Raw genomic sequence first — 120,370 nt, 5'->3', positions numbered from 1 at the left:
ACTTAGTTAGGCATTTTAGTAGCCTTCTTTGTTTCTTATATTTTTTTGTAGTCTGAGTGCGCTGCAACTATTTATTCTCTCGATTTCAATGTATAGACATGAGCCCGTATTTCACAGCTACGGTGTCCCAGACCCTGATGGCATTTGTTATGGTGGGGAAATTCATGCGTATAAGTGCCCTGTGTTCCCTCGGGGTCTAGATATAGAATTGAGGTAAGTCAAAGCCCTTCATCAGGGTCTCTAAATCTACCCATCTCCTTTCCTCAGGGGTGGGGGCTGCCATAAAGCTATTTGTGTTAGTTGTGTCACCAAATAATAAAAGTGAAGGTGCCCTAGGCCTCCTGCTGTCTTGGGTCTGTACAAAATATTGCGGGCTACCCTCTGTCGTTTATTCTGCCAGACAAACCCATCAATGGCAGTCTGTAAAGGGGCTAGGTCTTTTTTGGAGATCGGCATGGGCACTGCTTGAAACAAAAATAAAATATGGGGAAGAATTTTCATTTTAATTGAGTGGATGCGGCCGATCCATGAAATGGGTTTGTCTATCCATTTGTCCATGTCTGCCATAAGAGTTTTCATCTTGGTGATATAGTTAATTTGGTATAGGTGAGCTCTGTCCGAGGAGAGGTTAATCCCCAAGTACTTGTGCGTGATTTGTATATGGTACGTGTCTCTGATGCTCGTCGTGTCCGCAGCCAACAGGCCCACTGGAAGGGTGCTAGATTTGCTCATGTTGACCTTGTACCCTGATAAGGAGCCATACTCTGCTAGTAGCGGGACCAGGGCTCGCATGGACTCCGTTGGGTTGGTGACAGTCAGTAGGACATTGTCTGCGTAGCCCAAAACTACAAAGCGTTGGTCGCCTAACCGTACTCCGTAGATCAATGGGTGTGCTTGGATAGCCTGCAGTAATGGTTCTAGGCTGCAGTAATGGCAGAACAAAAACAGAGGGGGCAGCCTTGCCGGTATTTGTTGCTCAATGAGATGGAGTTGCAACAAGAACCCGCATGTTTGATTTGTGCTGTGACGTTGGTATCCATGGCTTGCACCGTATTGAGAAAAGCATTAGGGAAGTTCAGGTGTTGTAAAACTTATAACTTATAGGGTCATTGTACGCGATTGAATGTTTTCTCAGCATCTAGAGATAATATCAGGGCAGGGGTGTTCTGTGTCAGTTTCCAAAGTAAATAGATGTTTGTGTTTTTGAATAACTGTCGCCCAGAGATGAAGCCCACTTGGTCCGCATTGATCAGACGACCCAGGTAAGGATTCAGTCTTTCTGCCAGGATTTCTGCCAATATTTTGGCGTCTTAATTTGAAGATATAAGCCTCAGGCGTTAAGTTATCTTTACCTGGTTTGGGTAAGAGGATGAGGATGGCCAGTAACATTTCCCTGTCATGAGTGCCCCCGTCATCAGGTCGTTAAATAAGGTTGTGAGGTGTGGGGTTACCTCTTCACAAAATATTTTAGAATATCCTCCCTCAAAACTGTCTGGGCCTGGAGCCTTGCCGCCCTTTAAAAGAGATATTGCAGCATCTACTACCTCTATTGTAAAGGGAGCCCCGAGCGTCACATCTGCGTCTTGGGGTAATTTTAGTAGGTTTAGATTTGCAAGAAATGAGCGAATCTTCTTGGGGTCAGCCGCAATGTCCATCGGGTTGTAGTCAGAAGAGTGCTTGTATAGGGCCTTCAAGTATTCCGTGAACACATGTGTTATGTCATCTGGGGAGGTTTTAAGAAAGCCATCTTTGGCTCTTATCGTCGTCAAATGGGAGCAGCGTTGCCTGGGTCGTAGGGCCCTGGACAGGAGGGTGTCCATTTTATTGGACTTTTCATAGAAAGTCCTTCGGGACCGTTGAAGTGAGCGAGCTGTGTCTTCAATCATTAGGTCTTTGAGTGTCGAACCGTGTGCAGTTTCCGTAGACCTGCAGGTGACGGATCAGTTTAATGGCGTTGTTCTGCGTGACGTAGAGATTCAAGGAGTGCAGTTAAAAACTATGGCGGAACCAGCCTCGCCACTGGGCATTGGAGAAGACTGATTGCCAGCCTCCTGCCCTGTGACTATGGCCCCTGAAATGTATTGCCCTTTAAGAAACTTATTTGGGCCTATTGCATTTTGAAACACTTTTTCTGCCCCTTTGAATACATAGGAAAGTGTGCCCCTCCCCTGTTTCCTGTCTATTGTTCTCCAGCAGGGAGTTGTCCCAGGGACACTGCCAGACCAGTTGGAACTTGCTGTTTTGCCCCTCCTCTGTCTCTCATCAGCCCTTGCTATGGTTTAATCCCATGGCGATTTTGTTCTGTTTGTGGGATCTGAGCGCTGTTCAGATATAATGAGCGCTCAGATCCAAGCTATCTGGGGATAGGTTGAATGTGGGGGTTCTGTTCAGTGTAATGGGAATTATGTATTTTTGTGTATTTTTACCGTTGTTGTGAATAGAGCTATTTTCTGTATGCTGGAGCTAATTCGCTTACCACACCCAAGCCATGCTTGCAGGTGGTCACAAAGGGACTTCCAACTAACTTTTGACCCACTGGACCAATTTGTATGATTTTGACATATGATTGTATTTGGAGTATGCTGATTCTGAAAAATGTAAGTTATGTGAATGTGATGTATACTTTTAAAGTTATGAATATTGTGTAAAACTGTGTATTTTCCTGCCTGTGATAATTACGTTAGCCCATTGTATTCAGTAATTGTATCACAGGCAGAAGGGAGGATTTTGTGTGGGAGTGTCTGAGTGTATTGTATGTATTGATTGGTTGTACTTTAAAACCCTGTGGGCGGTACTGTGTTTGTAGAATGGGCATAAAAGCAGAGTGTTTGATTAAAAGTTCAGTTCTACTTCACCCTCAATCTGAGTCCTGTCTCTTATTGGGGGAATCTGCTACAAGGGATTGCTATGCTTTTCATACTCCCTTGCTAAATCACTACTACGCTATTGTAAGAGCTTGTTCCTGCCTTGCTCTCTGGAGGAGTTTATGGTGGTTATGGTGTCGCCTGGAGTGCTTGGAGCCCTCAGGAAGCGCTAGGAGCATACTTCAACGGAGGTACCCAGTCGGGGTGCCAGGTGATCCGTTACAAAAACTGAGTTTTTAGTTTTTTCTTGCGTGTGGCGATTTTGATAAGGGTTCCTCGCACTACTGCCTTATGTGCTGCTCACACCGTCGCAGTTTATTCCATAATCCAGCTTTCGGGGTGTTTGTGGCTTAAATGTTGAGTAGATGGAGCGTTTGTGAATGAACGTGGCCGGTCACTAACAGAAATATGCCATCCGGGTCTAGGAGCACCCTAGTCACCTTAAGTGGACATCTCTTGTGGTTGAGAATAGCCACTCAATTGTGTTTCTGAAGTGCCCTAGCTTCTAGTGAAGTTGTGTATATGTGATCTTTTAAGGCAACGTGTGTTGTCTGGGGTAGGTGTGTTTCTTGGATGAATCCTATATCAGGATTTAAGCGCTTCAGCTCCCTCAGTAGGAGGTGGTGTTTCCTAGGAGCGTTGAGACCTTTAAAATTGATGGAAACAGCTTTAAGTGTCATGATGGTTGGGTTGGAGACCTCCTTGTAGGGGAAGTCTCTGGATCAGTGCTCTTGGATTCGGGTCGTGTAGCCTTTCCACCCCTCGGGGGCAATAATACCCCGCCCCTCGTCCACACCCTGCCTGAAAATCGAGAGAATACAAACCCTTTTAACACTTACCTGATTTCAGCGGTATGGTCCTTCAGCACTGGATCGAGCTCCTGCAATGGCATGCCGATGGTAAACCTAACGCGCATGAACAATGAGAGTTGCATGCACATTTGCAAAGCGCGAGGTTGTCAACGTCGTTTCACAGAGTTAAATTCCATAAAAATCCAGAAAGCGCCTTTAGTGGCTGTCTTAGAGAGCTGGTGAGAGGTTATCCCCAGCAAATAATTGTTTGTACGGCTTCTTCTATGTTAAAGCTAACACAAACAACAACTGATCTAGCTTGATCCAATAAATAGCTAACGATCTGCAAATGTTTTTGTTAAAATAGGTTGATTTGGGGGCTAACCTGGCTGTAGGGGGCCTGATCTATACACCAAAATCACTTTGGAAACATAAAGTTGTTTTCGTGCATAGGGTATGCCTTTAAAGGGACACTGTAGGCACCCAGACCACTTCAGCTCATAGAAGTGGTCTAGGTGCAGTGTCCGTTTTGCACCTAGTGCTGCAATGTTTAACATGTTTACATTGCAGCTCTTAATCAGCCTCTAGTGGCTGTCTATCAGACAGCCACTGGAGGGCTTCCTGAATTGAAACAGACCTTTGGTCCGGTAAATGACGCGGGATGTCCTCCAGCGTCAGATTTTCCCCATAGGAAAGCATTGATTTAATGCCTTCCTAATGGGAGGTCTAATCCATGTGCAGCATTTGCTGCACATGCGCATTAGCACCCGCTCATCGCGGGCCGTTGGAGGAGGCCAAGCGCTGACCCAGCGCAAAGGGAAATCGGCGATGGGAAACGATAAGTAAATAAAGGATTTTTTAACCCTTTATTTACTTGGGAAAGAGGGTGCAGGCAGAGGGAGCTATAGTACAAGGAATACAGCTTTGTATTTCTGGCCCTATAGTATCCCTTTAAGAAAATTCCTACAGTAAAATTATAAAGGTTACTGCACATATAATTTAGGTCTTTATGACATCTTATACAAACACTTTTGATCGCCATGTTGTGCACTGTAATATCTCCTGATATCATTAGGGAAGAGGACAAAGTAAATTGTTTTAGAGGAGAGATGCCTACATTTAGAAACATCAATTTTCACTTCCTTTTCCATTAGTGAGCTGATTGAACTTCAATGAGTTCTTTGTATGTTATTGTGGATAGTTGCTCAATATATGGATAACATCCCACTCTTTGGGATTTATTCTCTACACACAGACCTAAAACAAACAAAACAAAAAAACAATTCGAAGTGTTGATTTGAAGTCTCCATAGTCATTGTAGGTTGCCTATTTAGGCTTAACTATCTATTTTAGTTTTCAATTCACTACAAATGGATGTTTAGTGAATAACCCCTTTTTAGTTTTTAGCAATATCTCAACATCTGTTTTAATCACATTTTACTCTTTTACTTTTTTCTTATTTTATATATAGGCAAAATGTATTTGAAGTGCGTTTATAATGACATTAAAATACAGTTCAAATTGTATCCAATCACTTAATAATCATATTATTAATGAAGGAATGATCGTATTTCTTACGTACTAGAGGTACTATGGTATTGGGTACATTTTATATAGTACATTTTATATAGTATTTTATATTAATTGCTTGTTGTTTATCTGTCTGGAGTGTCCCTTTAATATAGTGGTTCTGGTATCTATAGCCTGTCACTGCAGGGTTTTCTTTGTAAACAGTGCCTTATCAGCGAAAATGCAGGGTTTACATTGCTGCCTAGGGACACCTCTAGTGCTCTCGATCTCTGCACAGTGTGCCGTACCTGCATTCAGCATATCTACACTCTGCATGGAGGTGCTGAATGTTCCCCATAGAGATGCATTGATTCAATGCATCTCTATGAGGAGATGCTGATTGGCGCAACATTTTGCTGCAAAGGAGATCACCCAAACAGACACTCAACGACACACATACACTGACAGACAGACAGACCAACACAGACTCAGTGACAGACAGACGCACACAAACTCATTATTATTTGTTTTAATTTAATTTAAGTCCACCCTATCTGTGGGAGAGCTGGAGTGGGTCGCCTTTCAATGGGGTCTAGTAATAATCTAGTTGTTCTGGCTCTGCTCTCTCACGCGCCATTTAGTGATGTTGGGGTCAGACTGATGTCATATCAGAGAAGAACAAGAAGATTACAGCTCCCTTTCCACCGGCTCTCTTCCACACAGCTTCCTGCCTGCCTCAGAAGGAATGGGCTAACAAATACCAAGGCGCCAGGACAAACTTCCTAGTCCCCATGGCAACCTGGCATTTGTCAGCCCTGTCCTAAACACTTCCTGAAAAGTGAGATGCAATGTTTATACTTGCAAAGTCTGTTTAATTTAGAATTCATTATCTACTACTCTAACGGGAAATCCTATCCTGTGTGTTGGAGAATTTCTCCCCTTTAGCAAGTTGTGTTTTCTCTAAAGTTGCAACTCTCCACAAATAATGTATAAATCCAAAGGATACTAATAGTTTTTTAAAAAAACATTTGTTTGCCTCTTCTTGAAAGGGGCATTGTTACAAATATTTACCAAAATGAGAATTCAAAGCGCATTTAAAATTTAAAGTGAAATGCATCCTTTTGAGACAACTGTCTCATTCTGCAGGCAGAAAAAGAAGGTAAATTATTTTTTTTCTTAATTACCTATTTTTACTTCCCTTCCTTTCCCCCCAGTAACACTGATTCAGCCATTTATTTAGCTGTATTGTATATGGTATTGAATACATAGCATGAAGAATATGTTTTAACTGAGATGGAAGCAATGCCTCTATAGCAGTGATGGCGAACCTTTTGAGCCCGAGTGCCCAAACCGCAATACATGCCAATTTTTTTTCCTTAAAGTGCCAACACGGCAATTAAACCTGAATATTGAGGTTTAAGTTTAGAAAAAACAACTCGGACTGTTGTCCGAACTAATTAACAACTTTTGTTTTAAAAGAACACAACAACAGAGAGTTCAATTATACAAATTTTAAATAATGATATAAATAGATAAAATTAAGCTTATATTTATTAGTATCTCCAACAAATGCAATACATACACACACAGACTGCTGAATACATACACACAGACTGCTGAATACACACACACACACACACACACACACACACACACACAAGACTGCTGAATATAGAGACTGATGAATACACAGGCAGACAGTCTGCTGAGTACACAGACAGACAGTCTGCTGAGTACACAGACAGACAGTCTGCTGAGTACACAGACAGACAGTCTGCTGAGTACACAGACAGACAGTCTGCTGAGTACACAGACAGACAGTCTGCTGAGTACACAGACAGACAGTCTGCTGAGTACACAGACAGACAGTCTGCTGAGTACACAGACAGACAGTCTGCTGAGTACACAGACAGACAGTCTGCTGAGTACACAGACAGACAGTCTGCTGAGTACACAGACAGACAGTCTGCTGAGTACACAGACAGACAGTCTGCTGAGTACACAGACAGACAGTCTGCTGAGTACACAGACAGACAGTCTGTTGAGTACACAGACAGACAGTCTGTTGAGTACACAGACAGACAGTCTGCTGAGTACACAGACAGTCTGCTGAGTACACAGACAGTCTGCTGAGTACACAGACAGTCTGCTGAGTACACAGACAGACAGACTGCTGCGTACACAGACAAACAGACTGCTGCGTACACAGACAGACTGCTGCGTACACGCAGACTGCTGAATACACGCAGACTGCTGAATACACGCAGACTGCTGAATACACGCAGACTGCTGAATACACGCAGACTGCTGAATACACGCAGACACACTGCATTGAGGGGTGTGTGTGTGAGGGGTGCTGTGTGTGAGGGGTGCTGTGTGTGTGTGTGAGGGGTGCTATGTGTGAGTGTGAGGGGTGCTGTGTGTGAGTGTGAGGGGTGCTGTGTGTGTGGGGTGGGTGTGGGGTGCTGTGTGTGGGCTGCGTGAGGGGTGCTCTGTGTTGGGTGTGAGGGGTGCTGTGTGGGAGAGGGGTGCTGTGCTGTGTGGGGGGTGCTGTGCTGTGTGGGGAGGTAGGGGTGCTGGGCGGGGGTAAGGGTGCTGTGTGTGGGGGGTAGGGGTGCTGTGTGTGGGGGTAGAGGTGCTGTGTGTGGGGGGGAGGGGGGGCTGGGTGTGGGGGAGGGGAGGGGTGCTGGGTGTGGAGGAGGGGTGCTGCGTGTGTGGGGGGTAGGAGTACTGCTGGGGGGTAGGGGTGCTGCGTGTGTGTGGGGGGTAGGGGTACTGCTGGGGGATAGGGGTGCTGTGTGTGTGGGGGGTAGGAGTACTGCTGGGGGGGTAGGGGTGCTGTGTGTGCGGGGGGTAGGAGTACTGCTGGGGGATAGGGGTGCTGTGTGTGTGGGGGGTAGGAGTACTGCTGGGGGGTAGGGGTGCTATGTGTGTGGGGGGTAGGAGTACTGCTGGGGGGTAGGTGTGCTGTGTGTGTGGGGGGTAGGAGTACTGCTGGGGGGGTAGGGGTGCTGTGTGTGTGGGGGGTAGGAGTACTGCTGGGGGCTAGGGGTGCTGTGTGTGTGGGGTGTAGGAGTACTGCTGGGGGGTAGGGGTGCTGTGTGTGTGGGGGGTAGGGGTGCTGTGTGTGTGTGTGTGTGGTAGGGGTACTGCTGGGGGGGTAGGGGTGCTGTGTGGGTGGGGTAGGGGTTCTGCTGGGGGGTAGGGGTGCTGTGTGTGGGGGGATGGGGTGTGGGGGGGGGGTAAACATTTGAAAAAAAAAAAAGTACATTAAATTATTATCTTCTTCCTCCCCCCTTCTTACCTTTAATGAAGGAGGGGGGGGGGGGCACAGTCATCCCTGGTGGTCCGGTGGTGGCAAGTACTGCTTCCAGTTCGGGAGGCAGGGATCTTTGAAGCAGCTCCCCTGTCCTCCCGCGAGCAAGCTGTGTGGAGCACTGCCGCGCGTTACCATGGCAACGCTCCACACAGCATCGCGCGGGAGGACAGGGGAGCTGCTTGAAAGATCCCTCCCCTCCCTCCCGAACCGGAAGCAGAGTAGGCGCCTGCCATTTCGGGCAGGCAGGTGCCTACACTGCAGTGATGGCAAACCTATGGCCGCGTGCCCACAGAAAGGGCCCGGCGTGCCACCTGTGGCACGCGTGCCATAGGTTCGCCATCACTGCTCTAGAGGGTGCGGACTTAAAGGACCACTATTGTCAACATATAAAAGCAAGAAAGACCGGTCCCTTAGCCTTCTTTCTTGCTTTTATATTAACTTCCCCTTATTAAAAAAATGTTTTAGAGTCCTTATTATAGCTCAAACTTACCTCCGTTCCAGCGCCGAGATCCTCGTCAGGCCGCGCACCCTTTTTCGCCAAAATGACGAAATAGCAGGGCTCAGACGCTTCTCTTAGAGCTCAGCTCGCAGTCTATGCCCGCCCCCCTCCTACGGCAACCCACCTAAGCCAAAAGTTTGTATGCAAACAATATATATAGAGATATCTCCGGTTCAGGTGATTCTGATCGATATCATCATCAGGGAATGAATTACATCACAGGGGACACAGAGGATTGGCGTACAACGTATGAAACGGACCAATAAGAACATTTCTGAAAAATTACCAATTGAAAAAGCCGCTATGACGGCGAAACGCTTCTTGGGAGCTCCTTGGAAGGTTTTTATATTTTATATACATTTGTTTTAAGTACCGGTATATTGTAATAAACAAAAAAAATATAAAAATATAGATACAGTGATTCTCAACAAAAGAGAGAGTGAAAATCACTGTATCACCTGAAAATAAGAGTAGTCGTCATTATGATATCTACATAATGATAGAAGTCCTGCAACTAGGTAGATGTTAAATACCCAATGAGATCTTGACATAAAATAATATACACCAAAAATAAATAAAGACAACAACCTAGTTAGGTATGCTCCTACGTCTACATATATGTAGCAGCTCAAAATAACTGTATCCAGACAGAGTTCAAATGTATAAAAAAGTAGCTTTATTAAATTGGCTCTCAGTGTAAGGGAACTCCACAAGACCATATACCTAATAAAGGCTGCTATATAGTGAAACATCTATCCCAGTAAAACCTAACCTGTAATAAATACTAGGAACAGAATAGTATTTTCTTGCGTTAGGGACTAATAGCCTAAAATGCAGAGTGATATCTTCTTCCCCTTAATATCGGTCTATCGAGAGTACTAGTCCAGAATAATAATCTAATATCTAAACAAATATATATAAAGGTAGATATAAGTCAAAATATAAACCTAAATAGATAGTAGGAATATATAAGACAACAGGAATATTTGGGATACGGCTGAGAGATCTACAATTGAAAAACAAAAGTGTACATAGTGTAAATCTACATTAAATATTTAGTAAGTGATCATAAAATGCACTCACGAGATGTAGATGAAAGGATAGCATTCTAGGGTGCCTCCCCCGATTATAATGGGGGGCTGGTGTCTTTCTCCACTTGCTCCAAACGATAAGTGAAAAAACAGGACTTCCAAGGTAGTGGAAAAAAGAAAACAATTTATTAAGGATGAAAAATCACCCAGCAATAAAAGTAGAAATACAGGCTTAAAAATGAGGTCCTACGCGTTTCGTTCACAAACTGGAACTTCCTCAGGGACCAGAAAATTAAAATTACATGCAGAAGTGACAGAATGAAAAAATGCAGCCTGAATATATAAACTTGTATCCTTAATATATAACCCAGCATAAACCTAGGTTTTAATCCTACTTGGAGACTCCACTACCTTGTCCCTGTTACAAAGAAGGGTGTATGTGTCCCCTTTATAGACAAACAAGTCTACTAACTCAGAGCCGAGGTTTATGGGCCCTGAATAAGGTGAGCAGATTGCAACCGCAAATATATGCACTTTCTTCTATTTTTTACTTATTGCACTAGATCCTCTCATATGTTTTTGCATACTACAAGTACATCATACACTATAATGGATATACTACTCTATGTTAGTATTTTTCATGATAGGATAATATACCTCACCCGTATAGTGAGGATAAGTGGAAATATTCTTCAGCGCTCCACCGTGTGTTCACTGGGGTGGGTGCACGTTCCACACAGTGAAGCTTTTTACTATATAGTAAGGATGTCTCTGTCTGCAGCCAGGTTGTAAATTAAAAGCCGCTCACCCAGTGCTATTGACTGAGACTGTCTATACCATAATAAGGAAGTCTTCCTGACATTAAGGAGGCAGGCTTATAATGCAGCATTCTGCAAAACGTTTATTTATTTTTTGTGCAAATATTGCAGCATACTAATGAGGAATAAATCTACCAAATACATTAAAGTTCCATTGAGGCACAGATTGGCCCTTAAAAAAATAAAGTAATACACACCAGTAAAAATCAGGGAAACAGAGCCTCATTGGTCAGACTGCAATAAAGTACACACTAATATCATGATATGGTAGAAGGTCATAGGCTTGTGATAAATAGCAGGGAATAAACCACAAAAAATGACCCAGCCGAGAAAAGGGGTTTACTGTGCTCTCACATGCTCAGCCTGTGCCCTCAGTACCATACCCCTCTAATCTCATCCCTTGCACTGGCACTGGCACTGGCACTGGCACTAGGACTGTGACGCACGTGTTGTGCTGGGGGCAGGTTGTGTTTTGACACGTGGTGCGAGGCGCTAGATGATGACGTCAGAGGAGGCTGAGGCTTGCCACTGAGTTTCTGTGAGAGGCGTGGAGACAGACCTCACAGTGTACATGTCAGCCCCATTGCTGCATCTTTAGGCAAACTGAAAAAAAATCTCCTGCAACTACCCCTCCCTCCTTCCATGAAACTCCTCTACATGCACTACCTCTTATTGCAACTCTCACTACCCTCAGCCATTCCACATTCACATCTTCTCCAAGTTCCCTGGACTCCTCCTGCAGTAGATCTTGCATGCAGGTCCCTTGGTAATACAGCACCCCCTACCCACCCCATTCTGTAAATAGCCACCCTGACCAACCATGACAGAACCCACCAACCTCACCATAGTATCTGACCCTCAGCATGCTGCCAAGCTCCTGAGGGCATTGGGGGCTTTCAGGGAAGAGTCTGACTTCTGTGATGCCCTGTTAGTTTTGGAGGAGCAGGAGATCCCTGTGCAGAGGAACATCCTGGCAGCAGCAAGCCCTTACATAAGGTGAGTGATGTGCATTTTGTGATCCCTTGTCTGCATACCATATAGATCATCACCAGCCATACATAAAATGTATCCCCTGTCTAGGGCTTTGATATGTTAACTGTTGTAACATTCTGTACATGCATGTTGTGTTTACAGCCAACCAGGCATGTCAAAATAGTGGCATGTGGCTCGGTATATTAATGAAACACTAAATGCATCCTGCACTGATGTGTATGTAAAATATAGAGCTGAATTAATACAATATGTCAGAATTTTTATTGTCTTATCCGATTTGTTTTTAGCTTTTTCTGTGTTGTTTGAGCTGTTTAGTTTAACCATCTAGAATTTTAGATATATTCTATCGATCACTAGTAGCCAACTTGTACAGCACCCCATTTGTAAAACTACATGACATGGAGAACACAGGTACACTTATTCTTTTGGGACCATGTTGGGACTTGTAAATAACTATCACTGGAGAGTTAACTGCTGATTGTCAAAGACTACTGGCTACAGTCACCATTAAACTATACAGGGATTTCTGTAGGTGGTTGCATTTGGACTTTAGAATCAACACATTTGCATTGGAATCATTTGCAATCTTGTACCATTGCAGCAAAGCATTGAAGTCTGCAGTCTGTTGTAAGAAATATCTGCTATGACTCACTAGGAGTGTCTGTCTGAGTAATGTTATTTATTCATTTAGGTAGAACCAGCTCTGCCTGCTAAAGATTAGTTAAGTGAGGCTTTGAAATTTAGCCTAGTGATCAGCCTGACATTGCAAACCGAGTTGCTTGTTGGGACAGCTTCCATTACTCTGACCGTAGGGCAAACCCCAGGATATATTACACAAGATCTCTGGTTTCAAGCATTCTACCCTTTTTTTTTTTTTACCAACTGAAGAAGTTTTAAAGTCAATATATTCTGACACTATTTTTTGTAATAGCTGTCCCCCCCCCCCCCTTTCATTTATTTAGAATTATTAGACATTTTAGGCTACAATATATAATATATTTTCATTGATATATATAATCAATGATGGCTAATCTTTTTATAGCAGCTATTGTGGATAATGTTTCCCATGATGCTGAACCGGGCAAACTGCTTTGCGTTATGGAAACTGTTTATGTGAAATTAATATATTGATAGCGGCCTAGTAATGCGAAGTTGGTGAACCAGTCTTTGGAGGGTTCTTAGTCCAAAAAGCTGTAGAAATTTTAAATTTGCCAGATTAGAAGTTCTTGTATTATGTTTTTGAGGGACCATGCAAAATGACACAGTTAATTATGTTGATACATTGTAGCTAGCGATGTATGTAGAATAAGGCATTTTTCTAAAAAAAATATGTTGTTCAACCATGTTTAGTTACTTCAAACTTGCTGCAGGGAAAAATTCCTTGCTTTCGAGACCAATCACAAAGCATGCTGGGTAAGACAGAGCTTCCATGCAGTTGCCCGTTAGCCAGAACAGGAACCGTTTTTTTATTAGATTAGCAATTTTTGTAAGCCTGCCCACTGACAGAAATTAAGAATGGTTTGACATCTTAGCTGGGGTCTGGTGAGGGCCTTTCGCCACCTTCCATGCTACCAGAAACCTCTTCTTAGGAGCTTCCTTTCGCATCATTGACTGAGAGTGTCAGTTAAGCTCTTTCAGACCACATGCCTGGCCCTGCACGGCCGGGCTTGGCTCAGTGGCCATAGTGGGTGCCTAACATACCCCAGGTCATTTGTCGAACTGTTCTTAAACAGTTATACTACTTACTCCAGGAGGGTGCCAGGGTACTCCTTGCACTTAACGTGTGCAGTGTTCTGTAGTGGTTATGGTGTTTGGAGTGTTTCTTTAAGATGAACTATAAAAGTGCCTTCATTAAATAATCTGTTTCTTCTTGTTGTTTATTAAAGGGTCAGTTTAAGCACCACAAGCACTGTAGCCCACTGTTGTTATGGTGCCAAGAGTCCTCTGGAACCATCTCACGGTTAAGAATGTCTTTGAACACTTTGTTACTCACCTGTGTCTTCTGGATGCTTTCAATCCAACCCCTCTTTGACAGGTATTGCTAAAGCAGAAGCTCTCACTTCCAAATTAGCATGTACCACAGCAGACACTCTTAGCCAATGAATTGTGTCCCAAATTGATATTGCTAATTCGTAAAAGGAACCTTCGCTTTAGTGATATCAGTGAAGAGGGGGGCAAACCCTGGCACCCCGATCAGTGTAAAACCATTCATAGACAATTTGACCTTTAAAGGAACATTTACCAATACCCGAAACAATTTAAGTTAATTTACCATTTCTCTCACTGGGCACCCAGCTAAACTTTCCTCATACTGCAGTGCAGAGAGAGGCCTAGATACTCTTGCCACCATAACTTAAAAGAGCTTAAGTTGTTGTGTGGTAGGAGTGTTCCTTTAACAGTGGACAGGTGCCAGGGGACTCATTGCACCATAACCACTGCAGTTGTCTGTATTGTTCATTCCCTTTCAATTAACAGTGGTAGGTAACAGACTACCTAAGCACAAAATGTAGCCCAAAATATTTTATTTTGCCTTAATATTGGATTTTGGTTAAAGACTCAAAACAGTTCTCTGGCGTTTATTCACTAAATAACCAATGGCATTCAAATGTTTACATTTTCACCACTTTATAATAAGTTGTTTGAAGGTTACCTGGCACTTCTGGTCAGGCCGCTCTTCTATGATATATCTACAGCTGAAGTTCACCTTCCGCACTACATATGTCAATTTTGTCTCTGTTTGAATTTAATTAATTGGCTGTGAGTGTCAGCTGATGCTCCCAGACAATGAAGTCCATTGATGGGTGAAATTGAAGTCATTAATGCAAATGTTTGACTTTCCACATTAAAAGAAAAATGAAGTCACCCAGACCACATCATCTCAGTGAAGTGGTCTGTGTGCAGGGGCGCTGTCATTAATCCTGCAATGTAAAATAATGCAGTTTTTTTTTTGGCAATGTCATGTGATGTGATCCTGCAGCTCATAGAACTATATTTAGTGTTTTTCCTACGAGAAGCTTTGAATGCATTTGTGGCACTAGCTGTGCATGTGCTTCAGGTCCCAGAGTTGGAATGGCCCCTCATTGGAGGAAGGCTTGCCTCCTCAATGATGTCGCAGGACGCAGAGAGGCAAGCAGTGTTCAAAGATCCTCTGTGCTGGAAAAAGGTAAGTAAAACCACTTTTTATCCACATGATGGGCACAAACCGGACTTTACATAGGACACGAGGTCATGCGTTTAGACTGTAAGAACAATAAGGATGAGGAATTCCCTGCCTGAAGAAGTGGTTTTATCAGAGTCCATACAGATGTTCAAACAGCAACTAGATGCATACTTGCAAAAACAGAATATTCAAGGATATAATTTTTCAATGTATGGTAATAGCCTCTTGATCCAAGGATAAATCTGACTACCATTCTGGGGTCAAGAAGGATTTTTTTTCCAAGTTTGGTGCAAAATTGGAAGTGCTTTAACCCCTTAAGGACACATGACGTGTGACATGTCATGATTCCCTTTTATTCCAGAAGTTTGGTCCTTAAGGGGTTAAACTGGGTTTTTTGTTTTGCCTTCTTTTGGATCAACAGCAAAAAAAAAATGTGAGGAAGGCTGAACTTGATGGACGCAAGTCTCTTTTCAGTTATGTAACTATGTAATGTACTCTAATTAGACACACGGGAAGTATAGTGTTCTTTTAATGAAATGAGAGGAGACACAAGTGCGAAACAGCTTGACTATTTACTGTGGGACAGCGTCAGGGGACTCCTGGAACCACCACTATAGTGCACCATAATCACTATAACGCACCATAGCGCTTATGGTACTTAGATTTTCCCTATAGCAAGGACATTAAGCTGCCATGTTTCTATTCTCAAGCAAATTCACTGCTGCAATCAGATGCTTAAAAAAAAAAAAAGTCAAATTTAGACAAATAAAAGTGGCCAAACATGCTGTTGCAAATTCTGCAGTTAGTGAATAGACCCCAAGGTGTGTCTTCAATCAGCAGCATATTGTCATCAGGCGAATGATTGAAGTGCCTGGTTCTGGAAAGGGAATGATTTAGAAACAATGGGAGATTTTCCTTCCTTTGTTCTATTGAGCTGTGTGTTTGTGTTTACTGCTGAAGGCTAAGCAAGCTGATTACACGGTGTGCATTTCTTTGTGATCATTGGGTAATGGCTCCAGTGGATCTGCACACTTTGCTGAATGTTTTGCTGTGGTTTAAGAGGACTTTGCTTACAGGGCGTGTCTGCGTTTGTTATTATAGTGTTAAATCTAAAAAAAAATAATAATATATTAAACGTTTGCGAACTTGTGCTTGGGTGCAAGGGTTCCTGTGTGGCCATTACATGCATGTTTGCTTGGCGTAGTCAAATCCTGCAACTCCCATGATGCTTTGCCAGCCCTAGCAGTTGTAGTTCTACGTATAAGCATTGGTCAACCAGCACGTCCTGAGCAAAGCATTCTGGGATGAATTACACAGAATTCTGGATGAGGGGGAATGCATTTATGGGGCAACCTTGCAGCCACCCAGTTCTAGATCCAGAAAGGGTTTTTTTTTTGTAGAGTTTCTGCTACTCAATAAATACAAAAAAGGGCAGGTTAAAATGTCTTTTGTCACATAATGTATCAAGGAGTCTTTTAACACATTGGTGTGGAATGTAGACAACTTGGTTTAATGCTTCAAGACTGTAACAAAATAAAAGATTACTTGGTTTGTTTTACTTTCCTCCCGTATAGGCAACATTTTTTTTTTTTTCATATATCCTAAGGATTCTTTTTTTTGTTTTTTTTTTATATATACTTGTATATCTATATATAATTTTTACATTGTATTTTTTTATTATGGCAAGCTTAAATACAGACACAGAAAGAAATGCTTTTCTGCGTACAGTTTTACATGCAGTTAAGTGACAGTAAGAGGTTATCTGTTGATATAAGAAGAGTTTGCTAAAACAGAATATATTTCCATTTAGATTATATACTGCACTAATTTAAGTAAAAGAATGCAAAGCCTTGTACTGCTATAAACAATATGCTTAGTCGGGAGGGGGATAGTCTTCTAGATAGAAGGGCGGCATATATGCGTTGAAGCTCAATAAAGGTAAGAAAAGGTGCCCACAAAATAACATGGTTTATAACAGGGGTGCCTAAAAAAAGGTAGATCCTCAGATGTTTGAAAACGACAGCTTACATGATGCTCTGTTATTCTAAAGGCATGCAAAGCATAGTGGGAGTTCTAGTTCTAGTTCGGAATCCATCTCCTGATTGTCTGGCTCACTGTCCTCAGAGAAAGATACAGAAAGTACCCGTGAAGGTGCCATCTTCGAAGGCCACATAGTGAAGGCAAATGGGACAAACCCTTGATATCTCTGGAGGTAGAGGCCATATTGCTTCCAGTATGGAATGATTTATCAGTGAGAGGATAGAAAAGTTTGCAGAATTCAGAAACTTGTACCATATAAGTCTATCGTTCTGGAGCTCTGCAAACATGTGTCCTCTCTATTTCCCACCCCCACCTACCATTGGAATATTTTGTTGATTTTCTCTTTCTAGTCAAAGTGACACTTTAAAAACCAAAACTTCTACACCCTTATATAATCTGCCTAAATGTAGTCCCTTTTCTCTGGCAATGTGCACTGATGATAGTTTTAGACAAGTGGCATGGATTACTTTTTGCCTCAAGAATGGCTGTGCTGACTTCCTATCTAACAGCTACCACCTTCTTTACAGACAACCTTTCAAAACACTTCACGTTAAGCATCATTACACTCCGTATGACACTGAATGCAACTAAACATTATCATAGAGCAACATTAGGGTAATGCTCCTCAGTAAAAGGGAATAATTGGTGCAGACACAGTATAAAGTATTGGACTGGGCAGGAGATTATCCTAATAATGCCCCAAGGAGACCACTGCAGCGATGGATGGAAGGCGAGTTTAACTTTTTACCTTTATCCTATAAGGGGGATGCCAATCACCAGGCCAGGAACACAATAATGTTATAAATACATATATGAAGTTATAATGTTAGAAACTTTCTTGAAAATTTCCGTTTACCCAAATGTTTGTCTTTGCAAATTTATCGGCCAAAATGACTAAATTAGAAAAAAGCTGGGTCAGAAAATTTTCCAATTCTACTTTGACCTAAATGTGAAATATGCCATTTCGTCCTAATTTTCCAGAATCTCCATATGGATAATCTGAAACTTTGTAACGAAAAATAGGATATCAATAGCATCTTTTATTTACTGTCTATTTTAATCATATTAAGTGTGAGGGTAATTCTAAGCTTCACGTAAAGCATATCACATTAATGTTGAATTCTTTTGTCTTCTATAATGAAGTGCTAGTTAAAAAAGTTCCAAAACATGGTTGCTGTGAGTCTGCATTCACCACCAACTTGTCAAATTGGCTCTCCCAGACAGCCAAGTTTTTAAAATTGTATTTATATTATGCTTATTTTTAAAGTTATACATAAGGAAAAGTAGGCAGATCTAAAAAAGTTGCCAGAGGTCCTTCTGAACCATGTGCAGCAAACTGTAATTTGCATATGCCCTTTAGACAAAGTGGCAGCTAAGGTGGCAGCATTGTGAAAGAAACTGGGTGGGGAGAATAAGTTGTGCTGGGGGGCTAGAAGAAGGAAGAGGGGAGGAGGAGAGTCATTTGATAAGAGAACTGCTTTAAAGGGTCACTCTAAGCACCAAAACAACTTGTCATTATTGCAATGTTTACCCACTCTCCGGACTAAAATTCACTTGAGTCCCTTATTATAACTGCAGGGATATGTAAAATATAAATCCCCGTACTCTGACATCTGGAATACTATCTTCAGGCTGCCTATATTGATTCTATCCTGGATTTGCATGTGAAGGGACCTCATTCAAAACTAGCTAGAGCTTATTCGTTAAAGGGTTACTCCTTATAACTTAAAAAAAACAATACAATGCCCCAAAGATTTTATCTCCATAAAATTCTTGCATAGTGGTCAGAGGTTCCACAACACTTCCTTTTTTTTTTATATATAAATAGTTTTTATTGTAGCATAAATATATAATTGTACAAAGATGTAAAGCATATTGAGCTACATTTTTTAAAATGCATGCATGAGTAATGACAGACTCGTTTAGAACATTTGTGCTTATACATTTTCGTAGGAGATGCAGTCTGGCTGAGCTTAGTAAAGGCTACTCGCATTTCTTAGGATATATCCGCTTTACTATTGATCTGCAATCGTTGCTTCTGGGGGGTATTGGGTTCTCGAGAAAGTGTTGGTAAGTATAGTGAAAAACATCCTAGTATTTAACGATTATCGACAGTGTTTAGCTACAGAAACACAATCAGGAACCACATTTAAAGGAAAAAAAGAAAAAACTTTAACGACAATGCTATAACTTAATGGGCGACTGTGTGGATGTGATCCACGGCTTCCAACTAGCTTACTTCAGCAGTGAGAGCATAAGATGAAATTAGGAGTATTTAAACAAAGTGTTTAAACATAAATCAAAATCTGACAAAGCTGATGAACTAACTTCTAAGTTACTGTTAGAAACTAAACAACAGTAGAAAAGTCCAAGGTGTTCGAATCGGGTGGCGCGGATGCAGTTGTCCTCAGGCACCTGATCAATGCAAGGCGCAAAAGTGACTGGCCACAACACTTCCTTTTAACGGTCAATGTTTGAAGTACATAATAGGTAGGTTATAAGTGGTTAAGCATAATTTATTTTTCAACTTTTTTTTTATATTGAAGGTTAACATTAAACAGAACCAGTTTATGTGGCTAACCCAACATTGTGCATGTGAAGATACTATTGTAAACCTTAGAATTTCTGGCCTGTTTTCAATTAGGCTTGATGTGCTCTGCAGATAAATTAGGAAGGATGGAATTCTGTGTGCAAGGGGGCACGCTGAATGGCACTGGCTTTATAGCAGGAAAATGTCACCATGTGAGAATGAGCCTGTGTTTTATGCTTTCATTTGTTTATTTAAAGGGAAACAATGGGCAAAAATGGACCTGTGTGCTCCCTTTTAATGCATAAAAATCTTACAGTACAGATCTAGTCAGAACCTCATAGGGCGATGTTAAATACCAGAAATGTATTGAGTTGCAATAACTGGTTGTTGTTCCGTGATGCTTTGTCAGTACTATGGGTGTAAGAGCATTATGGGGGATGTAGTCCACAACATCTGGAGTGCCGAAGGTTGCCAATCCCTGATGTAGAGTCTAGGTCAGAGGTGCCCAAAATGTAGATCCCTCAGATGTTGCAAAGCATCAAGGGAGTTGTAGTTCCAGATTAGTTCTAGAACATCTGGAGATCTACCTTTTGGGCAACCCTGGTCTACAGGGAGTGCAGAATTATTAGGCAAATGAGTATTTTGACCACATCATCCTCTTTATGCATGTTGTCTTACTCCAAGCTGTATAGGCTTGAAAGCCTACTACCAATTAAGCATATTAGGTGATGTGCATCTCTGTAATGAGAAGGGGTGTGGTCTAATGACATCAACACCCTATATCAGGTGTGCATAATTATTAGGCAACTTCCTTTCCTTTGGCAAAATGGGTCAAAAGAAGGACTTGACAGGCTCAGAAAAGTGAAAAATAGTGAGATATCTTGCAGAGGGATGCAGCACTCTTAAAATTGCAAAGCTTCTGAAGCGTGATCATCGAACAATCAAGCGTTTCATTCAAAATAGTCAACAGGGTCGCAAGAAGCGTGTGGAGAAACCAAGGCGCAAAATAACTGCCCATGAACTGAGAAAAGTCAAGCGTGCAGATGCCACTTGCCACCAGTTTGGCCATATTTCAGAGCTGCAACATCACTGGAGTGCCCAAAAGCACAAGGTGTGCAATACTCAGAGACATGGCCAAGGTAAGAAAGGCTGAAAGACGACCACCACTGAACAAGACACACACGCTGAAACGTCAAGACTGGGCCAAGAAATATCTCAAGACTGATTTTTCTAAGGTTTTATGGACTGATGAAATGAGAGTGAGTCTTGATGGGCCAGATGGATGGATTGGTAAAGGGCAGAGAGCTCCAGTCCGACTCAGACGCCAGCAAGGTGGAGGTGGAGTACTGGTTTGGGCTGGTATCATCAAAGATGAGCTTGTGGGGCCTTTTCGGGTTGAGGATGGAGTCAAGCTCAACTCCCAGTCCTACTGCCAGTTTCTGGAAGACCCCTTCTTCAAGCAGTGGTACAGGAAGAAGTCTGCATCCTTCAAGAAAAACATGATTTTCATGCAGGACAATGCTCCATCACACGCGTCCAAGTACTCCACAGCGTGGCTGGCAAGAAAGGGTATAAAAGAAGAAAATCTAATGACATGGCCTCCTTGTTCACCTGATCTGAACCCCATTGAGAACCTGTGGTCCATCATCAAATGTGAGATTTACAAGGAGGGAAAACAGTACACCTCTCTGAACAGTGTCTGGGAGGCTGTGGTTGCTTCTGCACGCAATGTTGATGGTGAACAGATCAAAACACTGACAGAATCCATGGATGGCAGGCTTTTGAGTGTCCTTGCAAAGAAAGGTGGCTATATTGGTCACTGATTTGTTTTTGTTTTGTTTTTGAATGTCAGAAATGTATATTTGTGAATGTTGAGATGTTATATTGGTTTCACTGGTAAAAATAAATAATTGAAATGGGTATATATTTGTTTTTTGTTAAGTTGCCGAATAATGATGCACAGTAATAGTCACCTGCACACACAGATATCTCCCTAAAATAGCTAAAACTAAAAACAAACTAAAAACTACTTCCCAAAATATTCAGCTTTGATATTAATGAGTTTTTTGGGTTCATTGAGAACATGGTTGTTGTTCAATAATAAAATGAATCCTCAAAAATACAACTTGCCTAATAATTCTGCACTCCCTGTATGTGACCATGTCTGTCGTTCTGCTTACATGTTATCATTCTCGCTGCATCTGTCTGATCGTTTTACTTCCACTTGCACTGTAGTGAGTTTTACATGGAGCATATATCTGGCAAATGCTGAGAGCCTCTGTCCAGTTCTCCAGGGCTAAAAGCAGCACATTCCTCTGTACATATTCTTGTGCATGTATCATAATGATTTGTGTATGTGTATATACGGTGTCTCCCTGTTTTTTGTGGTGTGTTTGGTAATAGGGCTTAAACACTGTAATTTAGAGTCCTGTTTTTTTAACTATGCCTAGAGGTGCTGGGTGGGGACATGTCCCTCTGTCAGTTCAGCAGTCTCTGTGCATGGTACGTACTTGCTAAGGGCCTTCCGAGATTTTAATCTAGCAACGATAGCTCTCGGCTTATAATTTGCATGGGCAGCTGTGAATTCTAGGTTCCTAAGAGAGAAGTTTGAAGCAGTTTTAGATCATGTAACATTCAAACTGTGTAAAACACAACCCATCGCTAACTTTTAGATGGCCATCATCAAAAAAGCAAAAACAAAATGTGACTTTCACGTTAAGAAGTTAAAGTTAAGGCACTAACTCCCTATTGCATTATTCTTGCCTCTCTACAAAGTGAAATGCTGCTTTTAACTCTGTAAATACAGGTTGGTTGGGATTAACTGTGTTTTATGACCTAAAAAAAATAAGATTTTGAGTAAAATACTCTGCATCGCTTTTTAAAGGTGTGTTATCTGGTAGCATAATAAACAATTACAGAGAAGCTTTGTCTGTGTCAGTGCTGCTTAACAGGTTTGTGCAATGCTTAATAGTAATCCCTTTGAGAGAGAGAGAGAGAAAAAAACGACTCTGCTTTTAAAGTGATATTCCAGGTGGAAGGTTTCTTTTTTTTTTTTTTATATGCACAATTTGTAGCTAATTTGATAACACATGTGAAAAAATAAATCCAAATAACAAAAAGAAACTTAGACATTTAAATACCCTTATACTTAGGCTTTGCCATTCTTCCAGTGATCTCTGTAAAGACAGGAAGTCACTGCCACTCCATTTACTTTCTGTGGCAGAGTTGCGCTTATTCAATAAATATGAGCATAGAGCAGTTTGGTTGTCATCTTCTGCCATTCAAAGGAACACTCCAAGCATCGTCATCTTCTGCCATTCAAAGGAACACTCCAAGCATCGTCATCTTCTGCCATTCAAAGGAACAATCCAAGCATCGTAACCACAATAGTGTGTCAGAAATGCACAAACACACACCGTAGTTATTAGTCAAACCATTTTATTTTATTTATTAGCTTGATTCTTCATACCTGGGGTCCGCAGGTAAACACCCCTACCTTCACTACTTGTGCTCTCTGGCAAAAATGGTGCAGTCAATGATCTGCACTAAGTAAGAAGTCAAACCATTTTTAAATCTTTTGAGTCCAGGGAATTCTTGCCACAATAACCACTTTGGCACAATGTAGTGGTTATGGTGCTTTTTGGTCCTTTAAAAAAAAAAAAAAAAAAAATATATATATATATATATATATATATATATATATATGAGTTTTCGTTTCAAAGTTATGTTACAGATGAGACAAACACCTTTTTTTTTTTCTTCCAGTTGACCTATAGCAAAAATGCTCATATTTGGCATTGCTAAATGCTTATTTGTAAGCAATGTCTTTGTTTCATAAAAACACAACAGGCTTTTTTTTGGCTTGGTTTCCGACACAGTTAAGCAATTTATTGGTTTGACAGAGTGTTCGGTCATACATTGGTTCTTGGTTCCAATTTTTACTGCTTCTTTCTATGAGCACTTTATAGAGTTATTAAACATGCAACAATTCTGGCAGTTTAGTTTTTAAATATTCTCGTCAATTTTTATATTTTTGTTAACTGACATAACTAATGCGACTTTGGTATGTTCCCCTCTGGCGCTGTTTTTTTTTTTTTTTTCCCTTTGCAATCTGTATGACATTTGAAGTTGACCAAAGACACATTCTTACTTGGCAAGACTGCACATTTGCACTGTTGGTTATCAGTTTTATCACTGTTGGTTTGTAGTTTTTTATATGACGAAATAAAATAAACATAAAGGGAACCCTATGGATGCCAACATACTTAAAGCAGGAACTTCAATGTTTATAGATTTTTAGTTTTTTTTTTTTTTTTTAAACCCTTAATCTAGGCAAAAATAATGGGGGTTTAGTTACCGTACATTATATGATCATACATTGCATAAGCCTGCCACACCGTCAATGTACCCCATCTTGTGTATTGTATAATTTGGCCCCCAGCAGCACCCCATTCATGCATGTTTAGGTGAGTGCAGCCCCCCCCCCCCCCCCCCCGTTTCATACTTAAAGCAGAGCTTGAAAAATTTGCTTTGAATCTACGAGCTGGCTAAAAATGTTAGGAGCGATTTTTTTTTTTTTTAAACTAACACAACTTTATTTGCCACGACAAAAATACAATTCTTAAAGGGACACTACTGTCACCAGAACCACTACAGCTTAATGTAGTGATTCTCTTATCTATAGCATTTCCCTTCAGGCTTTTCTATGTTATAGAAAAGCATCCACTCTCTCTCTTTACGTTGCTGCTTAGTAACACCTCTAGTGACAGTCACTCAGACTGCCACTAGAGGTGCTTCCTAGTCCAAAGGCGCTGAATGTTCCCCCTTGACATGTGGTGATTCAATGCATCTCTATGAGATGCTGATTGGCGCAGGGCGTTTTTCCGTGCATACGTTGGCTTGGCTGAGATCATAAAGTTTTATTATCTCCTTAATGGAGGTGAGGCCAGCCACAGCAAGACTGGAGAGAAATGGGGGGGGGGGGGGGGGGGGAACTCAAGAAAACAAGAGGGGGGGAGAGAGAAAGGTGAGTTAAAAAAAACAAACGTTCCCATGTGACTGGAGTGGGGCTTGCCCCCTAAACACACACTCACTATACTCATTATTTTTTGTTTTTATTTTAATTTAAGTCCACCCAGCCTCCCTATGTGTGGGCGAGCTGGAATGGATCCTTTACCTCGGATCCAGTGTGACTGCTGTAATCTTCAAGCTCTTCTTTCTCTGCTTCCTTGCGCACTCTTTAGTGATGCCGGGGATGAAGTGATATCATGTCACGGCATCACAACAGGGCGTGCGAGGAAGCAGAGTAAAAAGAGCAGGAAAATTACAGAGCCCTTATCCGTCCGTCTCCATTCTCCCTCAGCTGCCTGCCTTGGCTGAACGGGCAGACAAACACCTAGGCACCAGCACAACATTTCTAATCGATCTGGCACCTGGGATTGTCAAGCACTGACTTAAAGGAACATTATAGGCACCCAAACCACTCCATCTCATGAAAGTGGTTTGGGTGAAGTGCCCCTTTTCTGCAATGTAAAACATTGCAGGGTTAAGACGATTTCTTCCTTGTCTCTAATGCAGGGCTTGACAAATCCCAGACGCCAGGTTGCTGTGGTAACAAGGAATTTTGTACTGGCACCTACGTTTTTTCCGTTCAGCGCCCAAGGTGGCTATCTGAGAGTGTAAGCAGGGGGCCAACTGAGGGAAACTGTCGGGCAGCCTGCTGACTGAGAGCAGATACAGGTGGTTGGCCTTCTCTGGGACAGAATGGGTGGCCAGCTGGCTCAGGGAGAGCAGAGGCGGTGAGGGAGCTGTAACCTCTCTGCTCTGTTCTCTCGCGCGCCCCGGCCCCGGCATCACTAAACAGCACTCTATTGGTATCGGCTCTAAAAAAAATTCAATATCGGTCGATCCCTACCCTAATCTGTGAACTTTCAGGCCGATAGCCGATCGCTTACCGATATTATGTACATTTACCGTATTTTTTTTTTTTTTTTAAATCTTTATTTTTTTATTAAGTGGTAAATGCACAAAATATACATGCCAGTCAGATTTTTATTTTATGTTTTCAAGAATATTTATGTGTGAGAGTATTTGATTAGTAAATGCAGTGTGTGTGTTTTGTGGAGTGGATGCTGTGTGTTGGTGTGTAAGTATGTGCGGTAGGAACTCTTCCTCCCCCCCACCAACTTACCTGTCTCTTAGTGATCCCCCTTTCCCCTTTATATACCTCTCCCTTCTCTTTTAGTGCCCCTTCCTACCCCAGTGTTTATTTTCCCTTCCTTCCCTTATACCTTAGTGTCCTCCTTTAATTCACTAGTCTAATACTATCCTTACCTTTTTGTGTCATTTTACCCCACTCCCTAATGCATGTAAGCTCATTGAGCAGGGCCCTCAACCCCTCAACCCCTCTGTTCCTGTGTGTCCAACTTGTCTGGTTACAACTACATGTCTGTTTGTCCACCCATTGTAAAGCGCTGCGGAATTTGATAGCTCTATATAAATAACATAATAATGTTCCTCTCCCCCTCCTTCCCTCCCCCATAGTGTTCTTCACCCCCCCTTCCCTCCCCCATAGTGTTCTTCACCCCCCCTTCCCTGCCCCATAGTGTTCTTTACCACCACCCCCAACCCCTGTCCCATAGTGTTCCTTACCACCCCCGTCCCATAGAGTTGTGCCCTTCTCTCCCCTCCTTGGTCCCCGCTCCCCGTTGTGTCTCCTGGTAGCGCAGCAGAGCAGTGCGCACCGCGGTACAGGATATTCAGTCTACTGTACCCGACCGGACTGACAGGAAGTGCTCTCTCAGTGAGCACTTCCTTTTAGTCTGGCCGGCTACAGGAAACATAAGTTCCTGTACCGTGGTGCTCACTGCTCCGCTCGGCCATGCTACACCGAGTGCCTGGCAGGAGGGAGCGCTGTGCGCCCACCTCCTGACGGCCACTCCAATCTAGTGCCCCTGAGCTGGTGCGCCCTAAGGCGGCCGCTTGTGCTGCCTTATGGATGCGCCGGCCCACCTCATTATCGGTATTACAGTTGATTATTGGCTGATACTGAATATCGGGCGATAATATGGAAAAAAAACTATAATCGGTCGATCCCTACTCTAGGGAGCCGAGCAGGGAGATGACATCAGCCCCACCAAACCTTTTCTCTGAAAAGGCAGTGTTTACATTGAAAAGCATGTAGTGGTTGTGGTGACTAAAGTGTCCCTTTAAGAATTGTATTTTTGATGTTAAAAAACCTGACTTCTGGGGGGCGGAGCTTGACTGGCGGGCTGAATGGCAGCATACCTCAAGAGCTCCTGAGCTCCACGCGATAACTCGCCTTAAATCACGCCAGTCAGCAGTTCACACCGCAAGATACTTCACACTGCATAGCAGAGACCGAGACGAATGGACCGATACCAAATAATCGACGATTAGACCAGTGCAACCACGCTGACAACCAGAGCGGCCTACAAGCACAATTGGCGCCAGAGGGACGGCCGCTCTCTGGACGCTAAAACACAGGTACTCGAGCGGATTTCTGCACCTCCCCCCCCCCCTCAGACCGGCGGGGGTTATCCCGGTCCCAGAAGGGCACCCATTATTACTTTTTATACTCTGCATCGACAAATATCACGTGACAAAATGGCGACGGCTGTCGCTGCTACCTCAGCCGAGGCCTCCATAGACAACATCCTAGCCCGACTGGACTCTCATTTTGCCAACTTCTGGTCAAATCTGGAGGCAAGGCTACAGCCCCAGCAAACAGGCGAACTAACCACAGCCAAGCCTCGAACCCAGCAGACCGGCACTTACCGGGCAGGCTCCCTGGAGAAGCTCGTGCCCATCCCGCTAAAACTGCAACACACTCGCTCACAACGGCGGATGGGGGCACAGAAAGGGAACACACCTCACAGCAACCATACATCTGTTCGGCCCTGCCTAGAAGATCAAGGGCATATTTGCCCACAAAGTGCCGACGCAACACCAAGACCCTCACGGGGCAGGCCTGTCCCACGAGACCCTCCACACATAAGGCGGAAACCAAGAAAGCACCAAGGAGCTGGTCACCTGCGGCGCTGGGGAAAGACTGCAGCGGAAACCCGGAATAAGGTCCAAGTTGCAGGGGCAGCGACTCCCAAAGTGCTCAGAGACAGCAACTCCCAACAACGACAGTACAGGTTACAATATGGTGCATACATCCATGCAGCACTCAGAAATGGCGACACGCCACCTGCGAGGACATGGAGCACTTACTGGCGACACCCCGCAGGCCTAACTGGACTACCCACAGGCCTCCTCCGCCCACGCACTGGCCAAATTCCATTCTGGCAAGAAGGTCTCACCGGTACATCACACGCCAGGAAGCTGACCATACAAGGCATAGGTTTTGGCTCAGTCATAGCGGGACTCTGTGGGACCGGTAACATCTGACTGGCTTCCTCCTATACCCCCACACTCACGGAGGGCAACGTAGCCATCCATTTCTCCCGATACAGATGCCACCATGTGGACTGAGTGAATTTTCTTTTTATCCCAATTAGGTAGATATAGCTATGCGGGCTGCCCAAGTGAATCTGCTTAAATCGATGCATGCACCAGTAAATACCTGTCCAGGCTACCAGCATGCTTACAAGAAAGAAATATATTTCTTAGTAATGTCACACTCCTATTAGCGTGAATGCCCGGTGGTCCCACAACGCATTGATTTAAAGTTATTGTTTAGCTTATTCCTAACACTACACTGTATAAACTCAGTTGTATAAGTGACTACACTATGACACAGTTTACCTAACCCTGCCAATCTGCAATGTATACTTATGTCGCATAGATTTTAATTGCAAATGTTAGCAGTGATGTTTTCTGTTATGTTTTATATATACACGCAACACAGCGAGACAGATCACAATGGCCTATATCGCACCCTTGTACCCTTTGCAGCGATCACACGGTCACTACACATAATTCTCTTGCAAGCATGGCACTAAATTAGCAGGCATAACCCTCACCAAAAAGCGCAGAACAAACCAGTAAATATCGTTGTTACAAGTAACCAATACTGACCCAAGATATGTGTTGGCATTTCTACATGTTTATACATGTTTTACGCTTAGTAACCATCTTGTCAATCTAGTCTGCCTGAAGCATGCATGTCCTCTATTTACGTTAGTTATGTTTGGTTGCGTTTCCTACCTATTGACGGAGACAGCCCAGTATGTGATGTTCTGCCTGGCGATACCTTTATTTCCTTCATATTACTCTTGGTTAAGCGAGAGACCTTTCAAACACGAACGTCCGTATGTAATAAGCTACACTAACAAACCCTAGGGCACAGACACCCATCCAAAGCAGCGAGCATGATATAATATTTAGACTTCGCATAAGGGTACAAAAAACGTATAACCTGAAACCTATGTTGATTCTGCTACACACAGATTATACCTACAACTAGTTCAGTTCAAAAATGTACAACCCTTCTATGCCATGTCATGTATTGAATATACCTAAGCGATTTTAATCAATCCTATGTATAACCTTACCTAAAAAGGTGCTAGATCCACCGTCTGCCTCTTTACTTAACCTGTCTCCCTCTTTGTCACTCCTCTGAAAACTCTTCCCAGACATGTGTAACTTACTAACTCACTTAAACTAAATGAGAGCATAAACTGTTAACATATAGATCTCATTAACTAAAAAATTTGTGCTGTTTTACATATGCCATGATGATGTCTTTCTCTACTGTCACTATTGTACTTGCCCATGCTGTCGTGGCTGTGCAAGCTCTTTTGTTATAACATGCACAACAAAAATAAAGAATAAAAAAAAAAAAAAAAAACTGACTTCTAACTTTTGTTAGCTGGTTACGAGATTCCAAACAAATTTGTCAAGCCCTGCTTTAACAGAATTTAACTCCATGAAACAATGTTTGACGTCCTCACACTTTGCATGAGGATGTCTGGTGTCTTCAAATTCCCATAGGAAAACATTGATTCAGTGCTTTTGTATGGGGAAGCTCTAAAACATATGTGTCACTCACTGTACATGCGCATTAGGTTCTTGCATCAGTGTGACGCTGCAGGAGGTGAAGAACAGGCCAGCGCCGAGGGAATTTGGGCACTGAAAAGAGAAGTTCAGTTCAGCGTTTTTAACACTTTCGTCCAAGGAGGTGGAGGAAGAACCTAAAGAGATAGACTTGAACACTATAGCGCTAGAATGCAGTGTTATACTCCTGGTCTTTTAAGTGCATTTAATGCAGTTTTGGAATCCTATGCATCCTGTGATTTATTTATTTTTTTCTGCTCAAATATTTAGTTTTAAATAAAATAAACAAATAAATACATTTTTAAAAAGATGTGCATGAACAAATTCCAAATGCTTCTCTATAAGAAGCAAATGATTGGACAGAAGTTATCAGCAGTGATGACTTCACAGGAGGCGGATCAAAGTTGAAGTGAGGAAACGCTTTAGGGGCTACAATATAAACTTTAAAAAACAAAAAAACAAAAACAAATAAAAACTCCAATTTAGGGAGAGAAAAAATAAATATCGAAAAAGTGTTCCATTAATTTGTAGACCTATTTCTGTTTTTAATGCTATATCATATTTTTCAGAGCAAAACTAAACTACAACCCTCCAAAGTGTGATGGAACGCCTTACCGCATTGAGCTGCAGGGGATTTCAGTATCCATTATGAAAGAAATTCTGGACTATCTTTTCAGTGGGCAGGTATATTACCCAGCTTAAAGATGTATGTGGTCTATTGATGTGTTGATTAGCAGGGAAGAGAGACTACTTATGGACCTTATAAGGATGGATATAAAGGTCACTTTATTCAGTTCATAATGTTGGGTTCCACAAATGTATATATGCCTGCTGATTCTAAGCTTTGGCAAAGTCAAGACGTGCAGCTTTTTCAACTGATATTAAGGCCATTTGTATGGTGTTCCTCTTTTCTGGCTCTTACATACATTTCTGGTGCTTCTAAATTCAACCCTTGATGTGCATGCTTTTTGTTTTTATTATTATTCCTATTCAAGTACACTCTTAATTAGGTGCAAGAGTTCATAACAAAAACATCCAAATTGTGTAATGTGCCTGTGTCTCCTAAGCTCTAAGCAAATTTGATCACGATGGAATTGGTGGTATTAGATGTGAATCTCCAGCATCTCAGAAATGGCTGACCTGCTCGTGTTTACTAAGAATGGTGGACAGCATTACTGTGGGAAGACATATTGAGGAGAATTATTATTAATTTTTTTTTATTCCATTTTTTTTTTTTTTTTGGTGCAATGCAAAAAAAGTACTTGCACCACTGGAGTAACAAGGGCATCTCATATTAAGTAATCGGGTTTCCAGTTGATGGGTTGCAGCAGCTGAAGACCATTCTCATTTTTACTTGCATTAGTTAAAGGGTTACTCCAAATATCACAACCACTACAGAGTGCTATATGGGTCTTACATTAAACTTGTTCTTCATATGGACATACTCAGACCTCAGTATAGCCAATAGTTCTAGATATGGTTTCCATTAGATTTTTCCTTACAGACCCCATCTGCTAAATCTTTGCAATGCCTATCTGTGCCTTTACTAATTGTACTCTCTCGACTGTAGCTGATTGCAGGGCTGCCATCAGAAATTTTGGGGCCCCTGACAAAGCACAAGGTCTGGGCCCCCCCCCCCCCCTCCCAGGCCCGCCCACGCCCTACCTAGTCCGCTGACAATGATGCAGGACTGAATGTCGGGTGTATGGTGGAAGTAAATTAGAATGTGTGTAATGGTTGTAGTGTTTGTGTGTATTAGATACTGTTTGTGCAGTAAATGCAGAGTAAATGCAGAGTGTGTGTTTGTGTAGCGGATGCAGTGTGTATAGTGAACGCAGAGTGTGTTTGAGTAGTGGATGTAGTGTGTGTACAGTGATGTAGTGTGTGTCTGTGTAGTGGATGTAGTGTTTGTATGTACTATATGAAATGTGTTTAGTGGATGCAGTGTCTGTAGTGGATGTAGTGTGTGTAGTAGACGCAGTGTCTGTGTATAGTGAATGCAGAGTGTTTCAATTTATGGTGGATGTAGTGTGTGTACTGTGAATACAGGATGTTTGTGTAGTGGATGCTGTGTGTACAGTTAATGCAGAGTGTATGTTAGTGTAGTGAATGCAGAGTGTGTATCAGTATAGTGAATCCAGAGTGTGTGCATAGTTTAGTGAATGCAGAGTGTGTGTTAGTGTGTAATGAATGCAGAGTGTGTGTTAGTGTGTAATGAATGCAGAAAGTGTGTTAGTGTGTAGTGAATGCAGAGTGTGTCAGTGTAATGAATGTAGTGTGTGTGTGTTAGTGCAGTGAATGCAGAGAGTGTGTTAGTGTGTGTAGCGGATGCAGAGTGTGTGTGTTAGTGTAGTGAATGCAGAGTGTTAATGTGTAGTGAATGCAGAGAGTGTTTGAGTAGTGGATGTAGTGTGTGTACAGTGATGTAGTGTGTGTTTGTGTAGTGGATGTAGTGTTTGTATGTACTAGATAAAATGTGTTTAGTGGATGCAGTGTCTGTAGTGGATGTAGTGTGTGTATTAGACACAGTGTCTGTGTATAGTGAATGCAGAGTGTTTCAATTTGTGTTGGATGTAGTGTGTGTACTGTGAATAAAGGATGTTTGTGTAGTGGATGCTGTGTGTACAGTTAATGCAGAGTGTGTGTCAGTATAGTGAATCCAGAGTGTGTGCATAGTTTAGTGAATGCAGAGTGTGTGTTAGTGTGTAATAAATGCAGAGTGTGTGTTAGGGTGTAGTGAATGCAGAGTGTGTCAGTGTAATGAATGTAGTGTGTGTAAATTTGTAGTGAATGCAGAGTGTGTGTTAATGTGTAGCGGATGCAGAGTGTGTGTTAGTGTAGTGAATGCAGAGTGTTAATGTGTAGTGAATGCAGAGAGTGTGTTAGTGTGTAGCGAATGCAGAGTGTGTGTTAGTGTAGTGAATGCAGAGTGTGTGTCAGTATAGTGGATGCAGTGCGTGTGTAGTGTATGCAGAGTGCATGTTGTATTAGTGAATGCATGTTGTACAACTGGGCAGACTAGATGGGCCGAATGGTTCTTATCTGCCGTCACATTCTATGTTTCTATGTTTCTATTAGTGTATTAGTGTATGCAGTGTGTGTTGTATTCGTGTATGCAGTGTGTGTTGTGTCAGTGTTTGCAGAGTGTGTTGTGTCAGTGTATGCAGAGTGTGTTGTGTCAGTGTATGCAGAGTGTGTTGTGTTAGTGTATGCAGAGTGTGTGTTGTGTCAGTGTATGCAGTGTGTGTGTGTTGTGTCAGTGTATGCAGTGTGTGTGTGCAGGGCCGTCTTTAATAACGACTGGACCCTGGGCAAGCGTTTGCTTGGGCCCCCTGTGCCCTGCCGCCGTCGCCCCTCACTCCCTGGTATGCAATCACGGCATCCATCCCAATGCAGTGGCGGCACTAAAATAGAATGAATTTTATTGGGACACCCAATTGCAAGATTGGACTAAACGTAGAACCCCATCTGTCGTGCAACTCCAACAATGCTTTGACAGCTGGGGCTCTACCAATTTCCCATGCTTGCAGGGTTGTATTTAGCACTGTTTTGTGTGTTTGAATGTAAGCATGTGTTTGTATAAAGTATGTTTGTGTGAATGTGTTTGTATGTGGTACTGGAGTTTGAATGCAAGTGTGCATTTATGTGTAGTGTTTGTTTTTGAATGTAGGAGTGTGCTTGTATGTAGTGTTGAAGTTTGAATGGAGGGGTATATTTGTATATAAAGTTGCGGCTCAGATGCACAGGTAAATACTCTGACACACAAGCAGATACACAGATACATACACTGACTACATACAGATAAGCAGGCACATACACTGACAGACATACTGACACACAGGTACATATATTGACACACACAGACACATACACTGGTAGACGTACTGACACACACACAGGCTCATATACAGACATACTGACACACAGGCTCATATACAGACATACTGACACACAGGCACATATACAGACATACTGACACACACACCGATCAACATACTGACAGAAATACTGACACCCACACACAGGCACATACACTGACCAAGATACTGACACACACACACACACACACACTCTGACAGACACACTGACACCCATATACACTGAGAAATACTGACACACATCCAGGCACATATACTGACACACACAGACTGATATACTGACAGACACACAGACACATACAGAGACTGACACATGCATGGACATGCACTGACAGACATACTGACACACACACATAGACATACTGACACACACACAGACCTACTGACACACACAGATATATTGACACACAGACACACAGACAAACAGACATACTGACACACAGACAAACAGACATATACAGACACACAGACAGATATATTGACACACAGACAAACAGACATACTGACACACCGACAAACAGACATATACAGACACACAGACAGATATATTGACACACAGACAAACAGACATACTGACACACACACAGACATACTGACACACACACAGACATACTGACACACACACAGACATACTGACACACACACAGACATACTGACACACACACAGACATACTGACACACATGTAAAATGTACATTTTTAAACCCACCCTCCAGTTTCCTACCTTTTGCTGGAGGGTGGATTCCCTGGGGTCCAGTGTGGTGCCTGAGGATGATGGGAGTGAGGATCCCCCATCCTCACTGCAGCCTCGTCCTCTCTCCCTCGCGACTCCTCCTGACACCTTCCATGCAGCTCCTCTCTTTATGGGAGGAAGTGACTTGCGGCTGTCACTTCCTCCCAGCCGGCTGCCAGAAAGCAAGGGGCCCGGTCGCGGTGTTAAAGGGAAAGAGCGCCCGACCGGGCCCCCGCTGATACAAGCCCTCCGGGTGGCCCTAAGTGCATGGGCCACCCGGTGTGACTCAGAGGACGGGGGAAAAATTTTTACATCATTATTTTTTTTTTTTTATTACAAGTTTCTCCCCCCTCCCTGCTTACCTTTGTCCAGGGAGGGGGGAGATTCCATCCCTGGTGGTCCGGTGGGGGGCCCCGCTCCCTGTTACCGCAGAGGGGGCCCAGGCAGCACACAGCTTCTCCTCTCTTCTCTCTTCCAATAATTCTCGCGAGACCCGCGGAGCGTTGCCATGGCAACCGGGTCTCGCGAGAGTTATTACAAGAGAGAAGAGAGAAGAGGCTGTGTGCTGCCTGGGCTCTCTCTGTGGTAACAGGGAGCCGGGGGCCCGCGGCTGCACACATAGATAGCGATATTCGCTATCTATGTATGCAGAGAGGGAAAGTGGGGCCCAGGACTGCCAGAGCAGTCCGGGCCCCCCAGGGCCGCCGGGCCCGTGACAACCGTTATGGTTGTCACCCCCTGATGGCGGCCCTGGCTGATTGTACGGAGGTTCAGGGACTAGCGTCCTTGGATGCTTCCTCAGGCAGTGGAACAGGGACTCGGAAGATCTTTCTCTGATAACTATCCCAGATCCATTGGTCTGGTTCCCGTCTACACAGTTTGAGTTCAAAACTCTTTCTGACCCAGACTGCACCTTTCACAGGATTACTGCAAGCTCAGTGGACTTGATCACATCTGGAGGTGAGGCTACCAGTCAATGTCCTAGAGAACTTTGGCCAACTTTCAAGTTTTCAGGCTCTGCAGAAAGTCGTTCATGTTCCTCTCAAGTTGTACAATGTAATTGCCTTGGCTTCGGTCATTGCCCAAGGAGAGCTGATTGATGATTGAGATCTCCAGGATTCTGTATTAAAGAAAATATTCAGGTGACACGACTCACATGCTGGGAGGCTAGTATTCTTAGCTACCAGATGTTTTATATAAGGGTACATTGTCTCTATCCAGAATAATTTTACTGTCTGGAGGACAAGTGGAAAGTTATTGGATGTTTTTTGAGCTAGGAGCATTTTCCAAGCTTTCAGCTCTGTCCTCTACCTATCCATACTGGATTTTTCATCAAGATAAGGCAGTCATACGTGCCCCTCATATCTTTTTGTCCAAATTCTCTATCAATGTTTTTGTCTCCATTCTTTATAAATGAGGAGATTGTGGTTCTTTCTTTTTATTTTAAGCGGGACAATGAAAAGGAGACGTGTTTTTTGGTTTTCCACTCTTCTTTTCAGACCTTGGATGTGGTGAGGGCTCTCAAATATTCTGTAGAGGTACTTTAGGAAGTGCAATTCATTTTTTTTGTCCAAGTTGTCCAAGGCTAAATATGGGTTTAAAAGTCTTTAGCTGTTACTCTGACATTCAAGTTTGCCTATTTTTTTAGGGAGCCTTATTCCTTGCTGAATAAATGCCTGATCGGATTACCACCCACTCTACCAGAATAGTGACAACCTCCTGGTGCTTTCATGATGAGACTTCATTGAGCAGATCTGCAAAGTGTCCATTTGTCTAATTTCACACTTATGACAAATTGTATAGTTTGATGCTTAGAAACATAGAATGTGACGGCAGATAAGAACCATTCGGCCCATCTAGTCTGCCCAATTTTTTAAATACTTTCATTAGTCCCTGGCCTTATCTTATAGTTAGGATAGCCTTATGCCTACCCCACACATGCTTAAACTCCCTCACTGTGTTAACCTCTACCACTGGAAGACTATTCCATGCATCTACTACCCTCTCAGTAAAGTAATGCTTCCTGATATTATTTTTAAACCTTTGCCCCTCTAATTTAAGACTGTCCTCTTGTTGTGGTAGTTTTTCTTCTTTTAAATATAGTCTCCTCCTTTACTGTGTTGATTCCCTTTATGTATTTAAATGTTTCTATCATATCCCCCCTTTCTCGTCTTTCCTCCAAGCTACACATGTTAAGATCCTTTAACCTTTCCTTGTAAGTGTTATCCTGCAATCCATGAACCAGTTTGGTAGCCCTTCTCTGAACTCTCTCCAAAGTATATGTATATGTGCATTCATTCTAGTCTCATGCACCCTTTTTTGTATGTGGCTTGTGCTCCTTGGTGTACCCTATCCCAAAAATATTGGTTGCTCGTAGACTGTAACCACACTAACTTTAAAATGTATTAATGCACATTGGTAAACTGATTTTAATCTGTGTGATCGTGGTCCAAAGGGATCCTCCTTGGTGTTTTATCTTAGGTTGCTGGTGTCTTTATCTGTTTACTGGGTAATTTCGCTATGGGAGGTTCAGAAAGGATGATGGGTCTTCAAGGCTATCTGAAAATTGTTCAACCTGTCCAGATGGGGTAGTGCAGTATGCTACAAGTCATGGGTTCCTGTTTGTCTGTGAACACACAGATTAAAATTGGTTTATTACTAAGCATCTTAGCATATGTAAAGCAATGTTCTAATAAATAAAGAACTGTAAACGTTCAGATTTGCAGTTAAGGCAACATACGCATCACCTTTTGAAATATAACAAGAGTTAGAGAAACAAAATCCAAAAATAGGAGGCTAGCTACAAGCCTCTCAGCCTTGGCTCTGGCTGCATATAATGCTGTTGCAAATGTGCCGATTAAATTATGAATCTATTTAATTTTTTTCCCTCACCTCCACAGATTAGACTGAGTGAAGAGACAATTCAAGATGTTGTCCAGGCGGCTGATCTTCTGCTTCTTACCGATCTCAAGACTTTGTGCTGCGAGTTTTTAGAGAGCTGTATCACTGCCGAGAACTGCATCGGCATCCGCGACTTTGCACTGCACTACTGCCTTAACCATGTCTATTACTTGGCCACGGAATACCTGGAGACCCACTTCAGAGATGTAAGCAGCACCGAGGAGTTCCTGGAACTTGGCCATGTAAAGCTGAAAGAAGTGCTTTCCCTTGAGAAACTGAATGTTGGAAATGAGAAGTATGTTTTTGAAGCCGTGCTTCGGTGGATAGGTCATGATGCCGATGTGAGGAAAGTAAGTGGTACCGAGTTCTATAGAAAATAGTTTGTGCTCTTTGAGGGACGAAGATTAGATTTAATCATATAGTTGCACTCTCAGGAGGGAGAGGAGTAAAACTCAAAGCCATTTTAATACTGTCTAGCAATCCGAGGGCTATAGTGGAAGCACGCCAAATGTTGTGGACTATATCCCTCTTGATGCTTTGCCAGCATTTTGGGATATGTAGTCCAAAACACTTGGAGTGCCGAAGGTTGCCGAGCTCTGGTCTAAGGTTTCCATAGGTTGGGAGGTGTAGATCTTTTTGGTTCCCATGGTAGATGCAGTACACTAGTGGGGGCTTATTTAAAATGATTGCTAACCAGAAAGTAGGAAAATAGTTCTAAACATGGAGCAATCACTACAGATGCCTACAAAATCAGCAGAAACAATACTGTGGTTTCCATGCTTCTCTCTTAGAGCTTTTTTACTTTACTGGGACTTCTTTTTTTTTTTTTTTTTTTTTTCAAATATATCTTTATTAGATTTTACATTTTTTTTTTAATCATTATCAAGACATTTATATCATACAAAATATAGAAATGTAAACAATTACCACGGTTTTGTTAGACATCCAACCCTCCAAACTTTATCATAAAACATCTTTCACCGTTCATTCATACCTCATACATTCTTACAATAGTGGGAGTAGGCAGCACCTTACAATAGGATTTAAACATGCATAGTCAATTTTATCTATTAACATTTCTGTGTATACATCACACAAGATTATTTTTGCTCATTATTTTCTAAGAGTTTTAAGCATTTTTCCCCCATTTCATATTTCTGTACATTATCCTTCCTCTTAAAAAGCCCTATCTCGTTTTTAATCTGAAGTTTTAATTGTTTCTCCCAATGTTTAAACTCAATTGTCGCGGAGCTCTTCCACCCCCGTGCTATCAAAATCTTTGCTGCCATAAAAGAATGACAGACCAGAAATTGTTGGTATTTTAATAACTCAGGCCATTGAAGGTGTAGGAGGGCCCTTATTGGAGATTGTTCTATAAGAATTTTGTCCCAAACATATATTTTTCTAAAAACCTCATCCCATAATCTCTTAATTAATCCACAACTCCACCAAATATGGATAAAACTTCCCAAATTACTTCCACATCTCCAACATATTTTAGATTCATTGTGATCAATTCTGTTTAATCTCATTGGCACTAAATACCAACGATAGCAAACTTTATACTGAGTCTCAAACAATATATCGTTGTGAACATTTCTTTTTAACTGTATCAACATATTCCCCCACTTTATTGGGTCTATTTTTAGATTACATTCTTTTTCCCAACTTTTTATTTGTTTAGACCTTATGTTTTTGGGGGTCGCTCTTATAAGGGCATAACAATTTGCCATATTTTTTCGAGTACTGTTATTTCCAAAAATCTGTTTTGTGAGAATACTACTACTTATATTACTCTTAGCAAGTGATTTATCCAAAAAGGATTTTATTCTTAAATATCGAAAAGCCTCAGCCCGAGGGAGACCGAATTCCCTAGACAGAGTTACAAAATCTTTGATTCTATCTCCTATTATTATATCATCCAGAGTTTCAATTTTCCTATCCTTCCAAGAGTCTATTTTTAAATCTGGCAATAAAGCTTCTAATGTTTCTATCCTCATGAACCCAAAAATGTTTCCCAGGATTTTTAGTTTTTTTCTAATCTTATTCCATTCATTCAACAGATATTCTAGAATTACACTACTGACTTCTTTTTCAATTTTCTTGGGTTGCCAGATGTACCTAATCAGTTCTTTTCCATTTAGGGCTCGGGTCTCTAAGCCAAACCAGCCAGATTTTTCAGAATCTTTTTTAATTAATAACTGAGTATGGAATATGATAGAGGCCTCATAATGGCTTGCTATGTTCGGGAAATTTACCCCTCCGTGCTCAATATTGTTTATTAATTGGTCTAATCCAATCCGTGTTTTTTTCCCCTTCCAAATAAAATTTTTAATAAGTCTCTGTGTTATCTCCAACCATGGCAAAGGATTTTTAGAGGAACCATTCTGAAAAAGTATGTCCATCTAGGCACTATGTACGCATTAATTACTTTTATCCTTCCTAACCAACTCAGAAACAGGGGGTTCCATTTTTTTAACGATATCCCAGTGGATTTCAAAAGCCTAGTAAAGTTAATCTCCACCATTTTGTCCAAATTGTCCGATATTATTACCCCTAGATATTCAAAACTCCCCTTCGCATCCACAAAGCAATAAGTCTTCAAAAATTCACTTTTCCACTCTTAAAAGTGGAAAAAAAGTTTTATCTGAGTTTATTTTATAGTTTGAGATAATACTAAACATTTCTATTTCTTTTATCAAGTTGTCAATTGATTTAATTGGGTCTATTAGGGTCAAAATGGTATCGTCGGCATACATACTTATTTTTAATTCTCTATCCGTAGTTGGTACTCCCCGGATATCCGGGTTCTCCCTTATTCTAATTGCGAAGGGTTCCATTGAGAGAATGTATAAAATAGGTGAAAGTGGGCACCCTTGCCGTGTGCCATTTTTCAATGGAAACCAATCAGAGCATAAATCTATGCCCACTACCCTCGCCGTAGGATTTTGATAAATAGAGCCTATTGCCGACAACATCCATCCATCTATGCCCATTGCCCTCAATACTCCCATCATATATCCCCACCCGACCCTGTCAAAGGCCTTTTCTGCATCCAGTGACAGGGTCAGGAGGGGAATTCGCATTCTATCACTCCAATCCAGAACATTAATCATTCTTCTTATATTAGTACTAGCCTGTCTGGTTGGGACAAACCCTATCTGATCTCTGTCTACCAAATCCATAATTATCCTTTTCAACCTATCTGCCAATATAGATGAAAATAGCTTTGAATCGACGTTGATAAGTGATATCGGGCGATAATTCTTTAGATCTTGAGGATCCTTATCTTTTTTATGGATAGGGATTATATTTAGCTTGTAATAATTCTCTAGGGCCTGTACCTTTCAGAGAGATTTCATTATATGTTCTAGTCAAATATTCTGCCAATATATCTCCATAGACCTTATAAAATCTGTTAGTCAGACCATCTGGGCCGGGAGTCCTATAGTTCACAAGTTTTTTAATTGCACCTGTAAATTCCATATTTTGTAGAGGGGCGTTGAGCATTATTTTCTGTTCTTCAGAAATCCTGGGGAATTTAATTTCCCTCAGATAATCATTTATAGCCTCTTCTTTTGATTGATTTGGTAAATTATACAACTGTTCATAGTATTTTTGAAACGCCTTTGCTATTGTTTCTGGTTTTCTACAGATTTCTGATTCGATTCTAATACTACTAATCCTATTTTTACCATTTTTTTTATTTTTAAGTTTTTTTGTTAACCACTTATTAATCTTATTGTTATCATAATAAAAATTGGATTTCATCCTCTCCAGATTTTTCTCTATTCGTTCTTTTTCCATTTTTTCTATTTTCATTTTAATCTCAAAGAGTTGCTTAATAGATTCATTACTTAGAGATCCTTTATTTCTTCTGGCCAACAGATAGTACTCTATATATAGTTTTTCTCTGGTCAGACCTCTATCTTTTTCTTAAGTTTAATCAGATACCCCCGTACCACTGCTTTGAATGCACACCAAATGGTGGTTATCGGGAGTTCTTCTGAGATATTCTCTCTAAAGTACAGTTGAATCAGTTCTCTAATTTGTGACTGATCTTTACTATTCTTCAAAATACTGTCGTCTAAACGCCAGGTCGTTTTAGATCTGTACTTTTTAACATCGGTTATAAAAAAAATAGTATAGCTATGGTCTGACCAGACATTCTCTTCTATATATATACTTTTTATTTGTTCCACTAAATTAGCTTCCCCCAACACAAGATCAATTCTGGAAAGTGAAGAGTGTACCCTTGAGAAATGCGTATATTCTCTTCCCTCTGAGTTAAATACTCTCCATATATCCAATAAGTTATTTTCTAGGAGTAAGTTTCTCAGAATCCTAGCTTGATTTATCAAATGTTTAGTTATGGGCTTATTATTTTTTGTTTTTTTATCCAAGACTGTATCCACCACACAATTAAAGTCTCCTGCAATAACTAATAATCCTGTCTTAACTCTGTCCACCTTTTCCATAATCTCTTTAAAACATTTAGTAGGTAGTACATTTGGGAGGTATACATTTACCAAAGTGTCAATTTTTTCCTCCAACTTGCATATTACTATCTGGTACCGTCCTTCTATGTCTATATCTTCATATATGATTTCTCTATTTATTCTTTTTGAAAGGATTATGGCCACTCCTCTTTTCTTTTTCTTATTCAAGGCTGCTTGTGAGATTATCTCATATCCTTCATAGCTCCAACTAGTCCTGTCTTCGCGTTTCCAATGTGTCTCCTGCACCATCGCTAAGTCTATTCCTTTTTTTTTTAGCAATCCTCTCATCATAGCCCTTTTATATGGGGTATTTAGCCCCTGTACATTTAGTGAGATACACTTCATGTTTTATGTTTTCCTGTAACACCTATTCCTGCTGCCATCCCTCCCACTTCATTCACACACATCTGAGCTCTCATAGTACAGAGTAGCTCATTCCCAAACATTCTTACTAGTTGTTTCAAGAGATAATAAAAATTAATCATCTCTTCAACCTGTAAGCCTTGACGGTATCTTGTGTACTGTCTAGGGCTAAGGTCTATCTCTGACCTTAAAGTGGTAGCTACTCAGGGGGAATCCGAGCAAAAGCAGCCATTTTTTCTTTTCCTTCCCTTTGTCTGTCCCTCATACTGGGCAGAGAGAGAGAGAGAAAAAAAAAAAACCCTTCCCTCCCTTCCCCCCCCCCTGTTCTGATTATTTATAATCTTCCGTAAATCACTATTTCTTCTCACAGGACTTTTAAAGAAACTGTGTATTTTCCCTTAATACTTAGGTGTTCATATTGCTATTACCCTTATTCCCTTATTTCACCTTATCCATGCAAAATATTATAATATCGTGTTCATTTATATCCCCTACGCAAAACTCCATCTATTCTGTATTATATTTACCAGATCTCTTAATAATTTGTCTATTGTTATGTGTCACATATCAAAGTATCACAAACCACACCCCTCCATGTTATACAATATCATTATATCCTTCTAATTATTTATAATATCTCCTGTGCAAAAAAAAAAAAAATCCTCCCTTGATCCCAGAATGCATCTTCCCGCTCCATTGGCGCTAATATACTGTAAATCTTAATACTTGAGTGCTCACATTTTTTTATCTATTACTCCCTTGTTTCCTCTTATATTTATCAAAATTTCCTTTCATATTATATCCCTAAACAAAATTCGTTCATTTCTATCCCCTATACCAAACTCCATCTATTGTGTAGTTATATTTAGCAAAACTCTTGTTATTTTATCTCTTTTATGTATCCCTTATCAAAATATCACACACAATTTCGCACCCCTCCGTTTATACAGTATCATTGTATCCTTCCAATTATTTGTGATACCTCCTGTGCAAAGATCTTCCCTTAGTCCTGAAATACATCTCCTAAGTCCAATAGTGATTGTATACTGTTACTCTTAATACTTAAGTACTCACAATATTTGTCTATTACTCCCTTATTTTCATTTTGTACTTAAAAAAAAAAAAAAAAAAAATTCCCCTTCAAATTATATCCCAGCATTCATCTATTATATTTACATTAGAAAGTCTCGTATTAATTTATCCGTGGGATAACATATCCCATACACAATTTCATGTTCAGCACTCTTGTCGGGGAAAAAAAAAAAGTCTCTTTCTCTTTCTCCACTCCTCTTCCCTTTTTCGCCAAAGTTCTTGCATTTTCTCTCCTTATTACTTAAATTGTTGAGATGTCCATTCTTCTAATTCTTTTGGGTTCAGAAATACTTTTCTTGTATCATTCCAATTTATTGTAATAGCCTTGCCTGGTCCCCATCGATATCCAATATTTCTTTCTTTCAATGGTTTCAATTTTTCAAAATATCTTTTTCTCTCCATTCTTACTGCTCTGGGTAGGTCTTGATAAATTTGGATATCTTTAAATTTATCCTCTTCTGAGAATTTTTTATTTCTTATTGCATTTATTATTTGTTGCTTGGCAATCAGGGAGTGGAGAGTAACCATCGTATCTCTAGGAAAGGCGTTCTGGATCCCTTGTGGTTTCTTAATTCTGTATATGTTTTCCATACACACTGCCGAAACTAAAGTTTGTAAGTTTAATGCTGCAAACAGCCCTTTCAAATAATCCTTGATTTTATCCTGAGAGATATCTTCTGGAATATTCTTTATCCGTATATTTTTAGCTCTCATTCTTTCTTCCATCATATTTACTCGGTCTTCTAAATTATTTAATTCCACCTTTATTTTGGTTTGTTCTTCTGTAATTAGATTATAATGGTTAGTTATTTGTTCTTGAGATTCTTCCACTTTTACCATTTTTCTGTTAATTTCTTCCATTTGTCTTGTCATTTGAACTGTGCTATTTTCTAATTCTTTTTTAAAAATTTCGGTTTGGTTGTCCAGGCTTATCTTTATAAAGTCTTGAAAATTGGTTATTGAAACTCTTTTATCTTCCAATGTTGATTCGTCCAGAAAGGATAATTCCTCACTCTGTTTATTATGTGGTGAGAAAAAGTTTGAGACCGCTTTTTCATTTTTATTATCTTTTTTGACCTCCTTGGTTTTTTTTGAGATCTTTGGCATCGCCATCTTTTTTTTTTTTTTTTTATGTCTAGAAACCCTTATCCTTTCCACTTTCTCCCTAACTTCTCCTTTTCTTTATCTTATCTTGAAAACAATCTGTCCTTATAGTCAATGTCTAAGGTCTAGACTTTATTGTGATTTGACCTTTATGAATTTTATGCTGTTTTTCTCCCCCCAGTTTCTTGGTCTCATTATTTTCACAATTATTTGCAAGGAATCCAATGATCCAATGATCTAATTAGGGATCCAATTATAGGTCCTAAAATACCAGTAATGTCATTCAGGGAAATCAAGCGTTATAAAGTTCACATCTATGATCTTGCAGGTCCAACATACCGTATGTATTTTATGTGGTATCAGCCACCACTACAGAAACAAACCAAACTGAAGCAGCAAAATAGCACCAAAGTAGTAGTTATTTATCAACTGATAGTTAAGCTGTTAGAATTCTCCTCATCTGTTTTTCAAACAATCAATCCTTGCCATCAAATCTTGTGGTCATAACCCTTCCATTTTGTTAAACCACTTTGTTCAGCCGCTGGTTATATTTGACCTTTATATTGTCTCTCATCCAATTTTATATACTCATGTTATTTAATAGGTTGTTTAAAAATAAAAATAAAAATCAAGGATATTGATCTATATACTTGCAGCTTCCAGCAGTTATATCTTAAATGGTATCGGCCACTGCTTCAAAGTAAACCACGCCACATAGAAATCGCTGTGGTTGTTTACCAGCTACTACTCCGGTATACGTCCGGCTGACCGATTATAAATCCACATAGATTAATGCCAGTATTAATATATACCCCGATTCCTCGTCTCCTTGTAGTTGTGTGTCCACATTTCTCCAGAGGGATACCAGTCAACTGCTGCTTCTCAGTTCCCCGACGATCTCAGCACAGACGCCATTTCCTCATGGCTGCACCTTCCTCCGTTACCCCCATTGAGCTCCACCTCCCGGTGCGTGCGCTTACGTCCCGCCGCGCCCCGTCATCACTACTTTACTGGGACTTCTATAAATCAAGTATTATAAAACGATATTAATAATTGCGAATAATGATTTTGATCATTGTATTTGTGCACTTGAGTTTTCAGCTCTCAGTGTAAATCAATGTTCCTCTAAACTACTAATACAACTAAACTATATTTTTATCTAATTCCAATTCATGCCTAGAATGTAAGTCCCATGGCATGGCCAAGTTAAGAATAAGGGAAACAGTTTTTTTGTTTTTTTAAGTTAAACACACACCACACGAGCCACTAGTCAATCATACCCAGACACATAGTAAAAACAATTAGAAAATCATTAAAACATGCAAACATAAAAATACATATATAGCTAGCCATTGAAGATACATAGTAGGCACTGTAACTACTTCATCTCATTGAAGTGGCCACAGAATTCTAGAATCCCCTGGCATTGTCCTTCAATTCAGTGGTAAACATTTTTAGTGTTTTAATGCTAAAAGAGAGTCCCCAACAAACCACGAGGAACATTAGCCTAAGCAGCAATGGGCAACTTTGATTGGATAAGAGTGTCAGCTGACCGTTTACAGCCTATCAGAGTGCCCATTCAGGGATGCATCAGTATGGTTACAAGGAAGTGTATGTTACAGGGACGCTCATTCAGTGTTAAACTGCCCAAAAATGGTTTAACACTGAATCAGAGGGAATGTGCCTGGGGACTCCAGGCACTATAACCATGTCAATGTGATGAAATGGTTACAGTGCCTACAGTATCCCTTTAACTCACATGCATTCAATCATACATACTGACATAAGGGCACACCTACATTTATAATAAAAAAACAAAACCCTGGTACATTAACAAGCTTGGACAAACCCACTTGCAGGTAATTATCCTCCCCTTATTCAGGACGATGTGCAAGTCAAGGGAGATCCTTTAATTTTGGTGGACAGAAAAAACATTTTGGTTTGTTAGTCCAATTATTGTAGTCATTGATCTGTGAAGTCCTGATTTAACCCCATTGGACATCGATGATATAAACTGGATTGCAAGGTCCCAGAAGGAAAGTTGTACAGGAAATAATATAGTCTATGGTGGTGATGCATTGTGTGCCATTCTGTCTTTCACATTACTGTGTGAATGCATTCTGGAGCTTACTTGGTCAATGTAGCAATCTGCAGGTAAGTGGTTTATTTAATCCAAACTGTTTGCTTTCAGCATATCCTATTGACGGATTTAGCCCCGAAAGCCACATGGTTTAACCCTGTGCCCATTTGTCACTAAGGTTCACATGAGAGAAGTAAGCTCTGCATTATGGGTAACCGGCCTGGACTCCAGTTACCTGCGGGAACAGATGCTAAACGAGCCGTTGGTCCGAGAAATGGTGAGAGAATGCAGCAATATCCCACTGAGTCAGCCACAGCAAGGCGAAGCAGTGCTGGCGTCCTTCAAACCCCGGGGATACTCAGAATGCATTGTGACAGCTGGTGGGGAGGAACGAACGTAAGTTTTGCGATGACAATTTTGAGTATTATTATTTATACTGCGCCAACAAATTCCCCAGCACTGTACAATGAGAATTGATAACAATTGCATGGTAACTTGCTATACATTTGTCTGCCCTGAGCATACACTGTGGCACCCAATTTAGCCTGTGGCCATTGTGGGCAACTGCCTATGTGCTGCATTAATTATTTCATATCCCCTCCTTACATAGAACAATAAATCAGTCGTGAAGTCTCATTTGATTTTATAGAAGCATCTACTGGCATTTCAGTGCATTTCGAATGATGAAAAATGGCGTCACATTGTTAAGATGCATACCAATTTTTTTCTCCTACCAGTTATTGATCTTCAGTGCTTCTTTTTGTATGCAATCTGTAGAGCAGATCTACTTTGTGTCACTTAGATTAGAAAGAGGAATTCTCATGAAGATAGTGTGAGCAAAACGTACCCACCAACTAGTAAAAAGCAAAGATTTTATTTTATTACCTGTAACCCACTGACGCTGTGGGCGTCCTCTGTTTAAAATGCATGTATCCTCAGTGGTTCATGTTTAACACTGTTCCTAAAAACTGTTTTTGCTTCTACTAAAGAAGCAATTTGTATATTTAAGTTGACAATTTAGTTATAATCATAAAATAACACTCTTGGGACGTGCATGTTAGCTGTATTTCCTGTCTTCATATGTCCCATGTCTACAGCAAACGCATGCAGGAATATATGATGAGATTTGTTAAGTAACACTGCAATTGCAATGGGTGTTTTGCATAAACGCCTTCTCCAGTAGTTGGTATTTATTTTGCTGATTTGGTGATTTGGCATATTCTGCTTCTGCTTGTCTCTATGGTAACATAGTTACATAGCTGAAAAGAGACTTGCGTCCATCAAGTTCAGCCTTCCTCACATATGCTTTTGCTGTTGATCCAAAAGAAGGCAAAAAACCCAGTCTGAAGCTCTTCCAATTTTGCAACAAACTAGGAAAAAAATCCTTCTTGACCCCAAAATAGCAGTCAGATGTCTCCTTGGATCAAGCAGCTATTACCCCACTAATTAGAAATTATATCCCTGTATGTTATGTTTTTGCAAGTATTTATCCAATTGCAGTTTAAACATCTGTATGGACTCTGACAAAACCACCTCTTCAGGCAAAGAATTCCATATCCTTATTGCTCTTACTGTAAAAAAAACTTTTTTTTGCCTTTAGATTAAATCTCCTTTCTTCAAGCCTAAATGTGTGACCTCGTGTCCTATGTATAGTCCTGTTTATGAATAGATTTCCAGATAATGGTTTGTACTGGCCCCGAATATATTTGTATAATGTTATATCCCCTCTCAGGTGCCGTTTTTCCAAACTAAAGAGATTTAAATTTTTTAACCTTTCTTCATAACTAAAATGCTCCATTCCTTTTATCAATTTTGTAGCTCGTCTCTGCACTTTTTCTAGTGCCATGATATCTTTCTTTAGAACAGGTGCCCAAAATTGCACAGCATATTCAAGGTGTGGACTTACCAGCGATTTATAAAGAGGCAAAATTATATTTTCATGTCGAGAATTTATGCCCCTATTTATACATGACAAAACCTTACTGGCCTTAGCAACGGCAGATTGACATTGCATATTGTTACCTAATTTGTTGTCTATATCAATTCTCAAATCCTTCTCGTGTGTGGTTATCCCTAGTTCACTACCATTTAGGGTGTAAATTGCTTGTGCATTCTTAACCCCGAAGTGCATAGCTTTGCATTTTTCTACGTTAAATTTCATCTGCCATTTTAGTGCCCAGTCCCCCGATCTATCCAAATCCCTCTGCAGCAAGGCAATATCCTGCTCACATTTTATTACTTTACAAAGTTTTGTGTCATCTGCAAACACTGATACATTTCTTTCAATGCCCATTTCAAGATCATTTATAAATATGTTAAATAGAAGCGGTCCCAAAACAGAACCCTGAGGGACACCACTTACCACTTTTGTCCAGCTTGAAAATGTACCATTTATGACAACTCGTTGTACTCTATCCTTAAGCCAATGTTCTACCCAAGAACAAGAATATTCATCTAGACCAATTTCTTTTAGTTTGAAGACTAACCTATTGTGAGGAACTGTATCAAATGCCTTGGCAAAATCCAAGTAGATCACATCCACTGCAACACCCTGATCTATATTTCTACTTACTTCTTCGTAGAATGCAATTAGGTTAGTTTGACATGACCTATGTTTCATAAAACCATGCTGATTATTGCTAATAACACAGTTCTTCCCAATGAATTCCTGAATATTATCCTTTAATAGCTGTTCAAATTATTTCCCAGTCACATAAGTTAAGCTCACAGGTCTATAATTTCCAGGCAAGGATTTTGAACCCTTTTTAAATATAGGAACAACATCTGCCTTCCTTCAAACCTCCGGTACAATACCTGAAACAAAAGAATCTTGAAAAATTAAATACAGAGGTTCACTTACTTCCCCACTTAGCTCCTTAAGTACTCGTGGGTGGATACCGTCAGGCCCCGGAGCTTTATTTACATTAATTTTCTTTAATAGCTGTAGCACCTTGTCTCGAGTTATCCAATCACAAGTTATCTTCAAGTTTGTTGCAGCAATCATTTGCATATCTCTTGCCATAGGATCCTCATTAATATATACTGAAGAAAAATAGTTATTTAAAATGTCTGCCTTTTCCTGGTCTTCATTGATTAACAGACCTATCTCTGTTTTCAGTGTACCTACACTTTCATTTTTTGTTTTTTTAGAATTAATGTACTTGAAAAAAATTTTGGGGTTGGTTTTGCATTCTTTGGCTATCAATTTCTCATTATCATATGGGATGCCCCAACATAAAAAAAAAATCACATTAGTACCCAATCAGACATTTGTGGTCTATATTTTTTTATTAAACAGTATTTATTTTTTGTGGGAACATCCTGAATAATCCCGACACTTGTGTGTGTGTATATATACAATTCCTTGAGGCTGAAAGTTGCCACATTTTAGTCTCTTGTTGTTTCCCACTTTAGATTTGTGAATTGTGCTGAAATGAGAGCGATATGGTGGGGATGAGAATTCTAAGTACTATTTACTGTATGAATAGATCCACACATGTTCCTTGTTTTTAACAATAGATAACAAGAAAACAGGACAATTTCTCTGTATACTTTGAGTTTGCGAGGTGTGTGCATGTGTGCGTGCGTGCGTCACCATTAATGAAGGAGCAACTCCTCCTTAGAAAAAAAAATCAAAAAAAAAAATCATCCAATTTATTTATCCCCAGGACACGTAAGCCTCTAGCAGCTGTTAGGTGCATGTGCCCTCTTTACGATCGAAATAGGCAACTCTGGATTGAGCTGGCTCCACTAAGCCTAGCCCGAATTAACCACGGAGTTCTCTCTGCAGGTATGTTGAATTCTAATTCAGAATTGCATTTTTCCCAGAGATGCTATGTATATGTTAAAGTCGTGACTTAAATATGAATATTAATTAATATATAATAATTAAGCAACAAATAACAACTTTAATATTTTTTAGAGTTCGGTATTATGGTCGAATATATAATAGGAAATACACAAAACATTGTAGTATTAAATGTATATTTAATATAATTATAATAACAATTAAACAAATGCTAGCAGAATGTCAATTTACCACAATAATTACACAATACAAAACTACAAACAAAAGGCTATAACAGTTGCTAGCTGTTATAATAGATTACTTACACGGCTCCAGCCTGTTTGGCTGGAGCTATACAGTCAGCTACATTTTCAATCAATGCAAGCAAAAGAAAAGAGAGAGAGTTCCTCCTACTATTTGGTTTTATCCAGTAAGTAGGCTGGCCTGTGATGTCACTTCCAGAAGCACATGAGTTAGCACACTGACCCCTAGTGGTGCCTCTAAAGCATTAAGCTCATTATGCTTTTTTATGACAAAAAGTCATTAATTAATAAATACCATTACAGTATATTTAGGCCAGAGTTTCTAAAGGGACACCATAAGCATGAAAACCACTTTCTCTGCCAATTAGGTGATAAATCAATCGGTTTATGCAGCCCTAGTCACACCTCCCTGCATGTGAACTATAGCCACAATTACATATTTCCTGTAAAAAGAGATCTGATGTTTAAATTCCCTTTATTGCACAGTCTGTTTAATTTCGCATTTCTTATCTCCAGCTCTGTTAGTAGCCTGCTTGAGCCAGCAGCATCCTCCTGTGTGTGATTTAAAGTTTAATGTACAGAGTAGGAGATAAAAACATCTAACGTAAACACACCGTTGGAGGTAAAATAAAAAGTATACCTACTGACCAAGTTGCCATAATGCCTTGGGTGTGCTCAGAAACGTTAAAAGTTTTAGCACAGCCAATAGCTAACTTATAGTAGTTGGCTATTGGTTGTGCCAAAAATTTTCAAACTGACTGTTCCTCTTTAATAAGGCGTGTTCCTTTCCACTTTTCCTTTCTATATTTGCATTGTATTTTCTTTACGTCACATTGTCGAGCTTTGTGTATTTTTTACATATATATATATATATATATATATATATATATATATATATATATATATATATATATATATATTCTTTTTTCCATCAGAGGGTTTTCTGTTTGTTCTTGGCGGACAAGATGAAGATAGCCAGACACTTAGCTCTGGAGAACTGTATGATCCGGATGCCAATGCTTGGAGTCCTCTCCCTCCCATGCTTGAGGTAATGGCTATTTCCTCACCAGTAAAGCTATCCTTTAAATTGTGTGAATGTTTCCATTTTTAGCTTAAATATCTCGGAATGTAATTCAGAATTATGAAGAACCCCCACTCTCCCCTGGTTTCTTCCTTTTCTTATAATTTTTATATAATGAATTTTTTCCATTCTCTTTATTTAATTTTTTGTAACTTTTCTTAAATGTACTATGTTCATTACTTGTTTGTTTTAAACAATTTATATTGTTATGTTCTATAAAAATTTACCATTGAAAACTATTTGAAAAGAATCTGTAAAGGGAAACCATAATGTCTCTGGAAATGACCATATTTCACAAGTTTAGCCCTGGTGAGTGTGCAGCGGCCCCTCCAGGCTTGCTGTGGCACGTAACTTTTAACCCCTTAAGGACACATGACATGTGTGACATGTCATGATTCCCTTTTATTCCAGAAGTTTGGTCCTTAAGGGGTTAAAGCAGCGTGGTGCGTGAAATTGTGAGACTGGCTCACAGTACGTGCATTTATTTTACTTCAACGTTTACAGCAATTTCCATCTGCTTAAAGTAAACCTGCGTGCACCAGAACAACTTCATTGGAACTACGTTTTTTATAGTGTCAGGAGGTCACTGGTGCTGGCTTACCTTTTAAGGGTTACAGTATTCACCCTAAGATCACACTCACACTCCTTTATGTGGAGGATCAAGGTGAAAAGATGATCTTCACATTGATGGTGGATTAATAATAACTGGTTTAACCCTAAAGTCTTGTTTACCTTCTGCTTCTCTGAGACTCTTCAAACAGGAAACCTCGGACAGGAGCACCGCTTTTTCTCAAATAGTTTTTATGAATGGGGAGCTACTGATTGGCTTAGGTCAGGTGGCGCTCTCCGCCAGTAAGCGGCGTGAGCACTGGAAGGATGGGGGGGGCAAAGCAATCATGTGCAGTGTACTGGACACTGGGTTTAAACTGCTCGTGAATGGTTTAACCTCTAAAGTTTAGCCAGTGCCTTGGTCCTCCTGGCACCATCATTTTGTGAATAGGAAGCTACTGATTGAGTATGTCAGCCGACACTTTCAAACAAGCAGCGCCACTCCTGTCTGAGGATTCCTTTTTTAAAAATCTAAGATTAGGGGAAGGACATGGGCAGAGCTAAACTCTCTCTAAAAATGACTTCCGATGAAGTTGTTATGGTGCTGGGAGTGTTTCTTTAAGATAAAGTTGTAACTGAATTCTCTGACATATACCTTCAAAATACAATACAAAACAAATATATAAATACTGTTAAGGCAAATTGTATTCTTTAAACAACACAACAACGTTAAAGGGACACCGGTTCAAACAGACGTCATTAAAGTAGTAATGCATAAAGGCACCTTTTTAAAACAAACCTTTTCAGGAGAGCAAAAGACAAGTCGCTGAGAACGGACAACAGCTCAATAAGCCTGCTCTTCGGTGGATCCCTGCTCAGATCTCAAGCTGGTCTTAGCACATCTTGTGCCATTACAGAGAGAACCAGGCCATGCATCTCAGACTGATTCCACCCAAAAGGGCAGAACAGATCCTAAATACAGGCCGGCTCTCTCTGCACGAGAGATACAGCAACCCCAGACGATCGTTTCAACCTTGTTAGTCATTGTCAGTGAGGTATAGCCAATATACCTAGTAATAAACCTTTTCAGTGATCAGTAGGGAACTCCAACAGAGCCGCAGTCTTCTCCCCAGCACTTTCTTGTCCGCTTTTCTTCTCCGACCTTTCGCTGGTAAAGATATCTGTCAGTCATCAAACCATTAAATCCCGTTGGCTAACGCAGACAGAGCTTGTGTTTAGCCATTGTTCTAAAACTGTTGCTCTGTATCTCTATCACAGGAAAGACATAGTTTTGGCATTGTCGAGATCGATGGTGTAATCTACGTTCTGGGAGGAGAGAATGGGGATCGTGAATTGATATCAATGGAATCGTTTGATATTTGTACCAAAGTGTGGACCAAGCAACAAAATATGACCATGGTTAGAAAGGTAAGAATTTACAAAAATAAATCCTAAACAAATTATACCAGTTAATGTTTATTTTTTAACACATGGATGTAGTGCATTTCCTTAGATATTGCGTGTTTAGCAATGACCTTGTTTAACATGTGGGTTGCTGTTATTGCGTGGTATTTGGCCACTACTGTAGAATGTCTTGTGGCAGTGCATGATGATAAATCTTTTCCGCTAGATCTTCTTTAGCCAGACATCCTACTGGGTTTTAAGGCACGTTCTTGGGTTCACCAACATTAGTCTGTCTGGGCTGGCATGGATTTGTGTAGAAAAGACATGGGCACCATCCTTTTCAAATCATTATAACTGTGCACCAAACCAAATTGGGGAATACACCAGGCAGGAATTTGCCCTACGCACTTCATTTTATTTATTTAGTAATGTATTTGTTTAAGCTCCTTTTAATGTTTTTCTGCAGAATATCCTGCTATCCCGATTGTTTTGTAGTGATGTTCATTACAACCAGGAACTGGCTAAGCTCTCTCAGCCAGTCCCTGTTGTCACCCTCAGACAAGTGGCACTGAACAGCCCCATGTGTGTGATGTCAGGTGTGCATGCTTAGTAATTCCTCCTTGTAGTCCATTAAGGCAGTTCCACGGGCAGTCTAGCCACGTGTGTTGTGCATACCTGCGTGAACAAAAGTAAATAATCAGATATACCGCATATGTTGGCATACAAGTTAAACATTGCCTGGCCATCAAATGTATTGATAGTTGGTGCAAACACTGTTAAGGCCAACCCCCCAACTAAAGCCAAAATGAATATACCTAATATTGAACCCATTGGTCTCCAATTGAAATAAAAAGCAAAACGTTATTACAATGGCAATAAACACTGTGTTTACACTGTGAGTAACGTGGCAAAAGACACTCTGTTAATGCTTGCTCAAATATGCAGCAGTATTCTCAGATAGAAAAAAGATAACCGTCAACTTCAAAGCATTACATGCAGAAAAATCCTTGTGAAATACAAGTAATTAGTCACGCGTATAAAGTTACCGTCTAACGTTTGCACAGGAGAGCAGCACAGTACTCCAACTTGTCGACATAATAAGCCTTTGTCTAGGAAATAAACTCTGGCAAGGATAAGCCACAGAATATATAAACCTAAATGGGGCTGAAATTGGTGGTAATCCAGGGTAAGGTGTCACGGTTGCCGTTACCCTTACACACAGGAAAAAGGATAACCATAAAGTGTAGATCCAAAAGCCGTATTACCGAGCCTTAGAGTGGACAGATTTAGCGATTTACAAGAGAGAATCAAAGTCAGGAACACAGAGATACGATTACACGAAAAACAAGCCGGGTCAGGATAATAGAAATACACAGATCAATATGCAAGCCGGATCAGGATACCAGAGGTTAATAGAGTCTAAATGGTGCCAAGGCCAATAACCGGAAATCACAAGAAATTCGTAGGAGCACTAAACGTGTTACTGAACAGAAACCACGATAGGGCAATGAGTAAAGGCATGAATAGCCATTGAAATAGGTTAACATGTGTTCTCATTGGTCCATGTCATCTCTGCGACTCCAAACCGCATGGAGTTGCCTTGATGACGTAGTCCCTTTAAGGGCATGATGTCATTCATGTAATTTTTATTTTATGGGGCTGTAGTTCGGCCTGTGAACCAGCAGAGGGAGCCATTCGCAGGATGGAAGGCGAGTATATTTCCTATTCAGGCTGTGCAGCCACGTGACGTGTTCGGGCCACGTGGAGCGTGTCCTGAGGACTGGAGCAATGCAGCAGAGCGTTGCGTTCTGCCCACGCGGCATGAGGAGGATAGTGGTACAGGCGCCAGGTACATTTAAGTCTGTGACATAAGGTCTCATGACAAGCCATTGGAAAACATGTGCATGTAATGAGAGGGAATGAACTGAATAATTATTCAGTAGAAAACCTGTAGAATACACACAAAGCTGGAATGTGTAACAAGCAACTATCTAATCATACCTTGCCAGATTTAAAGGAACATTATAGTCACCTAAATTACTTTAGCTAAATAAAGCAGTTTTAGTGTATAGATCATTCCCCTGCAATTTCACTGCTCAATTCACTGTCATTTAGGAGTTAAATCACTTTGTTTCTGTTTATGCAGCCCTAGTCACACCTCCCCTGGCTATGATTGACCGAGCCTGCATGAAAAAAAAAACTGGTTTCCCTTTCAAACAGATGTAATTTACCTTAAATAATTGTATCTCAATCTCTAAATTGAACTTTAATCACACACAGGAGGCTCTTGCAGGGTCTAGCAAGCTATTAACATAGCAGGGGATAAGAAAATCTTAATTAAACAGAACTTGCAATAAAAGCCTAAAAAGGGCTCTCTTTACAGGAAGTGTTTATGGAAGGCTGTGCAAGTCACATGCAGGGAGGTGTGACTAGACTAGACTAGACTAGACTAGACTAAACAAAGGGATTTAACTCCTAAATGGCAGCGCATTGAGCAGTGATGCTGCAGGGGCATGTTCTATACACCAAAACTGCTTCATTAAGCTAAAGTTGTTCAGGTGACTATAGTGTCCCTTTAAAACTTTTTTTTTTTTTTTTTTAAATGCTGCCGTAGTGTGAGAAGTATACAAGGTTGTCAACATTAAAAGTATCCAATGTGCATGTGCAATTGGAAGCTCATTTTATCAGCAAGCTACAATGACCGAGTTCTAAAGAGAGTACGCAACATATCAAAAGAATGTTGCAGATCCGCTTTCTATGTCCTAAACCTAACCAGATCAATATTATTCCAGTAAACACCGATAACAAGTCCTGTTGGGAAAAATACAAGATCCAATAACTGAGAAAGCAAGACTAGCAGACTAATAGTTATACAATTTAACTGAAATGACAAAAAAGAAAAAAATGTTTAAAAAATAAATAAATAAGTAACAAAACATTTTAAAATGGAGAGCTCAGACAAATAACCTACCATATGCCTCAAAATACAGAGCATAAAGCACCAAATGGCCATAGTGGTCTATTCACACACACACAGAAAATTAATAAAAGAAAATAAAGATACAGTAGTCTGATTAAGTGCGTTGAGCCATGACAAATCCCAGAAAATAGGGGAGAACATTTTTTTAATCTATAAAAAAAAAAAGGGTAAAAGAGTCGATAGGGAGAAAAAAAAGAGGAGGCAATAAGAGAGAATAATGAAAAACGCAGAAACAAAAATGGAGGGGGAAAGAAATGGATAGAAAAAATAAAGAGAGAGAACATTAACATTAGTATGAAAAGGGCATTATAGGCAAAGTGAAGCATATAATTAAATAGTATCTGTCTTGACAAATACAACTGTGATAAATCTTAATTGGTAAAGAAACAAGTGTATTCTATACATTGTGCTTGCAGATGTCCAAATTTCTCTGAAATCAGAGGTTTAAAAATAGCCATTTTCCCCTGCTCTCAGTCAGTTCAGTATGTGCCAAACCTGTGAATAAGACTGATAAGAAGGATGTGCTTTGAGTGTCTGTTGTCAGACAAACTCTCCTCTGGGTGTCTCTCTTGCTTGAATTCAGCCTAATGGAAAGCAATGCCTGCAAAGGGAAGTAGGGAGGAGGGGCAGGATCTGTGTGAGAGAAGCATTAGAAGGGAGAGAAACAGCCAGAATGTTTTATTGCAGCAGCTTTGGACAGGCAATCTGGGAATGGAGAAAAAGAGAACAGATATGTTGTTTACATAAAGCCATCATAAAGTGTTGGGGACTTTTAACCTGTTATGGGAAGCCAGTCTGTTTCCAAAGCAGGAGATGTGTGTAACACCCACTGAAATATAATGGTCTCGGCAGGACTTTTAACAGTGTTTGGGGAAGAAAAACTCAACTGTATAATATGAGTCAAGCCAGAGCCAGGAGGTTAGAAAACTGCATACTTGTATCTGTCATGACACGTTTACTGTATCGAATAACCAAGGATCCCATCTTTTATGGAAATGTTCAGAGGTGTTGTCCATCTACCCCATACCCGTAGGTTTTTTTTTTTTTTTATTGACTATGGCTAGGCCACCCGAAGAAGCACCCAAAATGGGGGGTTTGAACTTTATTTTGCAGAATGCCAGATTATGCCAGTAGGAGAGGCTCTTGATGGTTAGAAAATGTAGACACCCCCCTATCCTCCCTCCCCTCCCCCATTAATTATCATACTCCCCCCTAGCCATTAGATTTATTATCTGTTCTACTTTATGCTGTATTCCAGCCATTGCAGCCATTTTGTTCTTCTCCATCCCTGGTGTCTGCTGTTTGCCATTTTGTGGGATTGATTTTTACGATGGATTGTGGGCCTAAGCTCCACCCATTTTAGTTTAAGATTCCTAACAATCCACACTCCATATCCATAGACTGGAATGAGAGGCTTCTGATGGTCCAAGATACTTCCTGATGGACAAAACTCAAGGCTTATGGTATCTGTGGTAATTTGCTTAAAGTGAAGGAACTTTAAAAGTGAGAATCTTTGTAGCTTTTATTATTTTGAATCTTTTTTTTTTCTTCTTCACATTTTTAATGCATAAAAACATGGGTCTGTTTCAGCTTTGTTGTGTCCTTTTAGAACAGAGTGATAGATACACGTTGTTATAGTCTATCTCTGTGTTTTATTTCCATCATAGCTCAAACAAACCTATATTTTATTTGTAGCTGGCACTCTTGTTGACTTTCCTGGGCTTTGTGGATTAATTACAGATCGGCTGCTACGCAACTATGAAAAAGAAAATCTATGCAATGGGAGGAGGTTCGTACGGAAAACTCTTTGAGTCTGTCGAATGTTATGACCCCAAAACCCAACAGTGGACGGCAATATGCCCTCTGAAAGAAAGGAGGTGAGGTCATCTAGTATGCAAAGCATCTTTAGGGTACTCATAGCCCCCTATTCTCCTTTTGTTTTTGGTACTGTTCTAGCATGTTAAGAAGATTTTAAGAAGATAAAACTGTGTCCGATCGCTGAAGACCGATGTCCTGTTTGTGTCTCCAATTATTTGTACAATGTTGGAATGGTTCCTGCTTAAAAAAATATCTGCACATCAAAGTTGATCAGAATTTGCAACCACAATTAACTTTACTAAAGAGGGAAACTAAAATCTGTTAATTTATCTTGGCTTGCTGCAGCGTGTTTTTAATTGGTTATGTGAAATTCTTTACGAAGTTGTACACAATGCAGTTTGGTGAATTACATGTTGATGTTTCTGTACCCTAAAGAACCACTCGACAGCCATAAAGCACTTCAGCTGAGGAAGTAGTTTTTATTTTATTTTTCTGTGAGGAGTTTTCCATTAAAAGGCACTCTATAAACACGGCTGTTTTCTACAAGAAATTTTCACTTTTATTCTAAATTAACAAAAAAAAAACACGCCTGTCAATCAAACAGCCAAGGAGGTTTGCTCCCTTTAGCTAATGGAGGTGGCAGGTCCCCCAGCATACCTCAGATCAGACAAGCATTCCTTGTGAATGCTGTGCAGAGTGTGCGTGTGCTCGCAGGGGTCATAGCTTCTGAGGCTTCTCAATGAGAAGCCTTTGAAAGGCTATTTCCTAGTAAATTCCCTTCAAATTGAGTATTTCAGAAAGATAGAATCTTTATGAAATACTCATATTTACTGTGTTGGCATTTTACCGAAATAACAACCCAGTCAAGAGATATACTGGGACAAAGTAGGGGCTGATTTTGTCTCAGTATTTTCCTCCACTTGACACTTCTTGACACTGGCAGGAGCTCAGTGAATTAGCTCTGTGTGTGGAGGATCCCACGGGACACTCCATAGACCTCAGTGCTGTACTCTCACGCATGTCAAGAGGACCAGCCGATGATAGCGGTGTTTGGGAGGGACAGGTTAAGGTAAGTTAAGCTCCCCTCAAAGCCTGCCAAGCGAAAAACAGTGCATGCTGGGAAATGGTGGCCTCTACTGTTTGTCCGCAGACGTTCTGGTTTTAAAATAAAACTTTTTTGCCACCTACTGATCCCAGCTAAAGCCCTCAAAAGATTGAAGGACACAGGTGTTCTCATTCTAAATTCAGTAGAACAATTACTTGAGCACAGGTGTTTACGTAAATGCATGACACAAAACCTTCTTTTTCTACACCGCTCAGCTCTTTCTGCTCTGGCAATTCCTGTAAAGTATGTTATGTGCTGCTCACGAATCTGTACCGCTCTGCTTTGCAGGTTTGGCGCTGTAGCGTGCGGTGTTGGCTTGGAGCTGTATGTGTTTGGCGGAGTCAGGAGTCGAGAGCATGAAACTCAGAACAGTGAAATGGTGGCCTGCAAATCCGAATTCTATCACGACGACTTTAAACGGTAAAGTAATTGTGTGTCGTTTTATTATTTATTTTTTAAAAGCTGCATGTGTGAAACATTAACTTTCAATGATAGCTCAAACATGGTCAAAATGACAGTGAATAATATTGCTAGGTAGCTTCGCAACGTTAGACACAAGATAAGGTGTGCTGGTGCCATCTGGTGTTTGTTTAGTGTGTTTTTTTTTTTTCAATACGTATTAAGGGTACATGTGTTAAAAATCAGTAAAAAGCTAGATGACTCTTCTTTTATTGTTCAGAGTATGTTCTGCATCCATTTATCAGTTATAAAATGATCAGTTTTCTATCTAATCCGAGCTGTCAAAAATTGGTTGTAATTTGTTTAGTAAGATTTACTCATGATGAAATCTATGTTCGAAAATTATCATTCAACTAATTTGGCTATCGCATGAGCTATTTAACAGCGGTCTAGTCAAACATATCTGCCCTTTCTCACTAAAACTAAACCAAACTCTTCTACTGGTGGGGTACAAAGTCCTTGAATATTCGCTGAGCTTGCTCTGTCTCCCTAGCTGGCTGTACTGTAACCATTTAAAGTCAGCCGCAGGTAGAAGAAAAAAAACATTTTGATTGGCTGCCACACGGAATTAAATAAACACAACTTATCTACATTTACAAACCATAGTCAATGTCATTATGACCTCAAATAACCAGAAGGGGCTCACAATGGATCAAAATAAGGAAGGAATCCAGGATGGAACCCCTAGTGACCAGGGTGAAGTTTGACGAAACAACCATCTTTAAAACAGGGTAAATGGTGTACCTAAACCTTTATTTAATAGAAAGGGCTCACCTAATTTGTCTTTGTTATAAGCTGTAGAGTTATAATAACCTGGTTCGGGTCGGAGAAATCCTATGAATTCCTTTTGGACTCTTGATATGGGAGGGTAATAAGATGTATGTAAGACTTTCCATATATATATAACTATGAGGATTCTAAGCTTCCATGACGATCTATCAAAGGACCAGGGAATCCCTAAGCTCACTGTTCTACTGCTGTGAGAGTCTTGAAACTCTTTGGTATTTAGATGTGCTATCAAGAGGACTTAAAGGGACACTCCAGGCACCCAGACCACTTCTGCTCATTGGAGTGGTCTGGGTGCCAACTCCCACTACCCTTAACCCTGCAAGTGTAAATATTGCAGTTTTTCATAAACTGCAATATTTACATTACAGGGTTAACTCCACCTCTAGTGGCTGTCTATTAGACAGCCACTAGAGGTCACTTCCTGGGTTCTAGCACAGGTTTCCTGTGCTAGAGCGTCGCTGGACGTCCTCACGCTGTGTGAGGACCTCCAGCGTCGCTCAAAACCCCATAGGAAAGCATTGAAATGATTTTTCAATGCTTTCCTATGGGGAGACGTAATGCGCATGCGCGGAATTTCCGCGCATGCGCATTAGGTCTCCTCGCCCGGTGAGCGAGATTAGTCTCGCCCACCGGCCGACGTAATCACTAGGAGGAGCGTCGCGGAGGCAGAGACAGCGGCGAGGGACATCGCCGCTGTCCCAGGTAAGTCACTGAAGGGGTTTTCACCCCTTCAGTAACCGGGGATTGGTGGGTGGGAGGGAGAGGGACCCTCCAGTGCCAGAAAAACGGATCGTTTTTCTGGCACTGGAGTTTCCCTTTAATTAAGAGGGGTTAATACGTTAATAAGTAAGATGCACCTTGAAAAAAAAGACTTTATTCTGGTGCCAGGAGTGGATCAGTAATATATATTACATCCAAATATACAGTTACATAAATGACTTGTATAAACAGAATATGCCAAAATTGTGTAAGTTGTGTGGCCACTTAATTCTTTTTCAATTTCAATTAGTTTTTATGTATGTGATTGTTAAAGGAATCCTTTGGGTTAGCTGCAGGTGTACTACATCATCTTTTCTTTTTAGTTATTTTCGCGTGTTTTTACCCATTAAGAAATGCAGCCAGATCTAAATGAATGATACGAGTAATATCACAATTTGCCTGCTCATGAGAAAACCCAGACATTAAATGGTAGTGATGTGTTTCTGTCTGCCATAAGAAATTAAACGGATACTCTAAGCACAAAAAACAATGAGGGTGTGTATGGTGTATAGATCATACCCCTACAGTGTCAATGCTCAATTCTCTGCCAATGAGGAGTTAGGCAGTGAGAAGAGCTGGATAAGAAGTTCTAAATTAAACACAGTGTAAAATAAGGGAAGATAAAAAAGAAAGCAGTTTTCACTAAAGTGAATTTCAACTTTACAGTCAAAATAGCCAACCTAGAAGAATTCCTTGCTATGCTCCCGTGCAACAACTTTGAAACTAAATTTGAAATTAAGTGTTCTCACTTTATAGAATATCCATGTTTGACCATTTTTGCCCTTCGTATAGTGGCAGTACTTACAAGTGGGATGTTCCTTATGGTTCTGGACAAGAAGCTCCCCCTTCTTAGGATTTAATTGCTGTGCTCCGCCTGCTGCCTCCATATAATCTGCAAGCCAGAGTCTCATACCAGTTCTTCTTGTCCCGGCAACGGGACGGACAGGTTCCCCACAGTGCAGGTGGAGAATTGGTGCGATCAGCACAGGTTGCTGACCGGGAGGTGAGTGCCCGATAGCTCCCCGGGCGGGAACTGAGCGGCAATAGTACTTCCGGTTTCGCGTTACGGAACGCGACCAGGTACTTGCTATTTGTGGCATTTCTGTGAGTTCCCGGGCGGTCCTCCTTCATTGCTCGTTACGCATGCGCACAGCGGTGGAACGCACGCCCGGGAGGCGTTGCGTTCCACCTAACACAGAATCGTGCTACTGAGCATGCGCGAAACGGTGTTTGGCGCCAAATTCAAAATTTGGACTTATGAAGCTGTGCAGAACCTTCCTGACCCCAAGGTCACCAGCCCTCCTACACGGATCTTAGGTGATTTGAGGTGAGATTTAAGGTGAGATTTAACTCTTTAAACTCTCCTTTTCACCTTTCATTATGCATGCTCCTAGAATTATTTTATTCTGGTGTTTTTTCCACAGATATGTCCAGTCCTATATCTCCAGATAAGACAGATAAAGACAAGATGTCATCATCTGTTCCGAAAAAAGCCACAAGCAAATCTAAGCACTTATGTTGTCTGGAATGTGCGTTACTTCTACCTGACGGATGTCGCAGAAAGACATGCAATCAGTGCTCAACGGAATTGCTAGAAAAAGCCAAGCACACTGATATGGCATCCTTCCTGGGCTGGTTTCAGGAAAATTTGTCCCAGACATTTGAATCTTTTAAAGATGCTGTGAAAAAAAGAACCAGCTATTCAAGAGAAACTGCCTACAATACGTAGGAGGAATAGATCTCCTTCTGTGTCTGACGTCTCTTCAGGAGAATGCTCTTTTTCGTCACCTTCGGATATTTCCAGCCTGGCTTAAAGTGTGGAGGAGGGCTTTCCACCAGAAGAGCTGAAGAAATTTATTAAAGAAGTGACGACGGCTGTACAAGAAACTGGACCTACCAAGGGTAAGGTTAAAGGTTTCCCAATGTCTTCTAAAATCTTGAATCTCCTTCATAGAGAATGGAAGAATCCTAAAAGACGTGCGTTTATTTCAAAGCATTTTAAACTGCTGTTCAAGCTACAGTCTGAAGAAAAATGGGAAGATCTTCCTAAAGTGGATGTTCAGATTGCCCAGCTGTCAAAGAAAACCACTATACCCATTGGCGAAGTCTCAGGACTTAAAGACCCAATGGACAAACCAGCCGAAACTTCATGTAGAAGAATATTCCAGGCCGCAGGATATCCGTGCAGAGCTGAAATTGCAGGTTCAGCGGTTCTCAGAGCGTTTGGCTACAAGCCCTGGAAGATTCCCTTATGGTAAAATCCGCTACAGATCCTTCCCATCTCATGTTCCTACTGAAACTATCCAATGAATTCCTTTCGGATGCCTCTGATGAGTTTCTTTGTTTATCAGCAAGAATTATGGGGTTGTCGTCAGTAGCCAGAAGAGCGCTTTGGCTACGAACATGGGCAGGGGGGCCCAGACCTTGTGCTTTGTCAGGGGCCCCAAAATTTCTGGTGGCGGCCCTGCATCTACTGTTCCGTTACGTTCCTCCTGAAACGGAATCGGTGTTGTAGCCCTTTGAGACAGACTAAGTTGCAAACAGAATCTGCAGCAGGCTTCTGTGTGTATAAACCCTATCTGTAGTGGCAGTTATGTGGTTAAAATATCAGAGTGACCTTGTATTGTCCGCGTTCAGGAACGAAAATGAAACATCTGCATAGCGTGCAAAAATTCGACCCTCTGCGCTTCCTGTTTTCGATGTGATTTCCCCCGCTACTGCATATTGTGCCTAGATTACTTTCATTCTGTGATCGGAATTAAGACTTGTTCAACTGAGGGAAATATTTAATAATCTCCAAATTTATGACATTTAGACGAATTAACTGAATTGTATGAATAATAAATCTATTTTTATCTTTAAAAAATAATAAAAAAGAGAGCGCAAGTATTGAAAATAAAAGACCTACGTCAGGGCTCGAGTCCTGCAGGAACGCGTGGGAACGGCGTTCCTGCACTTTTTTTAGTGCAGGAACGCCGTTCCCGTTTGTGGTCCTGCAGGCACTCAGGGGGCGGCAAAAAATGCCGCCCCCAAATGTCCCCGTGTTCCCCCTGTCATGGGGGGCCCAAGAGGTGGCCTAATGGCCACCTGAAGGATCCCCCCCGGCCGGCTCTTGTCTCGCTGTCAGACGCGGCGAGGGAGCTGTGTCCTCTCTGCTCCCTCTCGCCGCGCGCCGTTTGCTGATGCTGGGAGCCGGAATATGACGTCACAGCGAGACAAGAGCCGGCCGCACTGAATCCCCACTGGACCCCAGGGACAGGTCCACGCCAGCTCTCCAGGTAGGGAGGCTGGGTGGACATTTTTAAATTAAAAAAAATATATACAAATTATTTTTGTGTATGTGAGTGTGTGTGTCTGTGAGTGTATGTGTGTGTGTGTGTGTGTCTGGGAGTGTGTGTGTGTGTCTGGGAGTGTGTGTCTGGGAGTGTATGTGTGTGAGTGTATGTGTGTGAGTGTATGTGTGTGAGTGTATGTGTGTGAGTGTATGTGTGTGAGTGTATGTGTGTGAGTGTATGTGTGTGTGTGTATGTGTGTGAGTGTATGTGTGTGTGTGTCTGTGAGTGTATGTGTGTGTGTCTGGGAGTGTGTGTCTGGGAGTGTGTGTGTGTCTGGGAGTGTGAGTGTGTGTGTGTGTCTGGGTGTGTGTGTATGTGTCTGGGTGTGTGTGTATGTGTGAGTGTATGTGTGTGTGTATGTGTGTATGTCTGAGTGTATGTCTGAGTGTGTGTGTGAGTGTATGTATGTATGTGTGTATGTCTGAGTGTATGTCTGAGTGTGTGTGTGAGTGTATGTATGTGTGTGTGTGTGAGTGTATGTATGTGTGTGTGTGTGAGTGTGTGTGTGTCTGTGAGTGTATGTGTGTGTGTCTGTGAGTGTATGTGTGTGTCTGGGAGTGTGTGTGTATGTGTCTGTGAGTGTATGTATGTGTGTGTGTCTGTGAGTGTGTGTGTGTGTATGTGTCTGTGAGTGTATGTGTGTGTATGTGTCTGAGTGTATGTATGTGTCTGTGAGTGTATGTATGTGTGTATGTGTCTGTGAGTGTATGTATGTGTGTGTGTGTCTGTGAGTGTGTGTGTGTGTATGTGTCTGTGAGTGTATGTGTGTGTGTATGTGTCTGGGAGTGTGTGTGTGTATGTGTCTGGGAGTGTATGTGTGTGTGTATGTGTCTGGGAGTGTGTGTGTGTATGTGTCTGGGAGTGTGTGTGTGTATGTGTCTGGGAGTGTGTGTGTGTATGTGTCTGGGAGTGTGTGTGTGTATGTGTCTGGGAGTGTGTGTGTGTGTGTATGTGTCTGGGAGTGTGTGTGTGTATGTGTCTGGGAGTGTGTGTGTGTATGTGTCTGGGAGTGTGTGTGTGTGTGTATGTGTCTGGGAGTGTGTGTGTGTGTATGTGTCTGGGAGTGTGTGTGTGTATGTGTCTGGGAGTGAGTGTGTGTCTGAGTGTATGTGTATGTGAGTGTGTGTGTATGTATGTGTGTGCCTGTCTGTGAGTCTGTGTGTGTGTGTCTGTGAGTGTATGTGTGCACCTGAGTGTGTGTGTACGTGTTTATATATGCATGCAAGTTTTGTTTTTTTCTGCTGGTGGGGTGAGGGTGGAACTCGAGTGAGTTCCCACACTTTATTCCCCAGGACTTGACCCCTGACCTACGTAATAGTCTATATATGTTATGAATAAAATAGTGAAAGTGGTACCCTAGGTACTCAGACAGTAATAGCTGCTAAAACAAAAAGAATTTTCCCAATTCCAAAGAACAAATGTGAATATAGATTTCAGCGTTAAGTAGATAGTCCCCTTAAAAATAAAAGAGGTGCATTTATATGCAGAAAATAGGAAAGTCATACGAAAAAGTGTCCAAAATGTATAATTCAGCTACAAAGTCCTGTGGAAAAAGAGTCCAGATAACGTAGTTATATGCAGGAGCTCAGAAACCTGTAGAAATACCTTTTAAAAAAGAGAAACAGAGAAAGATACATAGCCTAATTCTGTATCAAAATTTATTGCCCCAGATACAAAAACAAGAAAAAAGTCCCCCCCAACTATAAAACTCTTACACTAAATAAAATCTGGTACTCATCGTAAATGATGATGCAGGGAAAAATCTATCGCAGCCGCTCGTGTTTCCACTAGAGACAGCTCCTCTCCGGTGCACTCTGGAGGGCTGTCCGTGATGTTCTCTGAGGGGAAACGCTGGCTGAAAGTCCGGCTTCTATCGAGCACTTTGTGGGGTCTGCTGCAGATGAGTGTTGCACATGAATGGTAGCACCCTATCAACGCGTTTCGCCCTTCTACCGAGGGCTTTTTCAAGATCTTGAGAGGAGCTGTCTCTAGTGGAAACACAAGCGGCTGCGATAGATTTTTCCCTGCATCATCATTTACGATGAGTACCAGATTTTATTTAGTGTAAGAGTTTTATAGTTGGGGGGACTTTTTTCTTGTTTTTTTATCTGGGGCAATACATTTTGATACAGAATTACGCTATGTATCTTTCTCTGTTTCTCTTTTTTAAAGGTATTTCTACATGTTTCTGAGATCCTGCATATTACTACGTTATCTGGACTCTTTTTCCGCAGGACTTTGTAGCTGAATTATACATTTTGGACACTTTTTCGTCTGACTTTCCTATTTTCTGCATATAAATGCACCTCTTTTATTTTTAAGGGGACTATTTTTATCTTTATTTCCTATTCTGCTATTTATTATATTTAGTTTGACGACCGAAATGGCGCTCCCAGTGCTTCAGTTACACCTGCGGCAGCCCGGGGATTGTGCTCTGTATTGCGAAATCCTGCACAGATACCTGGCACCATGACCACTTCAAATCACTCATGGAGTAACCCTTTAAAGCAGTGGTTCTCAAACCAGTCCTCAAGACCCACCAACAGTCCAGGTTCCATTGGAATAAAACGGTGAAATACATAAATCCTGGACTGTTGGTGGGCCACTGGGCCATGAGGACTGGTTTGAGAACCACTGTTTTAAAGGAATATTCTGATATTAAAAATATGCTTATTTTTAACCTTGAGACATTTATTTTTAAATATATCCTTGGAAACATCCATATAGTCCAGCTAACATATAGCTCTGTGCAATAACACTGTGCTGTGCGATAAATGTATTATAGGTATGTTGAGGAAAAAAAAATCACTTTACTATCAAAGAGCAAGAATAGTACAATAAATCTTCAGGTACATGACAAAACCTAAATAAGAAATATAGATATTCTATAGCTTACAGAAGTTAGCCTACTGATCTGTGTGTTTTACATTCTGCTAGAGTTTTCCAAAAGTTGTAGTGGCATTTTATATTTTTGTTTTGTTGTGTTTTTTACGATTTGGATTGGATTATTGTACCTATTGATGAACTTCCGAGTTTACAAATAACTATTCTGTACGCAATACCTTTTTATGTAAGCGATAAGTTTATGGTCTCGAGCACATTTGATTGTAGATGTCATCGAGGTAATCACAGGTATATGTTTTTAAACCAGAAAAATGTTGTACTATAATTTGTTGTGATACCTCTACTATTTGTCACGTGCATATGATTATATACACAAATGAATGTACCAATTACGCATGACCTCTCTATGACATGTAGGCAAGTTTATGACTTTTGGATGACCATAAAAAAAATTTAATTAAAAGGAAAAAAGTTTCTTGGGGGGAAAAAAATAAAATAAACTCCAATAGTTTACAGATGCAGTTTTATTGATCTTTGTTGATCTGCCCCCAGAAATGATGACTATGAGACGGTTTTTACAGCACAGTCCACAGTCACACACACCTATCCAGCCTTTCATCTTGTTATGAAAGGACTTTATTTAGCTTATCCATGTCATCTCCACCTTTTGTTTGCCGTAACACTCTGAAATCCCAGCTGTGAGTAAAATGTGACATTTCACATAACTCCATTTACTCTACTCTTGAGACCATGTGGCTCTGACCTTCCTAAACTGGTGACGATATTCATCTCCAGCACAGAATCTCAGCTGAATCATAGGATTGCGGGGAAAAAAATTCATATGGTGTGATTAATAAAATGATTAGATCTGCCAGTGGGTGTCTTGCGTCGTAGCCATGACCGTTTCAAGGTACTCTGAATATCACTACCTTAACCATTAAACGGTGACATTCAGGTTTGTGAAACACAATCCAAGCAGCTATGCTACATGTACTCTTGCATTTGATTTATTTGGCTTGGCAACCAGACAAACCTTCTTAAATTGAGGGACTTGTTTTATTTTATGGCAAAATACTTGTGAGTGAGGAAAGCCAATACTTTTTGTCTTTTATTTTTAATTCTTTATTTTTCTCATTTCAAACAAGAAAACAATATGCTTAAGAACCGATTTTGTCATTTTAGTATCAACGAAACTTCATAAACATTCCATGTAAAGTTGGATTGTAAAAAAAGAGCGACGTTGTATTCTATATGTTATGTTGTGTTCGGTCAACCCCTGTTATGCCCCAGGGGTTTGAGATGCTATTTCAGCGTGCTTATCCTCGTGGTGCTAATCTAGCTCCCTGTGGGTTTAGTCCCCCTTAGAATGAGATCCTCGTCAGCGTCAGAAGTGTGAGTTCTATTGGAATGACGGGGGGAGGGAGGAATAAATGTCTAAATTATGAACTCTTCTAAGTGAAACAGTAAGCGTGACAAGCCCATCTATCTGGGTCTCCTCTTCCTGTGTGAGCCAGAACGTGTGATTGTAACCTGTGGGCGGTGTGTCCTGTGGATTTATCAGTGTGAAAATATTAATAGAGTGAACCAGTCATCGAGCAAAAACATATGTAAAACGGAAAAAGAAATGAAGATAATATAATAAAGTTTAAAAGGAAAGTGTTCAGCGGTGTAACTTAATGGGTCTCCGGGTGTTCCAATACTCCCAGCACCGGGATTCTTCTTCGTTGCCAGTTGATTGCTTATCAAGTTGTGGCTCTAGTGGATGGTGACTTCAATCCGGTTTAAGGTGTGAATTCCCTGATCTGTGTTGGGTCAATGCTAGACATCTCCTTCTGGGTCTTGGCAGGTGCTTCCCGAAAGCCCAATTGATGTTGGTGGTCCTCGAGTTCTTGATAAAAGCCAGTATCTCATGGTAACTATTTTAATTCCATGCTGCTGTAGAGATATTGCCTTTTAAGTGCAATCCGTGCATGGTGGTTCCTAGTTCTAGCACTCCCTTATGGAGTATTGGGTCTATGACAGAATCGGGGTACTCTGCCTCCATCTTCCTGTAGCCTCTTCTTGCCTTTGATAACCCCCATCGGTAGGAGATGTTGTTAAATTGTAAGATCAGCAGCAAGAGCCGTAGGGATCGGCACCAATTCAGGATATTCTGTGTTTTGATCATTCAAAGGTGATAGGTGAGTTACCCCTTATGGCTGCCTGGAATTGGGCCTTGTCCTGCAAAGACTGGAAGCGGATGATGAGGGCATTGCGCCACTTAGCTTGGGGAGACGGAACATTCCATCCAGTTTTATCGCCTTAGCCTGTTTTGGTGGTAGGTAGGCTGAGAAGAGTCTTTGCAGGAAGTGGGGTAAGTCTGCAACCCCCATTGCCTCCGGTACACCTCTGATCTTGAGATTGTATCGTCGCTTGTAGTCCTCCGAGGCATCCACTCTGATTGCAGTGTTCAGCTGTTGCTGCTGAAGCTCTCCAGTTTCTGTTCAGCTGCTGAGAGCGCCATTTTGTCCCAGTCTGCCTTCTGAGAGACTCTGAACAATTTACCGTCTCTTGTTTTTCCGTCCCATTGCGTTTCAGTCTTCCTGTGGAGTGGTGGCTACTCAGGTAAGTGCAAAATAACACCTGAAAATATCATTTTTCTAGCAGTTTACACAAAGCACATGGGAGATGCAACTGCTCTGGCTTTACAGCAAGCTCCGCCCCATTGCCTTTTCTTTAAAAAAAAAAAAATAAAAATACTTTTTTATGATCTTATATAGTCTGTTAAGTACTAGCTTTCTTGAATTGGACCGTAAAGAAAACTGTTAAATTCTACACCTGCATTCAATTTACCTATGCTCAAAGACAACGCTATAACTAGGAAGTACGTTACCTTCTTATAGTGGGAAATTATTTCTCTACTTTTATTAAAATGTGATGATTGTAGTCATCTTAATTATGAGAAGCCTCCGAGTACAACTGGCGATTTAAAGGGACACTATCGGCATCAAAACAACATTAGCTTAATGAAGCAGTTCTGGTGTATAAATCATGCCCCTAAAGTCTCACTGCTCAATGTTATGCCATTTAGAAGTTAAATCACTTAGTTTATGCAGCCCTAGTCAAAGCTCCCTGCATGTGAGTTGCACAGCCTTCCTAAACACTTCATGTAAAGAAAATCTAATGTTTAATCTTCCTTTATTACATATTTTGTTTACTTTAAACATTTATCTCCTTTTGTGTATGATTAAAGTTCAATTTCCAGAGCAGAAGATTAATATCCGATTGAAAATGAAACCATTAATTTCACAGTCACAGCCACAGGAGACATTGCTAGGGCTGCACAAATAGAAACAAAAGTGATGTAACTGTTTAAATACCAGAAAAGTGTGCAGTTGGACTGCAAGGACATGATTTACACAATTTAAAATAACTACATTAAGCTAAAGTTGTGTTGGTGCTTTAGTGTCCCTTTAAACTGGCCAGAATTAATTATTATCAATGATTAAACATAATTCCTGCATTTAATTTTTTTTATATTATTATTATTGGTGTAGATCCATGATTACGAGCCTTTGTTCTGCTGTTTCTCCGCTGCATTTTTCACGATGTTCATCCAGCATCAGAGAAATGTATCTCCTCGGAATACCTGGGATTCTAGGTTTAGCCAACATTGCAAAAGAACATATTTGCATAATCTGTTCTGCCAGTACGATTTAATATATATGTTACATAATCTATATAAACAAGCAAAACGTAATTGTACGTGTTCTTCTTTGCAGGTGGATATATCTAAATGATCAGAATCTCTGCATCCCAACAAGTTCCTCCTTCGTCTATGGAGCAGTACCTATTGGTGCCAGTATTTATGTAATTGGTGATCTTGATACAGGTTGGTTTAATCTCTTAAATGTTGTTTTTTTGCATACACACATATAGATACACAGAGATACAGACAAACCGGTACGCAGACACACATAAGATACACAGACATGCAGATACACAAACACACAGGTGCACTGACAGACAGATATACACATGCGATAAACAGGTACACAGATACGCATGCAGGCACACATACACAGAAAAAAGGCACACAGATACACATACAGACACATTCACATGCAGACATACGGATAGATACACGCACACATGCAAAAAGCTAATTTTAGGTGCAGGAGGGTAGCTTCCCTTGGGTCCACTGGTTGGCTGATCATGTTGGGAGTCATAGGCTCTCACTCTGCACTTCCCTCCGGCTCTTCTCCTTCACCTCTGCGCGACTTGATCTGCTAGCTGGGAGAAAGTGTCCGGCTGTCACTTCCTCCCAACGCTGACATCATTAGAGAAGCCAGATGCGCCATTAAATGGTCACAGCGCTGACCAGGCCCCTGTGGACGCACTGCCATCGGGTAGCCCTAAGTGCATGGGCCAGCCGATGGCCCCCCTCAGCGTACTGGCCCGCCTCCCGCAATAATCTAGTTTAGAATCTGTGATCCTAAAATTAATTATTGCGAGCAGGGGGCAAATGGGGTAGCTGCTTTGAGCCCACCCAGGAGTTACTGGTCCCGGGGCAGCTGCCCCATTGGACCCGCGTTAAAGACTGCCTGGGTAGCATGGCCTCCACCAGTGCAGCAGCAGACAGCCGTACGATGATCTGATGTGTATAGTGCTAGTTTTCTGTTTATCAGTTGTTTTTAACTAAAGCTTTTAGGAAAATGATTTAGCACGTGGTTCTCACCACTTGCATCAAAGTTTACACTTTACAATCTAGGGGCTCCAAACCTGTTGCCTCCAAATATACAGTTAACATCTCCCGTCAGGCTCGTAAGATTTATTCCTAAAAGAAGTGTCTAAAAATGTACGGATTCCTGGCATTCCCAGTCATTTACACTTGCAGTAAATTTTCATAAAAACAAATTTCATCATTGCTCCACACTGTGTGTGTGTGTATATGTATGTATGTGTGTGTGTGTGTGTGTGTGTGTATATATATATATATATATATATATATATATATTACAACGTTAAACAAAAATCTGCACACCAGTCAAGCCATAAGACTTGCTATTCCCACAGAAATCCCAAATCTGCAGTGATGTTACAACTGCAAAGGATTCTGGGTGGGCATATGCAAATTAGTTTAACAAAGAATCACAATGGAATGAGGCAAAAATGTTAAGTCTTGGATAGGGCAAATATCCATAAAAATAAATGCAATCTTATAAGGTCACTTTTTCCCAAGTTGGTGAGTTATTGGAAATCGTCAAGTTAAAGGGACACTATAGTAACCAGAACAACTACAGTTTATTGGATTTGTTCTGGTGAGTAGAATCATTACCTTCAGGTTTTTTTGCAGTAAACACTGTCTTTTCAGAGAAAATGCAGTGTTTACATTACAGCCTAGTGATAACTTCACTGGTCACTCCTCAGATGGCTGTTAGAGATCCCTCCTGGGTCATGGCTGCCTAAAATGCATCCAAACATTCAGTATCTCCTCCCTCTGCATGCAGACACTGAACTTTCCTCATAGAGATTCATTGATTCAATTCATCTCAATGAGGAGATGCTGATTGGTCAGGGCTGTGTTTGAATTGTGCGGCTCTGCCCCTGATCTGCCTCTTTGTCAGTCTCAGCCAATCCTATGGGGAAGCATTTTGATTGGATCAGGCCACCACTTCTGCTGATGTCAGAGGAAGTTCACAGGCAGATGCTTACTTGAATACATACAAGTAAGATTTTACTATCTTTAGGGAGGCAAAGGGGGGCAAGCGGGCTAGATAGTGGTTTTAAGACTATAGGGTCAGGAATACATGTTTGTGTTCCTCACCCTATAGTTCTCCTTTAATACTAGTGCTCCCATAATGTTTAATAGGATAGCTGAACTATCTCCATAAACCCCGACCAGCTTTGATTTATGGGACATGTAGTTCAGAACTAGCAGTAGCTTAATTCATGCAAGGACATAAATAAAACCACAGTTCAAGTTTACAACAGTCACAGCTGGTTTCTGTTTGGGGCTGACCATATCCCTGTGCTGTGTAACCTATAGGCAGATATTCATGGCTAAGGAGAGTATAGCTTCCACCTATAACATGTATGAGTGAGAGTTAGACTTGAAGATTTTTTTTTTCCTAATGCAGGAATACTGGATTGTAGATCTCCTTGCACCATGTGCTATTTTCAAGAAGCATGGTGAATCGTTTGTCCATTTAAATTTGTCAACTTGATTGTTTTTTAAAGGAGCATTTTGTGGCTTTGAAAGTTGCTGAAGATCTTAATGTAGGAAATTCTGTTCAGGAGTATTGTTTTGAACAAAGAATAGGGATAAATATAAATAATGATTATGGATGAGAATGCAAGGGCATTGACATCATCACTTTAGACACCAACACAACTTTAATACATTTTAATAGATGTTGGCCTCAATAATGGGCTACATTTTTTTTTTTTTTGCATGCTTAAAGGGACACTATAATCTCCAAAACAACTTGAGCTTAATGAAACAGTTTTGGTTTATACTGTATATACTCGTCTATAAGTCGAGTGCAGTTTTCTGACCAACTATTATGAAATATGCTATAAGTCAAGGGTACTGCATTTGAATGGAATTGTTCCCCTTCTGTTCGGTTACCGAACAGACTCTCTGTGGTCCCTCTTGTTAACACCTTGTAATCACCGAACACCCCTGGCTGTTAACCACAAACAAGCATTCCCTGGGTGGCCACCATTCGTATATACGAACACATGTATTCAAACAATATTGTGTCTCGAACGCAGGCAGCGGTACATGGTCGTCGACAGCATGGATCTCTGAGTCGGCTACGTAAGCCTGCGAACCCCGCTGAAACTTTTACCCCTGCCTGTTCGACTTCCCGAACAGCAAGGAGAACCTCGTTCGGGAGTCAAAATTCTATCGAAACTAGCACTGATCCATGGATAAGTCGACTCTACATTTTAAAATGAAGTTTACGACAAAAAATTCTCGACTTATACACGAGTATATCCGGTAGGTCATGCCCCTGCAATCTCACTGCTCAAGTCTCTGCCATTCTAAACCCTTCCTGTAAAGAGTCATATAATCTTTACACTTCCTTTATTGCAAATTCTGTTTAATTTAGAATTGCTTATCTCCTGTTCTGTTACAAGCTTTTTAGACCCTGCAGGATCTTCCTGTATGTAATTAAAGGTCAATTTACAGAGCAGGACATAAAAACTTGTAAAGTAAGTTACAGCTGATTAAAAATGAAACCATTTTGTTTCCATGCAGCATTATTATGCTCCTCAAGCTTGCCTCATTTCCTCCATCATCCCTATTTTAATAGATTCCTTCCTCATCTCTGTATGTGCACCGTCCACAGACTCCATAGAAAAATGCTCACATAGGCCAAAAAATGCACAATTCTTTTAAAGATTATATATCACATCCATTTAAAAAAGGAGCAGTAAATTTGTCCCTTTTGAAAGGGTTATTCCAAGCACCAAGCACCATGACCATGTCAGTAATTTGAAGAGCCTGTCTGCATAGTTACATAGTTACATATAGTTACATAGTTAGATAGCTGAAAAGAGACTTGCGTCCATCAAGTTCAGCCTTCCTCACACCTGTTTTTTGCTGTTGATCCAAAAGAGAAAAAAAACAAACAAAAAAAAAAAAAACCCCAGTTTGAAGCACAATTTTGCAACAAGCTAGGACAAAAAATTCCTTATTGACCCCAGAATGGCAGTGCAGAATTTCTTTACCTTTTCTTTCCTTTCTGAAGACCGTCAGAGGTCAATAGGACCCAAGTAGTGCAATATGTAGATTGCTTAGTTATTCTTAAAGGAACACTATAAGTACAGGAACGCAAGCATATATTCCTGAACCAATAGTGTTAAAAATACCATCAAGCCGCTGTACCCCCCTAAATATAGTAAAATGCTTACTTTTATTTCAAAAGATATACAATCTAAATATTGTGAAATAGCTTAAGAAAGGCGTAAATATAAGTGAAAATGTGAGTGGCTAACAGGTTACTCACAAGGAATAAGTAAATAACAGGCGCATAAAGGTTTCTTTAGGGACGTGGCTATCGTTGTCACTTTCAATCATCAGCCATATATGCAACAGAAAGGAGAAAAGCAGAACATAGTGTGTATCTTTAAAAAATTATAACCCCTTTTGTGCAGGAGGCTGCTGGGGCAGGGGCACCTGTGCTGGCGGCCGCTGGGGGAGGTCTGCTGGCGGCCGCGGGGGACTTGTACTGGCGGCCGCTGGGGGAGCTGCGCTGTCTCTGCTCCCCAGCGTGCAGCTGAATGAGACCCGGGCCGGAATATGACGTCATATTCCGGCCCCGGTCTCATTCAGCAGCGCGCGAGGGTCTGAGAGCAGAGCCAGCGCAGCTCCCCCAGCGGCCGCCAGTACAAGTCCCCCAGCGGCCGCCAGCAGACCTCCCCCAGCGGCCGCCAGCACAGGTGCCCCTGCCCCAGCAGCCTCCTGCACTGCACGACCCCCTGGCAGGTAGGAGTAATGTGTGTCAGTGTGAGTTTGTCTGTCTGTGTGTCATGGTGTGTGTCTGTGTGGTGTGTGTCTGTTTGTCTGTGCCATGGTGTTTGTCTATGGTGTGTGTGTGTGTGTGTGTGTCTGTCTGTGTGTCATGGTGTGTGTGTCTATCTGTGTCATGGTGTCTGTCTGTATGGTGTGTGTGTGTGTCTGTCTGTCTGTCTGTCATGGTGTGTGTGTCTGTCTGTGTCATGGTGTGTCTGTCCGTCATGGTGTGTGTGTCCGTGTCATGGGGTGTGTGTCGGTCTGTGTCATGGTATATGTGTGTCTGTCTGTCTGTGTCATTGTGTGTGTGTGTGTATGTCTGTGTCATGGTGTGTGTGTCTGTGTCATGGTCTGTCATGGTGTGTGTCTGTTGTTGTTGTTATTATTATTATTATTATTGCCATTTATATAACGCCAACAGATTACGTAGTGCTTTACAATATTATGAGAGGGGATTTAACTATAAATAGGACAATTACAAATAAACTTACAGGAACAATAGGTTGAAGAGGACCCTGCTCAATCGAGCTTACATTCTATAGGACTGGGGTGTGTATCTGTCATGGTATATGTGTGTTTCTGTGTCTGTCATGGTGTATATGTGTGTTTAAAAATAGTGTTTTTGCTCACCTTTTTTTTCCCCACGCAGCAAGCTGGTCTCCCCTCGATTGGCCCTGCCTCTATGGCAATGCTTTGCCATAGGATTGGCTGCAAAACGTTACACCAATCAGCCTCTCCTCATAGAGATGCATTGAATCAATGTATCTCTATGGGGAACATTCAGCACCTACAGAGTGTGGAGGCCCTGACTGTAGGTGCACTGACACAGGAAGCACCTCTAGTGACCGTCTGAGTGACTGTCCCTAGCGGTGTCACTTTTAAGCAATGTAAACACTGCCTTTTCTCTGAAAAGTCAGTGTTTACGTTGAAAAGCCTGGAGGGACATGCATATATATATATTACTCAATCATCTGTCATGGCAAGACATAGCCTTACATGTTACACGCGACAATATATGGCGCAGTGACTTATAGGACTGGCATACATTTTTTTATCCAGGGCTGCTTTGTATCCCCAGTCCGGCCCTGCTTCACACTGGCATATCAAAAATATGTTGCAGTACAAACTTCTGTGGTCAGCAACCAGATAGCAGCAGTTTCAGATCCATAAATATAACAATAAAATAAATAAAAAACTACAAAATTAAAAGTCACTATGTCTTATCTCCTGGCTCTACGCGTTTCGTCCTTCGGTCAGACTTCTTCAGGGGTGTATGGCAATGATGATGCTAATCCCGTCCTTGTTCCTTTTAAATGTCTCTATCGCGCCTTTTTGCCGAAAATCCTCCAATGCGGATTCATTCTAAATTCGTGTTCACCTGTTTTACATACTGTGCGTCATATTCTTCAGACGCCGTTTGTAGTTTCACCACGTCATCCGGTCGCGCCTGTGGTCGCACTTGCGTTCCACTGTGCGTTCCACTGCGCGTACCCGGAAGTGGCAGAAACTCCATTCAATGTTAGTTTCACATATATGGAATGAAGAAACCAAAAGGGAAGGGGAAAAAAAAGAAAAGAAGAGAAGGAAAACACAATTACCGTTCAAAATATAATAAAGATACAATGAAAATTTGTCTTTTTTTAGAAAAGTGCTAATACTTATTTGTCTAAAATTCATTAGATAATCTTCTAAAGTAAAAGATCATAAAAAATAAATATATGTATATGCATCCAATAAATAATAAACATATGTATATACCATAATTTGCTAAAATAAGGATAAAAACGACTAGAAATGGGAGAAAAGGGGAGGAGATCAGGGGAGAGGATCACACTACAAAAAAAGATTTTCTTGAGGGGGTATAAGGGCTCAGGGTTTTTAGCATGTAGATCCAATATCCCTCTCTTTGTCTCAAATGTATAGTCCGATTCTCCCCCCCCCCCCTAATCCAAAGTGACCCACTCCAAACCTATACATCCAAAATTCTCAAATTTAAAAAGGGGGCATGCATTGCAGTGAACAGGTACTGAGTGCGTTGTGATTTTTTTCCGAATATTGTTACAGTGTTCTAAAAAATCTCACTTTTAATGTTCTAGTGGTCCTTCCCACATACTGTATGCCACATCCACATGTCAATAAGTACGGTATATTACAAAATCGGTTTTACAATTATAGTCTTTTCTTTCAAAACTTTTCCCTGTTTGTTGAGTTTTAAACTTTAATGATTTCTTTGGTAAATGTTTACATCCTTTGCAGCTGCCACATTTAAAAAATTCTTTTAAGTTATTTTCTTTTTTCTCTTTTAATCTTAAAGTGCTTGGTGCTAGTATATTTTTCAGATTCTTACCCTTCCTGAATACCATTTTTGGGACAGGAGGTATTATGTCATGTAAAAACTCGTCTTCTACTAATAGCGGACAGTATTTTCTAATAATTTTCTGGATTTCAAAAGCTTGAGCATTATATTGTGTCGTAAAAGAGAAACCAAAATCGCTATTCTTCACATTTAAAGTGTCTTTATTGATTAAAAATTCATTCCTATTTTTCTTCCTAATTATATCAATTTCTTTATTTAAATCAGATGCACAGTAACCTTTGTCCACAAATTTTTCTTTCAAAAAAATGACTTTGTTCTAAAAAAGATTTTTCATCGGTACATTTTCTCTTTATTCGACTAAATTGGCTTTTGGGCACACTTCGTAGCCAATTTGGGTGATGTCCGCTTTTTTTGGCAATAAAAGAATTCGAGTCTGTCGGTTTAAAATAGGTTTTAGTTTTGATGGTAAGATCTTTGATAAAAATAGTAAGGTCTAAAAAATGTATACTTATTTCACCAACTTGAGGTGTAAAAATCAAAAACTGATCATTCTTATTAGCATAAGAAAAAATTCTTCCTTTGTACCTTTCCAGATAATTAAAATATCATCAATGTACCTTCGCCAGAGTACCGAGTCCGCGCCAAAAGGATTGTTGGTCCAAATGTTCTGTGATTCCCAACTGTCGCGAACTTGGTACTCATGGTCTGGACCTTTGGTCTGGAGGTAAAATACATCGTTAAAAATGAAAAAATTATGTGTTAAAAAAAATCGGATGCTTTCCACTAAAAATAAAATAAAAAGGGGAGAGTTACTGCTATCAGCGTCGAGAACTCTTGTTACTGCTTTTAAACCCAATTCATGGTCGATAATAGTATATAAAGATGTCACATCTAAAGTTGCCCAAATATAATCCTGTTTCCATTCAATACACTCCAGTTCTTGAATGAGGCTTTTAGTATCTTTCAAATAAGATTTAGCTCCCTGGGCATATTTTTTAAGTGAAAAATCAACAAATTCTGATCATTTAGATGTTAACGAATCGATGCCACTTATAATAGGTCGACCTGGGGGTTTACTTATTGACTTGTGTATCTTTGGTAAAAAATAAAAAGTTGGAATTCGTGGAGCATCAACATAAAGGAAAGAGATGTTTTTTCATCTAACACATTATTTGATAAATATTTATTTAAAAACTCTTAATTTAATGTTAAAGATCATATTGGGGTTCCTTTCCAACTTTTTATAGGTACTTTGGTCTTCTAAAATTCGATAAGATTCTTCCAAATAATATTGTACGGACATGAACACCGTACCTCCTCCCTTGTCAGCACTTTTTATAACAATATCTTTTCGGTTTCTAAGTTGTTTTAAAATAGTGTTTTCCTTACTGTTCAAATTGAAATTAGTTATTTTGGGTTTTAACTTCTCTATATCTTTTAGGACCATCTTTGAAAATGCCTCTGTCATGCCAAAAGCATGAGTTCTTGTTTGATGTGTGTTTATATATGTTAAGAGTTGTTTTTTTTTTTTTTTGTAAACCTTGGGATGACATTTATTGTGGTCTTTGATCTTGCACCAGGCCTAGACCATAAAACATCTAGATAGCCATCACCAGAGCTGGACACAAGGAATTTCATAGAGTGGGCAATAGACTGCCAGACCAACCCCCTCTGATTCCCCCCAGGGTCTGCCCACTGAGAGACAACTAGTTTAGATATATAATGAGGGTGCTAGACTATCCAGGGAGTTCAGTTATTCATTTTTCTTTTGTCAGTAACTTCTCGGAGATCAATACCATCTAAGACTGCCCCAAGAATTCTATATGGGGTAAATATATGTAAGGAATTTCTTGTTTTCTCCTATTTTATTTTATGTACTGTTTTGCAATTTGTTATCTGTATGTCATTTATTTCTGTATTTTGTACTCAGCACTGTGAATCTTTTATTGTCAGATTAAGTATTTACTTAATCAGCTTGTCTCTGTTCTATAAGAGCTTCACTCTCCAGAGGAAAGCAACTAACACGTTTCCAAAAAGGGTTAACTATATGTGTTTGATCAGTAAAAGTAGAACTGTGATTCTATAATTCTCCTGTGTGTGGGGTAACCTAAGACGCCCGGGTTTAAAGTCTTGGTGGTGGCAGTAAAGTGTGTACTAGAGGGTTAGTGTAGAAGGGATTGCAGGGGTTAATTGAGTGGTTGCTGGGACTAGCAACAGGTAACCCTGTCACTTCCACACTCTCCCCACTGTCTCGGCTGGGCCTATAGCCCACGCTCGTGACAGCCTCTATCTGACTCCCCTTCTCTGTTGGGCAAAAAGTTGATTTCGGTTTAAAATGTGTTTTATTGTAAGTTTCAACATTAGTATTGGAATTTAGATTATACGCATTCTCCTTTTTGGCGCAAATTTTAGTCCTTTTTCTAATATATTTATTTCTTCTATAGTTAGAATAACTCCTGAAATATTAAAAATCCCTTTTTTCCTCGCTATTAGATCTAGATCTCTTCTATCTTGTCCCCACTCATCCTTCTTCTCTTTCCTGGTGCGTTCCAATCTCCCAGAAGAGCAAACCGATTGGTTAGGTCTACCTTTGGGTATTTTGGAGAAAGGAACTGAGTGATCTCTTTCTTTTTCTTGGGATTTGGATCTTGGTCTAAAAAATCACTAGTATTTTCTTGATTAGTTTTTTTGCTTCGCTCTTTCATTGTTATTTATATTTTTTCATGTTTATTATTGGGGAGATGATCACCCTCAGGTTGTTCTGCATTACTTTTATTTGATGTCTGGTTATTATGAGGTGAAATACCGTGAGATCTATTTGATTACTATAGCTGGTGTAACCGTTTTTCTTAGGGAAACGGAAACCATTATTTTGTCTGGGAGATAGTTTACATGTAGTGATAGAATGGAAATTATTCTCTTTATCATTTTTATCACGAGAATATTTTTTGTTTTTAGTTACTGCTATTTTTTCATCTATTTGATTCACTTTTCCAATGAGAATTTTTTCTTTTCTTTTATATTCTGAACTGCCCTTATCTATAGAAAAGTTACTTTCTAGTTTTTCCATTTCTTCTGAAAGTGTTTTTAAATTATCTTTTTCAAACTCTATGATAATTTCCATAAGAATTGTGGAGCACTTTTCCAATTTTTTTTTTGCATATTTTGAAAATTCGAGACCATTAGCAGGCATTTTCTTTAAACGGAGACCTCTTGGGATTAGGTTCTCTCTGATATATTTTTCTAAAAAGTAGATCTCCCACCACTTTCTTATTTCTTTTATTGCTAGTTTTTCTAATTTGTAAAAATAGCTATCTGTATCAGTGTGAAGATTCCAGCGTGTAAGTGTGATTCAATAAAAAGGTGTTATAATTTTTTAGAGATACACACTATGTTCTGCTTTTTTCCTTTCTGTTGCATATATGGCTGATGATTGAAAGTGACAACGATAACTACGTCCCTAAAGAAATCTTTATGTGCCTGTTATTTACTTATTCCTTGTGAGTAACCTGTTGGCCACTCACATTTTCACTTATATTTACGCCTTTCTTAGGCTATTTCACAATTTGTAGATTGTATATATTTTGTATTTGTATTAAGAAGGTTTGAGGATACTTCTTACAATCTAATCAACAGTATAAGGGTAATTTAACCACTTATATGTTTTTCACGTGTTGTTTGGGGTGCTAATCTATTTTGGTTATATTTTGTTTTTTTTTTATATTGTTACTTTTATTTCAGTCTGCTTCTGCTGGCTCTGCCCCTGGTCTGCCTGCTTGGCTGACATTACCAAAAGTGTTGATCTGTGCCCATCACAAAGCTTTCCTATAGAAAAGCATTGGATTGACTGAGACTGTCGAGGAGGCAGATCAGGGGCAGAGCCAGCACAAGCCAATCACCGTCCTGACCAAGCCGCATCTCCTCATAGAGATACATTGAATCAATGCATCTCTGTGAGGGAAGATACACTAAATGGCAGTCACACTGTGCAGCACTGCCCCAAAAAGCACCTCTAGTAGCCATCCGAGGAATGGCCAGTGGATGTAACTCCAGTATGTAATGTATACACTGCATTTTCTCTGGAAAGACAATGTTTACTGCAAAAAGCTTGAAGGCAATGATTATACTCACCAGAACAACTATAGCTTATTGTATTTGTTCTGGTGAGTATATCTTGTCCCTTTAAGGACCATCATAGATATTGACAGCAGGACTGTGGAGCAGAGGAATTTTTATACTGAACATTTTCTCTCCCTCTAATAGCTCTCTCTTTACTCCGTCTGCTTTCTCCATCATCAGAGCGAGCGTGACAGAGTCCATGTACCTTATCCCCATCTCATAATTGTATTGCTTAACATGTTCTTTCTATTCTCTCTTGTCAGGCACAAATTACGACTACGTGAGAGAGTTTAAGAGGAGCACGGGAACGTGGCACCACACTAAACAGCTACTCCCTTCCGATCTCCGCCGGACTGGCTGTGCCTCATTACGCATTGCAAATTGCCGTCTTTTCCGACTACAGCTTCAGCAAGGACTTTTCCGCATTCGCATACAACCTTCCTGAGAGGCAAGCTACGGCAGGGACGGGGACAAACCATGTTTAAAGAAATACTTAAAAGCAAAATGTGGCGACTATCACGCAGCAACCGGAAAGCAAACCGGTAGATAGAGCTTGGGTTGCACACACACACAAAAACAAACACTTTTTCTGTTAGAAAAGAAATGCAAATAGAATAATACTATATAACAGCAGGTGCTGGGATAACATTATATAATAGAATAAATACATAAAAAAAAAAAGATAAATAATTTATGAATTGCTTTATGCTTAATTATTAAGCATGATGCAATAACTGAGTTTTATATTCAAATCACTGAAAACAATATGGATTGGTTCCAATAACCTCATTTTCGAAAAAAGACCACCTTATATCGCTAACTGTTGTTCTTCTGCATATCAATCTTACCTCATCACAAAGTTTAGTTTAAATTTGATCCATTCTTATTGCTTATATGCCGTTACTTTATTTAGCAAAGAAACCAAAACTGTATATTTTCTTGTTTTTATACCATTCTACGCATCCATTTGATTTTTATAGCTTTTGTTTTTATATACACCTGTTCTATTACATATTTTATACTATATTTAGTGACTGAATTCCTCATCCTACAATATTTGACAGTCTACTGCATCGGTTCACGGGTTACTGTGCTGTTCTACTTTTAACCCATATATATATATATTTTTTTTTTCTTAATGTTTTAATTAAAATCCAGCACGGTTGATTCACTGTAACAAAAAAAGTTAGTTTTGACACAAACATTATCTTGATAATGTTTTAAGATAAGCTCTCAGGCTGAATTGCCAGTGACATTAAAAGACATTGTTTCTGAAACTGTTGAGCATTATTGAAAGAGTAATCTAATTTGCATGAAATGCCCAGTTTGTGCCTCAGAAAAGTTTACTCTTATTTCCTTGATTTAACAATACTCTTGAGCTCTGTAACTGAAAGAAATAATGATCCATCTACCAACTAAGCTCTGCAAGAAATAACACAGCAGAAAAACAAATTTCAGTAGACATTTTGATGCATGGTGCACAGAGATGGCATTGACCAGACTTTGGCACCGCAACTGTTGTAGGTGCTTCTTCTATGCTGCTCAACCGGTCAACAGGCAGAGCATCATGGCAAATATAGCCTACAACAGCTGTATTCCCAAAGGTTGGCCATCGTTGGACGTGCCAACTCGAAGCACTAAAATACAATTCTAGAAGAGCTGTGTGAGTAAAGTAATTGTGGTTTAATGGTAAGCACTCTGATTTTGGGCTCAACTTCTCACGCCTACGAGCCATTCATTTACATGTCTGTAAAGAGTTTTGTCCATGATGATATTTGTTTCTGTAGTAAAGTCTATTTTGATGGTAGCTGCGTTTCAAGGAAATAAGAGCATACCGTTTTTTTTTTGTTTGTTTTGTTTTTAAAAGTGGCACAAAGTGGGCCATGTATAATAGGCGATTCAGGGGGAAATTGTTAAAGTGAAACAGGCATTATAGAACCATCAGGTATTGACTGTTAAACTGGAGGAGTCACCATGGGAACAATTCCACTTTTAGAATTTTGCGCCAAAATTACTCTTGATATGGAGCTACCATTGTCTACAGAAATTCTTCAGGTTACATTACAACAGTTTTTTTATGTCAGGGAAACTATTTTCTGATTGCGGTAATCTGTTAGAAATATTATACACTATTTTCTCTCTTTTTTTTTTTTTTTTTTTCTTCTCAATACTGCCAGGCTATATGAATTTACTTTTTTTTTTTTTTTTTAACAAAGAAAATCACATTTATTCTTTATCCTTCCAGGCAAGATAAAATTTGAGGGACCAAGGCTGTATTGTATGACATCGCCATCGTTGAGAATATGTATATAGTTACGTAGTAAAGACACGTCTATAGAGATGAACTTTAAAACACTTTTTTTTGTATGCTGTCGATTCAAATCTCCATATGGAGGTAGGTAGATTAATCTATAGAGCAAGGATTTTCTTTTAATTTTTATGTAGTTATCTCGTGCTCTCAGGTTTTTTAGCAAACATTTGTTTCAGGCGTGCATTTCAGGAAAAAAAATGAATGAAAAAAAAAAATATTAGAGAAAATAAAACCAAATAAATCCAGTTGAGATGTAGACATGTTTTATATAGAATTCATATTAAACCAGTTTGTGGATTGTAAGAATTATTTTTGTGAAGATCTGACAACTATCACCTAATACTACATTTGATTTATTTTAGTGTTCTCTTTTAATTTTTTTTTTTATTTTTTTACCATATATTACAGTCTAACAGACATTCTTAAATATTTTTTTATTTAGAAGTTGGCATCTTGACAAAATTGTCACTTTCACATTATACATCCGCACTAGTTACGTGTTAGATGAAAGCTCACTTATACTGGCAGCCTTAGAATATTTTACTAGAAGTAATGTTGGCTCCAAGCAGGTGTACAGATAAAAATATGTAGGTTGTCAAAACCAGCCAATAAAGGTGTTTGGCAGAGGCATATTTAGATCACAGTTTATAATGTGAATTGCTACACAACAATGAACACTGCTTTAAACGTGGACACACAACTTAAAGTAGTTCAGCTTAAACTTTTTGGAAAAGACAAATCCCCTTTAAATCCTCCCTAAAGTGTAATTCCAGGTGTACAGACTGGAGTGCCTTTCAGATAATGCTAAAATTTCAGCTTATGGGTCCTAACTTTCCCAAATCAAATATAATCGGGCCCAGTGTATTTAATATGGGTGCAGTTTGCCAATAAAACAAAATGACGAACAATGGGACCATGATTTGTGCAGAACACAAATGAAAGATAGAACAAATACGCACCTTCACTTGTGTTTGTTTCTCATTCTATAGCAATACTTCGGAAACTTGGGAGTTTTCCAGATTCTTCATTGATCAAAGACTTCAGCCGAGTTTATATTGTTCGAGAAACGCAGCTGTAGTACAACTTTTCATTCTTAAATGAATGTGGTTGATATGTGCGGCATTCATGGTATTATTATTATTAAAATTCTTTTTACTAAAAAAGATTGATAAATATGTGAATTCGGCCACTAGGGAAGAGACTCATCTATAGAACTCTGTATTTTGTAGTAAGTATTCGAAAATAACCTCTTTGGAAGCTGTAACTCCTAGAAACTTTAAATGGACACTATAGTCACCAGAACAATTACAGCTTATTGAACTTGTTCTGGTGAGTAGAATCATTACCTTCAGGCTTTTTGCTGTAAACACTGTCTTTTCAGAGAAAATGCAGTGTTTACATTACAGCCTAGTGATAACTTCACTGGCCACTCCTCAGATGGCTGTTAGAGATCCTTCCTGGGTCATGGCTGCCTAAAATGCATCCAAACATTCAGTATCTCCTCCCTCTACATGCAGACACTGAACTTTCCTCATAGAGATTCATTGATTCAATTCATCTCTATGAGGAGATACTGATTGGCCAGGGCTGTGTTTGAATCATGCTGGCTCTGCCCCTTGTCAGTCTCAGCCAATCCTATGGGGAAGCACTGTGATTGGATCAGGCTACCCCTTCTAATGATGTCAGCAGACTGCTTGTTTTTCTGAGGCAAACAGCATGCAGAGTTACAGCTTCTGGCTTGTATACAGTAAGATTTTGCTATATTTATGGCGGCATGAGGGGACCAGGGGGGCTAGATGGTGGTGTTAACACTATAGGGTCAGGAATACATGTTTGCGTTCCTGACCCTATAGTGATCCTTCAAATTAAGATCATGTCCTTCTTGTTTTTTGAGTAGAATGTAGTAATACAGGAGGTAAAGGAATAGTACTGGGCTAACCCCCAATGATCTGAGGATAGTACTACAAATTCCCAGATGCCCAATCACGGCGAACTCTGGGGGAATGCTTGATGAGTGCTCTTTCATCAGTGGTTTTTAATGGTGTGGTCTATATGTTCTTCAAGGAACAGTGTGAGGAACTGTCCATAGGGTGGTGCTAAACACAGCTCTGGGCATCTTGCTCTGTAGTTATGTATGATGGCACTGCAGAGTGAGCCATGAAGGAGCTATGTTTAGAACCAGCCACGGTACAATTTTTTTGCTTTCTACTACAGTCCCCATGTGCCACCAGACACCATGGAAAATTCACATTATAAATTGTGATCTAACTATGCATCTGCCCCTCTTCTCCAGGAATCAAGGAGGAGAGGGACCTCATAGTACATTAAACGTAATAACCAGAAATAATAGTGGTTTGTGAAGAGAAGGTGCAAATATTGGAAGATAGAGGGAGACATAGAAGAAAAGAGGAATGGATCTAGAGATAAGGGGCATGGATGGGCAGATTAAGGCAGCATGGATGGGTAGAAAACAGGGCTATATAGAACATAGAGAGCAAGAGGTGAAATGTGAAGGGGGGTGGGTACATATACACTCCTGCATTCACACACAAGATACCAATATAACCCATGTACCCTATATATATATATATATATATATATATATATATTATATATATATATATATATATATATATATATATATACATATATATATATATATATATATATATATATATATACATACATATATATATATATATATATATATATACATATATATATATATATATATATATATATATATATATATATATATATATATATATATATACATACACACAGCACAGCACAGCATTCATAAACACACTGACACTTCATACCATGAACACATTGAGTATTAAAAACAAAAAGCTGTTCACTTGCGTTTTAAGGTGGTGAGTCAATTGTAGGCTTTGTTACTAGCTCTGGACTTTAAATGTTCAGCCCTGGTCGTGCATATTGAAACATGTAATTAATATCATTAATACAATTGCATTTTATGCGAAGTTGTTTGAGCTTTGTTTGTCTATGCTAGCTGGAGAGGGGTTACAATTATTTGTACTTTTGGTAATATAATTTAATCATTTCATATCTGGGGGTTTGACCATAAAGAACTCTGCAATGTGCCTTCCATTAATGATAGATTCACTATTGCATTACAAAATATGGTCTCAACCTTTAATTGATTATCCCCCCATTTCCGTTTTATACGTTCTGTTTTTGTTTTGCCACTAAGCGCTTTAATGAAGAATCTATCACCATTTAAAACCAAACTGCAATATCATCGAGATAAATAGGTAAAAAAACAAACAAACAAAAAAAAAAATTTTTATAGCATGATGTAGAAAGCCTTAATAATCATTGCTAATACGAGCTTTAAAAATTGCACTTATTTGTTATTGGAAATGGACACATACTTTTCCATAACATAGATCATAACTCTGTAACATGAACATACCTCTATTTTAAATACAGACACTCTTCACTTACCGACAGAGTAACATTCCTACGACCCGGTTGTAGAACGCATTGGTTGGTAAGTGAGGAGTTAAGGGATTCACTGCTCTGGTGCATTCGTCTATGTTCGGGGAAACTTATGGTGGATTCAGCAGTCTCGTCTTTTTAATGCGATGCTCCCGCCTCAGTGATTCATTTTCACGGCGGGTTGGCCCCCTCTGCCACTGGGTTTGTGTCTGCGGGCCGTGCCGGGGAGGCCTGCCGTGGTAAGTGGTGTGCCTTCAGGAATGCCGCTGGATCTTCTTGTGCTGATAGGGTGAAAACAGAGTCTCCTTGTTGCCTATTAGTGAGCCTGATGCACCCCATCTGTATCGGATCCTTTTTGCACAGAGCTCCCTCGTCACGGGCATGAACCTCCGTCTCTCCAGAAGGACATTGAAGGGTAGGTCATCATATACCCGGACGGAGCAGGGGTGTTCCGCGAGCGAGCCAGTATGGCTGACTTAATGGAGATGTCTCTGGTGATGGCTATGATGTCTCTGGGGGCATCCGCCGGGACAGTTGGGGCCTTCCGTACCCGAAATGCAGACGTGACAGGTGACGCTCCCTCTGTGTGTCTCAACCCCAAAACCGCTGCCACTTCATTAGTAAAATCTAGCTATAGCTTCCGCTCCTACTCTTTCTGGTGCCCCGCGGATCCTCACATTTCTCTTGCGGTGCCTTGCTTCCAACGATGTGACCGCTTGGGTGAGCCCCTCACGTGCGCCATTTTGGGCTGTGCGGGTTGCTGCGGCCTGTCAAAGGACATGCGAATGTCTGCATCCGATCTCTCCCTGGGGGGGTGGTGATTCTGAGTTACCTAGGTATATGTTTTGGATCGTTTAAGTGTTGATCCGTGGCAATTTTTGTCTTTTTTCAGCACAGTTTGCAGGAGCTCTGCATCTGCACGTCTTGTTCCTTCCTCGGCTAGCCAAGTTCCCTCCCCCCCCCCCCCCCCCCACCCCACCTCTGTAATGCAGAATTTAAAACCGCAAAAAAAAAAAAACAACCTGGTTTGTTTATCTGCACTTGGATTGGAGAATTGGAAAAAGAAAACGAGTTAAAGGAAGAGTTAGCAAGTGGTGTGTGTGTGTATATACCAAACAATAATAGTATGATTGTAGTATAAAAATATACACTGGCTTAAATGAACATTCCACTGCCCAAATACAAAATAAATCATGTTCACTGTTTAGTAGATATGCCCTTAATGAAAACTTGCATGCATTTAATTAAGCGGTTTTTCATTTGGGGTAAATCTGAAAACGGCTTGCAAAAACTGCAGATCTATTATCTGCAGCCTTTGCAAGTGCTCCCATTCTACTCTACACTTCCGTTTTTTTTTTCTTTTGGTTTCGGAATGTCCGTTCTGAAACTGTGCCGTATGTGCAAAAGAATGCATGTGGCGACAGTCACCTGGTGGCCACCAGTCTGATCAGGCACCACAACTTGGCAGCCACCTTCCCCAGCCATTTGTTATCCCATTCAGAGCTCAAATTAAAAATGTCAATCTTTTGTAAAACCAACCCTACAACCGCGTTGAGAGTGTTATTGGTGCAAAGCATCTGTTTATATAGAACTCTTTTGTCTAAAACATTTGCCACTTTTACTTTCTGATGTCCCATTTTTATTTGCTGATTGCTATTATGTCGTGTTCTCCTACCTAGCAGCTGAAGCTGATTTCTCAAGAACCGTTCATACTTGGCACAATCTCTTTATACTCGTAGAGGCAAGAATAGAACTAGGAGGGTTACATTCTTGTTTGTGATACGTGTCGCAATACTTTTTGTATTTTTAAGCTTGAGGGTAAATTCCATAATCTTGCACACCGTGTGTAGAGCTCGGTTTCTGAAACCTGGCCACTTTTGTGAAAGATACACTAGTGCAATCTCTGTCTGCTCACGCCACCCATAAACTGATGGTTAGTTGTCTCCTTTGGAATACCTTTCAATTTTATGTTGTTTTTAAGAAAAAAATGTATGTTACCATCTTGATTTAGTTATTTTGTGTTCTGTAATGTAACGCACATATTCCCCTGGTGTGAGTGATACATTTGCAGTTAGGTAGGTATGGACTTAATCTACATATTGTGCTCCTGAAGTCACTGGTAAATAAAAAAAAATGGACACAGCTGCTGTGCGTGCAGTCATCCAGCCCAAAATAATGCAAGCAGCGCCCCTCGATTACTAAGGCGCAGGAGCATGCATCCGCTTCAGTTGGTAACTTCCAAGTTTATCAATTGCATAGCAGTAAAGTAAAGGGTGTTTGAATTACTTTTTATTTACACAGCCATGTTTTTTTTTTTTTTTTTTTTTTTTTTTTTGTTGTTTTTTTTTTTTTTTTTTTAAGAATTGCACTTTAAAAGGACACTAAAGTCACCAAACAACTACAGCTTATTGTATATGCTGTTCCTGCAGGCTTTTTGTTGTAAACAATGTCTTTTCAGAGAAAACAAAATTTGATTGCCATTACTGAAGGTGAAAGCGATTTTCTCTATCTCTGAATATAACTAAAACAGCCGGCTATGTCTTATTTTAAATGCACAGGGAGACAAGCTCAAATGTGTGTTTTTAAGTTATAAAACTGCGTTTTGGTGCTTGGAAATGTTATTATGGCTTCGTAATTTGTCCTGGATTTAAAATAAGGTTTTGACATTGGCTGAGTCATCCAGCTCCCACTAATTATAATTGTTTGTTGTGAAGGAGTTTCTCCCATACATTTTCTCTGAATCGTCAAAAAAACCTCAACTGCTGGAGTGAACCAGACTAGTTAGGTGTACAACTGGATATGATGAACGAAATAATATTGATAATATGACAAATACCGTCTAGTGAAACACCAATAAATAGTAGTGAGAATCTAGCCAAAATGGCTTACCTCTATGTACAAAAAATAATAATAATTATAATAATAAAAGAATGATGCCTATGAACCTACAAGGCTCCCAAATAGCTAACTGGCTGGAGACTTTAATCAGTACAAAAAAATGGTCAAACCCAGAGCTAGGGGCCCATACAGTAGGTATGAGTCAAATGACAAGCATAGGTATCAGGGGTGCTGTCACGTTCAGCTGAACACGGTGCTTAGGATCGTGCAGCTGTAAGAGGGGCTATGAACTTGGTAACCAGTGTAATATAAAGTCTGATCGGCGGTATACCAAGCAATAGTCCCACTGAAAAGGGGGGTGTCAACGATGAGTTAATGTATACTTCTCATAGATGACATAGGGAAGAGGTATATAGATAGAACCTCCCCCTCTATAACTCGATAGCTGTAACACTAAACAGATAATGACGAAGGTGCATCCAGAGCGAGCACCGAAACGCGCGTCGGGCTCTAAGGGCTCTCTGTTCTACTCACGTTTTTTCACTTAGGGATCTCTATCACCATGTGTAGGCAACCAACATACTAAGTATGGTTATACACATGTAGTCACCCTTTTGTGTGTTTTTTACCTCCTATTTGTACTAGGGTTTGGGTCACGTTTTGTATCTGCTGAAGTATACCTCAGTAGTACTAATTGGGGCTTCTCGGTTATATACTGTAACCATTATCTGTTTAGTGTTACAGCTATCGAGTTATAGAGGGGGAGGTTCTATCTATATACCTCTTCCCTATGTCATCTATGAGAAGTATACATTAACTCATCGTTGACACCCCCCTTTTCAGTGGGACTATTGCTTGGTATACCGCCGATCAGACTTTATATTACACTGGTTACCAAGTTCATAGCCCCTCTTACAGCTGCACGATCCTAAGCACCGTGTTCAGCTGAACGTGACAGCACCCCTGATACCTATGCTTGTCATTTGACTCATACCTACTGTATGGGCCCCTAGCTCTGGGTTTGACCATTTTTTTGTACTGATTAAAGTCTCCAGCCAGTTAGCTATTTGGGAGCCTTGTAGGTTCATAGGCATCATTCTTTTATTATTATAATTATTATTATTTTTTGTACATAGAGGTAAGCCATTTTGGCTAGATTCTCACTACTATTTATTGGTGTTTCACTAGACGGTATTTGTCATATTATCAATATTATTTCGTTCATCATATCCAGTTGTACACCTAACTAGTCTGGTTCACTCCAGCAGTTGAGGTTTTTTTGACTATTCTAAGCTATAGGGGTTAAGCCCCAGGACACCCCTGGAGTGTCCCAATAGGTGCTCCTCCACCAGTGAATTGGTCCATATTCGTTTGGACCTTCCTCACAGGTGGAACATTTGTTAAATTCATTTTCTCTGAATCTCACAGTGATTCAGCTCAGCCAGCTCTCCATACGTATAATTAATTTATCTTCATGAGTTCATTCTGTATGTCTTATGTTTATGGAAGCCAAGCTCATAGAATGAAGAGGTTGTAATCCCTTTTTGCTAAAATGCCCATGAGTGTGTCTAGGTTTTTTCTTTGTTCATGTGCCAAATAAATATGTAAGTAGTCTACCCAGTCTTTACTCTTACTGCCAAGTAGTGGTGTTCTCCCACACATCCTTTGTACCAGTTTCCACCCACCCTTTATTTATTACTGGGTACCAATGTACACACATTCTTTGTTCTTGCTGCTGAGTATCACTGTCTACCCTTTCCCAGTTTCTGTTGCTAGCGGCTTGTGCCTACTCCACCATTTGTTCCTGCTGTTGAGTACCAGTGTCTACCCATCCTTTTGTTCCTGCTGCCAGGGACAACCCATCCTTTGTTCCTGCTGCCAGGGACAACCCATCCTTTGTTCCTGCTACTGAGGACCATTCTCTACCCATCCTTTGTTCCTGCTACTGAGAACCATTCTATACCCATCCTTTTTTCCTGCTGCTGAGAACCATTCTTTGCCCATCCTTTTGTTCCTACTACTGAGAACCATTATCTACCCATCCTTTGTTCCTGCTACTGAGGACCATTATCTACCCATCCTTTGTTCCTGCTGCTGAGGACCATTATCTACCCATCCTTTGTTCCTGCTACTGAGGACCATTATCTACCCATCCTTTGTTCCTGCTGCTGAGAGCCATTCTCTGCCCATCCTTTGTTCCTGATGCGAGGTGTCAGTGTCCACCCACCATAGTTTCACCTGCCGAGTACCAGACAGAAGAATGAATGGACTTTGTTACTGGATAGCAGGGACGATAGCTTGGATAGACACTGGTATCAAGCAAGACAGACGGTTTGTGGGAGGACACTTGCCTAAGGAACAATTAATAGGTGAACACTTGTACCCTACTTTAGCAGCAAGAACACATGGACACAAGTATTAATTTTCACCCTTTCTTTGGTATTGTTTTCTGAAGCAAACATGACTACGAAACACGGTTCCATTGTTGTCACATAAATATACTAGGCTTTTAACTATATAGTGCTCTTTTTTGACCATATGAACAAAGGATGATGTGATAACTTTCTGGACACTCCAGGTCTTTTGATATTCTTTGGGACTTCTGTTTAAAATAAATAAATACATTATTTCATTTTTTATTTTTTTTTTGTGTGCAAAACTTGTATAAAATAACAGTACACAATCATGGCATAGGAAAATGGGGTCATTCCTGGTAGCCATAGCTTTTTTTTTTTTTCTAGACTATTGGTGTGGTGAAAACATTTATGGTGGTACTGTGTAAAATGCCCAGGTGTGTAACTACCTTACTCTCTGGAAACTCATTTGATTGATGTTAGCCTATTGAAAGGTTGAATTATACCGGTCTGAAATCAAGACTTTTATTCTGTATTTTTATATGGGGATGAGCTTTCAATCGAAGCACTGGGTAAACAGTTAAACAATATTCCTTTGTTTCCATGTCAAGTAAAGTGTTTTATTTTGACTCAGTAAATTTCTAAGGCTATTGTTCGGGTTAACTCATAAAAGCTGCATGCAGTCTTTTAAGTGTCCTTTAAAAAAAAAAAAAAAAACTATCTTTCAAATGTTTGTTCCTTTTTTTTTTTTTTTCTTCGTGATAATCACTTAATTTTACCACCTTACTGTTGAAATGTAGAAAAACCTTTTAAACATATAGATTGAGTCAGCCCTTTGTACTCCAAATAACTTATCCATTCTGTTGGTATGGTCCATAAGATTAGTTTTTCACTAGACGAGTATTCATATAACCTTTTTATCTTGCAGGTGTTTAGGTTTTCAGTTTCCGCAAACATAGGCCACAATTACTGTGGTTCTAAATGCTTGATGTCAATCTAAATCTTAAAGATGCTTTGAGCTGAGGATTTGCTTGTAAGTTTTTTCAAAAATCTGACCATTCTGCAGTTATCGATAAATCAAGTAGACAACCACTGGTCAAACTGGATCAGTGTTTATAGACTATTCTTCATATGTTGGAGAGCTTCAAATGATTCTTCACGTTCTATTACATATATCAGAGGAAGATTATACAGGAAAGTTAATATATGGTAGTGATATCGTTTTTCAGATAGTTCTGGCCAGTGGAATCGGTGCCGGCTAGAGATTTTGCAACATGGAGTTTTGTTGGCCTGTTTTTATCAACCCTTCATATATGTGTTCCACATGCTTCTGCTGCTTGAACTATGTGTTTTATAGAATTGTTTTGTTTTTTGTTTTTTGTTTTTTTCACTAGTAGGGAAACAAAAAAATGGCAGTTGTTCGGAAATATCTGTGACTGGTACTAGATTGGTATAAAAGGCTGGGAAGTATTGCTGTTGAAGACATGTCATAGGTCAGGGGTAGGCAACCTTTTAGCAGCACTGTGCCGATATAGGATTGTGATGTCCCGTAGCGTGCCGATCCTCAGGCCCGTCGCTACCAGGCAAGCTAACCAAGCAATTGCTTGGGGCCACGAGCTGGCCTGGGCCCCCAAGCAGGGCCGGCGCTTCCTATAAGGCTTCATCCGCCTGAGTGCTCTATAGAAAGCCTCAGGCGGCTGCAGCACTGCCTCTCTCGTCACCTCCCCTTCCCTGTCAGTCCGGCCGGGTACCACACGGTACAGAAGATTCAGTTTCCTGTTCCCGGCCGGACTGACAGGAAGTGCACCCTGAGCTTGGCCACGCTACAGGGGAGGTGAGAAGAACATAGGGAGGGGGAGTAAGAAGGATACGGAGGGAGGGGGAGTAAGAAGGATGCGGGGGGAGGGGAGTAAGAAGGATGCGGGGGGAGGGGAGTAAGAAGGATACGGGGGGAGGGGAGTAAGAAGGATACGGGGGGAGGGGAGTAAAAAGGATACGGGGGAGGGGAGTAAAAAGGATACGGGGGGAGGGGAGTAAAAAGTATACGGGGGGAAGGGAATAAAAAGTATACGGGGGAGGGGAGTAAAAGGACACAGGGGAGGGGAGTAAAAAGGACACAGGGGAGGGGAGTAAAAAGGACACAGGGGAGGGGAGTAAAAAGGACACAGGGGAGGGGAGTAAAAAGGGCACAGGGGAGGGGAGTAAAAAGGGCACAGGGGAGGGGAGTAAAAAGGGCACAGGGGAGGGGAGTAAAAAGGGCACAGGGGAGGGGAGTAAAAAGGACACAGGGGAGGGGAGTAAAAAGGACACAGGGGAGGGAAGTAAAAAGGACACAGGGGAGGGGAGTAAAAAGGACAAAGGGGAGGGGAGTAAAAAGGACACAGGGGAGGGGAGTAAAAAGGACACAGGGGGGAGGGGAATAAGAAGTACACAGGGGGAGGGGAATAAGAAGTACACAGGGGGGAGGGGAATAAGAAGTACACGGGGGGAGGGGAATAAGAAGTACACAGGGAGGGTGGGAGGGGAGTAAGAAGGACACGGGGTGGGAGGGGAGTAAGAAGGACATAGGGAGGGGAGTAAGAAGAACATGGGGAGGGGGGAGAGTAGTAAGAAGAACACAGGGAGGGGGAAGGAGTAGGAAGAACACAGGGAGGGGGCGGGGTAAGAAGAATACAGGGGGGTGAGGAGATTAGGAGAACACAGGGAGGGGGGAGGTGAGGAGAAGGGGAGATGAGGAGAACACAGGGAGGGGGTGAGGAGAAGGGGAGATGAGGAGAACACAGGGGGGGTGAGGAGAAGGATAGATGAGGAGAACACAGGGGGGGTGAGGAGAAGGATAGATGAGGAGAACACAGGGAGGGGGGGTGGAGAAGGGGAGATGAGGAGAACACAGGGGGGGTGAGGAGAACACAGGGGGGGTGAGGAGAACACAGGGGGGGTGAGGAGAACACAGGGAGGGGGTTGAGGAGAAGGGGAGATGATGAGCGCCTCCATGTTCATTTTGCTTGGGGCCCCCAAATTCCTTCAAACGGCCCTGCCGATCCTATTTTTTTAAATTGAGGTGTGTGTGCTGCCGTTTTCTGCTTGTGTTATTTATACTGTAATTGGTTTGTATTGTTGTATTTGTGCGTATATGAGCTATTATATTGTATATGTTCATTAGTAGTTTATGGTATCGTGTATGATACATATGATGTGGGCTGTGTATGAGGGCTGCTTGTGGAATTGTGTGTGGGTGGATATGTCACATTGTGTGTTAGGTAGTGCATGGGGGCTGTTTGGGGTTTTGCATGTGAGAGGCTGCATGTGGGATTGTGTGCATGTATGTAGATTGTTAGTGGTGCTGCGTTTGTGGGGATTGTGTGTATGTTTGTGTGTGGGCTGTTCGTATTATTTGTATGAGGGGAGGCTTATTCTGCAGGTCTGTGTTTATCTAGCAGTGTGGGTGGCTTCCCTGGGTTCCAGTGGGGACCAGCCTGGGCAGGTACAGGTCAAGGACAGGAGCTGCAACATCAGCTGTGTGCTGCTCTACTACAGTGTGGATTTCCATTCACAAGTGCTGGGTGAAGTGATCTGAGATCACTTCCTCTAAGCGCTGCAATGCATAAATTGAGCATTGTCCTTCACTACCTCTTTGTATTAGCAGATCTCTGAAGTTTCACTGAGACTCCTGAGAGGCCAGACCCTGTTTGGCTCTAGCAGCCTTGAGTGCCGTGGAAAGACACCTCGAGTGCCGTGCATGGCACTAGTGCCGTAGGTTGCCTACCCCTGTCATAGGTCATCGTTTTCAAGCCTAGTCCTCAAGGACCTCCTCAGATGAGGACATCTCATGGCCATAGAGGTGGATAAGTCTCAAAATCACTTAAACAGCTGTTTGTACTTTGATTAGTCTTTCTTGCACTTTAAGGAGTAGCTTGTGCTTTTTTTTCCTTCTTAGCTATTAGTTTTACTTGACGTTTTATGATCCTGCCTGCTGTCGTAGTTCCGCGTATAGAACCTTTTTTGTCCTGCTGCTTTCTGCAGCAGGGAGAGCTGTTCCTGATTTTTTTTTTTTAACAATTCTTTATTTTGGTTTTTCAGCAAAAAAAGCAGGTGCAAATGCGTACCCTGTCGTATTACACGGGTATTGCTAATGATGTCCTGTACTGGGATAACTAAAGAATTAGTTTAAAAACAAAAACAAAAAAAAAACAGAGAAATACAATACCATAGATGCGACATAACATTTAATGTATTCTGAAATGTGACTAAACCATTCATATGCTTGTCTAGCCTAGTGTGTTTAACTCTACCTGCGGACGTTAAAAATTCAGTTATTCTCATTCTTATTTTTATGTTTAAAAAAAAAAAAAAAAAAGTGCAAACTTCTCTTGCCACTGTTAATCCTTTGTTTCACTACTCAAGCACGCTGTTGTGGCGTATGTTTATGCTCTGTAACCACCTGCACGACAAAAATAAAGAATTAAAAAAAAAAAAAAAAAAAAGCAGGTGCAGCATTATTGAGTTAAAGAGAATCAATACAACTTTCGATCGGTGTATATGCACCACATTAAGGGGATGTATCAGGATCTTATAGCGGATCAAGTAAACTAACAGGTGGGGTACAGTACAATCATACAATCTCACATTTTGGAATGTATTGGGTTCGGTTGTGTGGTTTTTTTTTTCATGCTGAGTTGTAGCCTAGATGTTATTGTCTGTTTGAGTTCGGGTGGTTGCGAGCTTCCTAATTCCCGAGTAGAATGGGGTGGTTTGTTTAGGTTTCTACCTTGTAGCTTCTAATGAGCTTGTCTGTTGTCAGTAGTTTTTGCGTGTTCGGGGTGCAGCTTTGTATTTTCGTCCATTCAACTGGTATTCTGGATTTTTGTTTATGGTTCGATTATGAGTCGATTTTGGGGACTGGCTGTGTTTGTATTGGGGTTGGTTTGGTAGTACTCTATCTATGTCCGAGGGCTTTTTGGTTGGTTATGAAGTGTGCGCTGAGTGGGCACTTGGGGGCTAGGTTTTAATGTGGGTGGGGTATAGTCTTTGGGGGTCCACTTGGGAGTTTTTCTTGCTTTGATGAACGTCACAGAGCAAATTATATTTTGTGTGATTGGGTGAGAATGACAGTGCCTCTCTATGGTGTTTTCTGTCCAAGACCACCAGTGATTCATGATACAAGAAATTACAGCACAGAACAGGATTAATCTACCTAACATTATCACACCATTAGAATATAAATGTTCATTAAATTAACATTCATTTAAGGAAAGACTACTGATGTTGGCTATTGGATATTTACCTTGGGGTGAAAGACATTTGTACACAAATCCTCATTTTACACATATAAGCATGAGATGATGATTTTTTCCATCCATAGATGTGAGCGTTTTTCAGCTATCGAAAAGGAACACGGTATATGGCAGGGTTGACGAAGGACTAATGGTTAAATCCTTTGTGCCTTTCTAGTTTTGTCTATTCCATGTGCCATTGAAGACTCCTCAAGCCCTTTGTTAATGCTTGGCGCATGGAATAGGAGTTGATCTGTTTTCAGCATATCATCATACTTTTGAGTTTTTGCCAAACATTGCAAAGTTACAGAGCTAATTTACAATAGGTAAGGAATTGTAGTGTGGGTGAAAACATTATTTATAATGCTATTTGCATAGAGATTCATATTCAGCTTTGTTCGGTTCTAGGTCAAGGTTTTCGTCAGTATGGCGAAGGACGTAGGTACGTCTGGACTCTTGAACATTGTCTTTTGATCACCTTTCTTGGTTGCATGTCAAGTATGTAGATCTTTTACTGTGCTGCACGTTAATATCAAAATTTGACCGTGCATCAAAACACTCTTTGTGTTTAGATACTTGGCTAAGAAATAGGTTGTGCTCTTTCTGAGAATGTTGATGATTCACTATGATGCTTACATCATCAAGAAACATGATGCTTTTGTGAGTAATAGTATAAATTGCACACCAAAGGTGGAATCTGGGAAGTGAAATCACACCAGTGTTGCGAAGTAAATTTAATGAGGATGAGATGAAGAATCCATTCATTCAAATGGTTTGTTTTTTTCCTCAAGTTCAGAGATACATATATCATAAAACAGTTGAACTGTGAAGACAATCTGGCTGTTGTCTTCCTAGCATATCATATCTTACATCATGTGAATGTTTGCCCTTAGACACTTTTTTACATTTTATTTTTTATTAATACTTTTTTTGGTCATTAGATATAAACAATTTAAGCCTATGGACAGCTAGTCGAGAAGTGATCCCAGATCTGGTAAACTTGATTGGGAGAAGAATATCATAGACTTTCTTAAATTCTTAGAATGTTATGTTCAGTGGAATTCTTGTGTTTTGATTACACACTAAGTGGACTTGGGTGTTTTTACAGGTGAAGTACTGTTCCTTCCACGTTTTATTTAAGTCCAACTTCCACGATGCTTGTTCGGTAACACAGATTTGCTTTTACTTTAGTGACCCATGTAGTCTTTGTTTTAGAGCTTTGATGACTACTGCGGTAGATCATTTTCCACAATGTTTGCACCACATAGTTCACAGCTAATGGTAGACTAGGTTTCTCATGATGGTAGACTAGGTTTCTAGCCATTTACATTTAATCAGAGATGAGTGTCTCTGCTTTCAATATGGTTTTTCCTTTCTTAGAGATAGCTAGCATCTTTTTTACATATCTGCCTCTAAGTAAAAAAAAAATAAAAAAAATCTCATAAATATATTTTTTTAAACTTCTTCAGATTATCATCATGGGTAAATTTCCAAATAACTCCATTCACTGCTGACACACCTTACACCGATGAAATTGATATCTATTGTGAGAATTTGGTTTACAAAGCTAATGCCGAACGTCAAGTAAAAAGTAATATATGCAGCACTTTTTTTATTTTGTGTTCCATTTTCATTTAAAATGACCGTTTTGAAAAGCAATGTTTTGTCATGTGCGGACTGCACCAGGTGGTAACAAGCATATGCATTTATTAACCTGATTTGTTACTGGTTTGGTTTTCTATATAAGCAGTATTGTAATTGGTCTGATGTTTGTGTATGTTAACCGTTACTCTGTTTATTGGAGTTTGACTTAATACTTGAACTATTTCTAAAGAGGTTCAGACCAAAGTTTGTTTGTCTGGTTTCAAGAGTGTTTAATAAAATGGAAAAAAAAAAAAAAAGTTTGACGTTTTATTTCAAAAAAATATTTTGTCTGAACATTTTGAAATCTGTATGCACCCACTTTATTCCAATGCTGTCTTAATAGGCTACTAGGTTTACCTCTGATTTGAGGGTTTGTGTCACTATTCCTGGTAATGATGGTGCAATCACCAGAGGAGACAATTGTTGAAGCAGTATCACTTGTGGTATAGGCTGTACCACTTAAGCCAGGCACAATGGCGTTAACTTGGTAATAATTACTCAGAATATAACAAAGCAATAATGGCATGTTATAAATCACGTCCTTGGATTACGGGAGAAGTTTGCACAAACCGGGGAAATCTCCTTTTTACAATTTGTAATGGCTTGTCAACCGTTTAGAAATATAGACAGGAGAACTACAGTGCAATGTAATACAAGGCCATAGAAATTTAAAAAAATGTAAAAATCTACTTCTTCAGTGGTAGCCCAATATACTTGTATATCATGACAATCCACTTGTACAGAAACACAAATTGAAAGTTTGGGAGCCCTGCTTAGACCTGGGCATTGGCAAGGTTATTTTATTACTAAATTACTAAATTTCCCAGATTAAATCTGAAAGAAAAAACTGAGGCAAAAATAGCTGTTCTGGAAAAATACTCCAACCCCTCTATTTTCACAAAAGGCTATTTTTCCTATTTGGGTTTGAATTGCAAACATTCAGAGTTTAAAGTCTTAACCTCTGTCCTCCCCCATAGTGTGTGTGTGTGGTGTGTTTCATCTGGGTGTATGTTTTGTGTGTTTGCTGATTGTATGTTTTGTGTGTGTCTGGTGTGTGCTAGCTCTATGTTCTGAGTGTGTCTGGTTTCCACTGGCTGTATGTTGTGTGCCTATGTTTTGTGTGTGCTAGCTCTTTGTTATGTCTGTGTGTTTGTGTGTGTATGTGTGTGTATGTGTGCGCGGTGGGTGCTGACTGTATGTCAACCTGACCACTCTAGCCAATCAGCGGCACTCTGCGCTTCCTGTAACTCTGTTTCAGAAGCCGGATTCTGTCTGAAGGGACCATGAGATCGGTGCTGGAGGCTGACTTTTTGGTTAAACTGTTTAAGAACGGTTTAACCCCTTAAGGTAAGAGAGCGCCCAGGGCCTCCTGGCATTATAAGAACTTCATTTGGATTAAGTTGTTATAGTGACCGGAGTGTTTCATTATACCAAATCAAGCTCCAATATATGGAGCAAACACCTCTTGCCATGACCTCAGCCAGTAATTGCTTCTCACAGTTCCTGCACTAACAGAGTCTGAGTTTCAACCGTGGATTCAGTGTCTACGGAGATCTGCAAGCGCTGAAATTATAGCGCTCACATTTTCTGCCCTAAACAAACAGCCTGCCTGGCACCCAGAACTGCATGTAGCGGACTGAGCAGCATGGAACATTCGAAGACTATTTACTGTGAGCTGCTTAAGTTTCCCAGTAAATGCAGCAGGGATGCTTTGTAATACAGTGAGGGGGGAAAGTATTTGATCCCCTGCTGATTTCGAACGTTTGTCGATTGACAAAGAATTGATCAGTCTATAATTTTAATGGTAGGTGTATTTTAACAGTAAGGGATAGAATAAGAACAACAAATTCCCAAAAAACGCATGTCGAAAAAATATAAATTGATTTGCATGTGAAATAAGTATTTGATCCCCTATCAATCAAAGATTTCTGGCTCCCATGTGTCTTTTTTAAACCAGTAATGAGCTGAGATTAGCAGCACTTTCTTGAAAGGAGTGCTCCTAATCTCAGCTTGTTACCTGAATAAAAGACACTTGTCCACAGAAGCAATAATTTAATCAGATTCCAAACTCTTCACCATGGCCAAGACCAAAGAGCTGTCCAAGGATGTCAGGGACAAGATTGTAGACCTACACAAGGCTGGAATGGGCTATAAGACCATCGCCAAGCAGCTTGGTGAGAGGGTGATAACAGTTGGTGTGATTATTCACAAATGGAAGAAACACAAAACAACTCTGTCTCACCTAACGCCATCACTCGTTATGACATTTCAGTATGTACTGTTACACTCTCTGTTATGTTTATATGTTATATTTTTCGTTTCATGACGTGCCACACACACAGAGTAGCTTCTCACCCTACCCAGCCCTCACCCTAAACAGCATACTTACGCTCCCTATTATAATGCAAAGCAGTTGCTCATGTTTATAGTATGTTTTCGTTAACCGACAAAAAATAAAAATTAGGCATTGCCATTCAGGAAATGTAATTCGTCATTGTTAGCGATGTATTAACCCTATACTGTATACCACTCGTGCATTTCCCTCTCTTTATTTTGTACCCCATTGCATATGCCTAAATAAAAGAAAGATTGACAAAAAAAAAAAATAACTCTGTCTCCCTCGGTCTAGTGCTCCATGCAAGATCTCCTCTCGTGGAGTTTAAATGACCATGAAAATGGTAAGGAATCAGCACAGAACTACACGGGAGGATCTTGTTAATGATCTCAAACCAGCTGGGACCATAGTCACCAAGAAAACAATTGGTAAACACACTACGCCGTGAAGGACTAAAAATCTGAAAATGGGTCGTGGATGGGTATTCCCGCATGACACTGACCCAAAACACACAGCCAAGGCAACAAAGGAGTAACTCAAGAAGAAGCACATTAAGGTCCTGGAGTGGCCTAACCAGTCTCCAGACAATAATCCCATAGAAAATCTGTGGAGGGAGCAGAAGGCTCAAGTTGCCAAACATCCGCCTCAAAATCTTAAAGGGACACTATAGTCACCTGAACAACTTTAGCTTAATGAAGCAGTTTTGGTGTATAGAACATGCCCCTGCAGCCTCACTGCTCAATCCTCTGCCATTTAGGAGTTAAATCCATTTGTTTATGAAACATAGGTCATGTCAAACTAACCTAATTGCATTCTACGAAGAAGTAAGTAGAAGTATAGATCAGGGTGTTGCAGTGGATGTGATCTACTTGGATTTTGCCAAGGCATTTGATACGGTTCCTCACAATAGGTTAGTCTTCAAACTAAAATAAATTGGTCTAGATGAATATTCTTGTTCTTGGGTAGAACATTGGCTTAAGGATAGAGTACAACGAGTTGTCATAAATGGTACATTTTCAAGCTGGATAAAAGTGGTAAGTGGTGTCCCTCAGGGTTATGTTTTGGGACCACTTCTTATTAACATATTTATAAATGATCTTGAAATAGGCATTGAAAGCCATGTATCAGTGTTTGCAGATGACACAAAACTTTGTAAAGTAATAAAATATGAGCAGGATATTGCTTTGCTGCAGAGGGATTTGGATAGATTGGGGGGACTGGGCACTAAAATGGCAGATGAAATTTAACGTAGAGAAATGCAAAGTTATGCACTTCGGGGTTAAGATGCACAAGCAACTTACACACTAAATGGTAGTGAATTAGGGATAACCACACACGAGAAGGATTTGGGAATTGTTATAGACAACAAATTAGGCAGTAATATGCAATGTCAATCTGCAGTTGCTAAAGCCAGTAAGGTTTTGTCATGTATAAATAGGGGCATAAATTCTCGGGATGAAAATATAATTTTGCCTCTTTATAAATCGCTGGTAAGACCACACCTTGAATACGCTGTGCAATTTTGGGCGCCAGTTCTAAAGAAGGATATCATGGCACTATAAAAAGTGCAGAGACGAGCGACAAAATTGATAAAAGGAATGGAGCATTTTAGTTATGAAGAAAGGTTAAAAAAAATGAAATCTGTTTAGTTTGGAAAAACGGCGCCTGAGAGGGGATATGATAACTTTATACAAATGTATTCGGGGCCAGTACAAACCTTTATCTGGAAATCTATTCATAAACAGGGCTATACATAGGACACGAGGTCACACATTTAGGCTGGAAGAAAGTAGATTTCATCTAAGGCAAAGAAAAGGTTTTTATTTAGTAAGAGCAATAAGGATATGGAATTCTCTGCCTTAAGAGGGGGTTTTGTCAGAGTCACTACAGATGTTTAACCCCTTAAGGACCGGACTGTTTTTGCGATGTTGTACATTTGCGACCAGGCATCTTTTTACACTTTTGTGGTGTTTGTGTTTAGCTGTAATTTTCCGCTCTCTCATTTACTGTTCCCATACAAATTATATATTGTTTTTGTCAGGACAAAAGGGGCTTTCTTTACATACCATTATTTATATAATCTCATGTAATTTAATTTTTTAAAAATGAAAAAATATGATGAAAAATTGAAAAAATACATGTTTTTTGACTTTTATGTGAAAAATCTTTTACTCATCTACAAAAGCGAATGAAAAAAACTGCTAAATAGATTCAAAATTTTGTCCTGAGTTTAAAAATACCCAGTGTTTACATGCTTTTTGCTATTTTTTTGCATGTTATAGGGCTCTCCTCCAGCTCTGCTTCACTCCTACTTGATATTTCCTATCCTAATGTTTCTAATACCCCACCTCCTATAGACTGTAAGCTCATTTGAGCAGGGTCCTCTTCAACCTATTATTCCTGTCAGTTTTCTTGTAATTGTCTTATTTATTGTTACATCCCCCCCCTCTCAAAATATTGTAAAGCGCTACGGAATCTGTTGGCGCTATATAAATGGCAATAATAATAATAATAATAATAATAATATAAGTACAAGTAGGATATTGCGGTTTCAAAACATACATTTTTAAAATGTATCAATAGTGACATTGTAACACTATTATCTGTCATAAATCGCTGAATAACACCCCACATGTACATATTTTTTTTTAAAGTAGACAACCCAGGGTATTCAATATGGGGTATGTCCAGACTTTTTTAGTAGCCAGTTAGTCGCAAACACTGGCCAAAGTTAGCGTTCATATTTGTTTGTGTGTGAAAAAAGTAAAAAAACTAAATTGAACGCTAATTTTGGCCAGTGTTTGTGACTAAGTGGTTACTAAAAAAGACTGGACATACCCCATTTGCAATACCTTGGGTTGTCTTCTTTTGCAAATGGTATGCCATCGTGGGGGTAATTATCATTCCTGGGCTACCATACGCTCTCAAAGGCAACGTAACCAACCTGGCCATTTTCAATGTAAAAATATTTGACCCATATATTTGACCCCGTAACTTTCAAAAACGCTATAAAACCTGTACATGGGGGGTACTGTTATACTCAGGAGACTTTGCTGAACACAAATATTAGTGTTTCAAAACTGGAAAATGTATCACAACAATTATATCATCAGTAAAAGTGCTGTTTGTGTGTGAAAAATGCAAAAAAAGTAACTTTCACTGACAATATCATCGCTGTGATATGTTTTACTGTTTTGAATCACTAATATTTGTTTTCAGCGAAGTCTCCCGAGTAAAACAGTACCCCCTATGTACAGGTTTTAGGGTGTCGTAGAACGTTACAGGGTAAAATACAGTGATAGCAAATTAAATTCTCTGGACTTTCGGCCTGGGTTGGCAGGCAGGTCCCTTAAATTGCAATCAATAAAATAACTTAATTATGTAAAAATATTACATAAATACGCACGTAGAATTGAAATATATATGCATATTTATATATTTGAAGTCTACGTGTATATTTATATAATTATTTATGTAATTTTGTATATGGACATATGAATAGTTTGTATTATTTTTATTTATTTATATATACATATATATATACAATTTCATTCTAAGTGTATTTTGATATAAATATATATAAATATCAAAATACAGTTAGAATAAAATTTCATATAGATAAATAATTTTTTTTAATTTACATGTACATATTAATATAAAAATACACTTAGCATAACATTATATATATGATATACAGACATATATTATATAGGTATAATATATGTCTATATATCATATATATATACACATATATAATATACATTTTTTTTTTATTAACTATAACTTTAATTTTTTTTTTTTGATTTTACACTGGCAGGGAGACTGCCTGTCAGCACAGGCAGTCCCCCTGCTGGCAGACACATGGACACCTATTGTGACCATGTGGTCGCCCTGTTGGGCGATCACATGGCCACCGGGGTCCTAATTCGCCATGGGGAGCCACTGTCTGGGCTGCAGGCAGTCTCCCCACAACGGGAGCACCGCCGATCGCCGCCGGGGGAACGACGGCGATCGGGTAAGTACATTTTAAATTAAGGACGGTTCAGGACCGTCGTCGGTCGGCAATGAAAAAATGCCGATGACGGTCCTGAACCGTCCTACGTCCTTAAGGGGTTAAACTGAAATTGGATAAATACTTGCAAAAACATAACATACAGGGATATAATTTCTAATTAGTGGGGTAATAGCTGCTTGATCCAAGGAGGCATCTGACTGCTATTTTGGGGTCAAGGAGGAATTTTTTCCTAGTTTGTGGCAAAATTGGAAGCACTTCAGACTGGGTTTTTTGCCTTCTTTTGGATCAACAGCAACAACATATGTGAGGAAGGCTGAACTTGATGGACGCAAGTCTCTTTTCAGCTATGTAACCTCCTGTATGTGATTGAAGTTCAATTTAGAGATTGAGATACAATTATTTAAGGTAAATTGCATCTGTTTGAAAGAGAAACCAGTTTTTTTTCATGCAGGCTCTGTCAATCATAGCCAGGGGAGGTGTGGCTAGGGCTGCATAAACAGAAACAAAGTGATTTAACTCCTAAATGACAGTGAATTGAGCAGTGAAATTGCAGGGGAATGATCTATATACTAAAACTGCTTTATTTAGCTAAAGTAATTTAGGTGACTATAGTGTTCCTTTAATGACCTGGAGAGGGTCTGCAAAGAGGAGTGGGACAAAATCCCTCCTGAAATGTGTGCAAACCTGGTGGCCAACTACAAGAAACGTCTGACTTCTGTGATTGCCAGCAAGGGTTTTGCCACCAAGTACTAAGTCGAAGGGGTCAAATACTTAAAACTTTTTTGACATGCGTTTTTCAGTTTTTTTGTTTTTTTTTGTTCTGTCTCTCACTGTTAAAATACACCTACCATTAAAATTATAGACTGATCATTGCTTTGTCAGTGAAAACGTTCAAAATCAGCAGGGGAACAAATACTTTTTTCCCCTCACTGTATGCATCTTTTGGAAGAGGGAACTCGTTCGAGGAAGCTTGAGAGGTTTAACGTGGAGAAGCGATTGAGAAAAAGTCTGTGAATGAAAAAGTGGTTATAACAATAACGTAACAGAGTTTACAGTGAGATGAATACTTCAAAATAATGTCCATAGCAATTATGCAATAGTTGAATGAATGATACAACAGCGTGGTTGTAATTTGATACCGGAAATGGAGCAAGGTAGAGGAGTGTCAGGGTACCTGCGGTCTCTACCTCCGAAAGAGGTAGAGACTTAGCTGTTCCTCCATCCAGACGGCCTGATGGCTCCCTTCCCCACGGTCTATCCGGTCATGCAAGGCCGGCCGCGAGGGAGTGACTGCCTTTTACAGCATCTAGGCAGGAAGTTGTCATCAGGACACTCCTCCGGAACGACCTGTCACTCAATTGCTGCAGGACCAATCAGGACGCCTCGGAGGCGTGGTTACTGCTCTGAACAGGGTATTTAACAGAGCTTCGTTCATTAGCTCATTGCCCTGTCGTGGTTCTAGTTTGTTCTAGTCACTCAGTGCTTGTGTATTCTATTATCCTTTTGGTTTTGACCCGGCTTGTTTACCTTACTCTGCTTATCTCTGTTACCCTTGATTCGGCTTGTCTCTCGCTTACCTGTCTTCTGTTACCCTCGACCTCGGCTTGTCTTTGACCATTCTATACTGTACTCTTACGTTAGTCCGGCCATTCTAAGGTCCGGTATACGTATCTGGCTACTGTTTGTACTCTGCGTGTTGGATCCCTGTCCCGATCCTGACAAGGAGTGATACGAGAGAGTAGTTGGAAAGAGAGCCAGGATCAGGGGCCAATAATGGAGGACAAGGACAACCCAAGAGAGTGTCAGAAACGCCAACCGAAGTCTAGCCAAAGATGAACAGAGTAAGCAGAATGGTTACTTTAGGTCCAAAAGGCTGCAATAATTGAGCGGGGAGGCAAGGCAGGAGCAATGGTTAAATAGGTATGGATTACAACAATAAACATAAAATTGTGACCTCATTGAGCAGAGGCCTGAGTTAACCTTTCCTTGGGCGTTCTGACAGTTCTCTAATCACTGATCAGCCACAACATTAAAACCACAGAAAGGTGAAATTAATAACATTGATTATATCATTGTGCAACAGTACCCGGGGTATAGAGGGGTTAAAGCCGCCAAATACGTTCCCTTCCCGAACAAGAAGCCATCTACCTAACACTCCAAACTGACGAACAAGAAAATACACAAATAATTCCCCCCCCAAGTACGAGACGAGGCTCTGTATTGAGGATCAAGCAGGAATCTGGTTTAATGTGGGCTACATGCCCGGCTTTTATGCAGGTCTTCCACCTGGGACACTCCCCTAGGGGACCTGGTGGAAAACTGGGACAAGTTTCTGTAACAACCAATCAGAATACATACAGATATAAACACTCCCACTTGAGCATTACAGAGCATACTCTATCCTGGAGGCAATTGGGTTAAGTGCTATAAGTAACTTAATTACCTTCCAGGATAGGGCATAACCTCCATTTTACAGGTACAATAAAAACACATAAAAATACATAATTCTCCCGTGGACGTTCTTAATAGCGAGACCAGCTGACGATCTGCCCAACAAAGAACAAAAACTACTCAATAAAATAAACCTGGCCGCCAGGAGAGCCATAGCACAAACCTGGCTACAAACTGACATGCCACACATGGAAAGGGTCGTCTGCAATATCAAGGAGGCCCATCTCATGGATAAATTAACAGCACAAATCAGAGATACCTACCCACAATTTCTCAAAACATGGGAACCATGGGAAGACTATACTAACCGCTGACGAACACATCAACGCAGCAACAATTACCATTCCGGACCCCCGACAGTGGTCTCAAGTGCCGTCCGCCCCGCACCAGAAGAGATCATAATCAATACTCTACCCCTCTTCCCCCCCTGTACTCTCTTCTCTTAACCCATCTATACCGACCTACCTATGGTCATTTCACAAAAAATATTCATGCCAATATGAAGTAGATATATCTAGCTTGAATGTACAACAATAGTAAAATGTAACTCACACGGACATACAAACTCAAAGCAAAAAATACATGCGACTACCGATTCCCAACTGTGAACATCGAACAAGACACCGATCTTACAAGGAGATCGAAGTATCTGAACAGTTGGACTATCCTACCAATCCACACCGGCATGTATGCTCCATAGTGTTGGAACCTATTAACGCACTGTATGTATGTAAAATGTCACTAATCGTAATCAGATATATGTGTATGTCTCAGAACAAATACCTGTACGAACTTGACCGCAACACCAATCCTATTATTGTATACACCCGTTCTGCATGAATCGATAAATAAAGAATATAAAAAAATACATAATTCTAAAACTCCCGAACAGAATCCCCATATTCAACGTATCACTAGATAGCTTGGATCTGAGCGCACAATATTACCGAACAGTGCTCAGATCCTATACACACCGTTCAATCGCCATGGAGCCAAAGTCTTTCACATAGTCTTTCGTTATACGAATGGGCTCCATCGGATAGCTATCTGGGGTGACTGTTCGCATTGTAATGAACCGAATGGCCGGGCGTTCGTATGAATGGATGAACAGATGAAGGAATGTCGGCGGCTTCAGCGGTGTTCGCATGAAAATATTGTCCGTTTTTAGTTCCATAGATTCGTCGACGAACACCTCTGGGCGTTCGCATGTCCAAGATGGCCGCCGCCACGTGTTCGTTCATACGAACGACGACCACCCAGCCGATCATTCGACAATAGAAAGTGTCTGCGGTTAACCACAACGTTCTAATGAGGCCAAGAGGTTAACAAGCAGCACACTTCCCTGCTGGGTGGCCGGCCATTTGGTAGTTCTTTTGGCAAAAGGGCAGTTAAGCATAGGGACAGTACGGACAGGGCAATAGCCGAACAAACAGAAGAACCAGCATAAAATAAAAGTAATACAGTCCGTTATTGTATTTCATCTGATGGAAGCAGGAAATATAGGCAAGTAAAACGACCTGAGTGACTTTCATCACCAAAACGGCAAGTCTTGTGGGGTATTCCCGGTATGTAGTGATTGATACCCAAAAATGTGGTGCAAGGGAGGACAACCAATGAAACCGTCATGGCCGCACAAGGCTTATTGATTCACGTGGGGAATGAAAAGAAGGCCATCTGGTCTGATCACGCAGAATAGCTACTGTAGCTCAAATTGCTCAAAACGTAATGCTGGATAGAAAGGTGTCAGAACACACATCGCAGTTTTTTTGTGTAGCCACAGACCAGTAAGAGTGCCCCTAATTACCCCTTCCCACCGCTGAAAGTGCAGTCAGTGGGATTGTGAGTGTCAAAATTGGAACATGGAGCAATGGAAGAAGGTTGCCTGAATCACGTTTTCTTTTAGATCAGGTGGATGGCTGGATGCATGTGCAGGATTCACTATGGAAAGAAGGCAGACTTTCCATAGTGTTATGCTCTTGTTATGCTCTTGGCACTGTTCTGCTTGGAACCCTTGGGTCCTGGCATTCATGTGGATATTACTTTGACATATATCACTTACCTAGAAATTGTTGCAGACCGCGTACACCCCTTCATGGCAATGGTGTTCCCTGACAGCAGTGGCCTCTTTCAGCAAGATAATGCACCCTGCCACACTGCAAACAATATTCAGGAATGGTTTTAGGAACATGACATAGAGTTCAAGGTGTTGCCTTGGCCTCCAAATTCCCCAGATCTCAATCTGATCCATGGAGGCCCCACTTTGCAACTTGAAGGACTTCAAATATCTGCTGCTAATGTCTAGGTGCCAGATACTGCAAGACATGTTAAGAGGTCTTGTGGAGTCCGTGTCTTGACACCAACATAAAAAGACATGCATAATATTGTGTAGGTGAACCGTACGCTGTTTTGGGTGCGTGAGATGGACCTACACAATATTATGCAGGTGATTTTAATGTTGTGCCTGATCAATGTAAAATTGCAAGCTCTTTAGATTCAACACCAGATTGATCAAAAACTGCTGCTATGTTATTTTTTTTCTGAAAGTTTATCAAAAGCTGTAATACACAGTAAAGGAGTTTAAGCATGCATGGGATAGGCATAAGGCTATCCTAACTATAAGATAAGGCCAGAGAATAATGAAAGTATTTAGAAAATTGGGCAGACAAGATGGGCCGAATGGTTCTTATCTGCCGTCACATTCTATGTTTCTATGTTTCATACTAAAATGGTACTCTCATCCCTCTATCCCACTGTAAATAACACCACAACAAAGTAGAAGCTGTCTGCTTCAATGGTGTTTGGAAAGGGTAATGCCAATGTTGTACAGATGGTAATCAAGCTTTTGTGTGGGTTTCTTTTTTGCCCCTTTCCTTTTTGGTTTAGGAACAAAGTACAAAAAAATGGTTAATAAAGAGAAAAAAAAGGTTCTGCTTCATATCCTTAAAATACCTTACTCGTAATAAATGAATGTTTACTCTGTTTTCTAAGTGTTTTAAAGGTGATTTTAACTTCATATTAAAAGCTTATCTTGTGCTATAAATATGTTGGATTTTAGTCGTTTATAAAAAGACGCTTTCAGCATGCAGAACCTTGATTCTGAACCAAGAGTGCTTCAGTGGAGGTACTCCAGCTGTTTGTTGTGACAATCAGCCATCCCTCTGGTTGAACATCATGAGGAACCTAGATCTCAACAGCTGGAGCAGCAACATCTGACCATCATTGTCTAAAAAGTCTCAATTCTCAGTGTACTACCTTGGTAAATATATTCAAGATGAGTGAAGGTCACAGCATAGATCTTTGATAAGCTTTGTATATCTCTGAAGTTAGAAGTTGTCTATGCAAGAGTGGAGATTGTGAGTCACTTGTGATACTAGAGCCAAAAACTAGAAGCTTCTGAACTCACAAAGTCCTATAAGCTTTGAATAAGAAACTGAGATTTCGGATATTCCATGGTTGTTTACTTTGAGTGGATTATACGTTAAGCCTTTTCTGTTTGAAACTGGGAACGTGAACAAATTCTAAAGAAGTCCAGATGAAACCACATGCATAATCGTGTTTACTGTCCAAGAAAATGTGAATCTGAAAACAATAGTAAGGAGCAAGTATGTGTGTAGTAAGGAACCATTTCCTGTAGAACACACATCTAAAACTTTATACCAAACTTTTAAAAGAACCCCCTCATTGATAACAATTTACAAACTAATTTGTTGGGTAAGTACACAACCAACCTGGAACTGGGGTTTCAGACGCAATTTAGGTGGATAGTCCTGCTCACATTATGGACAAAATGTTAAGTGACTTAAATAATAGGTTTTTATTTTTTCTCTCTAAAAAAATTAGAAATACTGTTGGTTTGTGCTATTATCATAGCACATATTTACTAGTACTGTCAGAATGCCCTTTTAATGTGGAAAGGGGAAGAGATGGAAGGGTGGTCAAAGTGGAATCACATGGAGGAAAGGGATGAACGGACTATGGAAACGTTAAGGGAGATGTGGTTGGAGATAAAAGGAATTTGAGTGGGAACTGAGAATCGAGAGTTTAGCGAGCTCAAAGAGTGAGTTATACAATTATATAGCCAAATGGAATTTGGATCAGAATGCAAAGAGCAACATTTTTACCTATACAAAGATCTTTGCCATAATAGAGCAGATCATGAATTTATTGTATCCAGGTTAAATGTATATTAAAGTGTCGAGAGATTATATTGTACATTCATTTTTTTTATCTAGTTATGCTATTTCAATTTATATGAATATTTTCTTGCTGTTGATTTTAATTTCATAGGAATATAAATTTCAACTTGCAGTTTAATGTTGAGTTGTTTACATGAGTTGCTAAGGCAAACAATGACAAGTTTTCAAGATTTGTTTTTTCTCTAGGAGGACGGTTGATTTTTGGCAGTTGTCAGAGAAGGGTAATACGAAGAAGATATGTCCAAATCAGATGAGGTCAGTCTAAGATAATCTCAGACTGTTAAATGGTGAAACAGCCGTAATGGCGTAATACACTCGCAGTAAACATAGGCTGTGCTGTGGTTTGAGGCTACATCTGAAGCAATAGTGGGGGATGGTGGCGCCGAAATATGCAGAAAGTGACTCCATTATATAAATTATGCATTAAAAGTGATGTAAAAGCATGAAAGGGACTTTTCAAGCACCAGTACGACTTTATTGCATTTGATAGGTTTTGGCCTCATTAATGTTTTTTGCACGCTCAAATCCTTATGATTTTTGCACAAAAGAAAAATAAAGCTTTTGGAAAATGCGGCACCATAAGTCTGCCTCCTTAGCCACGCCCCCCAACTCTACAAAAACATTTCCTTATTGCAGGGCTTGACAAATTTGTTTGGAATCTAGGAGCCAGCTAAACAAGTTAGGAGCCAGTCATTTTCAACGAGAAAATGCTATTCTTAAAGGGACACTATAGTCACCAGAACCACTACAGCTTGATGTAGTTGTTCTGGTGTCTATAGCCTGTCCCTGCAGGCATTTTAGTGTAAACACTGCCTTTTCTGTGCTTAGCAACACCTCTAGTGACAGTCACTCAGACGGTCACTAGAGAGTCCTGGGTCACTGCTGCACCACATGCAGCACCCAGGTTCAGTATCTCCAAGCTCTGCATGGAGGTGCTGAATGTTCCTCGTAGAGATTCAATAATTTAATGCATCTCTATGAGGAGATGAGGATTTGTACATTTGCTGCGCATGTGTCAGGGTACCTGAAGTCTCTACCTCGGAGGAGGTTAGACTTTCTAAAGGCCGTCCTCTCAGGGGGACTGATTCACCCAATCCTCACAGCTCTCATAACCGTTTACACGCCGGCCGCGATAGCCCCGCTTCCTTTTATGACGCGGCGCTCAGGAGCCGACGTCATGACGGCAATCACGTCCCGACCTGTCAATCTAGTTCCGAACAACGAATCAGGGCTCGGCAGGGGCAGAGTCATCAATCAAAGAACTAGGTATAAAATAGGGATGTGTGTAATGGTTCATTGCCCTGTCGTGGTTCTAGCTTGTCTGGTCACTCAGTGCTCTTATTACTATTGTCTCTTTGGTTCTGACTCGGCTTGTACTTTCGTTCCTGCTTATCTCTCGTGTCCTTTGACCTCGGCTCGTCTCTCGCTTACCTGTTCTCTCGTTCCCTCGACCTCGGCTTGTCTCTGACCATTCTTTGCTTTCTCCTTACGTTAGTCCGGCCATTCTAAGGTCCGGTATACGTACCTAGCTCCTGTTTGTATTCTGCGTGTTGGATCCCTGTCCCGATCCTGACATTACGACAGGGCCAATGGATCCTGCAGGTACAAACGCTCAGATTGGTTCTCCTGACTCGAGATTTGAAGCCATGGACCATAGAATGGACCAGATGGCTCTGGCGCTGCAAGCATTACTATCCCATCCTAGTAATCAATCAGAGGAGATGCGTACACCACCCATCTCTCTTGTTAATACAGGCCTAGAGGTAGCCACAGTGGGAGCCTCTTCCCGTGTTACTTCCCCTTTACGCTATGGCGGTTCCCCGGATACCTGTCGAGGTTTCCTAAACCAGATAGGGATTCATTTTGAATTACAACCCCGCGCCTACCCTACAGACAGGGCGAAGGTTGGATTCATAATCTTGTTACTCATTGACAAAGCTCTTAGATGGGCTAACCCTCTGTGGGAAAATGATAATCCAGTAGTCTATAATTATAATGCATTTGTCACTACTTTTAGGAGGACTTTTGACCCTCCAGGAAGAAAGGCCAGTGCAGCTAGACTACTATTACGTCTTAGACAGCATAGCCTAACCCTTGTGGATTATGCGTTAGAGTTCAGATCCTTGGCTGCATAGGTCAAGTGGAATGAACAAGCCTATATGGACGTATTTCTGAACGGATTATCAGATGAGATCTTAGACGAGGTTGCCACTAGAGATCTTCCTGAAAATTTGGAAGAATTAATTTCATTTATTTCTCGAATAGATGAACGCATGAGACAGAGGCAGAACACTCGAGATAGAACTCATAGACCTTCCTTAAGGCTAGCTCCCGCATTTCAGAATTCTGAATCTACAACTCTAGCTCTCCCAGAACCTATGCAAATAGGTAACACTCGTCTCTCAGAAAGTGAAAGACAATACAGGAGAAGGGAGGGTCTGTGTATGTATTGTGGAGTAAGAGGTCACCTACGCCTAAATTGCCCTAACCGTCCGGGAAACGCTCGCACCTAAGTTTCTCAAGAGAACAGGCCTTCTATTTTGTCCTCTACATATGATTACAAGGATCATAGGCTTCTGTTACCTGTTTCTTTAACTTGGGAAAAGGGAGTACTTAATGCTATGGCATTAATAGATTCCGGAGCAGCTGAAAGCTTTATTGACCAAGCCTTTGTCACGAACCACTCTATCCCATCTCAGCTAAGGGATACACCCTTGGCTGTTGAGGCCATAGATGGTAGACCATTATCAGACCCTGTTATTTTTCGTGAGACTATACCAGTTAAGTTAACCATTGGTATTTTACACGAGGAGGGTATATCTCTCATGCTTATCTCATCTCCTTCAGTTCCAATAGTCTTGGGGTACCCCTGGCTTAAGAAGCATAACCCTATTATTGATTGGGAACAAGGTGAGATAGTCTCCTGGGGTCAGGGTTGCCAGAAAGGTTGTTTACAGAAAATCTCACCGGTTTGCGTAGTTGACACACCAAGTAACCCTAACCAGCCCACAGATTTACGGATGCCATCTAAGTACCTGGATTTAAAGGCAGTCTTTGATAAAAAGAGGGCTGATACTTTACCCCCACACAGGTCCTTTGACTGTAAGATTAGACTCCTGCCTGGTACTATGCCTCCGAGGGGTACTGTATATCCTCTATCCACTAAGGAGAACTTAGTCTTAGAGGAATACATACGGGAGAACCTAGACAAGGGATTTATTAGGAGATCCTCTTCTCCAGCCGGGGCCGGTTTCTTTTTTGTAGATAAGAAAGACGGCACTCTACGGCCTTGCATTGATTATCGGGGCTTGAATAAGATAACGATCAGAAATGCTTATCCTATTCCCTTGATTACTGAGCTATTTGATCGCCTGAAAGGCTCCAAGATTTTTACCAAGTTAGATCTGAGGGGAGCTTATAACTTAGTGAGAATCCAGCAGGGTGACGAATGGAAAACGGCTTTCAATACCCGCTATGGTCACTATGAGTATACGGTAATGCCCTTCGGCCTTTGCAATGCTCCTGCTGTATTCCAGGACCTAATTAATGAGGTTCTTAGGGAATTTCAACATGAATGTGTTATAGTCTATTTGGATGATATACTAATACACTCTAGAGAGCCTGAGACTCACCACAAACAAGTCAGAAGGGTATTGCGTAAGCTTCTACAACATGGTTTGTACTGCAAATTGGAGAAGTGTAGCTTTGACCAATCTCAGATAAACTTTCTTGGTTACGTTATTTCTGGAGACAGGTTTAGGATGGACCCGGTTAAACTCCAATCAATTTTGGATTGGCCATTGCCCAAGGGACTCAAGGCCATTCAGAGGTTTATTGGATTCTCCAATTATTATAGGCGCTTCATTAAGGGGTACTCTTCTATTATTGCTCCTATTACCAATATGACTAGACAGGGTGCTGAAACCAAGACCTGGTCTTCTGACGCGCTTGTTGCTTTCAGTACACTCAAGGAACAGTTTGCCTCAGCACCAATATTAGTTCATCCTAACACCTCCTTGCCTTTTTTACTCGAGGTAGACGCCTCAGAGACGGGTATAGGCGCTATCTTGTCCCAAAGGCTAGGTTTGAATAAACCGCTGCACCCATGTGTTTTTTTTCCAAGAAATTGTCTGGGCCTGAAAGCAGATATGATATTGGTGACAGGGAACTATTAGCGGTCATTATGGCCTTAAAGGAATGGAGACATTTGTTGGAAGGGACTTTACACTCGGTTACTATTTTGACGGATCACAAGAATTTGTCCTATATAGGGGAAGCCAAGCGCTTGTCCGCCAGGCAGGCTCGTTGGTCTTTGTTCCTTACTCATTTCAACTACGTGCTCACTTATAGACCTGGTTCTAAGAACTCTAAGGCTGATGCATTGTCCCGCCAACATGAACCTTCTACTATGTCTGAAATGGTTTTTTCTTCTGTAGTTCCCAAGTGTAATATTGTTGCCAACACAAGCATCAAGATTCACTCCCCGTTGCTTGCTGAGATCAAGAAAGTACAGCATCTGGCTCCCAGACTTGTTCCTGGGGATCGGTACTTCGTTCCTCCTGAACTCCAACTGGAACTGTTGCAGTGTTTTCAGAACAGTAAATTTGTCGGACACCCTGGCATACGCAAGTCGTGTTCTCTGATTTCTAAAGATTTCTGGTGGCCTTCGTTGCGTAAGGATGTTAAGGACTTCGTCGGGGCATGTGAGGTCTGTATGAGGACTAAACAACCACATACGCTTCCATGTGGGCTTTTGCACCCCCTAGAAATTCCCGAGAAACCATGGTCTTGTTTGGCTATGGACTTCATTGTCGATTTGCCTGTTTCTAAAAAAACATACTGTTATCCTCACGGTGATTGACAGGTTTACTAAAATGGCTCATTTTGTACCCCTGCCTAAATTGCCCTCTTCTCCCGAATTGGCTGAGATTTTCGCGAGGGAGATTTTTCGTTTACATGGTATTCCTTCTGAAATTGTTTCTGATAGAGGGTCCCAATTTGTTTCCCGGTTTTGGAGGTCCTTCTGTTCTCAAATGGGCATCAAATTGAATTTATCTTCTGCCTATCATCCCCAGTCCAACGGAGCTGCCGAACGCATCAACCAAAAGGTTGAACTATTTTTGCGTTGTTTTGTTTCTGAACACCAGGACGATTGGGTCGGTCTGATTCCTTGGGCGGAGTTTGCGCACAACAATCTCGTTTGCGATTCTACTCGTTCTAGCCCCTTCTTCATGAATTATGGCTTTCATCCTTCCGTTCTTCCGTCGGTTTCCCCTTCCCAAGGGATACCGTCGGTTGATGTTCATGTTGCCAATCTGAGGAAGTTGTGGGATCAGACTCGACGTATTCTTCTTCATAATTCCACGGTGTCCAAACGACACGCTGACAAACGCAGACGGGTGGCTCAGTTTTTTTCCCCAGGTGATAGGGTATGGCTGAGTTCCAGAAACATCCGCTTGAAGGTTCCCTCCATGAAATTTGCTCCTCGTTACATAGGCCCTTACAGGGTTCTGTCTCGTATTAACCCGGTTGCGTATCGTCTGGCTCTTCCGCCTGCCCTGCGCATCCCGAATTCCTTTCATGTTTCCTTATTGAAACCTTTGGTTTGTAACAGATTTTCCTCCACTGTGTCCTCCCCTCGTTCTGTCCGGGTTGAGGGTCAGGAGGAGTATGAAGTCAAGTCCATTCTCGATTCTCGGGTTTCTCGGGGGAGGGTGCAATATCTTGTTGACTGGAAAGGTTATGGTCCTGAGGAAAGGTCTTGGGTGGTCCGGGAAGATGTGCATGCCCTTCGTCTCCTCAGGGCATTTCATGCTCGTTTTCCGTCTCGCCCTGGTTCCTTCCGCCCGGTGGGCATTTCTGAGAGGGGGGGTACTGTCAGGGTACCTGAAGTCTCTACCTCGGAGGAGGTTAGACTTTCTAACGGCCGTCCTCTCAGGGGGACTGATTCACCCAATCCTCACAGCTCTCATAACCGTTTACACGCCGGCCGCGATAGCCCCGCTTCCTTTTATGACGCGGTGCTCAGGAGCCGACGTCATGACGGCAATCACGTCCCGACCTGTCAATCTAGTTCCGAACAACGAATCAGGGCTCGGCAGGGGCAGAGTCATCAATCAAAGAACTAGGTATAAAATAGGGATGTGTGTAATGGTTCATTGCCCTGTCGTGGTTCTAGCTTGCCTGGTCACTCAGTGCTCTTATTACTATTGTCTCTTTGGTTCTGACTCGGCTTGTACTTTCGTTCCTGCTTATCTCTCGTGTCCTTTGACCTCGGCTCGTCTCTCGCTTACCTGTTCTCTCGTTCCCTCGACCTCGGCTTGTCTCTGACCATTCTTTGCTTTCTCCTTACGTTAGTCCGGCCATTCTAAGGTCCGGTATACGTACCTAGCTCCTGTTTGTATTCTGCGTGTTGGATCCCTGTCCCGATCCTGACAGCATGCACAAAATCCTCCCAATGCTTTCCTAAGGGAAAGCATTGGCTTAGCTGAGATAATAAAGCTCATGGGTTTACTGGCACGGCGTGAGAAGATGGGGAAAAAAAGGTGAGTAAAAGGGGGGCAGGTAGCTAAATGCGCACACACACTGACAGGCTCACATACACACTCACGCTGACAACAGGCTTGCACGCACAAACTCTTGACAGACACACACACACACTCTTGACAGGCTCACACACACTCATACGCTGACAACAGGCTTGCACGCACACATTCTAACAGACTTACACACACACATATAAGCGTACACACACACATACACACATTCTGAGAGGCTTGCACACACATACATACAGACATTGACAGGCTTACACACACACACACACACATACATACAGACACACTAACAGGCTCACACACACACACACTGACAGACTAACAGGCTTACACACACCCTCTGACATGCTCTCACACACACACACACACTCTGACAGGCTCACACACACACACATTTTTGTTTCAATTAAAACCCACTCAGCCTCCCTTCCTTTGGGAGAGCTGAGTGGGTCTTTCCTGGGGTTCAGTGGGGCTGCGCTCATCCTGTGTGCGAGGGAGCAGTACTCTGCCTGTAGCTGCTCTCTGCTCCCTCGCGCTCTGTAATGATGTCGGGGCCGGAATGACGTCAACAGAGTACTGCTCCCTCGCGCGCT

The 120,370-nt window shown here is 40.7% G+C and overlaps 1 protein-coding gene across 1 annotated transcript; it reads left to right on the top strand.

The window, feature by feature from the left end:
- Window positions 1-11,385: 11,385 nt before the first annotated feature.
- GAN (gigaxonin) lies at window positions 11,386-82,904 on the top strand. The gene is made up of 11 exons (XM_063437226.1): window positions 11,386-11,827; window positions 30,147-30,261; window positions 37,088-37,438; window positions 46,405-46,622; window positions 49,895-50,016; window positions 51,212-51,324; window positions 53,185-53,334; window positions 58,031-58,167; window positions 59,502-59,633; window positions 71,161-71,270; window positions 82,602-82,904. Exons 1-11 carry the CDS (start codon window positions 11,652-11,654, stop codon window positions 82,781-82,783), a joined length of 1,806 nt encoding a protein of 601 aa, XP_063293296.1. The 5' UTR covers window positions 11,386-11,651; the 3' UTR covers window positions 82,784-82,904.
- The last annotated feature ends 37,466 nt before the right edge of the window (window positions 82,905-120,370 follow it).

The sequence above is a fragment of the Pelobates fuscus genome, chromosome 12 (genome assembly GCF_036172605.1).
Source record: "Pelobates fuscus isolate aPelFus1 chromosome 12, aPelFus1.pri, whole genome shotgun sequence".
Lineage (NCBI taxonomy): Eukaryota > Metazoa > Chordata > Amphibia > Anura > Pelobatidae > Pelobates > Pelobates fuscus.
This window is presented reverse-complemented; position numbering and strand designations above follow the sequence as displayed.

What these genes read in the sequence shown, in the direction of transcription:
- GAN (XM_063437226.1), top strand. Translation starts at nt 11,652, where the DNA reads ATGACAGAACCCACCAACCTCACCATAGTATCTGACCCTCAGCATGCT. An exon ending in GCAGCAAGCCCTTACATAAG is followed by an intron (nt 11,828 to 30,146) that starts GTGAGTGATGTG and finishes CATATTTTTCAG; the next exon opens with AGCAAAACTAAACTACAACC. An exon ending in ACTATCTTTTCAGTGGGCAG is followed by an intron (nt 30,262 to 37,087) that starts GTATATTACCCA and finishes TCACCTCCACAG; the next exon opens with ATTAGACTGAGTGAAGAGAC.